At 38.5% G+C, this 131,265-nt stretch overlaps 1 protein-coding gene across 4 annotated transcripts; it reads right to left on the bottom strand.

Annotated features, from left to right (window-relative positions):
• Positions 1–15,807: 15,807 nt before the first annotated feature.
• On the bottom strand, positions 15,808–126,217 carry R3HDM1 (R3H domain containing 1). 4 transcript variants are annotated; one of them, XM_065880658.1, is made up of 25 exons: positions 124,437–124,607; positions 107,349–107,390; positions 106,793–106,882; positions 102,886–103,000; positions 101,743–101,821; positions 94,967–95,026; positions 94,743–94,883; positions 90,519–90,627; positions 90,334–90,429; positions 87,841–87,878; positions 87,682–87,732; positions 87,343–87,569; positions 83,336–83,590; positions 80,453–80,604; positions 76,514–76,615; positions 74,001–74,285; positions 67,615–67,738; positions 54,786–54,940; positions 50,433–50,584; positions 28,040–28,143; positions 25,798–25,970; positions 19,916–20,060; positions 18,449–18,531; positions 17,889–17,973; positions 15,808–17,152 (listed from the first exon to the last, which is right to left on the bottom strand). In XM_065880658.1, exons 1-25 carry the CDS (start codon positions 124,605–124,607, stop codon positions 16,791–16,793), a joined length of 3,396 nt encoding a protein of 1,131 aa, XP_065736730.1. In that variant the 3' UTR covers positions 15,808–16,790. The 4 variants fall into 4 exon arrangements, with proteins under 4 accessions (XP_065736730.1, XP_065736731.1, XP_065736733.1 ...); XM_065880659.1 differs by lacking the exon at positions 76,514–76,615; XM_065880661.1 differs by lacking the exon at positions 76,514–76,615 and having other exon boundaries at positions 74,001–74,282.
• Positions 126,218–131,265: the final 5,048 nt, after the last annotated feature.

Below are 131,265 nucleotides of genomic sequence, written 5' to 3'. Positions count from 1 at the left end.
AACCATTGAAGAATTTTAAACTGAGGAGTTACACATAAGATGCGTGTTTTTAATATGCAGCTATGCTGCAGTTTTAGTGGATTGTATTGGAAGTGGAAAGGGTGAAAGTGAAGAGACTGGTTAAGAACCCAGAAGTGGGTGCTTTCGAGAATTTTGGAAGCAGACCCAATAGGTTTTGTTGATCAATTAGCTATGGAATTTGAGGAAGGAGGAGTCAAGAAGAGATCTTGGGTTTCTGTTTTGAGAAACTGTATAGAAGATGGTAGTGTGATAGGGACCACTGAAGGAAGAGCAGGTAGGTGGGGACGTGGGCATGAAGATGTGAGTTCAATATTATTAGCCATGTGTTTGAAGTGCTGGAGAGACAGCAGGAGGAGATGTTAAGTAGGCAGATAGATGTCAGGTTGGGAGCTCAGAAAACTGTTCTTACCTCGAGATAGGAATGTGAGATTTCTCTACGTACAGGGGATAACTGAAGCTCTGGAGGATGTTCTCACTTACGGTGTGTGCAAAATGAGGTAAGACAAGAGTTATGACGGAGGTCTTAAGACTTCCGACATCTATAGCGTTGTGTAGGAAAGTACAAACCAGTAACAGAGACTTAGGAAAGGTATGGGGGTATGTTGAGGGGGGAGGGGGAGAATGGGAGCTTGTGATACCAAAGAAGCCAAGGGTAGAGAGATTTTTGAGAAGGGAGTGGGAAGCTGCTGTGTTGAATGCTGCTCTCAGGTCAAGTTAAATAAGATTTTTGAATGTCCATTGTTTTTAGCAATATGAAGGTGATTATCAACTTAGCAAGAGGGGTTTTGATGGGTTCTTCTGTGTGGAAGCCAGATGGCAATGGGTTGAAGAGTAAAGGGAGATAGGGAGGGGGTGTCAGTAATTGTGAAGAGAAGGAGGAAGAAAGGACATTAGCTGGACAGGGATTTGGACTGAGAAAAACAGCTTTTTTAAAGATTGGAGAAACTTGTACCCTATCAAGTATTGATGGAAAGGAGCTAGTCTTGGAGAGATTGAATACACAGGAAACAGGGAGGCCCCTAGGAAGATGAGAGGGAATATGTGATATATGGCGAATTCTGCTAATAGCCCACCCAACAATCATGCTTCTACCACGCCCCCCATTTTTCTTTGCTGGCAGAGTTTCCCCACTGAGAGGGAAACTGCTAGATACCTGGGTTTTTTTTGTTTTTTGTTTTTTTTGTGGTACGCAGTCCTGTCACTGTTGTGGCCTCTCCCGTTGCAGAGCACAGGCCCTGGACGCGCAGGCTCAGCGGCCATGGCTCACGGGCCCAGACGCTCCGCGGCATGTGGGATCCTCCCGGACCAGGGCACGAACCCGTGTCCCCTGCATCGGCAGGCGAACTCTCAAGCAGTGCGCCACCAGGGAAGCCCCTAGATACCTGTTTTTTTCAACCTCCTCTTAGAGCCAGTAGGACTTCGTGGGAAGTGGGGATTGGGGTGGAGGCAGTTCTAGGAGAAGTTTTCCTTAAAAAAGAGACACATGGAAGAAAGCACAACCCTTCTCCGTGTGCCTATGCTGCCTGGTACTGCTATGGCCAGAGGAACGACATTGCCAACTCTCTGAGAATGGTAGAATGGAATATGGAAAGCACCTGTGTCTGTGATGACTCAAGTCCTGTCTTGTGGGAGAACAACTGTCCTCATAGGTTAGGCTATTCTGTAAGTCGGATGTTGCTTCTTGTAATCACCACCATTCTAAACAAACTGGGATGGGATCCAGAGCACAGGCAGACAGAAGAGATACCCTTTCCATATTAACAGGAAGAAGAGTGGAAAAATAACTTTGGACATAAAGAAGCTTATAAGTTTCAGGACAGTTAAGTTGAGGAAGTTTTCATCCGAATGCTGGATCCTATGAAGGAGAGGTCATTTGCTGAGAGTGATGGGGAAGGTAAGGAAATTGGCGCCTTGAAGTTCGGAGCAACGTCTGAAATAATACTGAGGAGTGCTGAAAGGCAAGGGCCGAGGGAAACAGTGTGCCAGGCAGGGCTGAGGGCCCAGTGAGATTGGTGGCCCCGATTTTTCCCAGTTGTGTGATTTTCTTCAGTGATCACTCATTTCCTGGGGTACAAGCGCTGAGGATGTGGAGACTTGGATTTACATAGGGCCTAGACAGCACGAGAAAGGACAAAGGAACAAGGGAATTGAGGAGATTAGCAAGAGTGAGTGATGTGATGGACCAGGGAATCTAAGCTGAGTGGGAAGGCAAGTGAGTGCAGAAAGGAGACCATGGATACCAAAAATAAGTCAGGTTGGGGGCAGGCAATGGCCTGAAGGGCAAGGAGTAGGCAAGAGACTCGTCAGCAATATGGGATTTTATTTTAATTTTATTTATTTATTTTTTGGCCACACTGCGCAGCTTGCGGGATCTTAGATCCCTGACCAGTGCTCCCAGCAGTGGAAGCGTGGAGTCCTAACCACTGGACCGCCAGGGAAGTCCCCAGCAATATGGAATTTTAAAATGGTCAATCTTCTGGGTGCGGGGGAAAAACAAACCTAGTCAGGAATTATAGAAATTCCTGATTTCTTTGCCATTCTTGAGCTTAGAAGTCCAATATTGTCGAATTCAATGAGAAGTATCCCTTACTGAATCAACATGCCCTTCTTTCTTCCATCACAGAGAGTGAAACTAGAGTCTCCTCCCTTTACTCTCTGTGTGCAACCAGCCACAGCAATCTGTCAGTTCCTTTATGTTATCTGAAATCCTTTCCATTTCAATGTAGTGAAAAAACAAAACAAAACAAAACAAAACAAAAAAAATGGGCTTCCCTGGTGGCTGAGAGTCCACCTGCCGATGCAGGGGACACGGGTTCGTGCCCTAGTCCGGGAGGATCCCACATGCCGCGGAGCGGCTGGGCCCGTGAGCCATGGCCGCTGAGCCTGCGCGTCTGGAGCCTGTGCTCCGCAACGGGAGAGACCACAAGACTGAGAGGCCCGCGTACCACAAAAAACAAACAAACAAAAAAATCAATGTAGTGGATGCTATGCTGTCCCGCCCAAAGCCCCACTTCACAGCCATGGTGCTCGCTCTGCCAGCTCCTGGGACGTCGGCTGCTGAAGGCTCTAAACCGCGTCCTTCTCTGAGAGTTGCGCTCAGCTGAGGGCACAAAGGCCTGGGACGCTTGCCCCATTAGGCTTCTGGAGAGCCTCCAGTCCCCAGCCGTCCCCCTGGGATTACCCTAAGCCTCTGTTACCTCTGCATTTTACCAGGGTTGTTACGGATGTAATTTACTCACTGATAAACTCGCCGCAAGCAGATCTTCTCTCAGTCACGGAACCCAAATGAGGCAGAACCCCAGTCGCCTGAAAGACTCATTCAGCTTTCCTCACTGCTCTTTCTGCTTTCTTTCCAGGGCATCCCACAAAATGATGTCACAGCCAACTTCCCTGCCCTCCCCGCCCCCATATTATTTTCAGCATTTTTGTTCAGCTTAACAATCCTTACTAGCTCTGCAGTACCTCTAAAAATAAAGTACAAATTCTGTAGCTCAACGTTCAAAATCCTCTACAACTTGGCTCCAACACTGCTTTTCTAACATTCGTTCTTCTACTTCCCCACCTGACCTCTCTGGGCCAACCAGACTATTCTATCCGCTGTCTATCCAGGCCATGCTCCTTGCCATCTCTGCTTTTGTTCATTGGTTCCTCTTACATGGAATTCTCTCCTTTCTCTCAGTCAACACATATTTGAGTGCCCACATGGGACAGGCTGTAGGCCAGGAGCTTGGAAGAGAAATATTGGTTGACTGAAAGATATTATCTTTGCCCTCAAAAAGCTTACAGTCTAGCCACTGGGAGAAACTGATATGTAAATAGGTGACTATAATACGTCGGTTTGGGTAAAATGAAAGAACAATGTATAGGGTATTAGAGAGAGGAAGGGAGGGACAGGGATGGCCTTTTGGAGAAAGTGGCATCAGCCCTGTTTTTCAAGTGGACCTGAATCACTGATGGAAATTATAGCTCAATTTTACAGTCAGACCCGTTGAGCAGAAGCTTGTTTATTGGTGTGCAGCTGGCAACCTATGAAATGAGTTATGTCCCGTTCTTTTCTGTCCTTTTCCAAGCCCACCACTCCACCTCGCTCTAGAGATAAAAGGCTTCCCATGAGCTGGGTTCCAAGGATTTATGGGCTTCTTCGGTGCAGAAAGATGGGCCTCACTGCCATGAGCTCTTCTCTGAGGGACGGTAGACACCGGGCCTGTTCCCAGGTCCGGAGGCAGTGAAGATGAAGACCAGGTTTCGGTTGGTGTGTCTCTGACCGTTGGGAGAACCCCAGCCCAACAGCCTGACCCACCAGCTTGGCTCCAGTGTGAGTTCTCAAAGTCCAGCTTCTTGTCACCACAGACAGACAGGTGGTTCACAGTCGTTCTGGGCTGAGATGGGGAACCCTCCCAGTTGGCTGACCATGAATTCTCTGGCTTTCTACCTCTCCAATCTGTCAGTTCTCCTCTGTGACCCATTCCTATGTGCTGCTTCAGGTTTGCCGACGGAGTTCCTGCGGCCCTTTACCCAGCACAGGGGCAAACCACGGTGGCTGCTGTGTCACCAAGCTGCTCAGTGCCAGCTTCCGTCTAAGAGACTGGAAGACAGCTGGTCAGGGAAAGTGGCACATCGGGAGTACAGTTTCTCATGGCCATTCTATCCTGTGAATATTTTATTTTATATATATATTTAAATTCCTGGGTTTATGCTTTCTTTCCTCCAAAAGATGAAAAGCAGCAGCTCTACTTGGTTTTCTTTTCCCCACAATGCCTTGTGTCCTTTGCAGACTGAATGAGTTTTTAGGGTCATGAGGTTAAAGGTTCCCAACTACAAAGGTTTTATTTCAATTTGCACAGATAAAAACCCATCACAAACTGAATTCTTAACTCTGGTCACTCAAATATATTCCAATATTCATAGGAAGGTGGAAGGTTCAGTGCCAGACTTTACCATTGCTTGAAAAGGAAAGCAAACTGTATTTCTTATTGAAGCTTGACATGTAAATCCCACACCACGCTTTAAAAAAAAAAAAAAGACATTTTTTTTGTTCTGTAGAAACTTGCACCTGTTTACCACCAGAGGAGGCTGTATGACTTACATATTGCAAAGCTACTTATATAAAAACATGTAAAGGAAAAAAAAAAGTCTCTGTTCTTGCTTTTTCATGAGTGAAAAAGGGGAAGTGTAAAAAAAGTAAGTTGCTTATGGAAAGCATACTCACTCACCTATAGACCAAGAAGAAGATAATTTAGTTACTGTACAAGGCTTATGGATGCACATGAAATTTAAAAAGGAAAGAAGAGGGACTTCCTTAGTGGTCCAGTGGTTAAGAATCTGCCTTCCAATGCAGGGGACGTGGGTTTGATCCCTGGTCGGGGGCACTAAGATCCCACATGCCGTGGAGCAACTAAGCCCTCAACTAGAGAGCCCGTGTTCTGCACACTACAGAAGCCCATAACTAGAGAGAAGCCTGTGTGCCACAACGAAGAGCCCGTGTGCCACAGAGAAAGATCCTGTGATCCCGCATGCTGCGACTAAGACCCGACGCAGCCAAAAATTTTTTAAAAAATTAATAAATAAATATTAAAAAAATGGAAGAAGAAATATTTGAATATGTTGTAAGTTTCACCCACAACAATCAAATTTTCATAAGTAAAGACAGGGTGACTCCTCTCTGGCTTCTGCTATAGATCCAGGTGAATAAGATAAATAAAAAATGGCAGGGCTTCCCTGGTGGCGCAGTGGTTGAGAGTTCGCCTGCCGATGCAGAGGACGCGGGTTCGTGCCCCGCTCTGGGAAGGTCCCACATGCCGCGGAGCGGCTGGGCCCGTGAGCCATGGCTGCTGGGCCTGTGTGTCCGGAGCCTGTGCTCTGTAACGGGAGAGGCCACAACAGTGAGAGGCCCGCGTACCGCCAAAAAAAAAAAAAAAAAAAGGCAATCAACACAGACATAGAGAGTAGACTTGTGGTTTCTAAGGGGGAGGGGGTGGGGCAGGGATGGACTGGGAGTTTGGGATCAGCAGATGCAAACTATTATATAGAGAATGGATAAGATGCAACAACATCTGGATAAGATGCAACAAGGTCCTACTGCATAGCACAGGGAGCCATCCTGTGATAAACCATAATGGAAAAGAATATGAAAAAGAATGTGTATATATATATATATATATATATATATATAACTAAATCACTTTGCTGTACAGCAGAAATTAACACAACATTGTAAATCAACTATACTTCAATAAAATAATTTTTTTTTAAATGGCAGTCATTACTTTGGCAAGGCTTAAAGCAGTAACGTAAGCAGTTAAGCCCATGAACCCTGGAGTCAGCTGCCTGTTTCAGGTATACAGCCAACACTCACTAGCTGTGTGACCCTGGGCAAATTTCCTCACCTCTCTGATACTTCAGTTGCCTGCTGTAAACTGAGATAATGATAGAATTTACCTTTCAGGGCTACTGTGATGATTAAACAGGAACCCTTGTAAGTGTTTAGCAAGTGCTTGGCACATGATAATTAACTGCTTTACAAATGTTAGCTATTATTTCTCCCTGCCTGCCAGAACTGTGCTTGAGAAAAATATACATGTGCCTTTCAGGATTCAAAGCTTTTGACTCAGCCAGATCATTTCTTCATTTAATCACGAGACAAATATTTACTGAGAAAGGCACTGGTGGGAGCTGGGGATGTATTAGTAAACAAAAGCCATAGATGTTTTTCCTGCCCTGAAGATTACATACTGATGGGTAGAAAAGTATTAAGTAACTAATTGGCCAATTACTCATATAATTACCATTGTGATTAATGCTTTGAAGAGAAAGTACAGGATATTATTAGAGTTATTACTGGCAGAAATGACTTAGTCTGGAGGACTGAATTAAGGAGCTCTGGAGGAAGAGCAGGCTATCTGAAGGAAGAAATACTTGAGGTGGGATGTGAAGTGTGAGTACAAATGAACAGAAATTGGAGGGTAGCGGGGGAAGAATAAATGTTCCAGGCAGAGGGTAAATTACACGTGGGAAAAAAACAATCCTCATATTTCAGTGGCTAAACCCAAGAAAGGTTTATTTCTCATTCACTTCACGTACGAATGTCAGTCAGAGGTGTAAGGGGGTGGTTGTGCGAGGGGTTTTGCCCTATCCAGTCGTTAAGAACTCTTGAATCCTCCCATTGGTGGCTCTTCCTTTTCCTGGCATCCCGGAGATCTCCCTGACATCCTATACGTGCAGCCAACAAGCAAATTTCAATGTCTACATATCACCTGGAGATCAGGTTAAAAACACAGATTCTGGGCTTCCCTGGTGGCGCAGTGGTTAAGGATCCTCCTGCCAATGCAGGAGACACAGGTTTGAGCCCTGGTCCGGGAAGATCCCACGTGCCGTGGAGCAACTAAGCCCGTGCACCACAACTACTGAGCCTGCACCCTAGAGCCCACAAGCCACAACTACTGAGCCTGCATTCTAGAGCCCGTGCACCACAACTACTGAGCCTGTGCCCTAGAGCCCATGAGCCACAACTACTGAGCCTGCACTCTAGAGCCCGTGCGCCACAACTACTGAGCCTGCGCCCTAGGGCCCACGAGCCACAACTACTGAGCCTGCACTCTAGAGCCCGTGCGCCACAACTACTAAGCCTGTGCCCTAGAGCCTTCAAGCCACAGCTACTGAAGCCCGTGTGCCTAGAGCCCGTGCTCCACAACAACAGAAGCCACTGCAATGAGAACCCGCACACAGCAACCAAGACCCAACGCAGCCATAAATAAATTTAAAAAACAAAACAAACAAAACAAAACAAAAAAAACACCACCACCAAAAAAACCACACAGATTCTGATTCAAGTTGGTCTGGGGGTGGATATGAGATTCTGTATGTGTATCAAGCTGTCTGGTGATACTGACCACTGCCTGGTTTCTAGCCCCCCAACTCTGATCAGCAAGAGCAGGGAGAATCTCTTAGAAGGTGTTAGGGGCCAAGCACAGCGGGGCATGCATCATTTCTACTTAAATTTCACTGGCCAAAACTCAGACACATGGCGCATCTAGGTGCAGGGGCTGGAAAACCTACTCTGACAACGTGCCAAGGAAGAGAGACATCCACCTCCTACCACAGTTTGCTGAAACACTAACCAACCTCTGCCACAGATGGGGAGAATCCCAGTGTCTGGCAGAAGATCACCACTTTACAGAACCCAGAGACAAGACAGCACGGCGTGTTCGAGGAACCTTAGGGAAGTCCAGTGTGACTAGAACCTAGGCAGGGAGAAGGCAAGTGCCAAGTAAGCCTGGAGACGTAGGTAGGCAAGGGTCAGAGCATGCAAGACCCGGGAAGTGATAAAGATTTTGGACAGTGAAAAGTCATGTGGCTATTGAACATTTGAAATGTGCCTAGTGCAACCGAGGAACTGAATTGCTATTTTATTTAATTTTAATTAGTAAATTTACTAGCTACATGTGGCTTGTAGCTACCATTTTGGATAGCACAGCTTCAGGAATTGGAATAAAATGTTTACATGGGAAGATAACCAACAACACTTCACTTGACAGTATAGGATCAAAACCAAATAAATCACATAGCACAGTATACACTATGCAGGATAGAAGAGATTGCAGATGAAGACAGTTTATCCTGATATTGAGAGTCCCTGCATCCAGCCATACCCGGAGCATCTAGCCCTCATCTTTCCAATTACAGTGAGCCAATAAATTCCCTTGGTTACTTGAACCCCTTTGAGTTGGGTTTTTATAACTTTAAGCACTATAAACAGTACAGTGTCTACATGTAAGTGTTCAAGAAGCATCAGATGTTATTTTTTTTTTTTTTTTGTGGTACGCGGGCCTCTCACTGCCGTGGCCTCTCCCGTTGCGGAGCACAGGCTCTGGACGCGCAGGCTCAGCGGCCATGGCTCACGGGCCCAGCCGCTCCGCGGCATGTGGGACCTTCCCGGACTGGGGCACGAACCCGTGTCCCCTGCATTGGCAGGCGGACTCTTAACCACTGTGCCACCAGGGAAGCCCCCAGATGTTATTTTTATCTCAGTAGACTTGAGTAACCAGGTAAAATCCCAAATGGAGTCCTGACAGGTAGAAGATAATAGCGCAAACAGCAGAATCCACTCCAGCCAGTTTAAACAGAAAAGTAATTAATTCAAGGTTACCTGCTCACAGACCCTCAGGAAGATGAGACTGAGCAGTTTTGAAATCTCCTGGGATTGCACACAGAAACAATCCAACTATGGATACAACGAGGAATTCTGTGTAGAGCCTGCTTCCTCCCCTGTTCTCTTCCTAATCAGATTCTTCCGGATGTGAGGGTGGCTGGTGGAGACCCAGATTGCACGTCTGGATCACAGCTTTTCTGAGCAAAAGTGAACTTGAGAATTGAGTCATCCCAGCTGCTCTTTTGGGGTAGAAAGACTTGTAATGTGGGATTTGCCCAAATATAGGAAGGGTATTTAGAAGGTCTAAATTTGACAGATGACCACAAAGGATGATGATGTCTTGGTGAAAGTGGAATGTAGGATAATGTAGACAACAATTGAAGAGGAATAGCTCAAGGATATACTGTATTGATGTGACATTGCAGGGGCCCAAATATGAGTGTTTTGTTGGCTTTTGTCGAGTTATTTGAATAAGCTTTTTCCTTCTTTTCATGTGGGGTTAATAAAGCTAGTGATATGCCCCAGATGTATGTATGATTCCCAACTACTTGTGAGTTTTCTCATAACCAAGATTAATAATAACCTCCTTCTCCCAGGAGATCAATGCAAGTCCCAGCTCTAGCCATGTGGTTTGAGTTATTTATCTGAAAATAGGAATGCCTTAGTGCTTTGCTACTTCAAGTGTGGTCAAAGTACCAGCAGCATCATCGACTTTTGCAATCTCAAGCCCCACCCCAGACCTACTGAATCAAGATCTGCACTTTAACCAGATTTCCCAGGGGACTCATATGCACATTTTATTCCACTTCCTCTTGTGACCAACCAGCCCGTCTCTGAAGACCGGCCCCTACTTCGCCCCAGCCCCAGCCATTAAGGAACTAAGCTAAGTGCCAAGATAGCCAGAGCAGGGCATGTGAATCATGCTTCTATTCTAGTTCCCTCCCATCTCCTGACAGCACTTAGGGGAAGAGGTCCAGACCAGATTAATAACCAGGATTCTCCTGATTCTCTCTCTCAAACAGTCAACAAATATTTGTTGAACAACTAATGGGTACTTGGGAATACAACCACAAGCAAGGTAAGATCTTTGATCTCATGGAATTCGTATTCTAGTGGTAGAGACAAAATAAACAAACAAAAGATCTGATAGTGGTGATAAGCAGAAAATTGAGATAAAGTGATTGTGTTTGGGTGGCTACATTAGACTGGGTGGCTCATAAAGGCTTTTCTGCTGAAGTGACATTTGTATGAAAGATAAAGGTGCTGGTCAAGAACAGAGCATTCCAAAAAAGAGGGAAAGAACAAGCACAAATGTCCTGGGGTGACATAAGACCAGAGATGTAGGCAGGGCTAGATTGAGTTTTGTAAACCAAGATATTTTAATAATAGGAGGTCACTGAGGGATTTGGGGCATGGGAAATGACATAAGTTGTTTATCTTTTAGATCATTCTGGCTCTGTGAAGATATGGGAACAAGAGTGGAAGCTGCGAGACCGGTTAGGAAGGCCATTTCAGTTCAACACAGGATGATGACAGCTTGGACCAGGGTGGTGGTAATGAAGATGAAGAGAATCCTCAGTATCCTGAGGGAAACTTCAGGGTTTGGTTTGGAGGCAAAGTCAGTGGGGACTTTTTTTAACTTTTTTTTTTTTGTCTGCGCCGTGTGGCTCGCGGGATCTTAGTTCCCCGACCACGGATGGAACCCATGCCCCATGCAGTGGAAGCATGAAGCCTTAACCTCTGGATGGCCAGGGAAGTCCCTCAATGGGGATTTTTATTGGGTATTTGTGTTTGTGGTAAATTGTTTCCAAAGATGACTGCAACCATTATCTTCCATCCTACATGCCTTTTTGTCGCTTCTCTCATCAAGAGGTAGGGTTTATTTCCTCTGCTGTGAGTTGACCCTATGACTTTATTTGGTTGTGCCAGGTCTTAGTTGTGGCTCGCTGGCTCCTTAGTTGTGGCATGCGAACTGTTAGTTGCAGCATGCACGTGGGATCTAGTTCTCTGACCAGGGATCGAACCCAGGCCCCCTGCGTTGGGAGCACAGTCTTAACCACTGCACCACCAGGGAAGTCCCAACCCTATGACTTTTTAAAATGACATCTGGGACTCCCAGACTGTTACCCCAAAACTGGGTTTGCCTCTTGGTGCATGTCCAGCCAAAAGACACAACCAAGACAAAGACTGGGAGAAGGAAGGATTTATTATTGCAGCAAATAAAGAGAACACCAGGGATCTTTCCCAAAGCAGTGTCTTCCCAAACAGCAAAATTGGGTACGTTTTAAGCTAAGGGTACATACATATTCGTGAAAAGGCTTGTGCAGAGAAGAATTCAGCACAGACAGAACTGGGGCAAAGGTTGACTGAAGTCATGAAGGTCAGGAAAGGTCAACATCATCATTCCATCCTCCACCTGGGTGGGAGCCTTACTTCCTGCAGAACTCAAAAGATATGTTTCAGATTGCTAGGTACATCCCTTGAAGAGGAAATAGGACTCTGTTTTATCACTGAACTATTCTTTCTTTTTCTCTTTTTTTTTTTAAAGATTTAATTTTATTTTTGGTTACGTTGGGTCTTTCTTGCTGCGAGCAGACGCGAGCGGGCTTTCTCTAGCTGTGGCGAGGCGGGGGTTACTCTTCGTTGCGGTGCGCGGGCTTCTCCTTGCTGTGGCTTCTCTTGTTGTGGAGCACGGGCTCTAGGCGTGCGGGCTTCAGGAGTTGTGGCTCGCGGGCTCAGTAGCTGTGGCTCGTGGGCTGTAGAGTGCAGGCTCGGTAGTTGTGGTGCACGGGCTTAGTTGCTCCGTGGGATGTGGGATCTTCCTGGATCAGGGATCGAACCTGTGTCCCCTGCACTGGCAGGTGGATTCTCATCCACTGCGCCACCAGGGAAGCCCCTGAACTATTGTTTCTTGACTGCTTTTCCTTTGTTTATGCATCATCTCTTAGGTTCCAGTTGATCTAGTGGTTGAGTGCTGGACAGGGGGGTTGAAATTCTGCAAGACAGCTCAATAAAGTGCTCAGGCTATCTTTACCATTGAAATAGAACTGGGAGTTTTTACTGATTTATTATCTTTGCTATTGTCACTTCTCTTGCCTGTTAACAGTTTGTTCTTTTGTTTCCTTAAGATCGTTATTACTGAGACCTGTTCAAGGGCAAGCATTGTGGCCAGGTTTACATCAAAAATGGCTTAGGCCAAAATGGCTTCTCTTATGTCAAGAAAGCCATGCTGGTTGTCTTTCTCCAGGGACCACCTACCCTGTCTGCTTACAAGACCAGGTTTTAAGAGGCCTTTAATTATCCCGTCACAGAAAAAGAAAGAAATCCTGCTGTCTGCAACAACATGAATGAACCTTAAGGGTGTTATGCTAAGTGAAGTAGGTCAGAGAAAGACAAATACTGTCTGATCTCACTTACATGTAGAATCTAAAAAAACCCTGAATTTATAGAAACGGAGAATAGATTGGTGGTTGCCAGGAACGGGGTTGGGAGGGATGGGGGAAAGAGGTCACAGGGTACAAACTTCCAGTTGTAAGATGAGTAAGTTCTGGGGAGTCAATGTACAGCATGGTGACTTATTTATAAAGTCCAGGCCATGATGCTGGAGAAAGCTATGTGGACAGAGATGCCTTAGAGGATGAGATACCTCGAGAAGAGAGCGTCCACATGGAGAACTGAGGCATGGAGCCCAGACATGTGAGTCCACTTTGGAACTTCCAGCCTAGCTCAGCTGATAGCAGGTGGAGAAGGGCCAAGCTGTCCTCGTTGAGCCTGACCCATAGGATTGGTGCTTTAAACCACTAAATTTGGGTGATTTGTTAAGAAGCAAGAGAGAACTGAAACAATGCTGGTTTTTTTTGTTTGTTTGTTTGTTTGTTTTGGGGGGGGGGCTAATGTAGTTGATAATTTATCTATTTCAATGCTTCCCCCTGCAAAGAACGAACGTCTTCAGTTTTCTGATTAGGTCCTACAGTCTTTTCCTTACACTCCTCCAATACGTTTATGCTGGTGAAATCAAACCAAAATGAATCCAAGTGTAGACACTAAAGGGGAAAATGACTTAACACATATGCAAAATGCAGCCGGAGCACATGTTGCCAAGGGGGTAGATTTGAAAGGGCTGCTGTATCTGCCTGTTTCTCAGGCTGGTAAGGACTATAGGCTGAATGAGTACACCTAAGTCTCTGGTTCTCTTTTAGTATCAGCTCATAAAGGCTGTGAGAATTCCAAGCAACACAGGGCCAGCTTTGAACCCTGCCACCTTCACGCTAGCGCAACACTGGTCACAAGTAGAAGATAGAATCTGTGCTCATTGCCTTTAAAGACAATACATACCACATGTCATTATCTGCTGGGCAGGCAGGAGACTGGGAATGTGGGGATCTAGCCGCCTTCACACAGGCCCTGTGGCTGGCCTCTGCTGGTCTTACGCTCGCATTTTTTCTGCTGCTGATGACGTGGAGAACCCAACTCTCTCTGCTTCCCGAGGTAGCTGTGGATGTGCTGGCTTGACTCTTCCCAAGCCACTCTGGCACTGTGGGCTCTATTGAGACCTGTAGGTTTCCACACTATTCACAGGTCACAGGTCCCTCCCTGGTGGAATAAAAAAAAAACAAACCAATTTCTTAGCTTGGGGGAGGGTTCAGATCCCTACTTTGTTGTCAGCTCAGATGACAAGCTAATTCTTTTAAATTACGGTTGGCAAACACACTTTGTACTCCAGATTCACAAAAACATACCCAGTATATCCATGTTCTTTGTGGACCAAAGGCTTAAAAACCTGTAAGCCAGGATTCTCCTGGTTCAAGCCCTGGGCTGGGAAGGTCCCACATGCTGCAGAGCAACTAAGCCCGTGCACCACAACTACGCAGCCTGCACTCTAGAGCCCACGAGCCACAACTACTGAGACCACGTGCTGCACCTACTGAAGCCTGTGCACCCAGAGCCTGTGCTCCACGAGAGAAGCCACTGCAATGAGAAGCCCGAGCACCGCAACAAAGAGTAGACCCTGTTCGCCGCAACTAGAGAAAGCCTGTACACAGCAACGAAGACCCAGCACAGCCAAAAAAAAAAAACAACAAAAAAAACACGTAAGCCATATTCTCAGTTTTCTAATACATAAGGTAGCAGAAATGCCCACAAAGTTATTAAATACCCTCTATCATCCCCCAAGGGGCTGCTGGAGCTGCTAATATTGGCACAGGTAAGAATAACTCATCTTACTGATAGAAGTACTACCTTCCCCTAAATATGGTCAGTGCTCTGGGAAAACCCACAGCCAGGACTGTGGGACATCTGAAGCTGCCTTTAGGAAGGTTTAGGGTATGGGCCAAATCACACCTTTAAATGCCTCCTGTGTATGCTTCTTCCTCCCATCGTTTTTCTATAGGTGAAATCAGATTTTAGATCAAAACAGGAGAATATAGTGTAGGGAATGCGTGCATAGTTTTGTAACGTGTGTGCTGGTGGGGTGATGTCAGCAGTATTCCCATGTGACTGTCGGGGGACAGGGGTGGAGTAGCCTTGCTCCGCTTTCCTCTGGACAGTCTTCAGCTCCTCCAGGGTAAACCAAGGGTCTAGAGCAAAACTTTAGGTGTAACGTACAGCACGATGACTAGTCATTAATACTGTGTTGTACATTTGAAAGTTGCTAATAGATCTTTAAAAAGTCCAAAAAAAGAAACCTTACATAGGTTTACCAGGCTTACTGCTGCAAAAGTTAAAGAGAATATTCAGAGAATTGAAATAGACCATAGGATTGTAGTTTTGTTTCCACCCCCATGATTAAATAATAATTCTTGCTGCAATGTTGGCCCTAATTACGTGTCCTCTCCATCTCTGACTCTCTACAGTCAAAAATTAAATTCACCAGTCCTCGAAAGTGAGCGATTTTCACAGTCCTCACTCTTCTTTCTCTGTGTATGGCTCCTTAATCTGACATGGTTTAAAGGCAGCTCCCACTTCTCCCAGGAGCACAACATTCATAATTGGGATGCACCAGCTTGTGGGGAAGTCCGGGATTCCCCGGGACGAAGTAGGGCTTTGCGAATGCTCTAGAAGGAGTGAACATCTGCACCAGAGCCTGGTTAACACCTACTGCTCTTGAGTTGCAAAGTAAACCCCTAGCCTGGGCTGGAAGCCAGTCAGGCTGATGGCTGACTGCCCTGCCTCCGACCCCTACTCTGGGTTTCTCAGCGGTTTGACTTTGCTGGGCTAACAAATGGTGAAAGCTTTCTATAAAGTATTTGAGCTAAACGGGACAACTGGGTGCTCAAAATACCAGCTAAAAACACAAATTCTTTACCGAACTGAACATAATGTTCTATTTTCATTGTAGATGAAATGTTCTATTTGTTCCTATTTTCATGTTCTATTTTCTGACTATAAGTTTGTTCATACTCAAAATTGTCTACAATTGACTGGAATTAACTTATGAGAGAACGAAATGACATGAGTCATACCCACAAGAAACACTCCCACAGAGAAAGTGATGCTTTGTGGAATATTTGTAAAACGAGGCAGTTTACTGTCTTTCATCTTCCTTAAGTCTGAAATTGAAATCTTCAAGACAGGTTAAGTCTTCAACACTGACTCTCATTGAAAAACATGACTTTAATTTACAAAAGACAAAGTGGGTATACATTTGTAAACATTTATTCTCTTGAACTGAAAAAGGCTTGCATCAGCACACATTGTACAGCCTTGCGAATTGAAAAAAAGGTTCCTTGTTCATAAGTGCAATGAATCTTTGATGTCCAGTGATCCGCTGCAAACAATGAAAACACATTCTAAACCACTTGAAGAAGTTTCCAGCATTCATCAAATGCATGTCCTCAGGTGACAAAAAAAATCCACAAGGAAGGGAATGAAAATAAGTGGCATTTAATTATTGGAGGGAGATGTAAAAAAAAAAAAAAAAAGTGGAAGTATTTTCCTGCCTAGGATGATTCCTATTCCCCTTTGAACCTAAGTGGTTTGATTAAGAGGCGTTAAGAACATAATTTAATTTACCCTTAATATTCATACGACCTAAGTGTATAAGGAAAAGACCCTACGAGGGAGTTCTCTATTTTCTGGAAATTGTTTCTGTGTTTAGAGATACAGGGGAAGAGTAATTTTCTATTTGTGGGCTCTCCTTAGTCACCCTCCAGCCCCCCAAAGATAGTGCATGGTTGTGACTTGGTTATTACACTCCTGCATTCTTTTTCCCCCAAATTCTATGTTGGGTCACACTGTGCTGGCTGCAAAAAAGGAAATACAGGTTTGCAACTGGTCGTAATCATTCTGAAGAATGATTTGCTGTACAACAGAGCTTTGGATCTGATACAAGAATTCAGAAATATAAAACAAAATAACTATAAAAGTTAGGAGGCAGTTGAACAGCATTTCCTCAGAAAAAGCTGCTAACTCTGTATCATTCCGATGTGGATTCCTACAGTCATTTGGGGTGAATTTTCCCCCCTTTGCTGGATCACTGGCCTGTCTTCAGAAGTTGTTAACTCCACGACCACACATCCTAGGAGTCTCTATCATGTTAACATAACAGAAGCTCCAAATACCAAGCCAGTTAAAGATGGGAGAGGACGGGGGAATCACAAAGGCCATGGGTCCAAGGTGGCTGTTACTGAGAACTTGCCCTTTCCAAAATGTGAAAGTCATAGTGCTTCTGGCTCGTTCTCAGCTTAAACTTGTTAACCGAGTTAATCTGTTTCTTCAGAGCATTCTGCGCGGCGGAGATGGAGGGGAATGTGGCTAAGACAGTGTACGTGGAGGCCAAGTCACTGGGTTTAGAGCGTTCGGGGTTGACAGTGCTGTCCCCGCTGCCACAGCAGAGGGGGTGACGACGCAGCTGGGGCTGGGACTGGGGGTCCCGGAGCCACCGGATCTTGGCGCCAATTTTAAAGAGTTCCCCAAAAAGCTTCTCGGCTTCCACGCGAGTTATTCCATCTGGTAGTTCAGTAATTTCCAAGACCTTCCCAACAACTAGAATGGAAAAGGTGTACAATTAATAACCCCTGTTACCCACAGGTGGGCAAAAAGTACTGCAGACACAAATATGACACAGGAAACGAACATAACTTTCTGAAACCATTCAAATCCACAGAGTTATACGTGTTACGGCCGTCTTCTAAACATTTCCTACCTACTCCTCAGGCGGCCACACTGGCAGCCTCACGTACAAAACGCAGCCTGTGCAGTGGCGTCTCCAAACTAGGTGTGTGATCCTGGGCACACAGGTTCCTGCACTTTTAATTCCCATTGTAAAACTGCACAGGATCTTTAAAAGAGCACCTGCCCTAACGCCCCCAAGGCTGTTGAAAAGCAAGTTAAGGCACCGACTTGAAAACACCCTGCCATAGAAAGGCAAAGTATTTTGTTTGTTCAGCCTGTCGCCTAAAGGGTGTAAGGACTATTTCCTTTCTCAAAGAATACAGAGGCAACGCGTTTCATTCTACCTGTTCCTCTCTCACATCTCTTTTGAATCCCTTTGGTCCCTTCACCCCTCCTAAACCCACCTGTACCTCAGTACTCTCAAATTCTGAAACGAGACGGAATCAAAAGAACACGTTCAAGAACCCTACACTATAGATGGCATAATTTTCTAAGACTCTGTGCAGGACTCTAGAAGAGGAAAACCCGTTTCTGTGGTGTGGCAGTTTTACAGACTGTCAGGCCAACAGTTTGTAGAACCACATCCGGATGCCTCTTGGGGACACACCTGCTTCTCCTGCACCAAGGTCGGTGGATGCGGCTTTTTTAGCTTGTTTCCTTCCTCGGTTTCCATGCCTGCTGCCAGACTGACCCTGAAAATCCACAAACATGAATAATAAGGTTAACGATGCCGCAAAACGTGACTGCAATTGTTCGACCGCTTAACGCATAACCATACTCGGTCTGGGTTTTCTACTTCAGCAGAAAAAAAAACCCAGTTCCAGGCCTTCTGAATTCTGCCTCGGCGGCAGGGGTACTTTGGCCTGTCACTATCACCAGGCACTTGCCGAACAGTCTTTTGTAAGTGAGAGCGCCCAGTGGCCTCCACCGCCCCCCAATATCTGGACTGCGCTCAGGGACCCCTGCTCTGCCAAGCGGCCCACCACCTTCTCCCTCTCTCTGCTCTCGGACAGGCCAGGACAACACCGATACATCCACTGGCCCAGGCACACAGTTCTCCTTAGTGTGCGGTGCCAACTCGGGGGCCAGGGCACTCCACACGCTCAGCAACAGAAGCATGATGCTCTGCCAACAAAGCCCAGGAGGTCAGACAGCAGGCTCTCACACCTGTTGGGCTGGTATGTGTCCGTGCAGAACAGCAGGAGGGTTGTACTGCAGGGGCTGGCCAAGTAACGGGTATCTGGCATCTCCTGAAAGTTGATAAAAAACGATTTTTACGTTTTCCTCGGGTATGAAATACTTCTCAGTTTTCTCAACTGTCTCAGGATGAGACGGGGAAACATGTTTAGTATAATAAAATAGTGTAGGTATTGACATATTTTTTTAAAAGAATTAAAAGCCTCCATCTAGCCTTTAAAGAGCTGGGGTAAACTTCTGAAAGGACTAAGAACTAATAACAATGGTTATGAGGGAGGTTAAGTGGTACGAGCTGGGGAGACAGGTTAGCACGGAGAGAACAGCTCTGTAAACCTTAACATTCTATGAGAAATCCACCAAAGTAACTGTAATAGCTCATTACGCCCACTTGAGATGCTAAAATCCGCATTTTTCTCTGATGCTTAAAAATTAACAGAAGTTACATTCCAGGGGATGGAAAAAAACCTTGGAAAAACATGAAGCTCTCTATCTCTCCAAATTCATTATTAATTACTATAAACATATGCCTTTATACATATACATATCCTCATGCAAACATTTTTCTAGGCTTAATCAATGGGTATATTTACATTCTAGGTCTTGGGTCTGCTCTTAAGCTCGCTTTAAATGAAAGTCTGTAACAATATTTATAATGTAAACTTGCTTAGAAAGACTGGCATAGTTCCTCAGTGTTGCTCATCAGCAAGCAACCCCTTCCTAAATCAACAAGTGAGGGGTAGTCAGGATGGAGATACTCCAATTATTTTCTTTCACTCATGAGTGCCTATGTCATCCCATGGAAAGGGCTTCATAAATGCTGACTGCAAAAGCCTTGTCCTGGAGAATAATGTTCTCACTTGTTATATTCTCATTTTATTTTAACTGTAAATCCCCCAAGGTAGCACACTCAGCGTCTGGAGAAGGGTTATGCGTAGCTGCTAGGACAGCATCTTCAGGAAACCATACAGTGTTTCTCCTGACACTTTCCTAACAGAGAGAACCAAGGCATGAACCTCCTGTCACTCTTTTCTTTTTCTTTTTTTTTTTTTTTTGCGGTACGCAGGCCTCTCACTGTTGTGGCCTCTCCCATCGCGGAGCACAGGCTCCGGACGCGCAGGCTCAGCGGCCATGGCTCACGGACCCAGCCGCTCCGCGGCATGTGGGATCTTCCCGGACCGGGGCACGAACCCGTGTCCCATGCATCGGCAGGCGGACTCTCAACCACTGCGCCACCAGGGAAGCCCAGTAATTAATTATTAATTGTGATGAAACCTTAAGGTTAGGAGAGTGAATGGTAATAAATAAAGATGCCTGAGTGAGGTGAAAATGCAGTCCTGTGGAATAATGAAAGGTAGTGGTACCAAGTAAATCACAAAGTGACTGGGAGTGGATGTCCTAAAATTCTCTGAGGCTGTGACTAGCTTTGTGCACACTTACCTTGCCCAGGGACAAAGGGTCTAGAAAACTGGGGTATGATGGAAAGTGGCGGTCCAGAGGGACGGACAGTTTTCAGGGTAGACAGCTGAGCTGGTGCTGGCGACTGAGCTGGTGAAATAATGGGACTACTGAGTTGAGGACTGTGCTGCAATTATATCAAGAAAAAAGGTCAGCATTTTAGGCTTTTTGCAAATTTCCTTTTGGACAGAAATTTTTACTCTTTCTGATTACAGATATGTACTTGTTACACCACTGCAATAGGTACTTTGTTATTAAAAAAGTTAAAACAGTATAGAAATTTATAATTTCCAATCCCCAAGGATAAACACTGGTAAACTGTTTCCATGCACATGCATCCATACATCTGTTTTACAAAAATGGAAACAGACTATACATCCTATTTCTGAATCTTGCTTTTGTACCTTTACAATAATATTGTAGATACTTTTCCATGAGAGAATATACACATCTACTTCATTCTTTTTTTCATATTAACTGTTTATTTTAAACTTCATCCTTAAAACAGTTGCAAAAATAGTCCAAAAAATTTCAGATTTCCCAAATGTTAATATTTTATTATATTTGCTTTCTCTCTATATATATAGTTACTTCTTTTCTGAACTATTAGAGAATGAGTTGCTCACGATACCACTCTATTTCCAATATAGTTAGTGTCTATTTCCTAAAAACAAGGACATTTTCTTAAATAAATAACCACAGTGAATTATCAAAATCAGGTGACTAATGACATAATATCACATAATTGATATAATTTATTCAAATTTTGCCAACTGTCCCACTAAGGTACTTTATAGCAGAAGAAAAAAAGAAAGAAAAACTTCTTCCTTCTAGTACAGAATCCACTGTAGAATCAACTGCTGCATTTAATTGTCTTGTCTCTTTAACCTTCTTCACCTAGAAGAGTCTGTCTTTCTTCTCTCTCATGATTTTGACATTTTGAAGATCAGTTTCTGAAGGTCACTCTGAAGACCAGTTATTTTGTAGAATGGCTCTCAACTTGGGTTTGCCTACTGTTTCCTCATCAAAAAGCTTATGATATACATTTGGGGAAGGGAATTCCAGAGAAGTGATGTTGTGTCCTTCTCAATGCATCCTGTGAGAAGGTACATGCCATCCATTTGTCACCACAGTACTGGTGATGTTTCTTTTGGCTGCTTGGTTAAGGTGGTGTCTGCCAGGTTTCTCCATTGTCAAGTTACTATTTTTTCCTTTCTAGTTATAAATGTCTCGTGGGGAGATCATAGTATCTCTGAACAGAGACAATTTTACTTCTTCATTTCCAACTGGGACACATTTTATTTCTTTTTCTTACCTAATTGCATTGCCTAGAACCTCCAGTACAATCTTAGTTGGTGAAGATACTTCGTATGATATTTACCTTTTAAGATCTGTTAAGGCTTGGGGACTTCCCTGGTGGCGCAGTGGTTAATCTGCCTGCCAATGCGGGGGACACGGGTTCCAGCCTTGGTCCAGGAAGATCCCACATGCCGCGAAGCAACTAAACCTGTGCGCCACAACTACGGAGCCTGTGCTCTAGAGCCTGTGAACCATAACTACTGATTCCGTGTGCCACAACTACTGAAGCCCGCATGCCAAGAGCCCACGCTCCACAACAAGAGAAGCCATAGCAGTGAGAAGCCTGTGTACTGCAATGAAGCGGAGCCACCACTCGCTGCAACTAGAGAAAGCCTGCACACAGCCACAAAGACCCAATGCAGCCGTAAATAAATAAATAAATAAATTAAAATAAATAAATAAAATCTGTTAAGGCTTTACATGTGGCCTAACAATAAAATCTATCCAAGAAGATGTGCAGTGTGCACCTAAGAGGAATGTATATGCTGTTGTTGTCAGGTAGTCTGTGTATGTTTGTTAGATCTAGTTGGTCACTGTGTTTAAGCTAATTTTTTACTTATCTTCTGTCTGGTTGTTCCATCCATTATTGAGAGTAGGGTATTATGTCTCCAACTATTAATGTAGAACTGTCTATTTCTCCCTTCAATTGTGTCAGTTTTTGCTTCATATATTTCGATGGTCTGTAATTAGGTGTGTAAGAGTTTAGAATTGTTATATCTTCTTGCTGTATTGAACCTTTTATTAATATATAATATTCTTTGTATCTTGTAAAGTTCTTGGATCTGATATTAGCATAACCACCTCTGCTCTCTTTTGGTTATGATTTGCATGAAGTATCTTTTTTCATCCTTTCACTTTCAATCTATTTGTGTCTTTAGATCTAAAGTGAGTCTCTTGTAGACAGCATATAGTTAGATCATGTGTTTTTATCCATTCAGTCAATCTGTCTTTTGAATGAAGATTTTAATCCATTTCCATTTAAAGCGATTACCAATCAAGGGGGATTTAATTTTATCATTTTGCTATTTGTTTTCTGTATGTCTTATTGCTTTTTGTCCCTCATTTCCTGCACTACTGTCTTCTTTTGTGTTTGCTTGATTTTTTTGGTACTGAAATGTTAAAATTCCTTTCTCATTTCCTTTGGTATACATTCCATAGCTTTTTTCCTTCGTGGTTACCTTGGGGATTACACCTAACATCCAAAAGTTAAAATATAATGCTCAAATTTGAATTTATACTAGCTTAACTTCAATAACATACAAAAACTGTGCTCCTCTGTCTCTACCCCCTTTGGTTGCTGATGTCACAAAATTACATCTTTATACTCTATATGCCCCCAAACAAACTTATAATTCATTTTTTTTTTTTGGCCGCACTGCATGGCATGCAGGATCTTGGTTCTCTGACCAGGGATCAAACCTGTGCCCCTTGCAGTGGAGGCGCAGAGTCTTAACCACTGGACTGCCAGCGAAGTCCCAAACTTATAATTCGTTTAAGTGCATTAGTCTCTTAAGTTATGTAGAAAACAAAATGGGGAGTTAGAAATCAAAGTTATAACAATACTGTCTTTGAGATAATTGTTTAAAAAATATTAATCTCTTAATTCATGTAGAAAGCAAAAAGTGGAATTATAAACCATTGGAACAATATTACTAGCTTTTATAATTGCCCATGTACTTAACTGAGAGCTTTTCCCCCCATATGGCTTCATGTTACTGTTAGCATATTTTCATTTCACTCTGCGGGACTCCTTTGAGAACTTCTGGCAGGGCAGGTCTCAAATTTTCTTATCTAGGAATTCTTAATTTCTCCCTCACTTTTGAAGGGCAGTTTTTTTTTTTTTTTTTAATAAATTTATTTATTTATTTTTGGCTGCATTGGGTCTTCATTGCTGCACATGGGCTTTCTCTAATGCCAGTGAGTGGGGGCTACTCTTTGTTGGGGTGCGCAGGGTGCGCGGGCTTCAGTAGTTGTGGCTTGCAGGCTCAGTAGTTGTGGCTCGCGGGCTCTAGAGCACAGGCTCAGCAGTTGTGGTGCATGGGCTTAGTTGCTCTGCGGCAGGTGGGATCTTCCCGGACCAGGGATTGAACACGTGTCTTCTGCATTGGCAGGCGGATTCTTAACCACTGTGCCACCAGGGAAGGCCCTGAAGGACAGTTTTGCTAGATATAGGATTCTTGGTTGACGGTTTTTCTTCTTGTAGCACTTTGAATATATCGGCCTGTTGCCTCCAGTCTCCAAAGTTTCTGATGAGAGATCTGCTGATAATCTTTTTGACGATTCCTTATATGTGGTGAGTTGTTTCTTTCTTGCTGCTTTTAATATTCTGTCTTTGTCTTTCTAAAAATTGATTACAGTATGTCTCAGTGTGCATCTATGAGTTCACCTTACTTGGAGTTTGTTGAGCTGCTTGATGCTTACATTCATGTCTTTTATCAAATTTGAGAAGTTTTCAGCCATTATTTCTTCAAATATTCTCTCTGTCCCCTTCTCTCTTCTCCTTCTGAGATAGCCACAGTGTTGGTCCACTTGGTGGTGTTCCATAGGTTCCTTAGGCTCTGTTCACTTTTCTTCATTCTTTTTTGTCTGTTCCTCAGACTCAGATCATTTACATTGTCCTACCTTCAAGTTCTCTGATTCCTTCTTTTGCCTGCTCAAATTTACCAATGAATTCCTTTAGTGTATTTTTTCATTTTAGTCATTGTATTTTCAGCTCTAGAATTTTTCCTAAATGTCACAGAAATTTATTTAATAATTTACCCACTACTGAATATCAGCTATTTTCAGATTTTCAGTGTTACGACAGAGAAGAAAGAAATATCCTTGCAAACGTATTCTTGCATGTTTGTTCCACAATTTTTACTAGACAAAGTTCTAGAAGTGAATTTCTAGAATCAGAGGCCTTCCACACTTTGAAAAATGTTACTAAACTGCACCCCAAAAAGAGTTGCATCAATCAATTTACCAAGAGTCACAAGAGAGTTTACAACTGGATATATTTGCCAACACTGCAAATTAATAGTCTTCCTAAATATCCCAATTATACAGATAAAAAAACTATTTTTATATTTTTATCTCTTTAATGGCCACTGGCCATTTATAGTTTGTGAGCTAGCTTATAAGTGACCGTTGCCTTTTTATTTTGATATGATTTTGTCACGTGCATTGACAATTTTTTTTAGTTTGTCTTTAAAAAAAAATTAAAAACCTTTCAATGTTGTAAACAAACTTTCAAGTATATAAAAAATTTCAAGTATATAAAAGTATATACTCATCATAGACAGATAAGTATAACAAATTTCCATATACTCATCATCCAGCTTTGATTGTGATATCCCCTGCTTTTTTTCTTACTAGACAATTTAAAGGAAATCTCAGATTATCACAGTATTTCACTTGTAAATATTTCAGTATATAAATATTTCTATCTAACAGATAAGAACTATTACAAAAAAACCCACCTTTATCACACTAACAAAATTAACATACTTAACTGTCCACTTTTTGCCCCAAAATGTCTTTTGGCTGTTCAGTATCCAAGGAAGATCGCCATATATTGCATCTGATTGTTATAACTCTTAAGTCTCTTTTAATCTACAACAGACTCATCCTTCATTTAAAAATGCCATTTATTTGTTAAAGAAATAGGCCAATTTATCCAATAAAATATTCCACTGTACATATAAATTGCTTTATATTTTCTTCCTTTATTTTCTGTAAATTAACAGCTAGACTTAGAGAGGCTTGATTAGACTCAGGTTCAATATATATATATTTTTTGGCTGCACTGCACGGCTTATGGGATCTTAGTTCCCCGACCAGGGATCAAACCCGTGCCCCCAGCAATGGAAGCTCAGAGTCCTAACCACTAGACGGCCAGAAAATTCCCAGGTTCAATAGTTTTGACAAGAGTATATCATAGGTGATGCTTCTAAACCACATTAGGAAGCAAATAATGTTTGGTTGGCCCAATTTAATTGATGCTACAATTGAACAGTTGCTTCAAGTGCTGTCTGCCTAATCTACCCATTTTAAAGTTCCCCATAAATCGTTTCCTAATGTTTCTGGCATTTGCTGATGATGTTTCCCTGTTCATTACTTTAACAGGATTCCAAAATAGTGATTTTTAAATTCTATCATTGCTTTTAAATTTATTAGTTGTATTTCTTCTATGATGAAGAGCATTCCCTCATCAACTTTCTGGCTACAGTAAAATACAGTTCAGATGGGAAAGGTAGGATAACAGCTTAATTCATTCATTTTCTTTACCAAATTTCAGATCTAGTTTATCTTCTGAATTTTTAAATTAAAAAAATTTAAATTATGCAAACGTTGGGAAACATATTTAAATATTGAAATAAACTGTCTGGATATAGAGAATGTTCAAACTTCTTTACTAATTTGTTTGAGAAGATTTCAAATTCGGCATCAAGTCTTATAGGTTGGTCAATCTTATGTACCTAAATATTGAAAGTTTTAAAATTATAATAAAAGAAGCATCTTACCTGAACAATATTGTCTATACTGCTAAATTCCACACACTTCTGTCCTCTCTGGTGATCACAGTAATATTTGTTTTGCTTCCACAGTGGGGGTGAATGGGCACGAGACTGTGGATTGTTTGGTACACTGAGCTGCATCATCACCATTCCGCCACCAGCTGGTGGAGGTGGCACAGCTGAAAATCAGAATCAGGACACTGCAATTAGCAAACTTTAGCAAATAGCTGGTATCTTTAAACACCAAGATAATGGCAATAATTTTACATCTCTGAAAAAAATTTTACTGCTATTTATGCAAGCCAGATTTAAACTCTAATGCTTATACCACATACAAGTGCTGTGTTTAAAAAGACATTGAAATTGACTCTGTAGACCTAAACATCTCACTTAACCTCAACATAGTAAGTCAGGAAAGTCCAATTATCTACAACAAGACCTAGTATAGAGTAGGACAACTGCGACATGATCTACAAAAGTGCTTAATTTTTAAAATAAATTCATTTTCAAACGAGCATTATTCTAAATACATAAAGGAACACTGGGAAAAATTAGTATCCTATAGAAATTTTGACATACAGAGAAAAGTCGTCTTTTGAGTGAATCGGTCTCATGCGGTGGGAAAAAGTTTGGGATACAGGAATCAGAAAGCACAATTTCAGTGCCCTGAAATGTCCTATAACTCTGGGGAAATTATTTTTCCTCTTTTATCGTATTTTCTCGCCTGAAAAAGGCTAGGAAGACCTCCTTGGCTGACTTTAAAGAGTTATAATAATCGTATGCATGTACAAACACTGCTAGCTGTACAGTACCTGTGGACTACAATATCTACCTTCTTATCTGATTTATTCCTGCCATGGCACTGGTACTGCAGCACTACTAGTATTCGGAATGTAACTCTGCCACTCACCACTTCAGTGTAAGGTAAGGTGCCCTGTGCCCCACCTCCAGGGCCACTGTTTGCATTGCAGAAATCGTAATGGTAGTTTCCAATTCCCCAGAAATAGCACCACCCTGACCTGGCTAGGCACACCATAGAAGGGCTGACTGCTTAGGAACATCTCAAGGTTCTCGTTGGCCACAGCAGCCCATGCTGATGCAGCCACTATTAATCATGTATTTGATAATCATTTATTGTTTCTCTGCTTCTTTGAGATTACATATGTCAACAGATCATTACAATAAAATATGATAAAGGATTGTTTAAGACACTATGGAAGCAGAGAAAATGAAGCAACAAACTCTGTTTTAAGGACTGAGGAAGGCTTTGCAGAAGAGGTGATTTCTGAGTCAAACTTCAAGGATAAACAGGATTCTGGCAAACTGGATGGCGGACAGGCATGCCAGGTGGAGGGAAGAACAGGTACACAAGTATCTTTGGCATGAAAGAGCATAGTATATTCTACAAATAGAGTTCTGTATGACTTGAGCATATACGTATAAATAGAAGGCTTAATTGCTAGGGAGTGTAGATGGAGAATCTATGCAAATTTTTAATTCAGAGGAATGACATGAAGAGACATCTGTTTCAGGACAGTGATTCTTGAACTGTGTATATATGTGTGCATGTGTTGTGGAGGAGGAAAGCTGGACATGGGGCAACATGAAATAAGCAAAACACATAAGAAATTACTGTGAAGACATGAAAAGAACTGACCAAAAGTAGAGGCAGTGAGGAAGGAAAGACGGTACCAGCTTTGAGGAAATGGTGAAGCCTGAGTGTGAAAGGGGAGAACGGAAGAGAGTTATAATTTTGTCATTTGTATTGGACCCTAGATAGAAGGTGAGGAAAGGGAGGCAGGAAGAGGGAGAAATATTAAATCTAGTGCCCCGACACATCCCTGAGTAGGAATGTCCAGCAGGCAGTTGGCTATGTGGTCTTGTCTTGGCAGAAATAAAATTTGGGAGACACTGGCAAAAAGCCGTTGTTGAAACCGAGGAAGTGGTTGGACCTCCGAGGAAGAAGCTGAAGAGTAATGAGAAAAGGTATCCCAGAGAACATCAATACTTATGAGGCAGGCAGGAAGGAGAGCCTGAGGAGGAGAATCGGAGAGCAGCGGCAGTGGTAGCAGGGGAAAAGGAAGAAGTGGGCGGAACCTGTTAGCTCTGATTTCTCATGGCACCCTGCATACTCTGGGTACATCTCAGCACCTAACAAGTTGAAAACCTTTATCTAGAAATGTCCAAAGAATTTATTTCTCAAATGGACAAACCATTGCCTTCTTTTTTTCCAATTGTCTATTCATACCTGCACACTGGTGGCCTTGAAGCTGCTGGGAATTGCATGGTGAAGTAGTTCGAGGCAACTGTACTTGTTCTGATCCTGGAGGTTGCAAGTAACCTACTGAGGAGCTATGGGGAAAAAATTCAAACATACACAAAAACACAGCACAATGAGATGGAGATGACTGTAAAGATTCTTTGAATGAACAGTCCTATAAATTTATTTAAATAAAATTATTTTTCAAGTAGGTCAGCTTAGTAAAAGTCAAAACTAACTCTTTTCTAAACTGAGAGTTATAAATAATTACTTTTTGGATAAAAGTCACCTTGTTTTTGACAATAACACAGATTTTAAAAAATAACTCCTGATTTCATTGCTCTTATTCTTTTACGACTTATTCTAAATATGATTTTTGTACTGTTCAAATAATTATTTTAAAAAGAAGAAAAATAACTCACTAATTTTACAGAATAAAAAGGTACTTTATTTGGATCTCACTAAGCTATACTTTAGAAGAGAGAATATGCAGTTAGACAATGATGAGACTCAGAAAAAAATACATTATTCCCTAAAAAATGTGCTAAGGACATAAGGTACTATCTAAGGAATAAAATAAACAATAGAACATGATTCTGACATATTCTAATAGAAATACTGACAAAAATAGAAGGCTGTTATTGTAAAACCATTAAGCTATTACTGTATTTTTCAATGGTTAGTCTTTGAGAATCAAACTAATATGGGATTTGTCATAATATGTCTTTAAAGTTTTCTCCATTTAGCAATTTCAAGAAAATAGTGAAAATCATAGAGCAATACTGTGAATTCTTTCTGAGAATTCTCAAGGAATCAGAAATCTTAATTTATTATAAAACCCTGTTACCACCCTTTTTTAATCATTTAAATCAACTTACTTTACATGGTATATTATTTCTTAATCTAGCTTTAACAACTTTTTGCATTTACATCTCACATAACTGCATCAAAAATACTACGTTAGATCCAAGTACTGAATTACAGAAAATACAGGGAGACATGTTAAACAACACCATGATTACACAATCAGTCAAATCCAGACTCTGGGACACTCTACAAGACAAATGTGTGAAAACATAAGCAGTACTTGTGAGGTAGCTGGTAATACAAAGACCAACTGGATATTGGATATAATTAAGAAATTAACTGTTAAATTTTTTAGAATGTGAAACAGTACTATTAAGTTAGGTAGGTTTAAAAAAACCTTTTAGGGATACCTATACTGAAATACTCGTGAATGAAAATAATATGATACCTGGGTTTATTTCAAAATAATATGGGAGGAGGATGACATAGAAGTTTAAACGAAAACAGATTAGTCATTAGTTGATAAATGTACAAGCTAAGTGATGGGTACATGGGGGTTCAGTACACTTCTGTTTACAATTATGTATATTTAAAAATGTCTGTAGGGACTTCCCTGGTGGTCCAGTGGTAAAGAATCCGCCTTCCAATGTAGGGTGCGTGGGTTTGATCGCTGGTCCGGGAACTAAGATCCCACATGCTGTGGGGCAACTAAGCCCGCGTGCCTCAACGAGAGAGCCCAAGTGCTGCAAACTACAGAACCCACGTGCTCTGGAGCCCTTGCGCCACAACTACAGAGCCCACGTGCCCTGGAGTCTGCATGCCACAACTAGAGAGAGAAAACCGCACACCACAACTGGAGAGAAGCCCAGGTGCCACAGCTAGAGAGAAGTCCACATGCTGCAAAAATGAGCCTGTGCACCACAACCAAAAAAAAAGAAAGAAAAAAAGATCCTGCACACCACAACGAAGACCCGAGGCAGCCAAAGGAAAAAAAAAAAAAAGGGACTTCCCTGGTAGCGCAGTGGTGAAGAATCTGCCTGCCAATGCAGGGGACACGGGTTCAATCCCTGGTACGGGAGGATCCCACATGCCTCAGAGCAACTAAGCCCAAGCGCCACAACTACTGAGCCCGCACGCCTAGACCCCATGCTCCACAACAAGAGAAACCACTGCAATGAGAAGCCTGCACACCGAAACGAAGAGTAGCCTTCGCTTGCTGCAACTAGAGAAAACCCGCACACAGCAACGAAGACCCAACGCAGCCAGAAATAAATAAATTTATTAAAAACAAACAAACAGGGCTTCCCTGGTGGCACAGTGGTTGAGGGTCCACCTGCCAATGCAGGGGACGCGGGTTCGTGCCCTGGTCCGGGAGGATCCCACATGCCGTGGAGCGGCTGGGCCCGTGAGCCATGGCCGCTGGGCCTGCGTATCCGGAGCCTGTGCTCCGTAATGGGAGAGGCCACAGCGGTGAGGGGCCCGCGTACCGAAGAAAAACAAAAACAAAAAAATCCAAACAAACAAAAACATTAAAAAAATGTACCAAGGACCTAAAAAACAGTCATATCTTATGATTTATTAATCCCACTCTAAAGACCCTATAAAAATGAAGAAATTCAAGTTGCTCACCAGGGTTAATAAATTATTGTATATTCATAAAATCAAACATTAAAAATTATATTTACAAAGAAATTTTTAATAACGTGAAAAACCCTACGCCACACGAACAAAAAATATCCAATAGTATCACAACTATGTTAAAACTACATACAAAGACTTCCTTGGTGGTGCAGTGGTTAAGAATCCGCCTGCCAATGCAGAGGGACATAGGTTTGAGCCCTGATCCGGGAAGATCCCACATGCCGCGCAGCAACTAAGCCCGTGTGCCACAACTACTGAGCCCACGTGCCACAGCTACTGAAACCCGTGTGCCTAGAGCCCGTGCTCTGCAACAACAGAAGCTACCACAACGAGAAGCCCGTGCACTGCAACAAAGAGTAGACCCGCTTGCCGCAACTAGAGAAAGCCTGCGCGCAGCAACAAAGACCCAACACAGCCAAAAATAAATACATAAATAAATTTATTTAAAAAAACCAAAAAAGCTACATATGAAAAGAAAAAAGATTGAGAGAATAATATGAACGTGACAGTAGCAGTTAACTTTTCCAAAAATGCACACATGCATTTAATAATTCTAATTACTAAAAATACCCTATGAAAACTGCCTGAAAAGTTCAACTTTTAAATGCTGTATCAGGGATTTAATATCAACTAATAATCTGAATCTCCTTCAGAAGTCTTCAGAAGTCACAGTATGCCGTGTGAAGACAATTACACTGTTCTTCTGAAATATAAGTCACCTTCAATTCATTTGAAGGGTAGACTTCAGTCAGGTTTGCTGTCTCTGGAAGAAAATATTAGCTTTCTGCCTTATAAGCTCTTTGCAATTCAAGGTGACTTCTACCTTATGTATTTTTGTGATGAGGATATCTAGCTAGGACAATATAAACAAACCCTCCACCAATTAGAATTTGACCAAACTATATGCTCAATTAATGAAAATAAATGCCAAATAAAACTTTTATTGTACAATATTTGGAGTTTTCCTTACATGCAAATGGCCAATTTTTCTAGGCTTTCTGGTTAAATGTTTATATTCCTAGAAGTATTCATTTATAGCTCACCTATTTCCAATGTGAAAGATTAAAAAAAAACAGTATACTAAAAAACAGAGAAGAGAAAACACTTAAAAGCAAAACAGAAATGGTGTAGGGACATCTGGGATAAGATTGTTGTGTTCACTGAGAACCGAATCTACTTTGTGTTTCCCGGCAGCTAAGACAAGTTGGCGAACCCAGAGGATACTAAGACTCTGCCAGGAAGATAAAGGAAGCAAACATTTAAGCCTCTGGCAGACGCTGGGTTACAGGCATATCATAATTGTATTCTATGTTGAATTTAAAGCAAGTAGTTAATTATAGAGGAATTTAGTCCTTTGATAGAAGACATGAAACGCAGTTCATAACTTTACCAGGAAACTGAGAAGCTGAGGGGGAAATCTTGCCTGAAGAGAGGATTACTTCCTGTTAAAAAATAGGTAGGATGTAGAATTACTTGCAGTAAGGGCTAACACTTTCCTTAAAATGAACTTTGTAGTTTTCAAGTACTTGAATGAGACCCAAGGGTCTGCACTGCACATTTCACATAAAAGATGCCTTTGGCTTGAGAAATATAAGGGTAGCTATTATCACACACAATCAACCACAAAGATATCTGTGGTGCTCCTGGGAGAATGACTGAATTTGAGAAGGGCCATACTCTAACCACCCCACTAGTATAAACTGGTTATTATCAAGCAGCTCTGTCAGTGCAGAGCTAACGGATATATCACTTTAGTAGCTCACTGAAGTGGTAGCAAACATTCACCAAACAGCAATTTTAGCTTTAGTATAGCTGATCCTAAGGTGCTCTTTTTAACAATTACTTAGCTGCTTATTAAGTCTGTGAGACCGTAAAATTGTCACTGGCACTGAGGACGATGCTTGTATGCCTGTGTGATACAGCTGAAGAACACGTATCCCATTCCTCAAACAGCTTCATAAAATCTTTTAAATATAATTTCAAAAGACAGGATGCCAGAACAGTATAATTTCTTCTTTTTTGAATCAAATTTCACCAATTAGAGACTGACTTCTGGCATGACAGCATGAGTTTACCGATCTGCTTTCCCCACTGAAAGTGGTGAAAGCTATAAAAAAGCCACCATTGAAACCCTATGGAAATGATCCTAAGGATGAAGAGCAAACTAGAAACATCCATTCAAGAACATGTATGAAAACTCAGTAAGAAAAGTGAGTTTGGGGCTTTCCTGGTGGCGCAGCGGTTGGGAGTCCACCTGCCAATGCAGGGGACACGGGTTCGTGCCCTGGTCCAGGAAGATCCCACATGCCGCGGAGCGGCTGGGCCCATGAGCCATGGCCGCTGAGCCTGCACGTCCGGAGCCTGTGCTCCGCAACAGGAGAGGCCACAACAGTGAGAGGCCCGCGTACCGAAAAAAAAAACCAGAAACAAACACGAAAAGTGAGTTTGATATTTGAACCAATACTACTCCTTCCTGCCCCTCCCAGTTTAGTGAAGTACAGACTCTACTCCAGACAGCTGTAGCCAAGAACACAGAGCTCCCTCTCCCCACAGCACCAGAGGGAGGATTTCTTCCTAGGAGGAGTGGTATGTCAGCTTTCTCATCCTGCCCTCAGGTACCTGTTGCTGAAGCTAAATCTGGGGTGAATGAACATGAGAGGCGGGAACTCCTTTCCACCCAACCTCCGCTTGTACAACAGAGGGTCTACTGTGGGTGTGATATGCAGAGAATACTGGGGCCCTGGCCTGATCACCCTTGCCCCAGCTCCTGAAGTGGTGATTTTTCACACTAGGAGAGGTAAGCCAGTGATCCTAGGCTGTGGTCTCCCCACCCTCTACCAAGTGCTCAGCTCATAGGATAGGGTGTCACTTTTAGAGAAGCTAATCACTGTCCAAATCCCCAGCTTCTGAGCCCTGGCTCAGAGATTTTTCTGGGGAGAAAAGAGGCTATAAAAATACACCTAATGTATTCTCCAAAGAACTGTCTTTTTAAAAATTTATTTATTCATTTATTAGTTTTGGCTGCGTTGGGTCTTCATTGCTGTGCATGGGCTTTCTCTAGTTGCGGCGAGCGGGGGCTACTCTTCGTTGTGGTGCATGAGCTTCTCATTGAGGTGGCTTTTCTTGTTGCGGAGCACAGGCTCTAGGCGCACAGGCTTCAGTAGTTGTGGTATGCGGGCTCAGTAGTTGTGGCTTGTGGGCTCTAGAGTGCAGCCTCAGTAGTTGTGCGCACGGGCTTAGTTGCTCTGCAGCATGTGGGATCTTCCTGGACCAGGGCTGGAACCCGTGTCCCCTGCATTGGCAGGCGGATTCTTAACCATTGCGCCACCACGGAAGCCCTCCAGCTTTTTTTTGTTTGTTTGTTTGTTTTTGCGGTAGGCGGGCCTCTCACTGCCGTGGCCTCCCCCGCTGCGGAGCACAGGCTCCGGACGCGCAGGCTCAGCGGCCATGGCTCATGGGTCCAGCTGCTCCGCGGCATGTGGGATCCTCCCGGACCGGGGCACGAACCCACGTCCGCTGCATCGGCAGGCGGACTCCCAACCACTGCGCCACCCGGGAAGCCCTCCAGCTTTTATTAATTACAAATAATACTGCAGTAAACACCTTTAGCATTATCTTTGCACCTTTGTGCTGGTATTGCAACCAGATAAATTTCTAGAAATAGAACTACTGGATTAAAGGCAGATTCTTAACCACTGCACCACCACGAAAGCCCCAAAAGAACTGTCTTTAATTGCAACAGAGTGGGACGACGTTCAAGCCTACAGGTGCTTTCAGGAACAGTGATGATTGTGGTAAAGACAACTGGGAAGAGATTCAAGATTCAGGCTAAACTGTAGGCTTGCTAGTTTGCAAGAGGGAAACAGGTAAAAAGACAGCAGGAATGAGCCTTCCTTATGTCAGAATAAAAATCAAATATTGACTACAGAAACTTTTTCTTCAAAGGAGACAGATTTTGATTGAATTACTTTGTAGAGCAATTTATGAGTCAGTGCATTATTGAAAACAACAGAGTAATCAGCTAGCAGTTAGTGGATGTTGTCAAGGAAAAAGAGAAATAGAGTCCAACCGAAACCACTGTGATTCCAGGATGACTGTGAGAATACCCAAAATAGTTTTCCCTGCTTGAGGAAAAAAATCAGAGGCTGAACATTTGCTGGTGGTGGGAGGTTTAAATAGACTTCATTAAAATAATCCAGTCAGTCACTAAACAAATTAACAAGTGAACAACAATAACCAGACCTGCTACAATACATTATCTAAGATGTCTGATTAAAAAAAAAAATTTACAAGGCATGAAAATAAACAGTAAGGTGTAACCCATACTTTGGATGCAAGCAGGGAACAGAAACTGCCTGTGAGAAAGAACAGATTTTTCACATTTATCAGAAAGGCTGTAAAGTAGCCATTACAGACATGTTCACAAAACCAAAGGAAACCATGCATAAGGAAGTAAAGAAGGAACGGTGACAAGGTTGCATTAACAAATAGAGAATATTGGGACTTCCCTGGCGGCACAGTGGTTAAGAATCCACCTGCCAATGCAGGGGACACGGGTTCGAGCCCTGGTGGAGGAAGACAGATTAAAAGAGATTATATAAGTTAAAGAACAAAGAGAAAAAGGAACACAGAAAAAAGAGCTTCAGAGAAATGTGGGGTGTTGTTAAACAAACCTACACATGTATAATGGGATTATCAGAGAGGAGAGAAAGCAGCAGAAATGACATTCCAAGAAATAATGGCTGAAAACATCCCAAATTTATTGAAAAACAATAACCTACTCATCCAGAAACCTCAACAAACTCTAAGCAGAATAAATGCAGAGATCCAAAGAGATACCATAGTAAAAATGCTGAAAGTCAAAGACACGCAGCAAGAGAAAAATGACTAGTTACTTATAATGTAACCCCAGTAAGATTAACAGCTAACTTCCCAGCAGACAAGATGGTCAGAAGGCAGTGGGAAAACATATTCAAAATGGTCAAAGGAAAAACCTGTTAACAGAGATTCCTATATCCAGCAAAGCTACTTTTCAAAATGATGGCAAAACTAAGACTTTCCTTAGTAAATACAAACTGTGAATTTGTTGACGGCAATAGGCACTTTACAATAGGCACTAATTAGAACAAACACAAAAAGATAAAGAGTACAGTATTATGGACTGAATGCTTGCATCCCTCCCAAATTCATATGTTGAAACCCTAACCTCAATGTAATGGTATTTGAAGATGGGGCCATGAAGAGGTAACTAGGTTAGATGACGTCATGTGGGTGGAGCCCTGGTCCAATGAGATTAGTGCTCTTATAAGAAAAGACATCAGAGAACTTGCTCTTCCTCTGCTTGCACAGGCTGAAGAAAGGCCAAATGAGCCCACAATGAGAAGGTGACCATCTGCAAACCAAGGGGAGAAGCCTCACCAGATATCAACCCTGCTGGTACCTTGATCTTGGATTTCCAGTCTCCAGAACAGTGAGAAAATAAATTTCTGTTGTTTATGCCACCCAGTCGTTATGGCAGCCTGAGCAAACTAATACAACCAAGAACAGGTAATTATGTAATTGGAAAGACTGTAGAAATACATATTTTCCCTCCTTTCTTCTGATTTTAGAGGCAAGTGTATAAAATAATATGTATATAATATAATGTTGGGCCTATAACATATACAAATGTAACATATTTGCCAATAATAGCATGAAGGATGTGGGTGGGAACAAAGCTGTATGGGCTAAGGAAATGCCTACTGATGGTAAGGTAATAGTTATAACAATGTATTGTGTTTGTAATATTAATATAATATGTATAACAAGAATACCAGAAAAAAGGGGGGAAGAGAATAGAGCAGTGTAGCAGTAACTTTTCTTTATATCACTAGAATTAAACTAGTGTAAATCAGAAGCTGACTTGGATAAGTTAAGACATATATGGTAAATCCTAGAAAAACCACTAACAAAAACCCTCTAGAAAAGTAAAATAGAAAGAAATTAAAATGCTGCATTAGGAAATATTCATTTAATGCAAGAGAAAGCAGGAAAAGGAAGAATAAAAAAACAAACACAGGAGATAGAAAACAAAAAGCAAAATGGAAGACATAAGCCAAGTACATTAATAATAACATGAAATGTGAATGGATTAAATGATTCCATCAAAAGACAGAGATTGTCAGGATAAAAAATGATCCAACTATATGCTGTCTACAGGAGACACAAAGGCTGAAAATAACAGGATGGTAAAAGATATATCACACAAACAGTAACCACAAGAAAGCTGGTATGTCTATATTAATATCCGACAAAACAAACTTTAAAACAAAAACTGTATGAGATAAAGAAAGCATTTCAGAATGAAAAAGGGTCAGGGAAATATAATAGTTGTAAACGTATCAGCTCCTAGTAAAGGAGCACCAAAATACATGAAACACACACTGAAAAGAATGTAGAGAAATATACAATTCAATGATAGTAGCTGGAGATTTCAACACTCCACTTGCCTTTTTTTTGGCTGCACCGTGTGGCTCGTGGGATCTTAGTTCCCAGACCAGGGATTGAACCCAGGCCCACGGCAGTGAAAGCAGGGAGTCCTAACCACTGGACTACCAGGGAATTCCCAACACTCTGCTTTCGATAATGAATAGAACAACAATACAGCAGATCAACAAGGAACAGAAAACCTGGATAACACTATAAACTAATTAGACCTAAGAGACATCTACAGAACACTCCATCCAACAATAACAGCAACAATACAATCTTTTCAAGTGTACGTGGAATATTCTCCTGATAGACCATATGCTGGGCCATAAAATGAACCTCAGTAAATTTAAAAGGATAGAAATAATACAAAGTATGTTCTCCAACCACAATGGAATGAAATTAGAAATAAACAGCAGGAAAAAACTTGGGACACACACAAGTAAGTAGAAATTAAACACCACAATACTATGTTACCAATAGGTCAAAGAAGAAATCAAAATAGAAACCAGAAAATACTTTGGGATGAACGAAGATGAAGATACAACATGCCAAATCTTATGGAATGCCACTAAAGCAGTGCTTTGAGGGAAACTTATAGCTGTAAATGCCAATATTAAAAAAGAAGAAAGATCTCAGATCAATAACCTACACTTCCATCTTAAGACATTGGGTAGAGGGCTGGGGGACAGATCACCAAACCAAAAGCAAGCCAAAGGAAGTAAGTAAGAAAGATTACAGTGGGAATAAACAAAATAGAGAACAGAAAAACAAGATGAAAATCAGTAAAACCCAAAAGCTGAAAAGATGAACAAAATTGACAACTTTTTGTTAAATTGACCAAGAAAAAAAGAGAGAAAACTCAAATTACCAGAATCAGAAATGAAGAGGGGAGATTACTAGACTAACTACAGAAATAAAAAGGATAATAAAATAGTATGCAAAACTGTATACCAAGAAAATAGATCAAATTCCCAGAAATATACCAATTGCCAAAACGAACTCAAGTAGAAACAGATAATCAGAATGGATCTATAACAAATGAAGAGATTGAAGTAGTAATCATAAAACAACTTACACACACACACACACACACACACACACACACACACACGCCCCTGCATAGAAGGTTTCACCACTGAATTCTATCAAACATTTAAAGAAAAATTAACAATAATTCTTCATAAACTCTTCCAAAAAACATAGAAAAGAACACTTCCCAACTCATTCTATATTACCCTAATACTAAAACCAGACAAAGGTACCACAAGACCACAGACCAATATCTCTTATGAATATAAATGCTAAAATCTGCCCAAGTGTGATTTATCCCAGGAATGCCAGGGTCATTTAATATCTGAAAACCAATTAATGTAATACATTATATTTTCTCAACATGATACAGAGTACCTATGAAAAATCCACAACTAACATCTTTATTAAGGTGGAAGACTGAATGCTGTCCAGTCATGAAGGAGACAAGGACGTCAGCTCTCACTACTTGTATGGAACAGTGTACTAAGCATTCCAGCCAGAGCAATAAGGCAAGAAAATGAAATAAAAGGTACTCAAATTGAAAAGGAAGAAATAAAACAATTTCTTCACAGATGACAAGATCATGTATATGGAAAATCCCAAGAAATCTATTTAAGAAGTATTATAACTAGTAAATGAGTTCAACAAAGTTGTAGGATACAGGATCAATACACAAAAAATAGTCTGCATTTCTAGACACTTCCAATGAACAATCAAAATGAAATTAAAACAATTCCATTCATAGTATCATCATGAAGAATAAAACACTTAGGAATAAGTTTAATAAAACAAGTGAAAAATCAACTCTAAAAACTACAGAAGCATTGTTGAAAGAAATTAAAGATCTAAATAACTGAAAAACATCCCATGTTCATGGAATGGAAGAATTAACATAGTTAAGATGCCAATTTTCCAAATTAATCTACAGATTTGACACAATCTCCATCAAAATCCCAGTTGACTTCTTTGTAGAAATGGATAAACTGATTACAAAATCATATGGAACTGCAAGGGACCCAGAATAGCCGAAACAATCTTGATAAGAGAACCAAACTGGAGGACTCACACATCCTGATTTCAAAACTTCATCAATACAGTGTGGCACTGGCACAGGATAAACAGATTAGTAGAAGAGCACTGACAGTCCAGAAATAAACCCAGACATCTATGATCATCTGATTTTCAATAAGGGTACCAAGACCATTCAATGGGGAAAGAACAGTCTTTTCAACAAATAGCACTGGGAAAACTAAATAGTTATGTGCAAAACAATGAAGTTGAATGCTTGTCTCATACCATATAAAAAATTAACTAAAAATGGATCAAAGATTTAAATGTCAGACCTAGGGGCTTCCCTGGTGGCGCAGTGGTTGGGAGTCCGCCTGCTGATGCAGTGGACATGGGTTCGTGCCCCGGTCCGGGAGGATCCCACGTGCCGCGGAGCGGCTGGGCCCGTAAGCCATGGCCGCTGAGCCTGCGTGTCCGGAGCCTGTACTCTGCAACGGGAGAGGCCACAGCAGTGAGAGGCCCGTGTACCGCAAACCACCCCCCCAACAAAAAAAAAGATTTAAATGTCAGACCTAAAACTATAAAGTTCTTAGAAGATATAGACATAAATCTTGGTGATCACAGACCTGGAAATAAATTCTTTGATATGATACCAAAAGCATGAGCAACAAAAGGAAAAAAAGATAAAATGGACTTCATCAAAGTGAAAAACTTTTGTACTTGAAAGGACTGCGTCAATAAAGTGAAAAGACAACCCACAGAAAGAGAGAAAATATTTACAAATTATATATGTTAAGGAACCTGTACCAGAATATATGAAGAACTCTTACAATTCAACAATAAAAAGACACACAACCCAATTAAATTGAGCAAAGGATCTGAATATACATTTCTCCAAGGAAAATATACAAATGGCTTAAAAAGCACAGAAAGACATTCAGTATTATTAGTCACCAGGAAAATCAAAATCAAAATCACGAGATATTACTTCACACTTACTAGAACGGTTATAATAAAAAAGTCAGATAATTAACAAGTATTAAAGGATGTGCAGAGGACTTCCCTGGTGGCACAGTGGTTAAGAATCCACCTGCCAATGCAGGGGACATGGGTTTGATCCCTGGCTCGGGGAAGATCCCACATGCCGTGGAGTAACTAAGCCCACGCACCACAACTACTGAGCCTGCACTTTAGAACCCGAGCGCCACAACTACTGAGACCACACACCACAACTACTGAAGCCTGCACACCTAGAGCCCGTGCTCTGCAACAAAAGAAGCCACTGCAATGAGAAGCACGTGCACTGCAATGAGAAGCACGTGCACCGCAATGAAGAGTAGCCCTCGCTTGCTGCAACTAGAGAAAGCCCACGTGCAGCAACAAAGACCCAACGCAGCCAAAAATAAACAAAATAAATAATTTATATTAAAAAAGAAGCATGTGGAGAAATTAGATCACTCATGCACTGCTTATGGAAATGTAAAACGTTGCAGCTGCTTTGGAAAACATCATCCTCAAATGATTAAACATACAGTTACCACATGACCCAGTGATTCCACTCGTAGGTATATACCTAAGAGAAATGAAAACAGATGTCTACACAAAAATGTACAAACTAACGTTTACAGCAGTAGTCAAAGGTGGAAACAACCCAAATGTCCATCAACCGACAAATGGATAAACACAATGTGATATATCCCTACCATGGAGTATTATTCAGCTATAAAAAGGAGTAACCTACTGGTAATATGCTACAACATGGATGAACCTTAAAAACATTATGCTGAGTGAAAGCAGCCAGTCACAAATGACTACACATAATTCCATTGATATGAAATGTCCGTATCAGGGAACTCTACAGAGACCGAAAGTAGATTAGTGGCTAGGAGATGATAGTGGTGGTGGAGGGGTTGGAGGGCGATAGCTAAAGAGTACGGAGTTTCCTTTTTTTCCTCCTTCATCAGTATATTCACATTGAAATTTTAAAAACTGTGAGGAAATACACATAGCATACAATTTATCAACTTAATCGTTTTAAGCATATAGCTCACTGCCATTAAACACATTCACATCATTTCACAATCATTACCACCATCCATCTCCAGAACTCTCCATCTTGCATAACTGAAAGTGAACCCATTAAATGGCAACTCCCCATTCCTCCTTTCCTCAGCCCCTGGCAACCACCATTCTACTTTCTGATTCTATTCATTTGATGACTCTAGGTAACTCAAATAAGTAGAATTATACAGTATTGGTCCTTTTCTGACTGGCTTACTTCACACAGCATAATGTCTTCAAGATTCATCCATGCGGTAGCATGTGACAGAATTTCCTTCCTTTTAAAAACTGAATAATATTCCACTGTATGTGTACACCACATTTAATTTATCCATTTATCTGCTGATGGACACTTGGTTTGCTTCTACTTCAGGGTTTTGTTTTTTCTTTATAAATTTATTTATTTTATCTTTGGCTGCGTTGGGTGTTCGTTGCTGCGCGCGGGCTTTCTCTAGCTACGGCAAGTGGGGGCTACTCTTCGTTGTGGTGCGCAGGCTTCTCGTTGTGGTGGCTTCTCTTGTTGCGGAGCATGGGCTCTAGAGCGCAGGCTCAGTAGTTGTGGCGTGTGGGCTTAGTTGCTCCAAGGCATGTGGGATCTTCCCGGACCAGGGCTCAAACCCATGTCCCCTACATTGGCAGGTGGATTCTTAACCACTGCGCCACCAGGGAAGCCCTACTTCAGGGTTTTTGTTTGTTTTTCTGGAGAGAAAAATGTTCTAAAATTGACTGTGGTGATGGTTGCTGCACATCTGTGAATATACGAAAAACTATTAAGCAGTACACTTAAGTGGGTGAATTGTATGGTATATGAATTTTACCTCAATAATGCTGTTTACAAAGAAGGTAAATAAGGAAATAGTAGAACGGACAAAAATGGTGCATATGTAAAAGGTACACACAAGGAAGTCATATTATATGAAGTCATCCACAAAATGGTTGATGATTTAGGAAAAGTAATAGTATTCAAAACCCTACATAAAAATGTCATTGCTATCATTCACCTCTTCTCTTTATGGTTTTGCAAATATAATGACTGTTATTTCAAATTATTATTATTATTATTATTATTTTTTTTATTATTATTTTTGATGGGAGAATAGGACCCAGTGTATTCTTCTTAAGCAATAATTAGTTCACTTGAAAAGCAAGTCTCACATGTGCTACAGTTTTTAGTGACTACTAAAGATGATGTCATTGAAAATTTATGAATATTTGGCAAGGTGTGCTTTGGTTTTCTGCCTTTTTAAACCATCTGACGTCTTACTGCCAGTGACAGTCAAACAAACTTCCTGAACTTTATAACATTGCTTAGTAGACATGTGCTGTGTTCCCTGAAGATGCTGTAAGTAATCGATATAATCCATTTGGGGACTATAGTAGTCTGGGTATCACACGTTTAATTCTTTAATAATGAATTAAAGAGACTGAAGCAGGTAACAAAAAACAAGCACTCCGAATCTCATTAGTCCCAATGACTGATTCACCATCTGTGACAACCTGAGCAAATTTCACCAGAATTTAAACCAAATTTAATCAGCCTAGCAGAAAAAATAAAAATTAAAAATGAAAGTAAACTATTCAAAGGTTACTCCATATTTCTCTTGGATCAGTTTTGTTGGATTTTCCTATGAATAACAACATTTTTTACAACTTGTTTTTGGAGCAATTTTAATTTTGGGGGTGGATTATATTTGTGGTAAACCTTTTAGAGGTAGAATTACAGAATTAAAAAGTACAGCAGTTTCATGTTTTGTTAAATATCATCAGACTGATTTATAGAATCAGTTTTCATATACCTAGCACCCAGCAATGTTTGTCTCTCTGCTTAGTGTTAACTGTTTTGTCCTCCTTTTTTGGTTAAGGTTGCCTTAATTCTCAAGATTGTTGGGGAGAGTGAACATTTTCTCATGTGATAATTTATTATTAGTTCTTGTCAAATGGGTAAACTACTTATTTCCATGAATTATTTGTGGAGTTCATTCTAGAACTCTACAAATAATTATCATTAATATTATTATTCTAGAACATACAGAAGTGATACAAATGTTTATACGCTTTTATCAGACATCTGTCACATTTCCCCACATCTCGACGCTTTCTTTTTGAAATCTGTCTTAATGTAACTGTGCTGAATCTTTGTATCAAAACAACCTTTAAAACATTCATCTACTCTTTGATAATGCACTTCACATCTTGAATCCTAAATCAGTGAGAAAAATAAAGCAGTCAGAAAAGTATTTTCATAAACTCTTCACCACACCTATCTACATACTAACATCTGAGCCCATGCACTCTGCTTTTCCTCCATTTACCATACGCAAATCCTCTGCATTTTATTTATGGCTAACTGACTTCCATTTGAGTGTTTACTCTCATCCGCCTTGAGGACCTTACAACTCTACCCCCTCTCTCCTATAGCAACACACCTCTTTCTGGTGTCTTTCATTTCAGCATGCAAACACTTTTTTTCAATAAAGAACAGGACACTCTCTCTTAACCTCATTTTCCCCTCCCATATACTACTGAAATTCAATGCTCCCTTTAGGGATGCAATTCTCAAAAGTTGTCTCTATTTAGTGTCTCCAGTTCCTCTCCTCCCATTCTCTTGCCCCTTATCTCTTAAAGTCTTCCCCCATAGTTAATGATTTTATTACCTATTTAGGGGTTTGAAATATATATACAACAAGAGTACCCAGAAATAGATTATACATTTTAAAGAATTATAAGATGAAGAACTATGTAACCTCCATTTGGATTAAGAAAAGAACATCACTAAGTTTCCACAACTTTCCTCACCATGTACCTCTAACTATTGTATAGCAGTGCTCCACACGTAGGTTTAACTTTTTAAACAAATTGTTTCTGAAGGTGTTTTTTTTTTTTTAATTACTGAGGTTTGAGAATTCTTCATATCCTCTCTACATAAGTACTTTTTCAGATATTTGATTTCTCAGTCAGTATATTGTTTGACTTTTCATTTTTATTGTTGTGTAGCCAGTTTCCATCTGGTATAATTTTCTTACCGTCTGCAAGACTTCCTTTAACATTTCTTGCAGTGCAGGTAAGCTGGTGATTGTTTCAGTTTTTGCATGTCTGAAATAGTCTTTATTTCATATTTGTTTTTGAAAAATATTTCTACTGGTATAGAATTCTGTTTTTTCTCTCATAACCCCAAATACAGATGTTGTACCACTGTCTTCTGGCTTGTATTGTTTCTAACAAGAAGTCTATCGAATTCTTATCTTGTTCCTCTATATGTAACGTGTCTTTTCTTCTCTGGCTACTTTTACAATTTTCCCTTTATAACGTTTTGAAAAGTTTCCTCCATATTTCTTTTGCCTGAGTTTGTTGAACTTTTTGGATATGCAGGTTTATGACTTTCATAAATTTTGAAACATTTCAGCCATTACTATTCAAATATTTTTTTGTCCGCCCTTTTTCTCTCTTTGGAGGATGCCAAATGCACATGCATTAGGCCCCCTGAAAAGCACGGATGCTCTGTTCATTATTTCCTAGTCCTTCTTCCTCTGTCTGAATTTTATACTGGCATTGTTTCAGTCAGTTTCAATTGACTGATTTTTCCTCATTATTGGCCTTATTAGTTTCTCACTTCCTTGCATACTTCCTAATTTTTGATTGGATGCCAGGCATTATGAATTTAACCTTGTTGACTGTTGGATATCCTTGTTTTTTTTTTTGTTTGTTTTGGCTGTGTTGGGTTTTCATTGCTGTGCGCAGGCTTTCCCTAGTTGCGGCGAGCGGGGGCTACTCCTTGTTGCAGTGCATGGGCTTCTCACTGCGGTGGCTTCTCTTATTGCAGAGCACAGGCTCTAGGTGAGCAGGCTTCAGTAGTCGTGGTGTGCGGGCTCAGTAGTTGTGGCTCGTGGACTCTAGAGCACAGGCTCAGTAGCTGTGCGGCATGGGCTTAGTTGCTCTGTGGCATGGTATCTTCCAGGACCAGGGATTGGACCTGTGTTCCCTGCATTGGTAGGCGGATTCTTTTTTTTTTTTTTTTTGCGGTACGCGGGCCTCTGCCTGCTGTGGCCTCTCCCGTTGCGGAGCACAGGCTCTGGAAGCGCAGGCTCAGCGGCCATGGCTCACGGGCCCAGCCGCTCCGCGGCATGTGGGATCCTCCCAGAACGGGGCACGAACCCGTGTCCCGTGCATCGGCAGGCGGACTCTCAACCACTGCGCCACCAGGGAAGCCCGCAAGCGGATTCCTAACCACTGCGCCATCAGGGAAGTCCCCCTTGTATTTTTAAATATTATTTCTGAGCTTTGTTCTGAGCCACAGTTATCTGGAGACAATTTAATCCTTTTGGGTCCTGCTTGTTTAAGGCAGGACCAGAGCAGCTTTTAATCTAAGGCTAATTGTCCTCCACTACTGAAACAGTATTCTTTTAAGTCCTCTACTCAATGCCTCATGTGTTATGAGGTTTTGACATACTGGCTGGTAGGAATTTAAACTCTTCCTGTCCTTGTGTGAGCTCCAGGGATTGTTCTGCCTGTTCCTTTTGAATGGTTCTTTTCCCTGCCTTGAGGAGTTTTTGCACATAAATGCACCAGTCAGCAATCAACTAAGACTCAAAAGGGTCCCACTTAGATCTCCAGAGCAACCTCTTTGTAACCCTCTTCTCTTCAGTATTCTGCCCTGCAAACTCTAAGCCACCTTGGCTTCCTGGGACTCCTAATTCCATCTCCTTAACTTAGACAGAGGGTCTTGCTTGGGTTCCTCCTCCCTGAGATGTGGCTAGGAAACTCTCCCCAGGCAGCAAGCTGGGGCAATCGTAAGACTCACTTGTTTGTTTTCCCTCTCTCAGGGTTTACTGTCCCTCACTGCCTAACAAAAACTTTTGTTTCATGTATTTGTCTCTAGTTTTAAAGTTATGGTAGGAGGATAAATTTGGTTTCTATTATTCTATCATGGCTGGAAATGGAAATCAAGAGGATGTAGGTTTTTAAGATCCTTTCATCAACATGTCTGATATTGTCCCCAACACTGATAAGTAAAACACAGGAGTTGTTTTACACAGGAGTGTGAAACACAAGAGTTGTTTTACACAGCAGTGTAAAACACACTCTCAATAGAAATTATTCACAAAATAAAATAAATAGAATATGCCAAACGGGCACTTCCAACACAAACCTTTTCTGCTTCCTAAACTTGGAGTATCTCAGGGGATCGCTTGTTATCTAGGTTACCTATGGCCTGAAGAAATAACAAATAAAATGGCAAGCCATTCAAATTCTTGGGCTGTGAAGAAAGTCAGGATGGATTTTGAGAAACAATTTGGAAAAGCTTAAAATTTACTTGAGGAAGAAAGCTGTAAAAATCTAACGAATAATTCAAAAGTGGGTGGGACGATTAAGAGATGTACTCCTTTTTCCTTATGTTTAAACAAAAAACTAACTGAATTTCTCCTTACATAAGTTCTTTCCCTTCCGTCTTTCAAAAAGGTACTACCTATTTTTGAATAACTACTCTTCTTGACCTTTTATCTGTAAGACTTCATGAACTGCAAAACTTGTAATTTCCTTCTTAGAGTTCTTTATTTGTTATTTTGGCCACATTGTGGGGCTGGCTTATTTATTTATTCATTACAAATTATTTATTTATTTATTTTTGTCTGCATTGGGTCTTCGTTGCTGCATATGGGCTTTCTCTAGTTGTGGTGAGCGGGGCTACTCTTTGTTGCGGTGCACGGGCTTCTCATTGCGGTGGCTTCTCTTGCTGCGGAGCACGGGCTCTAGGCACGCAGGCTTCAGTAGTTGTGGCATGCGGTCTCAGTAGTTGTGGCTCATGGGCTCCAGAGCACAGGCTCAGTAGTTGTGGCGCATGGGCTCAGATGCTCCGCGGCATGTGGGATCTTCCCGGACCGGAGATTGAACCTGTGTTCCCTGCCTTGGCAGGTAGATTCTTAACCACTGCGCCACCAGGGAAGTCCCTGGTTTAATTTTTAAACCAGAGCTTATGAACAATGTAATTAAAAATATAGAAAATATAATGTCTAGAATATATGATTCTTAACAAAGTTCACATATTATGTGTACACTGAAAAATAACTTGAATGAAGACACCAAAATTTAACAGTGATTATCTCTGAGTGGTGAGATTGTGGCTGATTTGCTTTTTCACCATTTTTTACATTTTGAAAATTTTATATTTTCAAATTTTCTACAGTGACTCTGTATTGTATGTATAATCAGGAAGACCCAAACAAGTTAAATAGAGAAAACACTCTTTTAACGGACAAAATGTAGATGCAGGAGAATTATTTTGCCCAATAGAAATTCACTGAGAAAGACTGAAAAATGAAAAGATTTTTGCATGAAATAACACCTCTCGTCCTTATTCTTTAAAGATATCTACTTAAAAATTATTAATCTAAAATAGAGACTTCCAAAAAAATAAAAGAAAATAGAGACTTCCCTGGTGGTGCAGTGGTTAAGAATCTGCCTGCCAATGCAGGGGACAAGGGTTTGAGCCCTCGTCCGGGAAGATCCCACATGCCATGGAGCAACTAAGCCCGTGTGCCACAACTACTGAGCCTGCGTTCTGGAGCCCGTGAGCCACAACTACTGAGCCCGCATTCCACAACTACTGAAGCCCGTGCACCTAGAGCCCATGCTCCGCGACAAGAGAAGCCACCGCAATAAGAAGCTTGTGCACCTCAACAAAGAGTAGCCCCTGCTCACTGCAACTGGAGAAAGCCCATGCGCAGCAAGCAAGACCCAATGCAGCCAAAAATAAATAAATAAATTTATATTAAAAAATTACTATTATCACTCATTTTTGGTGAGTTTACAAGAAATGGAATAGCTATAAGCATCCTCTTCCCTTCCTATTTAACATTATTTTTGTCCATATAACTTAATTTACTAATTAATTTTGCTGATAAATAAAAGCTGTTATATCCAATGAAGAGAAAATAAACATTCTGAAAAGGCAATGTTTTAGCACCAGAAGTAACTTTCTCAACATTTTATTTCTCTAGGCTAAGTGTTAACAAGTTCCCTTTTAATAACAACAGAAGGAAAAGTTCACTAAAACATATGGTTCAGATTGAGACTCTGTTATTGACAAGTATTTCAAAGGATGGCTGAGGCAAACAAAAAACCAAAATGCAAAACTAGAAGTTTAGGAGAAATTAAATGAATCCAAAACAGTTCCAGAAGTAGGACAAAGGGGACACTAGAGGGATACTAGTTTACAAAATGAGGAAAAACAGACTATGCAGATGGAAAAAGGAAAAAGACTTAAAAGTAGGTTTTCTTTTTCATTATTTCATAAAGATTCTGTGAAACCTTTTTTTTAGAGTTCTGAAAAATAAAGTTTACAGTGTCTTCAAGTTCCCCTCTCTGTACGCTAGCCCTTTGAGATTGCAGATCAAAGACAAAAGTATATTCTCCTTCTGAGTGTCAAGATAAAAATGGGAAAATAAATGGTAATACAAAAAATTCCCAAATGGGAGCATTCTGAAAATATTATCCAACTAGCCTGCCCATTTTTGCAGACTGTAGGAATGAAATTAGATTTTTCTCTACATCATAGACAGAAATACCATGATTTGTTGTAAAACTAGTTTCTCTGACCGGTACATGGCTTGCTGAAAGGGACAAGACACATGATTTGTATCAGGCTATGCTAAATCCTCATAGTACACATAACAACACAATCCAATCCAAACACAAAATTGCCTCAGTGATAACTGATTGGTTGAGCTGAAAGTAAAGATAATTCAAATTCCACTTTTCTGCATAAGGAGCCGCCACAAGAAAATGGATTGCTAAGCAACTCAAGCTAAGGAAGACATTTTTCAGAACAAAGGCTCACTTAGTGTTCTTACAGAAATCTTATAATCTGGTAATGTTTTAGTATAAACATGAGTGTTTGGATCAGGACCCTATAGCTTAGAGTTTAAGATATACTTTCCCCCTGTGAACAAACTGAGATTTATTATACTTGCTGGTATGGAGTAATCAACACAGTTTTACCTTAGGACACTGGGTCTTGGATGAAATTTTACAGTGACAGATATTATGACTTTCTTGCAAATGTGTAAAATGTTACTGGGTTATGGCGACTTGTGCATAGCTGAAGTGTACAGATGAAAAAAAGGGCTGGTTAGCATAGGTCAGTGAGTCTCAACTCTTATTGCCAGAAGAATCACCTGGAAGGTTTTAAAAAATAATGGGAAATTTTAACACAGTATAAATTTCTATTTTCAGGACTTCCCTAGCAGTCCAGTGGTTAAGACTCCGTGCTTCCATTGCAGGGGACGCAGGTTCAATCCCTGGTCTGGGAACTAAGATCCTGCGTGCTGCACAGTGAGGCCCAAAAAATTTTTTTTTAATTTTCACTGTGCAGCAGCTCTACCACAAAAGAGCTGGGGCTCATCATTGTATAAAACTCCAAAGTTGCCTGTGAGATTTCAACCAACTTGTTTAAAAAGCCTGGGCTTGTTCAGTTTGTGGCATCCACAGAGAGGAGGAAATATGTGAGTTCCTCAGGTGTGTATGTATGTGTGTTTATGACAATAAATAAAATGAGAGTCAAGTCCCCATTTTCCCAAACAGATTTAATGGAGCAAGTACTGCAACCCCTTCTTCACCTCTAAATACCATCTGTAACCATAACTGGGTGACAACCTCTTATCAGCAATTCTACCTTCAGACTCCTTATTAAAAAGAGCACCAAGGCTACTCTGGCAACCTTACAGAAATGTCATGAGAATAAATGAAAGACTGTAATCCACTCTGAACAGCAGACTAAAAGTACCCAACTCAAAGGAAGACTATTTTTTTTTTTAACACATTAGGCTTATCAGAGAAGTTTCTGTTCTTTTAAGTTAAGTGGCTAATGGAATACTTCACGACTTGCTTTAATATAGACCTACTATCATTTGCTTCTCATATGCCTCCCTCCTCTTAACTGATGAAAAAGGAGCTCCCCAGAGCCTGAAAGATTCCAGCAAGATATTTTGCTCTTGAAGTTATATACAGGAAATACATTCTCCCCAGACTCTTACAAAAACCTTAAATATTAACACATAAACGCTCTTAACTCTAAGATCTATGGCCAACTATTGATTCCACTTAGGTGAGTAAAAGGAGACTGGCCTACTACTTTCAGGCACATGAGAGAAAATTTGATTCTCCATTGGTTTACATATGGAATGCCTTGCTTATACTGATTTTGTTTAAAAAAGTGCTAGATAAATAGATTGTATTGTAGTTTTTCTGTTCTAGATTAGAGAATGATCTCAGGTAATGCCCCTTAGGCAACTTTAAAATTAGCAACAGACCGCAATCCTGATAAACAATGAGGAGCTATAAGATTAGGCTTTTTATTCATACTCACCTTAAATTATTTTGTTGGCCAGGTGGAATGATGCTATAGTAAACTGGCATTCCTGCTGTAGGCATAGATCCTTGATTAGACTGATTAGGGAACATAACAGGCTGTTGATAAGTCTGATGGGCAATTCCTTGAGAACCTTGAGGCAGTGAAACCTAAAATTTGAAAGGCAATTTAAAGGCAAAAAACGTTCTTTAAAACCTTGCAAATGTTAATGTCTCTAGCCTCCATAAACTTTCAAGTGTGAGCAGTTAGGAATAAGGTAAAACTGCCAATAGGCTGTCCTGATAAGTTAGTTACAGCATTACCACTTTATTTCAATGTTCCTTTTAGCTGGTTATTGTTTTTGGCTAGCATTTATCAATAGTACAGTAGGCTAGGAGTTATGACTCACATCCCAAAGTAGAAGTTATCTTATTATTTTTATTTTAAAAATTTATTTATTTATTTAATTTTTGGCGGCGTTGGGTCTTTGTTGCTGCATGCGGGCTTTCTTTAGTTGCAGGGAGCCAGGGCTACTCTTCGTTGTGGTGTGCAGGCTTCAGTAGTTGTGGCAGGCGGGTTCAGCAGTTGTGGCTCGCGGGCTCTACAGCACAGGCTCAGCAGTTGTGGTGCACGGGCTTAGTTGCTCCGCGGCATGTGGGATCTTCCTGGACCAGCGATCGAAGCCATGTCCCCTGCATTGGCAGGTGGATTCTGAACCAATGTGCCACCAGGGAAGTCCCAGAAGTTATTTTTAAAAAGAAACAGTTTCCAAATAAGGATGACCCTTTCACATGGGAAGAGTAATGCAATTTACCTCAGGTAGAGAGAAGTAAAACTCAGATAGGGTACTAGTGAGATACACTGGATCAGAAAGTGTGAGCTCTGAAGCTTAAGATATCTAGATGTGATACTGACTCCATCAACTTTACTATATATGTGACACTGGGCAAACGACTTAACTCAGATTCTGAGGCCCCAGAGTTCATTATCTGCAAAAACAGGATGCCACCTCCACCTCAGGAGGGGTATTATCTCCATTATAATCTCCATTTACAGGATCTAGCACAGCAGGCATCTGATGAACAGTGGATCTTTCAATTCTGTTTTCCACATTCATCTACATAGAAACCACATGAACATAATCAGGACTTCCCTGGTGGTGCAGTGGTTAAGAATCCGCCTGCCAATGCAGGGGACACAGGTTTGATCCCTGGTCTGGGAAGATCCCACATGCTGTGGAGCAACTAAGCCCGCGAGCCACAACTACTGAGCCCTCACGCCACAGCTACTGAAGTCCACAGGCCTCGAGCCCGTGCTCTGCAACAATATAAGACATTGCCATGAGAAGCCTGCGCAACACAACCAAGAGTAGCTCCTGCTCGCCGCAACTACAGAAAGCCCGCGCACAGCAATGAAGACCCAACGTGGCCAAAAATAAATAAATTAAAAAAAAAACAAAAACACATGAACATAATGGATTCATTTCTCTAGTTTCCAGTTTCTAAAATAGAAACCACAACGGCATAATGGTTTTGTAATTTACAAGTGCACCACATTAGTTGCATTACAATGATTTTGGTAAATAAAGCCTGTGTAAAAGCTTCTGATGATGATGTCAGCAACAGTAGTAACAGTGATAACAATCAAAGTTAACATTACCGAGTACTTACTACCATGTTCAGGTTCTGTTCCAAGAACTTTATGTATATTATTACATCAAGTCTTCCTAACAACCCTAAGAAGTTACTTTTATCATCCTTGTTTTATAGAAGGGGTTAAAAATTGAGGTTAATAACTTGCCCAACGTTGTATAGCTAGTAAGGAGAAAAGTCGGGGTTTGAACCCATGCCCACTGGCTCCAGAGCCTTAGTTCTTTAACCACTTCATCATTCTCTATACCTGGGCTCTGTGATTTATAAGTTGATGATTAACTTCTAAGTCTTGCCTATATAACATGTTTCTAAACTAGTAACTAGTCCTTTCAAAATACACAGTAATCTCTTAAACTACTTTCAGTTTGGCTCAGCAGCAAAGATAAAGTTGTTGGTTTGATTTATCCAATTTTTTATGACAAAATATATTTCAGTCTTTTTGTCTACTGAGGCAGTGTAACATCCTAAGATTATTTCTGATTGTATCTAAGTTAGTGTATATGCAACATCTAGGAAAAATGGCAACTCAATCTAGATGATTTAAGCTACAGAATAGATTTGTAACTAGTGGTAAAGAAAAAAACTGAAGTACCAAAAGAGAGGAAACCGTACTTGAGAATGTACAGCCGCAGAATATACTCTACTGAGTAGATGACTTTTCAGGCTTATTATTTATTTGTTAATTTAAAATTTTATTTTTTTCAGCCGTGATGCACGACTTGCAGGATCTTAGTTCTCCGACCAGGGGTTGAACCCAGGCCCTTGGCAGTGAAAGCGACGAGTCCTAACCACTGGACTGCTAGGGAATTCCTTCGGGCTTATTTTTTAGATGACAGTTTATTACCACCTAGCTTATCTAACCAAATGTAGTAGGAAGCATGAAGCAGCCTGTCATTCACTGCTTATCAGAGCAATACATCTCACAGTCATTCACCCAGTGGAAGGATTACATGAAATACCATGAGAAAATAATTTATAACTTGTAAAAAAGTATGCTATAGAAATGATAATAACTGTCTTAGCTCTGAAACACTTTCAGTATCTAGCTCCATTTTTAAAAACTACACTAACAAGGATGTAATTTATTTTAAACTTATATTTCTTTTTTTTATAGTTAATCCACCAGTCAATTTTCCAGTGTTAAACTAATCTTTCTTTTATTTATTTGTTTGTTTATTTATTTAGTCTAGTCTGCACCGGGTCTTAGTTTTGGCACGCAGGATCTTTAGTTGCGGCATGCGGACTCTTAGTTGCAGCATGCATGCGGGATCTAGTTCCCCGACCACGGATTGAACCCGGGCCCCCAGCACTGGGTGCACAGAGTCTTACTCACTGGACCACCAGGGAAGTCCCTAAACTTATATTTCAAGGGAGATCTTATTTACACAGTGCCTGGGCATCTAACAGATGCTCAGCAGACTAGATTAGGTAGCATGACCAGTGTCCTTGAGAAGGGAGAGCTCCTGGCTTGGTAGTGATCCTGTCTAATATCTAGCTACAGAGGAAGTAGGGGATGGGCAGTCTCATGGGCCTCGGCTTAAGCAGGGTGGACTGGAGTAAAAAGCATGGAGGATTTGAGAGAAAAGAAAGATATAAAATCTAGTTTCAGGATGTATCTTCTTTTTTCCTTAGTTGCTTTCTATTATCAAGGGGCTTCAAAAGTAGACATATTCTTAGTGCTCAAAAGTCCTCAACAATTCCACATTTTACATTTTAATTACAATTTTCATTTTCTGGAATTACAAGAATATGCTACTGCCTTTGCTCATATCCTTCCCCATCCTCAGAATGCCTTAACTAATTTATGCCCATAATTTTCTTTTAAGAGCTGATTAAAGGTTTATACCTTTCTAGAAGACTTCTGTATTAAGTCCCTAACCTATTCATGGCCATATTTCACAATTCCTTCAGTTAGTGGTCTGTATATTATCATCAATTTGTTGACCTGTGTTTAGATGTACATTTACCTTCCCAGCTAGATTATTTTTACCTTGTTGAGATGAATGACAACGGCCTTTGGATTTCTTAACATTCGAGTCAGTTATGGGAAACCATGAGGCTAATAAAACAAACTCACTCGCAGGTTATTCCAGAAAGGTAAAGGAAGGTAAAATAAATTTCTGGAAATGTGCCATAGATGGGCTAAAGAAATCTGACTTATTCATGAAACAGTAGGTGTTTCTACTTTAGAACTATAAATTAAAATCCATGACATTTTCAATACATGACATACTCTTCCTTTTTTTGATTTAGTGAGGGGGAAAAAGCTCAGTTCCAGCATGGGAAATTGCACATCCTTCTCTATTCTATAAATACTGACTTATAATCTGTACTGTATTTCATATACCTACCTCTACCTTTATTTTTCCCTCCCATTCCATTCTCCTCAAGAGATTTTCTAAAGAGCTGAAGAATAGAATAAGACACTTGCTCATATATTGATACTTATGTATTGAATAGCTGGAAACACAGACAATGCCAGAAAAATCTACTTCTCAAAATTAATATGGTTCAGATATTTTTTTCTAAGTTAATGAAGTGAATGAATGATGCAATAAGTGAGGACAGAACAAAGCTGCAATGACTAATAAAACTCTTAAGACTACAAAGTTATGTATTACAGAAGCATTTTCCCCATATTAAAAGGAGAAGAATGTAGCTACACATTTTAGTTATTCAAAATCCCCTCTACCCAATGCAGGTAAGAGCGACCACGTACCTGATATGATGGCACTGAAGGATAGGGGATGACCACTCCTTGAATCTGATTTCCAATGCTGTTGGGCTGGCCACCAACTAGGCTCTGACTCTGGGGTTGCTGAACTCCAACTATCCCCTGGTAGTTTTGCTGCTGGTTGGGCATAACTTGATAACCTGTAATGGCACAGTGAGTTAAATCCTGCTTTGAATTTAATTTATTTCACTAGCAGTATGTTTTTGTATTTTAAGCAAGTACTTTGTGTTCTAAGATGACAGTTTTGTTTAAACAGCAAGTCTCAAAAATCTTCTGTTATGCGAGCTAACATTTAAAAGGTTTACTATGTAGGTAACCCAAGTCAGCTACCCTCTCCGCCCTCCCAAAGTAACACTCAAATAAAGTTTGGGTACAAAGATTTCCTTTGCAGTTGAGGAAATTTATAGGGCCACAGACTTGGTTTATATACACAATTACTAGTTAGTGTATAGTACAGTCTGTTATTAAAAATAGTTTCTGTGGGCCAGGACTGGCTACATAATTTGTGGGACCCAGTGCAAAAGCAAAATGCAGGGCCTCTTGTTAAAAAATGGAGAGTTTTGAGTTGGTAGTAGTAGAACTAGTCCTTCTGGAGACTGAAAATAATGGCAGGGGGGAACCACTTTTATAGAATAGTTCTATGTTTGAAAAACCACACTAAGATACGAATCCTTATATTAGGAATGTGTCAAGGGCACAAGGAAAAATTGAGTTACCTAGCAATTTTTAAGGTTATTTCCCTATATTATTAAGGTCACTTAACAGAGGAACCGATCATTAGAGGGGTTAAGCAATCTGCCCAAAGTTCACAAATCAAAAAACCTAAGGGACAGTTCTTCCTAAACTGAAGGCACTGTTGGTAATTTAACTAGTAAGTTAAGAGTATAAACATACTTTTATTAAATGAATTTATCAGTTATTTAAACAAGAATCCACAATGATAAGCTTTGAGTAGTGAATATGAATTGTACAATATGTGTCTCCTGACCCTAAGAGGATTCCTTTAAATAAACCAGTTAGCTCAAGACTTATGTAAATTACTAAAAACTACCACAAATCCTTTTTTTGTTTTTTTTTAAGAGAAACCAGATAAAAATAAATAACTGACCTTCTAATCAGGGTATCTAAAAAGCTTCCACAAAGATAAACCAAACTATGGCATTGCCTATACAAACTTCCACAACTAAAGGTCAGCGAAATGATTTCTCTGATAGCACCATAAATCTATTCTGCTACCTTATAAATATCAAGATTTCATCTCCATCCTTATTAATTCCTAAAGCAACAGGAATGGCAAAGATCCCATCTCAGGTATTGATTGTAGACAAGGGTATCACTCACTGCAGTTGCCTGGAAGCCTCAATGATTCCACTCAATGGCTAAATAATTGAATAAATTCTAACATCAACCTTCTCTAAAGATATGAATACAAAACATATCCGGTAACTAAGCAACATATTAACAACAAAGTAAGAATCAAGTACAAATCCAGTTATAGTGAATACTTTAATAGTGAAGGGTTTTGCTGTTTCTGAAACATTTCTCCCTGTGAAATTCCTATAGTCCTCAAATCTGGTGGTAAAGAAGCTTCTTTCTTTCTTTTTTTTTTTTTCCTGGTACGCGGGCCTCTCACTGTTGTGGCCTCTCCCGTTGCGGAGCACAGGCTCCGGACACGCAGGCTCAGCGGCCATGGCTCACGGGCCCAGCCGCTCCGCGGCATGTGGGATCTTCCCGGAGCGGGGCACGAACCCGTGTTCCCTGCATCGGCAGGCGGACTCTCAACCACTGCGCCACCAGGGAAGCCCAAGAAGCTTCTTTCTTGCTCCTTAGCCTAATAATTAACAATCAACCCTATTTTCAGTTTACCAAATAACAAGTATTTCAAATTCATACTCTAAAGTCCAAATGTCATCGAAACGTACACTGACACATTTCCACCCCTAGGAAAAGAAAGGGCAGGAATGGAAATGGGATGTGAAGACCCTTTTTTGTGTTGGAAACACCACCTCTCATCCACACATACATCTATTGCAGGGTCAGAATTTGGGCTCAGCTCTTTATAGACTGGGAAAGTAACTTCTTACAATGGTCTTGTCCGAATTACAGTCCACTAAAATTAAAAAGAAAAATGTGACCACCTAGCAGAATTCACTGTAACATAATGTGACTTAAATACCTTGACTTAAATAGTCACATCTCCCTAAGAAACTCAAGTGTTTTTCAAACTATTTTTGTATTTTATTCATTGTCAGTATTTGGAGGTTCACCTTGTTTGCCTCCTGCCTGCAACTCCCTCTTATAAAAAGAAATCTGACACAGAAAACTTCAATACATAGCTATAGATTTCATGACACAGTGGTCTAATGCAGCATCACCTGGACACTACACCATGGAATTTACACCGATAAATTTCCAATGGTATTTTAGATTCTTTAATGCAACCTTAACTCCACTAATATCCATTCCTACGAATGTATATATATATATATCTCCACACAAACATCACAGTTTGCAAATGTGCAACATAACATAAAATCTAAAACATCTGACTCTAGAACCTCATTTGTCATAGACAGTTATGTAAAGATGCTGTGAGCTCAAGATGTGCCTGGAGGGTGATAAAAGGTGAGTGAAACACGGTCCCTATCTTTGAAATTAGGCATTCTTAGCCATGACACCATAACAGAAGAGCAGAATAAACAGGGCATTATGAAATTAAGAGGGAGACGTTAATCCTGGCTGGTATTCACAGAGGAAGTAACATATGAGCCTGGACTTAAAGAAAAGGTCTGGACAAAGTAAAAAACATGTTTGAGGAACAGGGAAGAAAAGTGGAAGATGAAGGCAGAATATTGGTGGAGAACCAGAGATTTTACAAGTAGAAAAGCAGTGAGAACTACTAAGAGGTTCCAGATTTTAAAGATTGTGAAAGTAGAAAAAAGAACTAATATTAGTACTTCATTCAGAAGTAGCACAAATAAACTGGGAACATGTTTTTAAATAACAGTGGAGCTAATAAAAATAAGAATGTCAAACACTTTAAAGAAAATACCTTCCTAAGAAGCTCTCTTATTAATCTTCTCATAATTTTGTTCATTGCCTTATTCCGTATTTCTTTCTTTTTTTTTTTTTTTTTTTTTTTTTGCGGTACGCGGGCCTCTCACTGTTGTGGCCTCTACCGTTGCGGAACACAGGCTCCGGACGCGCAGGCTCAGCGGCCATGGCTCACGGGCCCAGCCGCTCCGCGGCATGTGGGATCTTCGCCGACCGGGTCACGAACCCGTGTCCCCTGCATTGGCAGGCGGACTCTCAACCACTGTGCCACCAGGGAAGCCCTATTCCATATTTCTTAAAACACGACAGGTAATATAAAATTGTTCTTGTTAACTGTTCTCTCATGGCTTGTGTACACGTTTAAAAAACCCCCAAAATAGAAATGGTGTGCTTTTTAAGGGCAGGGTTAGAAGCTTTTAACACCCTACCCACCCCATTAAAGGAAAAAAACCCCAAAATATCCATGTTGGTTATCAAGCAAATAAGCCAAAAAAGTGGGCACTTAATATTTATAATTACTAAATAAACAGCGAGGAAGAACATATTCTTAACAGAATGGAATCAAAATAACACATGCTTCTACACAAAACCAGGCTGACTGAGAATGAATGGCCAGTTTCTCTCCACGTTTAGTGAATGGCTTTTGATAGCAAAAGCAGTACTTAAGTTTTAAGATAACATGTTTATATAATAAGGTTAAACATATTTGCCTTTTCATTAAAATGAAACTTAATCCCATGAATACAAATCACCTCAGTCTAGAATCATGGATCACTCATTATGCCTCTCCTTAAAAAATGCATAGCATGGGGCTTCCCTGGTGGCGCAGTGGTTGGGAGTCCGCCTGCCAATGCAGGGGACACGGGTTCGTGCCCGGTCCGGGAAGATCCCACGTGCCGCGGAGCGGCTGGGCCCGCGAGCCATGGCCGCTGAACCTGCGCGTCCGGAGCCTATGCTCCGCAACGGGAGAGGCCACAACAGTGAGCGGCCCACGTACCGCAAAAAAAAAAGCATAGCAGCCGAATCACAGTAATTTTCATGTAATTAACCTCAAAGTGTTTACTTGATAAGGAAGAAGAGAACTGTTTTAGTTTATATCTAATATGTAAAGCTTGAAATGAAGGTTTAATTTGAACACTGCTGGGGAAAAAGGGACATTAAAAACACCTTTGAAAAAGCTTTATTTGATTATAAAATAGGTTTTCATGGAAGAAAATTTGGAAAATACAAAAAAGGGGAAAAGTCAGGGTGGAAAAAACCATTTTTGCATAACACACTCGTAGATAATCACTATTTACATCTTGTATATATGGTTAACCTTATTTTCCCTGCATAGATAGCAACATACATACCCACTTACATTGTTTATAGAAATGGACCATATGACACATTCTGTTTCAAAACCTTTCTCCATACAATGTTTCCATAGCTAATCAATAGGGCTTGTACAAAGCTATGGGAAGGAAGCATTTAAGTAAATTTTCTTAGAACATATTTAGGCCTCAAGTTAACAATAAAAGGATGAGAAAAAAACTCAGCTGATCTGAACTCTCTACTGCCTTTTAGGAAGAAGGCATGTGTCAAGAAGATTACAAGACAAAAAGACCAAGTATTTTAGGACAAATTAGGTCAGCTTCTGGTTTCCATTCTGCAACCCAGCCCAAACACAAATTTAGCCCAAATCCCTAAGCATTTTCATTCAGAATACTACATAATTATCATTTCTTCGATAGCACGACAAGGCAATAATAGTAGCTAAAATTTACATGACATCCACTAGGTTTTAGGTACTGTTCTAAGCACTTTCATATGCTAACTCTTTTACTGCTCCCAATCTCATGAAGTCTTACTATCTCCATTTTTCAGATGAAAAAAAAAACAAAAGCACAGAGAGGTTCACATTTTGTCCAAGGTTACCAGCTGTTAAGTGCTGTAGCTGGGATTTGCACATAGTAGTCTGATTGTAAACTTTACTCTTCTCGGGGAAAAATGCTGAAGTAGAAAGAGTACTACAGTAACACTGCTCAAATAAGCAGAACACTTAAACACATGACCTCCTTCCATTTTCTGAGAATTTTGGTTAATGAAGACTTTTACTGTAGTTTAACAGAAGTTAAACAGAGTCTAAGTCTTAACAGAAATTTAATTATAGGAAAACAATTATTGTAAATAGTCAATCAACCAGGAAAGTTTTTTTTTTTCATTTGAAGATGATTTGTGAGTATTAAGTGTTGTTACCTAAAACAGAATCAGAGTGAAAGGTGGTTGAGCAGTTAGTCCAGACTGGAGCTATACAAACTTCCGGGCTGGAAACAAGACCAGGTGTCACAGGGTTTCCACCACTCCCCAGATGCATGGTTTGTGACCTCTTTATTTCAAGGTTACATTTCTTTGTCTCATTATAATAAGATTTCACATGTATATAAAACAACTGGGAAGGGGAAGACGACACTCAAATGGTGACACAGTTCAGGTTCCATGTTCCCTGGTCTGGGTCTCTCACTCAGCCTGAGCATTTCCACGTCAATCTCCAATGTTCCTCTTTGGGTTTTAGCTTTGCTATTTTACCTCAAAGCCTGCCTTTACTCAAAACGTATACTCTCCTGCCATATTCCGGATGAGTATACAGAAGATTTCTCCAGCAGAATTTTCATAAATGTGGCTCTCCTCTCCATCAAGTTGAACTGCTTTGCCAAGAAGGGAGCTTTTACCAATGGGGCAATGCCAGCTTTAACCTGGACACTGTGTATATAAAGGGGCATGTCCTGTAACAGGGGTGAGCCCTTCAAGTTCTTGTGAAGCAATGGCTCTTTTCTACATACTGAATAAGCTTTACATTCATTTTTACATTCCAGGCAGGAAAACCCACGAGGTTTGAGGTTTGAACCACACTGAACAGGAAGCTGTCAGGGGCTGAGGAATCTTTCTAACTTAAAAAAAAAAAAAAAAAAAAAAAAGCAAAAAGCATCATTTAACATTTGATACATTGTATGGCTGGTATCCCAGGAAGGAAATTCTACTGGCATTAGGACAAGTACCTGAACTGTTTTTCAAGAAGTCATGATGTTTGATCACTCATTCCAATACTTAACGACAAACAACAGTCCAGTAACTAGTTACAAAGTATATAATTTTAGAGTATACTCTCTAAAGAACATGATATTAAATGCTGCAAAAAGATTACTGGACTTTTTTTGAATGACATAAGACCATGGGATCTATGTTGGTTATTAAAGTTACTATAATCACAAGCAAAACTAGAAATATTCACTTGGAAAGCACTAAAAAAGACAAGAAATGCACAACATCATTCTACTAATCCAATTAAAGATAAGCCCCTTACTATTGTTTATGCAAGACAAAATCATTAATAGTTTATTAGCAACATAAAGGACCATGTAATTACAGACATGCCTCACTTATGCACACTTGCTTAATAAAATTTACATCTTAAAGAACTGTTCAAGTTGCTTTAAACCTGTGTTTAAACATTCACGCTGCAGAGCATCAACTGTTACAGTGGCACTTATTAGAGAAGTGGCACTGTGCTTCAGGTTCATTATCTAAGTATTCAGACCAAAGGAAGGGAGGGACATAGCTCTGATAGTTTCAAAAGTATAGTTTGAAGACTGCCAAGTATGAGAAAAAAAATCCAATGATCTGGAAAAGAGGGAGAAGGTTGAAGATTAGGAAGGGTAAAGTAGATTCCTAGAGAATGAAAAGTACCACTATGTTTGAAAAATGCTACAAGAAGAGTATTTCCAGTATTCTGACGCTCAATACATCCCCAACTTGGCTACTACCTAAATTATTCTTTCCTCAATAAAGTGTGTTTCAGTACATCATAATTAAAAAAAAAAATCCCTCCTGTGATATATCTGGATTTAACCTGGGTGTAAGAGGAAAATAGAATATCTTTTATAGAAATTTGTGAGTATTGTGGGATAGCATCTATTTTGTAAAGCAAGCAATGCCTATATTAAGTGATACCAAACAACAGAATATAAACACCCAGAACTCAATATAAGGTATTATTTAACACTGACATTCTCCTTTGTTAAAGGACTGCATTGTGGCAATATTATCCCGTTTCTTCCAGCACTTTCAGAGGAAACCACAATCAATTTTGCAAGCTGAGAGAACTAGGACAATATAAATTGATGGCTCAGGCTCTTCCCCCGAGGGCTCCAAAGAATATTCTATTTTTAACTCTCTTTCACTTCAACAGAGAAGAGAGCAAGAAGGAAACACAGTGCTCAGCAGAAAAGTATTGCACCTGCTTTAACAGGCTAGTTTTATTTTATACAGGTGATCTCAAATAGCATTTGTGTTAAAGGAAAGCATTCTTAATAATACGGATTAGACATAATTAGAAAGATAATAAAAGAAATTGAAGAAGTGCTTAGTCAGAACAGCCATTTAATAAATCTAAGGTTATTTCATTTAACAGTATTATTAAATTTTTTCAAGACTGAATTTGTACAGCAGAAGCACTGTCAGGGTAGATTCTTCCTTTTTTGGATAAGCCATTTTGCCAACTTTAAATTTAATTGTAACTAGGTATCTACAAGACAGTTTGTGAGAACTGTTTCCAAATCACCAAAATCTCAAGTTTGCAATCTGGTTTGTCTTATGTTTGCGGCACTATTCTAGTGAGCAGGCAAGTTCAACTAAGGATAGTCTGTTAGGTGAATATGGAAGAACACACAGCTGCCAGCACATCTTTGCTATTCTTCTCCTCTATCACCCTCTGCTCTCCTACTTCTGTGCCTGAAATAAACATAAATACAAACATAAAAAACAAATCTAATAAAAACAGCCACACAGAGGTTATAGCTCAAAGCTATTTAAATGACAGTCCTGTGGAAGAGGGCATACGACTCAAGGAAATCTGTGGGTACTTACCAGATACATTTGGCTCCAGTGGCGGCAGGTTAATGGAGAAGGGAAAAGGGAAATAGGTGGATTTGTAGGTAATATACAATGTTTAAGTCTGAGCTGGTCAGGCAATGCTAAGAAATGTTTACAGAAACAATGAAAAAACAAGGATAGTCAGCGCTACCACCCAGCAATATAAATACAAAATTCCTATTACTCAAGTCAAAAGTTGTCAGTAAAGAAATTGACTGTGTAGATAGAGTCCCTATTTGACATAAGTAAATCTCTTATCAATATCACCCCTCCTCCACTTATCCAATAGGGCCCTTTCTTCCTTGCTTGCCTTTTACACCCTGGTTACTTTTAAATTTGTGCCCTGCAATGCTGCCAGTATTCTGTGCACCTTACAGACTATTTAACCTGAAATGTTCCTCCTGTGGTTGTGGTTCATCAGGACCCTACTGTAGTCTGCTGGTTGGAAAGCTAAGATTAAAGGTATAAATGCATTGATAATCTTTGAATTTAACAGAGGTTGCAAAACTAAAATGATATTTAGTTCTATGAAGTCATTTTGCTTCCCACATGCATACAATATCACAGTTTGGAAAAAAATTAAATTATATCCCTTCAAGTAGCTTCAAATGCATTTACATGTCTTAGGTCCATTTAATGGCATGCATAATAATATTCCTAAAAAGTTATTTAGCAACAGGGAAAGAGATGTATTTGACTTTCGCTAATGAGTCTGGCATGCTTAAGACATTAAACTTTTAAGAAAAGCTCCAATCAAAATTAATCTACCATTCAAATCTGCTTTGGAAAAGAAATTAAAGCAATAGCTTTCATGAATTTTTAAAAGATAAATATATTAAGCCAAGGTTGTCACTTAAATTCAAATCCCTATTTCTGAGTATGATGCATGATTAAAAAGCATTACAATTAATGGAAAATATAAGCAAATGTTAATATACTTTAATACAGCATTAAAAAGAAAAAAAAAAAAATGGCAGTGGAAACCTGAGTAAAAAGAAGCCAGGAAGCAGCTGAAAAAGAGACCGGTTCACTGTGAGAAATGTAAACCTCTCAGACAGTGCTACGGCCCCGAATCCAACAGCTCAGGAACAAGGCCAATTATTGCAAAATAGTCAACATATATGGTGAAGCTGCAAACTTTTCAAAAGAGTCATAAGAATGAAAGCAGCTGCATAGAAAACAGCCAGGCCTCATAAACCTAAAATCTCTGCTACAATTACTACCTGCAGGAAAAGTTTCTTTATAATATACCAAGCTTCTTATATGTAGTATACTTCATAGTATTCGAGCTGTAAATTTTATGATAAAGGGTTAAGATAACAAATCCATATTACTGCAGCTGGCAAGTAACCAGATCTTTTGAGATCTTTGCTTGTATGGCTCCAGTTTTGACAGTATGTCACTAAGCTACTGCACACCAGTTCTCCAATGTTCCACCTTTCTGAACTAGAAATGACTCACGTAAGACAGACACACAGAATCATGGAATCTTAGAGTACACAGAGGCTTCAATAGACGATACAGTAAAACTCCTTTACTTTGCAAGTGAGTAAATGGAAACCCAGAGGCTTTAAGTGATACACCTAATACCACTTAAATACAAATAAGGGTTGTCAGGATTTGACTCCTATTTTGTTTTCTTTCATGTTATATAATACATTGTCCAAAAGGCCTTATGTAGCCAGAATTTCTTCTGCTTCTGTTGACAGGGGCTGACTCAACCTTGTTTTAATGACCATAGTAGTTTTACATTCATAACAAAGAATTTGTACATTTATTCCCCAGCAGTAATGTTAGTACTGATTTCAATTCAGTCCCCATAATAGATGGGTTTATTGTCAAGGAGATCAACAACTAGTGCAGTTCTCTGGTACACACTTGCATGGAAGACCAAAGGCATTTTATCCTTGAGATATTTCCCCAACCTCCTTCCTGCCCCCAAAAGGGAAAATAACAAAAAATCCTATATTTCTATTGCCCATACCCTACCTGATCTAAGAATATTTGATTCAATTGGGTTCGTTAATTTAGGGCAAAATTTCTTTAGAGTCATATACAAACATTTAAGAATTATTTTTTTGTATGTACCTCAGTGAAAAAAAATTGTTCCAAGTTTATCAATGCTTTCATCATTTGGCTGAATTATTAGTTTCACCCTTTTATGTAATAAAACAATATGCTTCTTGACTAAATGTTATTTGACAAGAAAAAGAAAAGCAAGGGATGTAACAAATTATTTCTAATTTTAATCAGATGGGGATGATGGAATGTAGAGAAATATTACAAGGAAAAAAAAAAGAAATCCAAAAAGTATGATGTTTGCATATAAAAATGTAAATTACTGAGAAAGAAATTGCTATAAATCTGTACAGAAAATCAGAACAAAAAGTTCCTGTGTCCATTTCCCAGTGCACTTCACTTTTCTGTTAGGAGACACACAAACATAAACGCACATTTTTTCTGTCAAGTTTGACATAAAAAATAACCGTTGGCTAACAATAAAAAAATCTTTAGATTATATAATCATCCAACTCCTACTAATTCTACAAAAAGGTTCAGTATAATTACCAACACAATACGTGGCACTGGCACAACTGAACTTTTTCTTTAACGGGAAATTTTCTCTTCTACTTATTAGCATAACAGCATTTCTTTCGCTTTCATGTAAGGGTGCTCTGAGGATTTATTTCTCTTCTATTCTTCAAACTGAATGACATGAAACCAACTCTAGTTATAAAGTGTTATATTATGACTGACTCTCTTCCCGGACCAGGGCACGAACCCATGTCCCCTGCATCGGCAGGCGGACTCTCAACCACTGCGCCACCAGGGAAGCCCATGACTGACTCTTAAGAGTCAAACACAATGTCAAAAGTCATTCAGACACACGCACTTTTCTGTGCCTGTACTGTCTAGATGCAATCTGACTTACTGTTTCCTTCCTTCTCACCATAACCAGCATTAGGAAAAACCCCACAATTGAAACATCACCGATGACAAACATATGCCATCTGTCATGTAGATATTTTGGCCCTGAATTAGGAGGCGTAGCATTTACAGTTGCTGTCCATTAAGTGGGAATATTTTTGAAAGAGAGGCATTTGCATGAGCACACTGGTCCTACCTGTGATTAAAAGTTTTAATTTTGTAGGCAGTTTGACAATGGAGAGGAATAAAAATTTTGCCGTGAAAACGAACAGAACTAAGAAGCCCACACAAATACAGAACAAAGTTTCTTTGCCTGCCTCATTAATAGGGTGTACTAATGATCTAATAAGTTAACTAGTCACATGCAAGATATTTGAATGGGGAAAGTTAAGACAAATTTTTTTTTTATTATCATAACATTAGCTGTAATCTGTATTGTAATTTTGGAAGAAAAAAATCATGACAATTATGATAATGAAAAGTCAGTCATGGAGGCTCAGGAAAACTTAGGAAATAATTTCTATTAGAATAAAACAACAATGTATTTAAAGTTAGTGAGCAGTGTCATCACCAATGTGCCCAGGTATAAAGGACAGCTTCTGATGCCTTTCAAAATTAGAGAATATACTAGTTTAGGTTATTTGAAGTGGAATGTATTATTAAAGTTTAGGAACAGAGGACAAATTCTAAGTTGGCCAAAATGACCATTGTATACACTCAACATCCTTTGGAAGAACATTTGTCACACATACAATACAAGGCCAGTAACATGAAAAAGGGAAAAACCTACACATTAAGTACAAGACAACTCCTGAGAGCAAGACTGAGGACCTGTAGGTTCCCCTGCTGGGGAGATATAAATAAGAGTAATATCTGGTAAAGGAAGTTGATGAGTCACAATGATGAGTGAAGACTGCACAAGTGAGGAGAGGTAAGAACACTTCTCATCAGACCGCCCAGTGCAGATGTCTTTCTCCTGAAACTGTGGAACCCCTCAAGAGTTCCACACATTATCAAGAGCAAGAAACTGCATAAGTAGAGGTGGAGGGTTATGTGGCCTCAGCTAATCATGTTGACATAGTCTGAGCACCCTCAAATGGTGACAAGCAGCTAAAAAGGATTCAAAGAAACCAATAAAAATTCTCCTTCAACACCTAGAGTTATAAAAGGCTGAAAAGAATACCTTATTAAACATCTGGGGCAGAAGTACACATGTAGGTGGGAAGCATAGAGAGGAATGAGTTCAGTCAAATTAGTAAGGTAGCTTTTATACTGAGATCACAGTTGTTTCCACGGAATGCTTAAAGAAAATTTGAAAGGGGCAAAAGAAAAACTATCTTTTCAGTTCTAATATGTTTGATATGCTTAGGATTAGACTGCATTTGGTTTCAAAATACCTTTCACTATACAACCACAAAAACAAAACACAAAAAAGATGTGTAAGAACTTCATTCCTTTTAAGGCACTCCTGCGGAGACTAAGACATCAAAATATCTTCACTAGGCTAGAATTCTCAACCAAAGTTAGGTCATTCTGGTCCTTGTTTTTGGTTAGCTGTTCAGCAGACATCTTAACTCGCCTTGTCTGCCTTTTGCTGTTTACCACAGGTGGATTACCAGGCTGTAGAGGAGGCTTCAGCTACAATGGCAGTGAGTACCTGGAAGCTGCTCACCTGGTACAATCTTCTCATTATGGCTTCCAACTCTTTAGTATAGAAACCTGACACTCTGGTATTCCCTGGAGGGTGCTAAGATCGGCCCACTCTTTTCATCTCACTGGTTTGCATATTCATAGGTATGCACCTGTCTGAAACCTTTGACAGACTGAGTGTGGCAGTATCTTAACAGTAAGACTGAAATAAAAGCAGGATGAAAAAAACAGCAATACCGAAAGCTAAGAATTCCTAACCTCACATACTCACCTGCCTGCTGTGCAGGCTGTGGCAGTGGTTGGTTTAGATGTGAACTGTAATGGACAGAAGGGACTGGGCGATACTGAGGTTGACTGGAGTGGTAGTGGCCTGGAGCACAATAACAGGCTGGCATCTAGGATAAGCATTAAGGAAAAAAGAAAAAATCAATTTTACTTTTGCAGCAGAATTTTTTTTTTTTCCTGCCAGGAACATTGGAGTGTAATGAGTAATAATTCTCCCAAATAGTAATCATCTGAAAACTGATTTTCTTAGCTTTAAATTTACCTGAAAAAAATTTTTTTAAATTTCAAACATAGTATACATAACAAAACACACCTACCAATTTGCCCACCGATCAGATTTGGTAGATTTAAATTTTGGGGCCATATTTGTTTCAGATTTTTCTCTCTTTTACCAAGTACTACTGAAATAGCTAAGTCTCACTCCAACATTCCTTTTGCTCTATATCCCATAGAAAAAGCATTATTCTGAAGTTGGTATATATCATTCCCATAAATGTTTTTAAGCTTCTAGTGTGTGTGTAAGATTATCCATACACACAATTGTTGAGAATTTTAAAAGTGTACATTTATGGTACTCTATATAACTTCATGCAACTTATTTTGCAATTAACATTGTTTTTGAGACTCATTTTGGTTGAGGCACAAATCGCTAGCCCATTCAATGTAACTGCTGAACAGCAATCACCACATGAATAAGCCAGTTTATCCATTCCTACACTAATGCACACTTGCACTGGTTCCATTCTTTAATTTTTCTCATATTTCTAATACAAATTAAAATGCCAATACAAATTTTGTTTGTCAATTATACTTAATAAAGCTGGAAAAATGCCAATAAGACTGTCTTGATTTAGTTTTCCCTCCAGAGCTATCTGTATCAGCTGTGAATTTCTCTAAAAGTTATCTGATCTGGTTCGGGGTGAAGGATAAACAATTAATCCAACGATATGGAAGTATGTGTTAACTTTATTAGGTTCATGGGTTCTCTTAGGTTCTGCTTATCTGATTGGGTTACTTCTAAAAGACCAGAGATCTGTGGAAATCTTAAAGAGTGCCCATTTCATCTAGAAACCAGCCAAGCACAGAATTTCTGGATCAGTTGTAAGCCAAGAGTCGCCTAAATTTTCTGTAATATTCTTCTGTTTTTGAAACATTAGACACAATATACATGTGATCCCTTAATTTTTCCTGGAGGTATCAGCAAGCAACAGATATATCCTGATTTCGGATCTAATCCATTATTATACTTTTCAGTATGTGTGATGTGTATAAATAATACATTCTTTTCTCCCAATTAAAAAAAGAAAAAAAGATACTACTAAGGCAAAAATTATAACATCAAATTTTTCTTTATAATGTATATACATGCAATATATATGACAACAATAGCACAAACAATGGAGAGAGGGTAAATGGAATTATACTTTAACATGACTAGTACATTTTTCTTGGAGTTTTATATGAACTCAAAGTAGATTTTGATAAGCTGAAGATAGCTATCATAGTCCCTAAGGAAACCACATAAGCACAAGATTCAAAGGGCTGTAGACAAAAAGGCAACAGAAGAGATAAAACAGAACCCTGAAAGAATTCAAATAATATAAAGGAACGAAAGCAAGAAGACAGGAGTAAAATACAGATATGACAAATGGAAAACAAATAGCAATGTGGCATACCTACATCTAACCATGTCAGTTGATATATTAAAGATAAAAGGACTAAACACTCCCAGTCAGACTGAATAAATCAGCAAATACCAACTATATACTGTATGTGAACAACATACTTTAAAGACTGCAAATAAGAGGATGGAAAAAGACATATCATTTAAGTGCTAATCAAAAGAAGCCACTAATATTAAAGTCAGATAAAACAGGTTTCAAGGACTTCAAGATCAAAGTTGGAGGACTCACACTTTCTTTCTTTTTTTTTTAACATCTTTATTGGGGTATAATTGCTTTGGAGGACTCACACTTTCTGATTTTAGACCTTACTAGAAAGGTACAGTAATAAAACAGTGTAGTACTGGCTAAAGATATAAATAGTGTAAAAACGAGAGTTGACAAATAAACTCTTACACTTATGGTCAACTGATATTTGACAAGGGTACCAAGATTATTCAGCGGGAAAAGAAAAGTATCTTCAACAAAGGATGCTGAAATAAGTAGACATACACATGCAAAAGAATGAAGTTGGACCCTTACCTCATACCACACATAAAAATTAACTCAAAAGAGATAAATGCCCTAAATATAGGAGCTAAAACCATAAAACTCTTAGCAGAAATCAGGGATACATTTTTATGACCTTCGGTCTGGAAATGGATTCTTACATATGACACCAAAAGCATGAGCAACAAAATGAAAAGATGGATAAAGTGAACTTCACCAAATAAAAAAAAAACTTTTATACATTAAAGACATTATCAAAAATGTGAGAAGACAACCTACAGAATGGGTGAACATATTTGTAAAACACACATCTGTTAAGGGTCTAGAATCCAGAATATACAAGGAATTCTTACAGCTCAACAACTAAATGACAATCTGATTTAAAGACAGGCAAAGGACTCACACATTTCTCCCAAGATTGACAATGGCCAACAAGCACATGAAAAGATGATCAACATCACTAATCATTATAGACATGCAAGTCAAAACCATGAGATAACCACTTCACGCCCACACGATGGCAATAATAATAATAATGGTAAATAACAAATGTTGGCAAGGATGTGGAGAAATTAGAACCTTTATACACTGCAGGTGGGAATATAAAATGGTTCAGACACCATGGAAAACAACCTGGCAGTTCCTCAAAAAGTTAAACATAGAATTATCATATCATCCAGTAATTTTTTCCTAGGTATATACCCAAAGAAATGAAAACAGATACTCGAACAAATCCAAGAACCTACATGCTCATAGAGCACTATTTACAATAGGCAAAAGGTGGAAACATCCCAAATTCAATAATGGTTGAAGATGAACAAATTGTGGTATATATATAAAATGGCTTATTATTCAGCCATAAAAAGGCATGAAGTACTCATACATGCTACAACATGGATTAACCCTGAAACATTACATTAAGCTAAAGAAGCCAGACACAGAATATAACATATTGCATGACTCCATTAATATGAAGTATCCAGAATGGTAAATCCATTCTTTATAGAGAATAAAGACTGATGGTTGCCAGGGGCTGGGGGGTGAGGGGAATGGGTATGAACTTTTCTTTTGGGGTGATAAAAATGTTTTGGAACTAGACATAGGTGATGGTTGCAAAACATTGTGAATGTACTAAATGCCACTGAATTGTTCACTTCAAACTGGTTAATTTTACATTATGTGAACTTGATCTAAAAAAACAACCACAGGGCTTCCCTGTTGGCGCAGTGGTTGAGAGTCCACCTGCTGATGCAGAGGACACGGGTTCGTGCCCCAGTCCAGGAAGATCCCACATGCCGTGGAGCGGCTGGGCCCATGGGCCATGGCCGCTGAGCCTGCGCTCCGCAACGGGAGAGGCCTCTCCACACAGTGAGAGGCCCGCGTACCGCAAAAAAACCCCAAAACCAAAATAACAAACAAAACCCCCCCCCACATAACACTGAAATGATAGAGTACAAATTCTTTTCAAGTACAGACAAATCATTCCCCAAGAGACTACATGCTGGGACATGAAATAAGACTCAACAGGTTCCAAAACACTGAAAGCTTAGAGTAGATTCCCTGACCATATGTGACTAAAATAGAAATCGGTAACCATAAGCCCCAAACGTTTGGAAATTAACATGCTTCTAACGTAAATCATGGGTCTAAAAAGTCATAGAGGGACTTCCTTGGTGGCACAGTGGTTAAGAATCCACCTGCCAGTGCAGGGGACACAGGTTTGAGCCCTGGTCCAAGAAGATCCCACATGCTACAGAGCAACTAAGCCTGTGCGCCACAACTACTGAGCCTGCACTCTACAGCCCACGAGCCACAACTGAAGCCCGTGCACCTAGAGCCCATGCTCCGCAACAAGAGAAGCCACCGCAATGAGAAGCCCGCACTCCGCAACAAAGAGTAGCCCCTGCTCGCTGCAACTAAAGAAAGCCCGTGTGCAGCAACAAAGACCCAATGCAGCCAAAAATAAATAAATAAATTTATAAAAAACAAAACAAAAAAACCTTATATTAGTAATACTTCAAATAGAAAATGAATAAACAAAACTAATGAAGCCCTAAGTTGTTTTTCTTTTTTCTTTTTCTTTTTTTTTGTGGTATGCGGGCCTCTCCCGTTGCGAAGCACAGGCTCCGGACGTGCAGGCACAGCAGCCATGGCTCACGGGCCCAGCCGCTCCGCGGCATGTGGAATCTTCCCGGACCGGGGCACAAAGCCATGTCCCCTGCATTGGCAGGCGGACTCTCAACCACTGCACCACCAGCGAAGCCCTTCTAAGTTCTTTTTCTTTTAACATCGTCAAGAGAATTGATAAACCTCTAGTTAAACTAATAAAGGAAAAAGAAGACTGAAATTACTAATATCTTTAGATCCTGAAGATACTAAAAGTATAAAAAGGGGGTATTACATATGAGCAACTCTATGCCAAAAAGTTTCACAACATAAATGAAATTGATACAAACTACCATCCAAAATGAAAAAGAAATTGTAACGGCCCTATATCTATTTAATACTAAAAAATAAGAATTCATAATTTAAAAACCTTCCCTGCAAAAGAAATCCAGGTCCAGATGGATTCATTAGTGCAATTCTAGCAAATATTCAAGAAGAAATAACACCAAATCTACATAAACTTCTTTAGAAAATAAAGGAGGGAACACTATCCAACTCATTTTGAGGTCAGTACCACCCTGGGTACTACAACCTGAAAAAGACATTACAAGCAAACTACAGACTGATATCCTTCATGAACATACATGCAAAAATCCATAAGAAAATACTAGCAAATTGAACGCAGTGATATATAAAAAAGATAACTATATCATGATATATATATCACTATATATTGTGAGGTATGTTCCAGAAACAAAAGGTTAGTTTAACATTCAAAAGTCAAAGTAATTTACTGTATAAGTAGACTAAAGGGGAAAAAACCCCACATGATCACCTCAATAGATGCCAAAAAATTTTTTTTACAAGATTAATATCCATTCACGGTAAAGACTCTTAGCAAACTAGGAATATTAGAAAATTGTACAAAAACCCCCACATATAGTATCACAGTTAATTATGAAATACTGAACGCTTACCCTTATGGGTGGAGACAAGGAAAGCATATGTACTTTCAAAACTTATATTTAAGTTAATACATGGATTCTAGAGATTTTTACTTCCCTCTGTTGTGTTGAAAGTATTCAACATAAGGACTCCTAGCTGATGTAATAAGGCAAGAAAAAGAAACAAAAGGTATAAAGATTGGAAAGGATAATATATGTAGAATAATCAAATTTAGAAAGTCCACAGTTTAAAAGATCAGTATATAAAAAACAATTATATTTCTACATACTAGCAATGAACAAATAGAAAATAAAATTTAAAAATAATCCCCTTTAGAATATCACCTTAAAACATTCAATATTTAGGGATATATTAAAAAAATACGTGTAACACTTGTGTGATGAAAACTACAAAATACTGCTGACAAAAAATTAAGGAAGATCTAAATAAATGGAGAGAGATACCATGTTTGTGCATTGGACAATTCAATGGTGTTAAGATGTTAATTCTCCCCAAAATGATCTACCTCTTCTTAAAATGTATCATTTTATTTTTATAGTGCATTTACTTTACTGTGTTTCTCTTAAGCTAATTAGAACAAAAGAAACCTCTCAGAGTCAGAAGGAAACTCAAAGATCACATACTGTAACCCTCCAACTGAAGTGTCTACATGTCATGTGGTTGTCTAGCATGCACTTGAAAATCTCCAAAAGGGAAGATGACTACAAGCTTTGCTTACAGGTTCTCACAAATCCTATCCATGCGAAATTAAAAATAAGCTCTCTAGGGGTTTCCCTGATGGCGCTGGGGTTGTGAATCTGCCTGCCAATGCAGGGGACATGGGTTCGAGCCCTGATCTGGGAAGATCCCACATGCCGCGGAGCAACTGGGCCCGTGAGCCACAACTACTGAGCCTGCGCGTCTGGAGCCTGTGCTCCGCAACAAGAGAGGCCGCGACAGTGAGAGGCCCACGCACCGCGATGAAGAGTGGCCCCTGCTCACCGCAACTAGAGAAAGTCCTTGTGCAGAAACGAAGACCCAACACAGACAAAAATAAATAAATTAAAAAACCCCAAAAAACTCTCTAAAGTTAAAAGTGATCTTAAATGAGAGGCTTCCACAGGAGAGAAAAGATGAAAAACCAATGTACCTGTGGAGAGGGCTGTTGAATATATCCTTGCTGCTGGAGCACAGGCTGGCTGACAGGATGACCAGAGGCAGAATAGCCAGCAGTAGGGACTGGCTGCCCAGGTGGTAGCGGAGGAGGAGGCGGTGGCGGCGGTGGTGGAGGGGCTGCTGTCATGATATAACCAGACTGCTGTGGGGACTGAAGAACAACAGTGGACTGGAACATGGTGGCGTGAGGATCAGAACCATCTGCAGATGGCTGGCGGGCAAGACTCATGTGGCTAAACTGAGACCCAAGGTTGTCCTGCTAACAAAGGGAGAAGTCAGAAATCAGTAAGCTTTCCATACACAGACCAAACTTATCAAAGAAAAATACTTCATATATTTTAAGAAGAGTTGCAGTAGTATATATTACGGAAATCATGATCTACAACAGACATGACTTAATAGAAGAACAGCTTCAAGAAAATTAGAACTCTAAGGCAGCAAGGTAGGACTATTACAATGCTATCATTGCAAATTACTCATAAAATATATCTAACGGAAATGTATAGCATGCAGAAAAGAGTAGGGTGTAACATTACACAATAAAAAAATGAAAAGACACTATCTAAATAAAGACTAAAGGCACACTTTTATATTATACAATTAACATTTTCTGAAAGGACTTCGAAGACCAGGAGTCTAGCAGCGCACGGTACTAATTACTCTTTACTTTAAATCGGTGCCCTTCTTCCCAGAAGGCAAGATTCAGGTTCTATGCATTTCTGTATCTCCTCCCATACCTAACAATCAAATATACTAGCAGAAATGAAATAAAATATATAAAATCTACCCTCCCTGATGTACACTCTAATCTCTCAACAATAATTTGGTCATAAACTCTTCCATAGTGTTTATCCGTAAGTCAGATGTCAGACAAATATAATCCAAATGACAGTTTCCTACTGCTTTTGCTACTTAAGAGAGCCGGCAATGGTGCCCAGCCAAGAAAGGGTTACGATTTATATGCCATCTGACAAATGTTTCTCTGACTCAACAGCGTAAGGATCAATTCTGACTAGTCTACATAATATCACTGATATGACAATAATGGGGTGAAAAAGGCATTCCCTTGCTCCCAAGGAGCCACAGATTGGCGACAATATGTACCGTATTTTGTTAAGAGGGAAAATTTGAAAAAAAGTTACTTAAAATATTGTGGTAATTGAGTTGTTAGATCAAAGCTGTTGACATGTCTGCAATTTCTATAATTTGCTGGTTTCTGCAAAGTAAATTAAGGCTATGGAGATGATAAAGGGACTGAAAAAAAAGGGAACCTGACTTAGTGACTGAAAGTATATGGCTTTACTCTTCCCAAATGGCTGTTCTGACAGAGTCTAGCACTAGTCATAGAATTCAATGAATAGTTTCAGAAGAGGAAAATATACTTACAAATACCTACTAGCTGTAATTACAATGTAATGTGGCCAAATATTTTAAAAAGAGATACCATAACTATATACCACCATCAGAGTCATCTTGGTAAAAAAAGTCATTTTCTTAATCCAATGATCTGCCATTTTTCCAAAACATTTTTGAGGCTTTTATGGTATTTCTAAAAATGTTGTCAACCTTCTCAATGCTGGCAAAATTTCATTTTTTTAGACTCAAAGTGATTTTCGAAAATCATTCAGAGCCAAGGCTGGTAAATAAGGTTGCCTCAAGCTCAAAACAAAAACACCCCCAACAAAACAAAACATTTCTAAAAAGTGGCAAGTGATTTTAAGATATAGCTTATAATTTAACCTGGATGTGATTTCAAAATGTGATGGCCAGATAGTCTGAAAAATAAGAGCATCACTGGGAAAAGTATGCTGGTGGTTAGGCAGATTCATTTAAAGGGAAGGACATTAACACTTATTGAATATCTATTTCATGTTAGGCACTATGCAGGAGGTACTTTATACGGTGGCCTCATATGCTCAGTAACTAGAGAAGGTCACACAGAGAACACATGGCAACGGTGTATCTGAGTTCTTACTGAGACGTATAACTTGGGGCATACTTTGGATTCAATGAAGTACCATCACTTTTAGTCATAGATTGAATATCTAGAGATCTTCTTTGGAAATATACTAAGGAGGATGTCTTATGTAATTGGAAGCTCCAATTCACCCTAATGACTGATACTAAGTCTACTGGACCTGGGGCACTGGGGAAAGAACAGAAAGCCTAAACCCAGATGAAAGCTGCCACCCCAGGACCACACAGACCTGCACTGGCCTCATTGAGAAAATTAGCTAAAACATCTTAGGACTTGAAAAGGGAGGAAAAGATTAGGCTTTATACAATCACTGTGATAAGCCAATATAACAAATATTTTATGGAAGAGAATAAATTATTTCTAATACAGGTTAGAAATGTTTTTTCAAAATGTATGTAACCCTGACTTTAGAAAATCACAAAAGAACATATCACATCAATCACATTCACAAGGATTCATCACACATCTACCCACAGAAACAACGCAGGAGGTGAATAGAGATATAGTACCACGGAGTATTGCTGGGTGGGTGAGACTGGCAGGAACGGGGATGGGTAAGGGGCTGTAGAGTACTGAACAGGCTGTGAAGAGGGCTGCAGAGGACGAATAGGCTAAGGAATAACAGGTTGGCAAACAATGTTAATGTCGGAATAAAATGTTAGAAGAATTGCATAAAATGGAAAGTTATACTTTTTTTGGCAATAACTTAAAACTACAAAGTCACTTAAAATACAACATTATAGGAAACAACAAAAACAATACCAAGCGAAGAAACTCTACATAGAAAAATTTTGAGAACATACATTTAAATTTAAAACATAATTAGAAAGATAATTTTTTTCATAAAAGTATTTATTAGATTCACTGCAACAGGTAATTTAGACATTTCAAATCCTATTATCTAACAAGACACCTGGGTTAAGTCAGTAAAAGCAAAACCATTTACCCTTACTTCCTGGTTTGATGACAGGGCTGTTCTACTTAGCTATGTAACACTAAGTAATAAAAGAAAAACTTCACTCACTCTTATTATCAGACAGTATATCTTACATAATACCTATGGCCAAGTATCCTCTCTATTTGATAAGGCATGATTAGATAACTCTTTTGGGACCAAACTGCCTAAATTTTAGCAATTTTTAAACAAAACTGTACTGTGAGTACCATTAATAGCCTAAAGAAAACACACACATACATATAAGCGCGTGTACACACACACAAACAGACCTTTTTACATAAGGAAGATAAACACAGTTTTCTTCTAACTAAACATTTTTATTGAGAGACTATTAGGAGCTGAGAAACTACACTTGGTCTTTGAACAACTCAGGGATTAGGGGCACTGACCCTCTGCATGGTCAAAAATCTGTGTATAACTTATGGTTGGTCCTGTGCCTGCAGATTCTACTTCACGGATTCAACCAATCACAGATCATGTATACTGTAGTTATGTATTTAGTGAAAAAAATCTATGTATAGGTGGACCCTCGCAGTTCAAACCCATGTGGTTTGACGATCCACTGTAATTATTTGAAATTCTTTTTACTAACGAAATACTCCTGCATTTCAGAGAAAAAAAATTTTAAGTTTTATGTTTCCCAAGGGCACTCAAAAAACAGGTGTTCTGAAACATGAAAGAGGTTTCAATCCTTTCTAAATTTTAGGGAATACAGCTGGCCATCTATAGGCTAATAATGGCATTTAGTTTCCCAGTCTTACATTTATATAGTTTATTACAAAGGACAATATATATATTGGTTTAATGACTATCATAATCTACCATTCAGGTGGCAATCAGGTTAAGGGAAATTAAGTGACCTGTATACAATCATTTAAACAAGCACTGGAGGAACCCAAGTCATTTTATCTAATGAAAACTCTTAGTTTTGGTTACATATACATACATGAATCTCCCTGGACAATATCTCCAAACAGTACACTTTAGAAACGCAAAATTAACTAAATAAGATTTAGTTAATTTTGGGAACTAAAATTAACTAAATTAACAGGGAATAATCTAGATAAGGAGAAATTCTTAGGACTAAGACGTATAATGATGAGTTTGCCCTTTCACCACAAAATCAACACAACAGTTTCTGGAAAAAATGAAAGGCTTAGATTAGTTTAGAATTCCACAAAAAATTCTAGAGCTAACATACTAAAAAAAAGTATAAGCTGAAAATCTACAGAGTAGCCACTGGTTCCTCACTAACCTCTTGACTAGAAATTAGCAAGCTTCCTAATGGATGACAGCACATATCACACTAAATGAGGCGTTGTGGCTTTAAAACTACCAAGTACAAGCTATATAATGTGTTATTAAGTCAGACAACCATTAAGACACAACTTTCTTCCAGAAAACGTGACCTACTAGGTCAGTGTCAGATGAAACAAAAGCCTTAGTCTGCTGGGGCGTAAAAGAAAGAAGAATACTGTGAGCACTAAGGGTAGGACTTAATGTCTGCTAGAGTGTCAAGTGGTAATGAGAAAAATGTGGGCTAGAAGACTGGCTGATCAAAGTGAAATTCTGATACTACGTAGAAAAGAAAAAGCGTTAGCACTTCCTTTTTCCTACTTAAATTGCAACTGGCTGTAAAATAACATCCACTTAAAGTGACTGGTTTCAAGAACGCAGCCCATTTGAAGGCTTTGGAAATCACAGCATTACTGTGTTTGGTTATTTGAAATTTCATGGATGAATTATCTCAGTGTGCAAGAGATCGCTACTGAGTATCATTTGTTCATCAATTCTCTATTCTTGTATTTGACGAAGAATTACCAGAAACACCTGAAGCAATGCCAGGAAAAACAGCCATGGAGTTTGAGGCACACCCCAAAATTTCAAGTTATAGTCTATTAAGACAGCATTTCTTTTTATTTTTTGCAGTATGCGGACCTCTCACTGTTGTGGCCTCTCTCGTTGCGGAGCACAGGCTCCGGACGCGCAGGCTCAGCGGCCATGGCTCACGGGCCCAGCCTCTCCGCGGCGTGTGGGATCTTCCCGGACCAGGGCACGAACCCATGTCCCCTGCATCGGCAAGCGGACTCTCAACCACTGTGCCACCAGGAAAGCCCTAAGACAGCATTTCTAAACTAAGATGCCTACATCTTCACTTAGGGCTGTCTTTTAAAGCTAAATCAGGCAAAGCTATTTCTAAGAGATAATAATCTGAAACATATAACCACAGATAAACCCTTAGGATTTTTTGAAGGTGCCTGACTAACATTATTTCCATTGAATTAAATCAAATGAAAATCAGCCCTATAAAGCTCCTGGTGAAATTCACAGCACTGCAAAGATGACCACACGATAGCAAATGAAAGGGAAACACTTCAAGACCAAGTTGAATGAAACCAAGGCAGAGAAGGCCAGGGAGGGAGTTTTATGTAGTTTAATATGTACCTGAGTGTATGTAAACAAACGGGGTTGGGAAGTAGGTATGGGAGTCTTTGGAAGTAGTTTTAGACAGTTTCCTCTACATATATGAATTCATTTGTATGGTCTTGGAAGTGCATCAAACACCTTGAAGTCCTACTGCAGAGAAACTGCCTTGCCCAGTATTACAAGTCTTAATTGCCAGAGCAATAATTATTTGCATTAGTTTAAAAATATTTGATAACTTTATCAAACTGCTCATACATTTTTCACCCCTGCAGTACAAATATAACTTGTGAATAAAACTAATGAAATTTCTCCAGTTCAAGTTTATCACTATACTTCTTTCACAAAACATTACTCTGCGTGTTCTCACCAGTGGAATATTTAGATCGTCTTCCAGGGAAAAAGGGGTGCAAATAACTGTACAAACTGCCTTTGATATGCTACACAACCTTTAAAAGATAGAATGAAAGTAAGAATTTACACTAGTATAGTCAAGTTCAGCAAGAATGAGTAACACATCTACAGGGGAAAAGCTTGAATGTGAAAATGCATGTGTAAACTCTAAACATTTATACAAATTCAAGATATTATTAAGAGTACTACTGAGAATTCTAAGTCAATGTTTCTGTCTTTATCTTTCATAGAGCAGGTGGGGTGGAGAGTACCTTGTAGCGAGGCGAGTCAACTCAGTTTCTTCTAAGTGCTCGATCTGTTGAATCTTAGAACAACTCACTTTGCTCACTGGGGTAATGAACTATCTTAGTTTTGCTTTTTATTCCTCTGGTCCCTTGCCTGCTGTTGTGAAATGCAAGGTATAAAATACTCACCATACAGGGTCATGAGATAAAAATTTCCCTTCCTTCCAATATATATTCTGTTTTCATTAGCAGAAAAGCCCTTGAAGTTAACCTCTCTTCCTACGAGCGATGAGTAGGACATCACTGGTGGAGAATACTAAAGTTCTAAGAGACACTTACTTGGGCTCTCTCGATTATAATTAGTGACTTTAGTCCCAAATATGCAAAGGCAGGTGAACTTAGCATTGTGTAATCGTGGACGTGTGCACCTGTGAGAAGATGTGATGGGCTGCTTGCTGCTGAGGTGGCAGTGCTGGCAGAGGCGGCTGTGGAGGTCCAGGCACTTGGGCTCTAACTGGCTGTTGAGTCACAGGAGGGCTACACACAACTGGACTCCCATCTGGGTTTAGGAAGGGCTGACCTGAAAATTTTAAAAAGGAAGAACAAAAGATCATTTACGATGGAGACCAAATATAGGTCGCTCTACAGACAACTTACAGCACATGTCTGCAGTCCTGATTCATAATTCCAAAAGCGTCAAGGTTCTGGAAACCAAAAGCTTTTCTTACCTTGGAAAGCAAGGCCTGACCTTACACGAGCCTATTAATAGTCTTTATATTTCCCACTTAGAGTAAATATTCAAAATTTTTGCTGCGGTGTTTTACTATGGGGGTGCCGCGCCAGAAACCACTTGAGTTGTTTTATACTACACAGTATTTTCCAAGAAACTCAATTCTGAAACACATCTTGCTCAAGGGATTGAGTTACAGGATTGTGTAACATTTCAGTTTCAAGGGGAAAAAAAAAATACCTGACTTTGGGATACTGGAAATTTATTAATTAGCCTGTTAGATGGTAAGAAATATCTAATTTACAGGTCACACTGCATATATTTAACTAGTAAGATTAAAAGCTGATGAAAATTAAAATGGTTGATAACTTCAAATTTCAAATTGTGGAGTTGATGGCAGTGTCCTTATTTTATAACTTCTAACTTGTTAAAGTAGAAAATAATTTAAAAATTCTAAATAATTTTCTAAAAAAATTTCCTTTCACTTCCAATGAGCTTTACTCATAGGTAAGAAATAAAACGAGAGAGTACTTTAGTACTGATTTTGAGGCTTATTCTTATTGGTTACCAATTATGGGAGGAATACTTTTAAGTAACTCTCTACACATACATTCTAAACAAGTTTTTCTTATTATACAAAGTAATATTCTTAGAAATAACTAACAAATACAGAAAAAACCTAACAAATACAGATCAGAAAGTAAATAAACTCCCCATAATCTTATCATCAACAATTTGGATACCTTCTTCCAGACTTTTTCAATGTACACATAAACAGATTCAAAGAGTAGTATTTTTCCTTACTATACACTGAATGATTTTAAAAAACACACTAGATTATTAAAAAAAGAAAGAAAGAAAAATGAAAGGACTATGTGAAATAAAGAGATCATTGACTACATACCCTTTTAGGATGGGAAGAATATCTATGTGTCTTAAACTGCCTTCAAAACATCCTCTCTTTTTTAAAAATAAACTTGTGACATATAATAAAATAATATTTGGGAAAGCAGAATACACTGTTCCATTGCTGTCAAGTGGGAAAAGTTCTCCAAAGTCAAATTATTTTCATCAGTTAATTTCCTGATAATTTATGTGATGGTTATAGATAACTAAGAGCAAGCCATGCTGGATATTTGTTGATTGTTATAAATAATTTTGAAAAAAAAAAATGGTAGAGAAGACTTGAGTGAAAGCATGTTTAAAAGTAACTTAAGGATTGTGTGAAAAAAGCTGGATGTGTGGTGATGCTGTTCTCAAAAACAAAGAGATCACTTTTGGGCTAATTTAAAATTAAGTATACAATTTAATTTCAGGTTGCTTAGTTTCTCATTTCTACTCAACTTCCACGTTACCAAAACCATGTTAACTAATATTCTGAATTAAAAATAACAGAAAATAGTAAAATATTAAATCATCTTATATTCTGCCCCAGGAAAACAGGAAGTTTAGTAATATAATAGACTTGAAGGATCAGAAGATAACGGTTATAAAGCAAAAACTGAGTTTTTGAAGAGTCAGTTATTTACGCTAATTCCATTTTTACAACAGAAACAAAAGTTTGAATACTTTATCTTAAAAAAGAGATGCAAATGAAATCTGAAGGTAACAAGTTCCCAGCCATGGTTTTTTTCTACAACAAACAAAAGGCAAGTTTCAGAACACTCAGAGACTCTGACACTCTCACCTGTATCTACCTTGCCCAACTGTTACCATGCTGGTATGACCACATTAGCTAAATCTGAATCTTTAAGGAAGGTTATTGAATGACTTAAGGTTATTTTCATTATCTTACCATATGATTGGGCTATGTTATTTTCATTAGAAACCAAAACTTCTTGCCATTTAAAAAAAATTTTATTTTCTCAATATAAGTCATTTTTGCCAATATACATAATGAAAGGTATTATGACTGCAGTTTCTTAATCTCTCTGAAGTTCAGTTTCCTTATCTGTAAATGTAGATCTCACCTACCTAACAGGGTTGCTATAAGTAATGTATTTAAAGCACATAACACAGTACATGATAAACACTCAATAAATACAAAGTACTATCTAATTGCAAAGAATGTGTTGTCAATATTAATTCATAACGACTATCTATTTTCTTTCACTACTAATAAGATGTTCTTTAGCTTTTCCTAAGTAGAAAGCAGTTACCGTATTCAGAAGAGCAATTACTTATGGGTTCTTTCCACCGCATTACGTAAGAAGTAAGAGCTGCTAACGTTCTCCTTCTTCATGAAATGCATACTATTTTTCCCACGGTAAAACTGTTCTATCAAATAAAGTTCTTTCAAAGGTGGTTGTCCCATTTCTAGGAAATGAATTGTTTCTTAATTATTTGGCCTAAAAGATGATGTCATGGATGTCACAAGGAGAAAAATACTTTCTGATATAAATGTCTTTTAACATTCTCTAGCATAAAGTGTTTTTATTAAAGTTCTAGGGAAAATGCTAATCACACATGAAATATAAAAAGCTGACAATGCATATACAGATAATACATTTAATACATATTCTTTAGTTTTCAGATAACTCCTGATATCTCAACTGAAATAAACCTTTTTCTGGATACCAACCTGTTTGTGGGTTGATCAGAATACTGCCAGGTGGTATGCCTGTCGCTTCCAAGGGAAGCAAAAAGAAGCTAGTGCTAGGAGATGCGACTTGCCCATTTAGGCCACCATCAAAGGAAAGAGAACTATGAGTGCTGACAGTTGGATAGACGACAGGTGCGCCATGAGAAGACTGGCTGAGAGCTGTACCTGGAAGAGGCTGCTGGATGTGAGAGAGAGAGCCCGTAGATGACCCTACACTACCAGAAGACTCAGAACCTAGGGGAGGAGTAATGAAAAAGAGGGAATTTTTTAAACCTCATATAAAAACGCAGGTTTTAAATATGTAACAATAAAATTCACATTGCATAACATGCAGTTACCACATAAAAGCATGAACTATTTTTGACTTACTGTACAATTTTGCTTCCCCTCCCCACCAAGAACATGTTTAACACAGCAAAACTGATCACATAAGTTGCAAGAGAAGTCATAGCCAAAGCATGCAACTAAAGCAAGTCTATAATACTGGGGTGGCCAAAAGATTCGTTCGGTTTTTTTCCGTAAGATGGCTCTAGTAGCACTTAGTTCTCTTTAACTTCATTTGAAACAAGTTTGTTAGACTGTATGTGACAGCTGCAGTTAAAAAAAAACTTACCAAAAATTGGTGAATTTTTGTAAAGCCATTTTAATATTGAAGATGGAAGAAAATAGCAACATTTTCGGCATATTATGCTTTATTATTTCAAGAAAGGTAAAAACGCAACTGAAACGCAAAGAGAGATTTGTGCCGTGTATGGAGAAGGTGCTGTGACTGATCGAATACGTCAAAAGTGGTTTGCGAAGTTTCGTGATGGATATTTCCTGCTGGACGATACTCCAGAGATGAGTAGACTAGTTGAAGTTGACAGCGATCAAACTGAGACGTTAATTGAGAACAATCAACGTTATACTACATAGGAGATAGGTGACATACTCAAAATATCCAAATCAAGCATTGAAAATCATTTGCACTAGCCTGGTTATGTGAATCGCTTTGATGTTTGGGTTCCACGTAAGTTAAGTGAAAAAAACCTCGACTGTATTTCTACATGAAATTCTCTACTGAAATGTAATGAAATCGTTTTTTTTTTTTTTTTTTTTTTTTTTTGCGGTATGGGGGCCTCTCACTGCTGTGGCCTCTCCCGTTGCGGAGCACAGGCTCCGGACGCGCAGGCTCAGCGGCCATGGCTCACGGGCCCAGCCGCTCTGCGGCATGTGGGATCTTCCCGGACCGGGGCATGAACCCGCGTCCACTGCATCGGCAGGCAGACTCTCAACCACTGCGCCACCAAGGAAGCCCCGAAATCGTTCCATTTTTAAAACACATTGTGACGGGCGATGAAAAGTGGATACTATAAGATAATGTGGAATGGAAGAGATCATGGGACAAGTGAAATGAACCACCAACCACACCAAAGGCCGCTCTTCATCCAAAGAAAGTGATTGTGTAAATGGTGGGATTGGAAGGGGGTCCTCTATTATGAGCTCCTTCCGGAAAACCAAATGATTCACTCCAAGAAGTACTGCTCCCAGTTAGACCAAATGAAAGCAGCACTTGAAGAAAAGTGTCTAGAATTAGTCAACAGAACACACATAATCTTCCATCAAGGTAACGCAAGATGGCATGTTTCTTTGATGACCAGGCAAAAACTGTTACAGCTTGGCTGGGAAGTTCTGATTCATCTGCCGTATTCACCAGACATTGCACCTTTGGATTTCCATTTATTTCAGTCTTTACAAAATTCTCTTAATGGAAAAAAATTTCAATTCTCTTGAAGACTGTAAAAGGCACCTAGAACAGTTCTTTGCTCAAAAAGATAAAAAGTTTTGGGAAGATGGAATTATGAAGTTGCCTGAAAAATGGCAGAAGGCAATGGAACGGTCACTATGTTGTTCAGTAAAGTTCTTGGTGAAAATGAAAAATGTGTCTTTTATTTTTATTTAAAAACCGAAGGCACTATTTGGCCAACCCAATAACAGCAGCCACAGACAGCCACAAAAAACACATTACCCACATTCCCAAAAGGACAAAGTTATGTATATTTTTACCTTTTAGATTAACACCTAGGAATATACAGATAATATTTTTTCCCCCAGGACAAAGCACTTAGCACAGCCAAATGCCCAAAACCTCTTATATCAGAAACCCCTTATCTATAAGAACACAGAAAGATTAAGAGTAGTGTAGGAAATAACAAAAATGATAATTCTCTATCAAGAGAAACAACTGTCAGGTTTCACTGCAGACTTTCATTTTCAGCTCATAATCATAGCATCTTCCTGTAACGTAAAGTCAATTTTCAATTTTTTATCATAGCAAGGGACAAAGGTAGAATAAAAATATTCCAAGTACTTACATTAGCATCAGCTTAAAATTTATTTCTCACTGTACTTAATAAGCTAATTTGATAATTTGTTTTTAACTGCTTTCCTGCCTCCAATCTACTTAATTTTCTATTATATAGAGACTGAAGAAGTCACTGACTTTCAGTATAATGGCTTAAGGTAGACAATGAGACAATGAAAGAAAGGAAAAGAGTTTGATGATGTAAATAGTTAATTAGGCTTTGAATAACAAAATTGACTCTGGGATGGAGAATTAATTTTTAATGAATGACATAAACAAACATGATACACTACAGCGATTGCCTCAGAAGGATAACTTCTATTTTAAGTTGTGCCAAAAATGACTATCTCCAAGAACTATATGAAAAAAAAATTTTTCCCAATAAAAGAATTAAATATTTATTTTCATCTCTGAAGATAATATAGATTATAAATAGTACATGTTCTAAAAATGTTTTAGGGACTTCCCTGGTGATCTAGTGGTTGAGAATATGTCTTGCAATGCAGGGTCACTGGTTTGATCCCTGGTCAGGGAACTAAGATCCCACATGCTGCTGGGCAACTGGGCCCGTGCGCTGCAACTACTGAGCCTGTGCACCGCAACGAAAGATCCCACGTGCCATAACTAAGACTCGATGCAGCAAAAAAATATAAATAAATAAATTTTTAAAAATGTTTTAATTTGGCTGTGTGTCTAAATGACTTTCTCACAACACATGAGTAGTTTTTTTCCTGTTATGATGACATGATGACTGACCGTTTATCAAATAAATGCATATTTGGTACATATGCATATTTCTTATATTCCTAAAATTTACCTATCTTTAGCAAGAGTCTATCATATACACTAAGACATTTTAAATATCCACATTATAAGTTAAAAAGATGACAAGTGCAATTCACAAACCTTAAGAATTTAAAGTACTGAATTACAGTCAGAGATGAGAAAAATTTACTCTGTCACCTTCAAATTTACACCTCTCCCTTTAATTGTTATCTGTGTAAAACCATATATCTAGGCTTTACCCGAAAGGATAAAGAGCCATTTCTGCTGATTTTCATGCTTATTTTGGGATACAAATAAAGATCCGTGAGGATCCTAAAAGAGACATGAACTTTAGTATCGAAGCCAGTGAAAGTGAAAAGAGAAAAATGCTAGGAGCCTAAAAGTTATGTAATCTAAAAGCAAAGAAGCTAGTAGAATGAGAATGTTATTGAAATTTCTACTTATCCATAATAATTACATTGTATTATATTTCTTTAGTTTTTAAATTCCTCAAAAACTTCTCAGCAATTTTATATGTTTTTTTGGAATGGCAAATGAACTTTATCATGAAATGCACTCAATAAGTATGATAGTATTAGCTGAATTTCAGCTAATGATAGTATTAGCTGAAAATGCAATCAATGTTAACTAATCCTAGGTAAGGTAAGATGCCTTCTGTAAATCTCTCTCACACAGAGAATAAATCCTAATGTCAGTAAACGCGTTACCTATTAAGTACTTTGGAGGTGCTCAATGTACTGCTGGTAGGAATCCTATATTTTAGGATAACTACAGAAGCCACATGATGAATAAAGAGCTAAGACAACATTAGGGAAACTAATGTTTTGACTGCACAGTTCTAGACAGATATTTATACCTGTTTTTGAAAGCCTGCCTATGCTTTTGCTGCTTCCAGAACTATCACCTCTTGTCAGAACTGAAATTCCACTGAAGCTGCTGGCTTTGGTTACAGCGGGCTTGAAGTTTCGGAGAGAGCTGTCTGAATCTGTGCTGCTCCAGGGTCGTGGTTCAGAGTACTTCAACTCGTTCTCAGTGCTGCTTTGATGGCTATTTGTTGATCTCCCTGAAGAATCTTTATTAACTCTGTAATTTAGAAGTAAAACTTTGAAAAGCTAACAGAGACAAAAAGGAAAATTATAAAAAAATGCTTTAAATATTCAATACTGTGTAGTGCATGAAAACATGCTTCCAATACCTAAATATCTGGCGCCTCTGCTGGGTGCTACTAGCATCCTCGTCTTGGATTCTGTTGGCATTTTCATAAAACATTTTTATTTTTATTTTTTTAAAACATTTAAATTTTTATTAGCATCAGTGAGACACTTAGCAAAACAAATATTAAAAAGCCTCTCACCTTTTGTCAATAATATAATTCTCTTGGGAACACAGGGACTAGAAAGAAAGAACAGATATAAAAAGTTGAGCATTTGTCAGATAATGCCATCTGGAAACTAATGATGACAACAAAAATCGCGTAATAATTTTAAAAAAGTAGTTACCCTCACCCCTCAAATCAAACATGGTGATAATTTGCAAAAATAAGTGACAATGAAAAATTATTTTGGCTTGGAGATAACTATGCTTATTTTTAACAGATATACATTTTTGAAGCCACTCATTTTTGTTGTACAAAGTAACTTGAAATTCAAATATCTCTCTAAAAAGTGAACCCATTTTCACTATTACATATTCGAAGTAAACACCTGTCTGTAGATTCCACCTCCTTCACTCAACAAATATTTTGATCACCTGTGCTTTGGCAGTAGCTGTAGCAGTGAACAAGCAGCTACGCCTCAATGTAGCTTACAGCCAAAATCCTCCAGTGCTATTAACCTAACTCAGGCAACCATCTGTTTTGCATCTTGTATTATTACAACAGTCTTCTAGTTTTCCAGCTACCAGTTTTGCTCTTTTCATCCAATTTAAACAGCAGAAGCCATAGCTATCTCTCTAAAATATCAATCTGATCACATCTGTTCCCTCCTTAATAGCCCCCTTCATTCTAGCACAGGGGTCCGCAAACTACAGTCAGCTACCTGTTTTTGTAAATACAGATTCATCGGAAGACAGCCATGCCCATTCATTCGTGTATTGTCTATGGACGCTTTCATATTAAAATGGCAGATCTGAGTTGTTGCAATAAAGACTATATAGCTTGAAAAGCCTAAAATACTCATTATCTGTCCCATTATAGAAAAAGTTTGCTGACCCCTGCTCTAGCTAAAAGCCCCAAACTCTTTAACTAGCTTTCAGGAGCAAGTCACCTGCTTCCTGCTTATTTCTCCAATTGAAACGTCCCTCAATTCTTGTCACCTAGGCTACAATCCAGGTACTCTGAATCTCTCAATTCCTCATGTGTCAAGTTCTCCTTTATCTCTGGCTCTCTGCAGATGTTGACCCTGGACACAGAATACTTCACTCCTTCAGTTCTTCTCTTGGAAGCTAACTCTCCCTCTCACTCCTCAATTCTGTTTTGTGGTGCTTCTCTGCTGTGTTCCTTATTTTACCTTCACGTTTCTATACAAATCACACACCATATTGTCATTATCTGAATACTCATCATGGGTAAAGACCTCATCCATCTTACAAACTAGAGAGAGGAAATAGATCTAGGTTAGGCTCTGAGTTCAGAAGACATGCGCTGAAATCCCAACTCTGTCATTTTTCTAGCTGGATGATCCTTGTCTATTTTCCTTAGCTTCCTGGAGCCTCAGTTTACTTATCTATAAAATAAAAACAGTGATAGTATCTACCATATATAGGGCTGTTTGGGAGATAAATTAATGTAAATGTCCATGGATATGTTCTCCAGTGCCCAGCACAGCACCTACTATACATGATCAATAAGATTTGTTGAATATTATAAAGTTTTAACTGACAGTCTAGATTTTAATGTCATTTAGTTTTTTGTGTGTGTGGTACACGGGCCTCTCACTGTTGTGGCCTCTCCCATTGCCGAGTACAGGCTCCGGACGCGCAGGCTCAGCGGCCATGGCTCACGGGCCTAGCCGCTCTGCGGTATGTGGGATCTTCCCGGACCGGGACACGAACCCGTGCCCCCCTCATCGGCAGGCGGACTCTCAACCACTGCGCCACCAGGGAAGCCCTACATATATTCTTATATCCTTGACTAGTACCCTGTACTGCACAGAGCAGGTGCTTAACAGATATTGGTAAAATCAAACTGATTCTCCCTTAAATATATGTGTAAAATAATCAGCCACTTAAAAGATCTCTTCCAGGACTTCCCTGGTGGTCCAATGGTTAAGACTCTAAGCTCCCAAAGCGGGGGGTGTGGGTTGGATCCCGGGTCAGGAAACTAAGATCCCACAGGCCACACAGAGCAGCCAAAAAACAACAACAACAACAACAAAGATCTCTTCCATATAATCACTTATAAAGTAGAAAACAAATATTAAACTGAAAAATCAATTAGCTGTATTTTAAAAGAAGAAACAAGTTATTTATCAAGAAAAGTCCACTAACAAGTAGGATTTAGAGTACATGATTTTGTAGACAGTGAACAATGTTCTAAAAATCTCAACTCTGAGAAGTCTGGAAGAAAAAAATATTACATAAACTATATACTCAGTCTAATATACTACTCCTTAGTCGATCTGCTTTCAACTTTTGAAAAGTTTATACAACTGGTGCAAAGTAGTATTTTATAAACTACTAAATCATTAACATGAACAAGACAGACTGCAGTATTTCTAAAGGGGTGACTTTATATGTAACAAATGTAGTTAGAAGTATATGTGATCAATAGATTGAGGGAGGAGTGAACCCCTATAATGCAATTAGCATATATTTACACATGAAGAGCTAAATATAAGTTAGAACATACATCTTGGGAAAATATTCGGTCTCTAGCTCTCTGGTACTCTTCTTCTCTTTCTTCTATAGATTTGCTTCTCCTGTCATCTTTCAAACGTATTCTCATCTGAAGAAAAGAGAACAATTAATCTTGGGAAAATGGTCTGCTGGTATAAGTCCAGCACCTATAAAAATGCTCTAATCATGCTAGGTTACCTGGTTATCATCTTTGTCAAAGCTAGAGTTATCTCTCTTGAGGATATATCGTTTCTGAAAGTCTTCACCTTTATCATCCTTAATATGTTCATTAAATTTCTGATCAGGTCTAAAAAAAAAAAAAGCAAAAACCAAGGGAACAAAAGAGATAATACAAAATATTTACAGAAAAGTTAAATATAAAGTTTTATAGAAGGTGATAAATATAAGTTACCACTCACTAGTGCCATTAATAGATACTTATGTTATCTCAATTACTCCTCAAAACAATCTTATGAGAAAATATTAACTACCCCATGTCATGACTGAAAGGCTGTATGAAATACATTGTGGGCTCTGGAATTTGACTGCTAAGGTTCAAATACTCAGCTTTAACACTTAGTTGCTTTAGGACTTACACAAGTTACTTATTAACCTTTATTTCCCCTAGTTTCCTCATTTGTAAATAGGAATTACAGTGTACCTACTTCATAAGGCTGTTGTGAAGATGAAATGAATTAATAGATGACCAGCACTTAAAGCAGTAAACACTCAGTAGAAGTTTGTCATTATTATATTACTGAGAAAACTGAGGTTCAAATGGCTAAAGCAAGGGTCCAAGGTCAAAGGGCAAGTACATGACTGAGCCATACTTGGAGCCCTGGTATGTAAGACTCAAAGCCTGTATATCATCTTTGCATTGCCTTCTCTAAATCTAAGAAACAATTCTGGGACAAAGAAAAAAGGATAGCACAGTATTTTATGTTACATTCCTATAGTACCTGGCTTGGTGTTAATCAAATATTTTGTGGCTGAATTTAATAAAGCTTAAGAGACTACTTCAAAATGCAACCAAGTTACCAAGAATTCATAATTACAGCAGGGTACATCTTTGTTTTATATTAATTGAAATAGGTTAAAAAGAGAAGTTCTTTTTTGAAGGTTAATGTTACAACCTAAAGAAATGATTATGAACTCTTAACAACATATTTTATGGCTGACTGGCCAGTCTTTCCTCTATGGAAATGTTGCAAATTCTGCTGAGTTCCAGAAGACAGACATAAGGTTGTTGCCCTTGGAAAATTACAATTATATAAAACTTCACTTTCTGAAACGTATTCTCAGCTTCAACAAATTAATCCATTCAACACTCTTGAGACGTAATACCATCCTATTATAAAACTGAAATATGTGATATATAAAAAATATATTTAGAGGAAATAAAGGCTAATTGAACCCCTAAGCAATTTTTTACATATACTTTAAATATATATTATGTAGTCACATAATATATTATGAATACCCTAAATAAATTTCTAAACCAAATAAACCTGAGTAATGACATTTTCAGCAAACTTGACCAGATATTTCAATATGTAGTAATCAAGTAACACTTCTGAATATTTGTTTTAACCTAGTGAATTTTTAGTAAAATACTGTATCTACCTCCTGTCAAATGATGCAAAAGATTAAAAAAAAATAAATTTATTTATTTTTGGCTGCATGGGGTCTTTGTTGCTGCGTGTGGGCTTTCTCCAGTTGTGGCGAACGGGGCCTACTCTTAGCTGTGGTGTGGTGGCTTCTCTTGTTGCGGAGCACGGGCTCTAGGCGAACGGGCTTCAGTAGTTGCAGCTTGCGGGCTCTAGAGCGCAGGCTCACTAGTTGTGGCGCACGGACTTAGTTGCTCTGCGGCATGTGGGATCTTCCCGGACCAGGGCTCGAACCCATGTCCCCTGCACTGGCAGATGGATTCTTAACCACCGCATCACCAGGGAAGCCTGATGCAAAAGATTTTAAAATGAGAATTATGGGGCTTCCCAGGTGGCGCAGTGGTTGAGAGTCCGCCTGCTGATGTAGGGGACACAGGTTCGTGCCCCGGTCCGGGAAGATCCCACATGCTGCGGAGCGGCTGGGCCCGTGAGCCACGGCCGTTGAGCCTGCGCGTCCGGAGCCTGTGCTCCGCAACGGGAGAGGCCACAACAGTGAGAGGCCCGCGTACCGAAAAAAATAAAAAATAAAATAAATAAAATGAGAATTATGTAAGTAAGCTGAAGAAATCTCTATTTTAAAATATACTTAGATAAGTGAAACAGAGCACATCACATAAAGCGATACAGAGAACTAAAGAGAAAAATAAAAAGTAAAAAGATTTCATGAGCAAACTGATAAGAAAAAGATTGCTTTCTTTAGGAATTTGAAGGATTATCTATTTAGTTCTGACAATGGCAGTATGTTGTTATTTATTTGTCGATGATTGCCCCATTTACTTATATCAATTATTTCTGTAGCTGTTCAAAATCACATTTTCTTATTGAAGGAATTTGTACTTGGGTGAAAAAAGAGATGGTTATACCAATATGAACTATAAGATTTAACCAAGAGCCTGGCAACTTTTCTAAGAGCAGCTGGATCCCCACACCAAACAGCATTAGCAGGCATTTCAGCTAACCTTAAGACTGTCTTACCTCTGTCTTTTATAGATGCCTGAATTTACTGCCCTGCAATCGCCAACTTCCCGCTCCAATGAGACACCCCAGTGGACACCGGGTTGTTGACATCCACAACACCACTGGTTCAAGGCTGGAGCGGGTAATCTGCCTATGAGGAAAAGGCAAGTTTGTTTTTATTCATTGTGGAGCAGATCTCTAAGGTTTTCTGATTTACATCCTTCTTCATATTCCAGAAGAAATAAAATAAGAATACAGTGTAACTTCAATGATCTGAAATGTCTAGTAATAATTGCGCTGTTGATCCATTCTTCTTTAAGTACATCATAAACATCTGCGTTTAGCTAAACTTTTCATTATCAGGATAAAGAGAACCTTGACATCACTTGCAGCATTCAAATAACTGAGGTTACACTGTATTGAAAACCTTAGAGAGTCACCAGTCGAAATGTTAGTCAAAATGCCTGCTAATGTACACATGCTTGGGCATCCAGCAGCTCTGAGTAATGTTGAAAGGTACTGGTTAAATGAAGTAGAGTCCTGTTCACCTTAAGTCCAGCTCATATGTTATGGTTACTATCCCACTTTAGCCATGATATAACTAACTAGGAAAAAGCTGAAAGATGAGGATATTTTCAAAAGACTGAAAGACAGGCATAGGAAAATTAAATCAGATTCCCACTTGCAGGTAAAATTTAATGCCCCTGAAAATATGGGATCCTTTTCAAAGACATCTGTCTTCATTAATTTAACTTTAGTTGTAGTAACAATCATTTAAAAATACTAGCTCCCACCAATATATCTATTTAGTTGACAAAATACTATTTGAAATGGAAGAAAACCAACTTAGTCAAGCAAACAATATGACAGCTACAAGGGTAAAGGCCATTGTAACAAAAAGGAAATTAACGAATTTATTTATTCATTTATTTATAAACAGTGCAAACTGAAGGGTTCATAATAGACAGAACCCTGAGAAGTCTAGCTTCAAGGAAGGAAGAAAAACAATGAACTGAAAAGCATTATTTATGGCATCTGAAGCTGTCTGCTGCTCATTATCACAGATCCACTGCTGCCACATATGAAATTAATATAGAAAATTCTTTTGATAGGAAACCACCGCAAAGTATAATGTTAGCTGAACTCAACTGCGTTAGCTTCACACATAGGCCTCTGCATTGGGCCTTTTGCTCCCAAATATCAGCACTGATTTATCTATTTCACCATACTGTACAGGTATCACTTTTTAAAGCAAACGATTCCTCTTAACTCCTTAAAATTTCTTCCTCAGTCAATTACACATAGCCCAGAAGGGTACAAAACATTATGGATGATACTGGATTAACCAGTAAGTCTCACCGTCCTGAGATTTGTGGAAGAAAAGGAGCAAAAACGAAGGTGGAAAAGACAGTAAACTGATAGAAAATTAATTAAATGTAAGGGTGTCAAAGTTTGCTCTCTTTTTCTTTTTCTTTTAAATTTGCCTGAGGTTGGCCACAGGTAACTAAATTATATTAATTTAAAAATCCACAAGAGAACGATTATTAAACATTACTGATATTATGACCTTTGAGGGTTTTTTAAAACCCATCCTCATTCATCTGTCTTATTTCAGTCCAGACTGGTGCATTTTACACCTTGTGAGTTAAATCTACTTTTTGGTCCCGTCACATACGGTTGTCACGAAGCTGAATTAGGCTGCTAAAACATGCGGAAAACCTGAGATAAAAGGTGCTACAGAAAGATAAAATAGTATCACACACATAGATAATATATAACTACATTTCTTGATACTTACATTCTTGTATTGCTAGTTTTGTTTACTATGACAGACTTCCCACTCTGATCAACATTGTGGTCTAATCCAAAGTAAGCAGCGACTCTGTGTAATAGCATCCTATGGTAAGATGTCATTGGGGGGAATTTTTTACGTGGAGACCTAAAAGTAGAAGAAAAACTAATTTAGTAAATCTTGAAGAACTGTGATGACAATTTATTTTCTTGTTAAAGGTTAGGACTTACTCATTATTACCAATGAAATCTAAAATTTCTTGTTCCAATTTCAACAGCATCATTCTGTCCCTGAAACAAAATATGAAAACTCTTATATGTAAAATTTAACACTGACCTAATCATATTATAAATGTTGAATTTACAGGGCTATTTTTTTTGGGGGGGGGGGTAAAACCTGTATATTGAAGAACATCACAAGCTTGATGCTAGAATGTTTACATGCTTTCTAAAAAAAAGTAATATTTTAAAAGATGACTTTTTAAAATTTTTTGGAAAATTTCACACATACACAATTGTAGAGAGACTATCATCCAATTTCAACAATTACCATCATGTGGCCATTCTTAAAACAGATATATCTTGGTCTGCTAAATATTACTATATTAGATTCTGTTCTGCAAATGTATGGATTATAACAGCATATTAGTCCTTACTTCCCTACTCAATAAAGCTAAGAGGTAGCAGGAAAACAGACATCTTTAGTCAGGCTCATGACTTTGTTATCATCCTGAACTCCATAGAAACAGTACTCTAAAGAACACGCAATGCCAGTAACAACAGGAATACTCCTACGGGAATCCAATGCTAGTCTATATAAGTGGAACTATAGCAGAGAAGTATGAACTATATTACTAACTCTAATTCAGAAGGAGAGGACTTTTCAAATCATTCTGAAAATCACTATTATATATTTCTAAGACTTTGGGAATTTTTCCCACAAAGAATCAAAATGAACCAAAGACCTCCAACATGTAAAATAAATAGGGACGCTAGGGAACACCTGCATGTGATCCTTTAGACCACTAGGGTCCTATTTAGCACACTTACAAAATAAGTTACTGGTACCACTCCCTTTCAAAGGACCTCCTTGCCCACACACCAAGAACATGGCTCAAGAGAGTATTCCTGTGCTCACTGTAAATGTCATGCGCATGTGGGAAAAACAAAACAAAACAAAACAGAAACAAAAAAAACCCTCAAAGAACCTTAAAGCTAGAAGTAGCTTTACAGATCATTCAGTTCTGTTCCTAAAATTTTATAGATCAAGAAAACTAGGCCAAGAGGTTAATGTTTCCCTCCCAAATAAACACTATATAGTAGATCCCTCTCAAATTTTAAAAGGAAGCAGTGCCCCTGCTTAAGTTGCCTGAAAGTCTATACATCAGCTCTGAGTTTGATCTTCTATATTGTGGAAGAAGTCTTATAAAAAACTGAGTAATATTAACCATACATCTTTTTATATCAGTTGAAAAAAATCAAGAGAATAACATGCCTATGTGGTGATTTCAAACCCAAAGCTGAAAACAGGATTACATTTTAACTCAAATTCTAGCAACATTCAATTTTGCCCCTAAACCTGTTTCTCCTTTAGTATTCTGCATTATCAGCATGTGGCACTACCTTTCACTTGGCATATTGTACTAGAAGCATTTTTGGCCCATTACTGTGCTTTTAAAAATCCTCCTATGCAGTTAATTACTATTGCAAAATTTATCTATCTTCAATCTATTTTTCTTCTATTTCTACTGCCACTACCCTGGATCCAAGCAATCAGGATCTCTGACTTGACTACTGTAATAGTAGTGTATTATCTCTCTGTATCCTCCCTTGTTCCCTCCTAATCTGTTCTACCTGGAGCATCCATAACAATCTTTTACAAACACACATGTGAGCACAACTCATGGCCTTGGTTAAATATTTATCACAGGTTTCTCACTGCTCATAGGTTATAATTGAACACCTGTAATGTGGCCTATAAGGTAGGCATGATCTGGTCTTCATCTACCTCTTTAGCTTCTTTTCCTGCCCCTTACTCACAAAACTCTTATCATTTTAGCTTATCCCTGTAATTGTCAAGCTGGTTCCTCGAACAAGCTGTTTCTTTTGCCTAGGACAGCTTCTTATATTCTTTCTTAGAACCTGTTTCTTTCATGCCTTTAATAGCATTTATCACAATTACCATTATATAGTTATTTGGACTACAGAGAGGAGCTCAACAAATGTAATTGTGTGGAATAAATTAATCAGATTATTTCATCCATGTCTTTTAATATTTTTTTCCTTAAAATTTTGGGGGAGGATGGGAAATTTTTACTTCATAAGGTTTTCCCCAAAAAAGGACTTATTTACTTAACTATAAGACCCTCTTTTCTTCTAATTTTTTGGGGGTCAATTTGTCTTGAGATGATATAATTTTCAGTAACTTTCCTAATATATTTTATATACTTGTTGCAGGGGAAAAAAAAGGAATCTGAGGCAGGCAACTTATTCAGCATTCATGAAACAGTGCATTTAAATTCGTTTCCTCTGTTTGAGCTCAACAGCAGGCCTAAGATATGTGAAATGTTCTTCAGTGAATGAACTGGCATTGAAAACAAATTTCTGTTGTCTCCATGAAAGTAAACAAAATCTAACGATTTTACTAGCTATTGATACAAATTCAGGTTTTTATTTTTTTTTCCTTTCGCATGTAGATCTATGGATTGCAGAGGATTTTCTATTATTACCTGGGCCATTTATTTAAATAAGTTCCCGTACTTAGTTTACGAAATTTTCAGTTAGTAAAAAGTAGAACTTGTTAGGAAAATAGCTTTCCTAAGTTCTCAAGATTTACACTTCCTGCCTGTATCATATAGCTATGTATGTATATGATACATGTATGTATGTATATGATACTATGTATGTATATGTATATGATATATCTATAGCTTGGTCTAAGTTTCCAAATTTTCAAATCTGTAATCAAGGTTAGATATTTTGGTAATGGCCATAAGTTAAAAATTAATAATCCTTTATAGAAGCATTACATACATCAAACTAACAGACCCACAAATTCATTTTCTTAAGGCATAAGGTTTATTAGCGCATGAACCTAAAAGTAGGCACGCATTGAATTTATCATATAACCTTTAAAAATAGACCAATAAATGCTGTCTATTTATTAAAGAAATAATAAAAACAAAGATCTCAATCAAATTAACCAATAAACTACTACCTAAAGTGAAAATGAAGGGGCAAGAATCTTTTAGTTACCAGTGTTCTAGTCATTATACCAGAACTGACTTTAGAGAAAGCGTGTGCAGCTGGTATACAAGTGGCAAATAAAAAAGAAGAAAACAACAATGCTTCCATCTGACCACCCCCTTCCCAATGTTCCACATGACCTGGGTCAAATATCTGCAACAGGCAAGAAATAAGATGATTTAGACATTACCTCCAGTAAAAGTAATTTTAGGAAATATTTCAAACACAGAACAATTGTACGATATTCCCCAGAACAATACAGTTTACTTTTACAATATCCATTCTCAGGATTTATCCATGGGGCTGCTCCCCTCCATTAGCGATGTAATATAGTTGCCTATATTGTCCATGTTTCTTTAGTACACTGTGGAATTTACACAAAACGGGTATAAAATCAATACAAAAACAGGTATAAAAACCATGTGAGTGAGTGTAATCTCTATTTGGACAACTTCAGGTTCCCGGGTTCTAATCTAGTAATGAGAAGTTATTATAGTTTCCGATAATATTTCTTGAAACAGGAATTCCAGATAAACTGTTATTTAACACCTGAGGTTAAGTTTATTCATCGGGATGAGAACAAGATAAAAGATTAATGATCTGAAGAAAAAATTTGAAATAAAACGTTAGCTAAATTTTAGTATCACTAAAAGTAAGCCTGCTTAACATTTAGAAATCTCTGAGCAACATTCAATCTTGAAAAAGCTCTAATGGAAATTTGCCAGACTTATTACTAACTTTGTGCCACGTATATCTGGCAATTAATTGTGTGTTTCATTGAGAGAACACTGAGCCATCACTTAGGCAAATTTTGTTTCTCACAAAATTTAACATTAGCTACAACTTTCTAATCCACACTGACATTAGTAATAACTTATTCATTAGCCATTAAATGAATGATTCACCTATATATTTATTCAAATAAAAATGCATACACAGAAGGATTAAAGTTGTAATACATGCTACACAACATGGATGAACCTTGAAAATATTATGCTAAGTGAATGAAGCCAATCACAAAAGACCACATACATATGATTTCATTCACATGAGATATCCAAAACAAGGAAGTCTGTAGAGACAAACTAGATTAGGGTTCAGGGCATAGAGAGGTGATAGCAAAAGGGTTCAGGGTTTCTTTCTGGGGTGATGAAAAAGTCCTAAAATTGATTGTAGTAATGGTTGCACGTATCTGTGAATATACTAAAAACCATTAAATTGTACACTTTAAAAACACATATGCAGATAACTTTAAAACTTTTTCATTTATAGAGGAAAACAAGAGAATTGCACAAAAGAAAAATATTTTGGAATGTATAAATATAGATTTCTATATTTGTCCTTATTGATGTTTCTCCTACAGGCTCAGAAGAAAGAAGAATTCTGCCTGTTTAAGATCCCATCTTGTTTTACACAAACTAGCTATGTATTTTCTACCATGCTCCTATTCCTTAATCTGTTGAGTTCTAGTTTCCACCATCCTACCGCAAATGAAATGGTTTGTTAAAATAGCCAACAACTTCCTAGTTCCTCAATCTAATGGAATGTTTCATTTTACCTTTCATGATACTGTTGTCGATTGGCTGACTTCTAAGACAAGCGTTCTCATGATTCTTTTGCAATCTTTAACACCCACGGTCTCTTCCTTCACACATCTACCCTTAACACGTTGCCTTTCCACAGAACAAAGCAAGAGTCACTTCTACTGAAGACTGATGGCTGCCGATAACAGCAGCCAGGCTCATTTACCTGAAAACCAGAGCCTTTTAACTGCTGACACACTTCATCTCACTGTGGCTTTCCATCAGGCACCTCAAACTATACTTATTTATAACAGAACATGCCTTACTCCATTCAGGCTTGCCCTTATTTACTTCCCCTGTTAATGGGACTAGCTGTCAGTCCAGCCAGAAATCTAGCAGCTGTTCTGTTCTGCTCCAACGTGCCACTACTCTTCCATATCCAAATAATTACCAAGGCCTGCCACGGTACTTCTTAGATGTCTTTCGAATGTGTCCTTTCCTCTCTATTCTTCTCTATGTTCGTCAACCCACAGTCCTTGCTTCTGATCTTGGCCCCTCACTGACAAAGTAATCTTTCTAAAACATAAATCTCATTATAGCATCACCCTTTTGAAAATTCTGTCATGACTCCTCAACGTAGCATGCCATACTCAGTATTTCTCAAACGATGAACTACTGGCATCTCAAGTAAGACTATTTTTCGTCGATCATTGCATCCCTAGCTTACCAGTAGCACTCCTTACTCAGTCACCACCCCAGTGTGTTGGTACTATCCTAGGTTGAGGACAACTGCATAATCTGCCTTCATTCCTCAACAACGCCCTCCACCTCATTTTCTACAATCACTTGCCACATGCCTCCCTGCTAGAGCCAGAGTGTACAATCTCGTCTTTGCTTGGATATGCCACCTCTCTCTCGTACGACCGTGCCCTGGTGATGCTCTTGTCTCCCTCGTGCTGCTCATGTCCCAGTTTAAAGCACTCTGAATTCAAGACTCAGCTCAGGCATTATCTTTTCAGTGAAGCCTTCCCATATCCTTTCAGAGGTTGGGATCCCCTCTCTGTGCTTTTAAAGCACCCTGAAAAACTTCTTTTACAACATCTATTCTATTTTAATTACATATCGTGAGTTTTTTTTTCTAGCACACAGACATTGAATATTTTAGGGTCAGAGATTATATTTTCTTCATCTTTATATCTACAATGTTTAGCACAATGCTTAGCACATGATATATACCCAAGAAATGCCTGTTCAATGGACTAATGAATTCATCTTTCAGCTGGGACCGCTGAGGAATAAGTTTGTGGAGTTGACTGACTTCTTCCTCACCTCACACTTATACATCTTCAGCCCATACTACACGGAGACCACTTTTCATTTTGGTGGGTCCCCTTTAGGGGTTTATGTTAAATGTAAAATAGGAAATCAAGATGGTACTGAAACAATAAATCCTGAATGAAATTAAAGGTGTATCTTGAAGCAAGACATGAGATAAGGCTCAATGATACTAAAGAGAGTTGTCTGTTTTCTTTCATGTGCACCTACCCAATGAACTGAAGATTTCACAAATTTTTACTACCACTCTGGGAAGCTAACATCTGGAGGAGGGGTTCTTAACCTTCAAGTCTTCTACCCCATGAACATGTTGGTCAGATATTTTGTGGATAAACCTCTCTGTGGGGAGACTGCCTCACTGGGGTCGATGACCTGACAAAAAGCTAAATCTATTTACCTAGTACCTTGGCAAAACAAAGGACTTCACAATTAGTTAAAGTTGTGACTCAGATAAGCACCTTAAAAATCTTTGGGCTGGAGGTTTATAAACTAAGCAAGAAGAAACAAAAATACTGCATTCAATTAAGTCCAAAAACTTGTTATAAGTGAATACACTAAGTTATCTGGTTGAGTGCTTTATCATGAGGTATATTTCTCTCTCTCCTATTTCATGATTAATGATAACTCTTCATCTCAATTAAGAGTCAAAATAGCTTGGTGATTCTGTATTTCCCCAAATTCCTAAAGAGTATGAATTATCTTTATATCATGGTGATATACATAATGCCAAAAGATATTTATACATGTGCATATAGAGGCCAACAACATCTTAGCCCTAAGAAACTAAAATGTTTCTGGTGTACTTTAAATATTTTAATCTTATTCTAACTCAGTAATGAAAACATATATAACAAAATTATGGTACTCTAGAAGCAATGTAAACCTTATAAATTTAATTTTTACCTGGGATTGTTTTTTAATGTATTTACTAAAAATTCATGTAGATCTATGCCAGTTGAATCAGTGTATTCTTGACTGGAATCTAAAAAACAACAACACAAAAACCCAGTATAAAGTTGTTTGAAACAAATCCCTTTCCCTTTACACATGATGTATATTAAAATAAAATGAGATGCCCCACATTGAAAAAAAACTGACAAAGTAGGAAAATGGAATTTATGATGAATTCAGATGACCACAATTTTGCTACTCCCATATAATGAGCATGACATGGATTTACGTAACTGTATGTCTATGTACATTCTTAAAAAAATTTATCTCTCAAATGTGCCAGTTTAATTTGTTCTAAATTCTTAAAGATCCTTTTATATACTCACCACAATCCTCATATTCAAAAATGTCTCAAGCAAAAAATCAGAATGATTTAGACAATTAACTACGTTTGAAGCAAATTGAGTCTGCTTAGTTCAGTTACAAATATAAGTGCAGGCAATAATTTGGAGATAGGCAGGAACTGTAGCTCTGAAAGAATATTTAATTAGATTTGATCCGGTCTATCACAAAAAGCTCGCTTTCAAAATGTTTCTTTACAAACATTCATGTTTATTTCTTCCCCTTAAATGTAATAGCCTTATGCTGTTTATAAAACTGGCCAACATAACTGGGTCTATAAATTAAAAAAGTATTTTTATAGACTTGTAATGATATATGATGAAGTCCCTTAAAATTTATTATAAAAGATAAACATTCTAGGTTTCCAAGAATATTCTTACTGGATACTGAACATTTTGGCATCAGCTCTCTGTATCATAAGGAATTAAAAAATATATATATTTTTAGTGGAATCAGTATTCAAATTATAGTGATTCCATTATTTCAATACAAGAGACAGACCAATAAGTGATCATGACAGTTATCTTCCTTGGTGACTTTTGCATGTGTTGCAGTTTTTTGGCTAAAGCATCTTACTGATGTTCAGCAGAACCGCCTTATGCCATTTTGCCCAGAACAGTATCATCCCTTTGGTCTGTTCGAGATCATTTTTAGTAGAAATACACTATGTAAAATTATTCAAGGGGTAAAGGATGGAATTATCGACAGTAAAACTAAAATTTTGTTTAAAAAACACAGAAATAAATTGCAAACCTCTTGATAACATTTTTCTGGGCAACTTATCACTGGCTTTTTCTTTTTCTGCTTCATCTTTTGAGGGCTTCTCCTCTTTTTCAAATGATTGTGTTAACTGGATCTGAATTTTCTCCTGTTGGAAGGTAAAATCAGTTATTAAGTGAAAATATAAAGTGATTCAGTTAATACCTCACATTTGTATTTTTTTGAGTAATACAAAATTGTATGGAGAAAAAGATTTTTATTTTATCCAATTAGATTCTTCAAACTAGAATACAACTTAAAATATTTTTACCGTTTTAATCAACTCTTGATAAAAAATGTTAAAATTAAGGCTTTGAGTTGAATTTATCAATTGAAACATATCCTGAAAATTATCTTAGAGAAAATAAATGTTTTTTTAAGAATAGTTTAAATGAATCTACTTGTAAAACCCTTGGAGGACAGAACAAAGGTCTTTTTAACCTTTTTTTTTTCCAGTGGAGATGCCACGGTCAAGCAAAAGTATGACAATTATCATCAATCATGACAATAGGAACATATGAGTCAGGTCAACACTTATCAAAAAATACTTTGAGTGTCCATTATAAATTCATATTTCTTCATTTTCTTGCCACATAAAACTGTAAATAAAAACTTTCCAAAACCAAATCCCCCACTTTGCTTATTTCCTATTTGAGCCTACTATCACTGTTCCTCCTTCAATCACCACAAAGTTGTTTTAGAAAGATTTCAAACAAAATTGTTTTCCCTAGTGATATGTAATATTTACTTGTAAAGTAACCATATTCTCTAAGACTGAAAAGGAGAACTATGTCTACATTTTATTTTTGAAACAATGTCATTACATGCAATTTCAGAACCCAAAGGAATTACTGGAAATTAATTCATATAGCTCAAATAGATAAAAATCACATAGCTCTGTTTGTTTATTCAGGCAAACTTATAAAGAAAGGCAGACTAACTTCCAGACCATTTCTACTAAAGATAAAGGTACAGCCTATATGCAGGCTAAATTACTGTATACAGTTGTTCTTTAGAGATGAAAAATATTAATCAATTACTTTGCTTTTCTAGGTGAGGGTTGGTGGTGATGGTAGGTGCGATAAGTCAATATTGAAGAAGATATAAATTTCAGGATTCTTAAACTTGCAGCCACCAGGATTTCTATTACCCATTTTCTCCCCACATAATTTTTTTCAAAATAGTATTTGGCAGAAGAATTTCAGATCAAATACATACATATTTTTTCCTATGGGGTTGCTGACTGCTATTTTCATCTTTTTTCAACTCTGCTTCCCATTCCATCCCAGTTCAAAGTTGTGCTCAGGATATAGGACAAAAGCTATGCACTGGCAATTTCCACTAAAATGATGAACACCTGCTTTAAGCCCTCCTTTGTCTTGTTTACCAAACCTCATACGTTAATCAATGTCATACGTTCATCAACCAGTCATTTTTCTCATTATGACTCATTTTCTAATCCACTTTCCTCATTCTTTTTTAACTGTAAAATAGATATTTAAAAATGAATCCCAGAACTATGCTTCAGAAGTAGAATATTTAGAAGTTCTCCTGACTTACAGCTTCTCTATTGCTGTTACTCAAGGATAATCTATAAAATCCAGGCTGGAAGAAAAGATTTCACATTTACAACTTCACTAAAAGGCACTTATAATGACTATCAGATTTCATTTCCAAATTCTCTTTCTAAAGTCACATATTTTAATTACAGATATTAAACTATTTATCAAGATGAACTGTATTTAAAAATCCAGTATGCATAATGTACTGAGGCTTGTCTTCAGTTGGTACTGAGCCCTTGTTTTCAGTAGCAAATAAACAAGACATATTTTAAATGCCTAAGTCCTTATACACAAACTCTCCTGACTATAAATAACTCAAATGAGAGCAATATCTCCATAGGTAGCTGTAATTCCTTTACTCTTCACTTTGTAATTGACATCATTTATTGAGGTCACTTCCCTCTCATTAGCTCTCATCAGACACAAATGACATCTGTCTTTTAATTGCCTCTCAACCTTTCGAACAATGAGTTTTATTCCAGATTAATTCCTCAAAAATCACATTCTGAAGCAAGCATTATTAGTTGGAAAGTATCTCTGCCGTCAAGGATTTGATACTAGTACATTTTATAAGAAATAACTTATTTTCCAATTCCCAGTCAGATGCAATTTAGTTAACTCAAGACTGGGAAAAAGACTTTCTATCAAAAAGAATATCTTTTGTTCAGAGAGGGTAATAATAGGTTATTATCCCAAAAGAAAAAGTTAACTGTATCCAAGAGAAACTGAGAAAGACTGTATTACGTGGAATAACTGAACTCTGGCATAACCACCTTATTCATTATCCAAATGCTGTAACTCAGCTGTTTTGAACAATATATACATTAATATACAACATATACTTCTTATATTAATTTTTTCTCATAAATTTTCACTAGACAAATTTATGCAGTACTATAAGAACCCTCTCCCCCCCTTCTGCCTCCCACAATAATTTTTCAGATAGGTGAAATGTACCAAATAAAACCAAAGATCATGTCTGTTACAGTTTTTCTCAAAAAAGGCACCTTTTCTGGACTAACAGTCTTATGAATGCCTGACCCTTCTCATTTCCTCTATCTCCTTGGACTAATTATTCCAAGAGGCTAAGATGGTATAACATTTTGGTCAACAAAACGAAGAAACTAATTTTCAAAAAACATTACATTGCCAACTGCTCCACCCTGAACAGGTGCATTCTTTACTCTGAATGTACAAAACAACTTTTAAAAATCAAAAGTAAATTTTGAACCCTATGTTGCTTGACACTTGAACAAATTTCAAAGGAAACTGATATTAAGTGCATTGACAATAAATAATCTATCAAAAAAATCCTTTTGTTATAATTCAGAGACAGTTGTAGTGCTTTTAAAAACAGAACACATTCTAAATATGTGACAACTATCTTCAGTATCTATAGGCTTCTGACGTCATCATCTTCTAAATCAAGGCAAAGCATAACAGTCTTTGCTTGAATTAACAAACGTACAATTAGCATTAAAAAAAAAAAAAGACATACAACCTGTCATGGCTTTTTTTCTCTTTTCCTTTATTCAGTCATGTGTCTTAACCACAAAATTGCCTCAATTCTTTGGAAACTAATTGTTGGAATACAGAGGGATTTTAGGTTATTCAAACTCTTAAAAAGTAGAACAAGCCACAGCCAAAGTTATCACATTGATAAACACTGGTAGAGGGTCCAAAAATAATTATATGTAAATGTCCAAACGTAGAATAAGACAAAGATCAATCCATAACTGAGATTAACAGAAAAGTAAAGTCATAGCATTAAAAAGAATATAAAAAGCAAAAACCAAACTATTTGCTTGAGCCTTGGTAGTTCTATACTTTGCAAACATAGACAGAAGAGGAATTAGAAATATTAGACAACTATTAGAGCCACGCTAATATGAAAACTGACTTCACCACGCATTCAGGTTAAGTAAAATGATATGTAAGCAGAAGTCTTAGGTAGTCTCCTCTTCACACTCAAGAGGTGTTTGACAAATTTCTAAAAGCCAAAATCAAATTTGGGCAAATTCAAGGGCAAATTTCATCACAATCACATTAACTGGAAGTAGTACTTTAATATAACTTTTCCATAACAACTTATAATTCCCTTAAAGCCATATTCTCAGTTAATTATACGATCTCTAAGTTTTTCCAGTGAGAAATCATTGCACTAAGCCTTAGACTTAGTAGTTTCACTTAGTAAAAACATATATAACACACGTACATGCACATCCAAATTTTATTTAACATTATGAAAAGATGTTCTCCAGGAAGCAGGTTTTTCCCATAACTTTAAATAATTAATTTTTTTCTTTTTTAATTTTGCTTATTGCTTTTGGTTTTTTTACCTGGTTCTCCTGTGATATCTCTGCTGTAGGGGGTGGTGGAGATTCTTCACACACTGCAAGGCTCCGAACTAGCTTTAACTTTGAGCTTGACTAAAGAAAAGTATTTAAAATTAACGCTACATTCCATAAATCTAGGGCATAACCAAAAGCCCCCTAGAGTTTCTTAAGTTTCTTTATAATAGTTTCTGCCATGTACAGACGTAGGTGAAATGTGCAAGTTAAATATATCATTAAATACCATTAAAACCTTTTGTTATGAGGGAAAACAATAACTGCAGTTTTGAAAATAACAGCAATAGCAAGAATGGGAATAACTCCAATCTCAAAACCCAAAGAATGATGAGAAAGCCATTTTCTCTACAGATGAAGAACCATTAAAGATATAAAAGCAGTGCACAAAAGCGACTAGGCAAGACAAAAACCCCAAATAAAACAAAATAAGCTTTCTGCCCCAAAGAAAATATGACAAAACTAAACTGAATGCAGTGCTCTATGAAAACAAAGATTCATCAAGCATGAAGGCCCTTGGCATGCCAGCACAAAATATTTACTATACCTTAGACCTTTTTCCTGTCTGTCCAAATGACTGCAGTGGCCGCTGAATACACAAGAAACATTTGTATTAAATTTCATACTGAAACAGAAAGATTGCTTCTTAGTTCATAATCCTAAACCACAGAGAAACTAACTGCACAAAGAATGGAAAACGAGGAAATCAAAGTTGGTTTCAGGTAAAGAAGTACTGATTCCTCCCAAAAGCACACTTGCAGAAGATTCTCTAAAATCCTTCTGTGGGTTGGCATGTCCTTTAAGTGAGCAAATAGCCACAATTTCTGTGTTAATTGAGCTAAATTGAATTTATAAGGTAAATTCTTAGACAGTAGCAAAATAAAATATACTTCTTTGGTATTCTATAACATATTACACTTTAGCCAAGGTTAGGGGGAAAAAAACCCCACAAAAGTCCTGAGGAATTTTAAGTGGCTGTGCTCAGCAAAGTTCCAAACTTACTAAGGAGAATGTTTCAAATGCCCATTGAGTCAGGGTACAACCACCTCTCTACTGAGCCTTTTCAGCACTGTACTTCATAGTACACCCCCAGTTTACTAGCACGGAATCCTACTTGCCTACTCTAGGGTAAGGCAATGAAGCAGAAATGAAGAAAAGTGGGCAAGCTTCTCAATCACGCGAATGGGGAACCCACTGGGGTGAGTAGCTCTAGTCTGTGATACCAGGCTTTGGCTTGGGAAAGCAGCTGAAGTCCCTGTGAACCGAAGCCAGACAGGTTTTCTTTCCTTCCACCTCCTTCTAATCTACTTGTTGAACACCAACCCCAAACAGTACAAGGTCCAGGTATCTATCATTTATACTCAATGCCAGGGAGCCAGTTTGGTATCAAACATAAAACAAAGTCCTTAATACCTAGATCAGTATGCTTCACATATGAAAAAAAGCCACCATTTCATTCTAACATCCAAAAAAACCTTCCTTGTAGACCAACAGAAATGAGAATCTACAGTACCAGGGTGTTGTCTCCCATTTTGAGGCTAAAGTTCTTGAGATAAGAAGCACTATATTCTTGGGAATTTTGACCCTGGATTATCCAACGTTAAAAATCAGCAGTAACAACAACAAAATGAAAATAGAAAAAAAAAGAAAAATGATCTTCTGTTTCTTACAGAGAAGAAAATGGTACAGATGTATGAACAAATGCACATGGCATTACTGCCTAAGAGAGCTTTTGCATGTTGCTTCTGTCTTCTCTATTTACTCACTTCTTTAATTTAATCAAGAGGATTTCTGTTACTCGCAACTAAAAATAGAATTAAAAGAAGTTATGTTACATAGAGTAAGGGTTAACAGGAAAAAAAAAAATCCGAGAAAAGTCAATAGATGAATACGAGCAAAATGCACATGACTAAATGAGTTCTAAGGCAGCAGAAAAGAATTTACGATTTACTCCAGTCCTCTGCTTTAATCCCTTATAATTCTACGTATCAAGGGCACAGCACTTTCTCTTAAAAGTTTTTTTTAAAATAAGAGAGATGATTAACTGACAAGTAAAAGCTGCATTCACATGTAGGACTGGATTTAAATTTCTGGCTTTGCTTCTTATGAATAGGTGACCCTGGTCAAGTTATTTCAGTTTACTTTTACCGGTATAAAAGTTAATATTGTTTGTATTAATTCTCAAGGTTCCTGAAAAAGTTCAGTGAAAGGGTAGATTAAAAAAAAAGGGGGGGGGGGGTTGGGAGAGGCTGTATATTGTCCCTACAGTAATGTTTTAGAATTTTCAATGACTTACACATGCATTAACCATCTCAGTTTTAATTCATAAGAAAACTTTGATGAAGGAAGATTAAAAAAAGAAAAATCGGGCTTCCCTGGTGGCACAGTGGTTGGGAGTCCGCCTGCTGATGCGGGGGACGCGGGTTCGTACCCCGGTCCATGAGGATCCCATGTGCTGCGGAGCGGCTGGGCCTGTGAGCCATGGCTGCTGAGCCTGCGTGTCCGGAGCCTGTGCTCCGCAACGGGAGAGGCCACAGCGGTGAGAGGCCCGCGTACCGAAGGAAAAAAAAAAAAAGAAAAAAGAAAAGAAAAATCAAAGAGGGGTAAAATTATCTCACTGTGACTTAATATGTTCTAAGCTCCTGCTGTAAGCCACTCTGTGCCAGGCACTAGGCCTATAAAGATGAATAAGACACAATTGTTGGTCTCAAGAGCCTTATAGTCCAGTATCAGAGTTACTGAATAGTCAAACAGAACCCAAGATCTTTAGAATCTTAGTCCTGTGTACTTTATATCACACACCTATAAAAAATCTTGCTGTGAGTCAAATACTACTTGCGAGAGAGAGAATTCTAAAGATGGCCTCCTAACAGGCCCCTCCTCTGGTAATTTAATCGAACTCCAATCTAAAGAATGTTGTGAAGGGATTCTGCAGATGTAATTAAAGTCCCAAATCAGTTGATCTTAACATACAGATAATTCAGCTGGGTCTGACCCAATCAAGTGAGCCCTTTAAAAGCTGAGAGCATTCTTCTGTTGGGAGTGGGGCGACAGATCAGATTCAAAGGGTGAGAAGGACCTGACACTGCACAGCTGGCTTTGAAGATGGAGGGGACAGATGAAGAGGCCTACAGGCAGCCTCCAGGGGCACAGAGTGGCCCTTGGCCGACTGTCAGCCAGGAAACATGGACCTCAGACCTCCAGCTGCAAAACACTGAGGTGCCATTGTTGTCGGAATGAGTGTAAAGACAAATTCTTCCCCAGAGTCTTCAGATAAGGGCCCAGCCTGGCCAACCCCTTGGATTTCAGCCTTGAGAAACCCTAAATAGAACTCAGCTGAGCTCAACTAACTTCTAGTCTACGTAACTGTGAGCTGATAACTGGGCATTGTTTTAAGCCTCTAAGTTTGTGGTAATATGCGACGCAGCAACAGAAAACGAATACACTGCTACATAAGTAAACTATATACTGCCAAAGTGGCATTATTCAACAAAAATCACTTATTATTTCATTTCAAATAGCAAAGAACCAAAATTACATAATAAATACCAGAAAATCTACCATATACACACGCACACACAACAACAAAGCAGAGAAAACAAGTTTGGCATTAAATAAGAATAAATTACTTTTTAAATGAATTTAGTTATTTAAAGCATGCCTTTCACTTTTCTAGCCCCATTTTTTTTTCTTTAATTTTTGACCCTGGATTAAGCAGGTTACATATATATTTAGATTAAGTAGGTTACATATATTTAGATTTTAGCCTAGCCCAAGCCAAGTCTCCTTCTCAATTTTTTTTTTATTGTGGAAAAATACACAGGAAATTTACCATCTTAACCATTTTTAAGTGTGCAGTTCAGCAGTATTAAATACATTCATAATGTTGTGTCACCATCAGCACAATCCATAGTCGTAACTCTTTTCATCTCATAAAACTGAAACTCTGTACCCATTAAACATTAACTCCCCATCTCCTCTCATTCCAAGCTAGGGCAACTACCATGCTACTGTCTGTCTCTTATGATTTTTTAAAAAATTAATTAATTAATTTATGGCCGTGTTGGGTCTTCATTTCTGTGCGAGGGCTTTCTCTAGTTGTGGCAAGCGGGGGCCACTCTTCATCGCGGTGCGCGGGCCTCTCACTATTGCGGCCCCTCTTGCTGCGGAGCACAGGCTCCAGACGCGCAGGTTCAGTAGTTGTGGCTCATGGGACTAGTTGCTCCGCGGCATGTGGGATCCTCCCAGACCAGGGCTCAAACCCGTGTCCCCTGTATTGGCAGGCAGATTCTCAACCACTGGGCCACCAGGGAAGCCCTCAGCATTGACTCTTCTTGGAAATACCACGTTATCTCTCTGGAAAAAGTGAACTGTTCCAGTAACTTTCTTCCTGCTGTCTGCAAGGACAAGATCAGCATGTCACTGCTCTGGGATGCATGTTTCTGTTGTATACATCACAGCGGGCCTGTGATCCTGGAAGATGCCAAGGGGCAATAATCATTTGATTAGAGTAGCTTCCACAGCTTAACAGCTGTTTTCAGTGTTGTTCAAAGTTCTGCCCACAGACTGTCAACGGGCAACACCTGGGAGCTTGCTGAGGTGCAGAATCTTGGCAGTCTCACCCCACACCTTCTTCAATCTCTTTTGTGGTTTTACAGTCTTCATCCTTTGCCTCCTTAAAGGTGTTGATTTTAAATGGATCTGGCATCTCTGGCTCTGTGGCCCCTTCCCTCTTGGGTGTGCAGTTTATAGCAGGCATCCCTGGGCAATGGGGTGTCTTGGAGGTGGGGCTGGGACTGAGAAAGCTCCCTTGGCTGGCCCCTTTGGTGCCCTAAGAAATCATCGCCAAAACCAAAGTCATAAAGCTTTCCCTCAATGTTTTCTTCTAAGAGTTTTAGGGTTTTATAGCTCTTAGGTTTTTGATCCATTTTGCGTTAATTTTTGTTTATGGTCTTAGGTAAGAGTCCAACTTCATTCTTCTGCATGTGGATATCTAGTTTTCCCAGCACCATTTTTTAAAAGACTGTCCTTTCTCCATGGACTTGGCACCCTTGTCAAAAATTGTTTGATCATATACACAAGGACTTATTCCTGGGCTCTCTATTCTATTCCACTGGCCTATGTGTCTGTCTTTATGCCAGCACCACATTGTTTTGATTACTGTAGCTTTGCAGTAAGTTTTGAAGTCATGAAGTGTGACTCTTCCAGTTTTGTTCTTTTTCAAGACTGTTTTGACTATTCCGAGTTCTCTGAGGTTCCATATGAATTTCAGGATGGGGTTTTCTAGTTCTGCAAAAATGACATTTGGGTTTTGATAGGATAATTACATTGAATTTCTAGATCACTTTGGGTAGCATTGACATTTTAACAATATTAAGTTTTCCAATCCATGAACATAAATGTGTTTTAATTTAGTTATGTCATCTGTAATTTCTTTCAGCAATGCTTTGTAGTTTTCATAGTACAAGACTTTCAACTCCTTGATTAATTTCTAAGTATTTTATTTTTTAATGCCATTGTAGATGAAATTGCTTTTGTAATTTCCTTTTCAGATTGTTCATTGTTAGTGTATAGAAATGCAACTGATTTTTGTGCACTAACTTTGTGTCCTGCTACTTTACCTGAATTCATTTATTAGTTCTAACAGGTTTTTTTTTGAACATGTGTGGAATCTTTAGGGTTTTTGTTTTTTTTTTTTAACTTTTTTACATTGGAGTGTAGTTGATTGACAATGTTGTGTTAGTTTCAGGTGTTAGGGTTTTATACATATAATATCATGTCATTTTCACAGATAATTTTACTTCTTCCTTTCCAATTTGGATGGCTTTTATTTCTTTCTTGTATAATTGCTCTTAGAATTTCCAGTACCATGTTAAATAGAAATGGTAAAAGTGGGCATCCTTACCTTGTTCTTAATCTTAGAGGAAAAGCTTTCAGTGTTTCACCATTGAGCATGAAGCTCAATGTGGGTTTTTCATATATGGATTTTATTGTGTTGACGTAGTTTCCTTCTATTCCTAGTTTTATGAGTGTAAGAACAAAAAATCTTAATAGGTTGTTGTGTTCAATTATGATGATCAGGTTACCTCCCCCCCCACGCCCCCCACCTTCATTCAGTTAATATGGTATACTGCATTGGTTGATTTTCATATGCTGAACCATCCTTGGAACCCACTTGGTCATGGTGTGTAATTCTCTTAATATGCTGCTGAATTCAGTTGGCTAGTATTTTGTTGAAGATTTTTGCATCAATGTTTGTAAGTGATAGTGGTCTGTAGTTTTTTCTTGCAGTGTCTTTGTCTGGCTTTGGTATCAGGGTAATGCTGGACACATAGAAAAATAAGTTACAAAGTATTCCCTGCTCTATAATTTTTTGGTAAAAGTTTGGGAACTATTGGTGTTAGTTCTTCTTCAAATACTTGGTAGAATTCCTCAGATCTAGGGCTCTTCTCTGTCAGGAGATTTTGATTCAATCTCCTTATTAGTTATATGTCAATTCAGATTTTCTGTTCTTTGTGATTTAGTCTTGGTAGGTTTCGTGTTTCTAGGAATTTGTCTATTTCATTAGATTATCCAATATGTTGGTCTGCAATTGTTCATAGTACCCTCTTTTAATCCTTTTTATTTTATAGAATAGATAGTAATGTCCATACTTTCTTTTTTTTTTTTTGCGATATGCAGGCCTTTCACTGCTGTGGCCTCTCCCATTGCGGAGCACAGGCTCCGGATGTGCAGGCTCAGTGGCCATGGCTCACGGGCCCAGCCGCTCCGTGGCATGTAGGATCTTCCCGGACCGGGGCACAAACCCCTGTCCCCTGCATTGGCAGGCGGACTCTCAACCACTGCGCCACCAGGGAAGCCCCATACTTTCATTTTTTATTTTAGTAATTTGAGGTTTTATCCCTGGGTTCTTTTTCTTTTTTTCTCTGGTTCTCTCTTTTTTTCTGGGATCATCTAGCTAAAGGCTTGTCAATTTTGTTGACCTTTTTGAAAAACCAAATTTTGGTTTCATTAATTTATCTCTATAGTTTTCTTTTCACTTTTAACAGAATTTCATTCATCGTCACAGTAAAAATTTAGCAGCTCCTTTAGCAGACTTTTACTACTTCGGAAAGATCCTAATTAAATTAGAATTTATAAGGCTTAGGGCTAAAGATGCCAATTTATAATTTACATTGTTTGATACTACAGTGTAGGACAGGAATTAGGCCAATAAATGGGTTCAGAATATGAAACATCCCTAATATAATTTCAGTTTGAAACTGATATTAATACACTGTCAGAGCTACTAGCTCCTTGCTTAGAGAAAAACTGAGGTTCAATAATAAATGGTTAAGGTGTAATATTACAATAAACACAGACTGCTTTTTAACATACTGCCCTGTAGATCAACTTCGAGGGCAAAGAAAAACAAACATAACTGATGATTTCAGTACTTTGGTCTTTTGTTTACAATAAAAGAACTTTAAACAAATTTAAAATTTATTTCAGAATATGGATCTGGAAGGATCCTCAAAACATTACCCATGTCTTAATTGCTATCCCAAACCAGAGACCTTTACAATCAGTAACAAAAGAAGCAAAAATCTAAATCCATGTAGTCAACTTAATATTAAGGAATAATCTATAGGTTTTGTTTTCTAATGTTTCTTTGCTTATCATAATGGCTCTGTCTCTCCTTTTTTTTTTTTTGGCTGCACCATGCAGCATGCAGGATCTTAGTTCCCCAACCAGTGATCAAACTCATGCCACCTCAGTGGAAGCATGGAGTCCTAGCCATTGGACTGCTAGGGAATTCCCCATAATGTCTCTTTTGGTCTAATATTTTCAGTAATCTTCTTTGCTATCTTTGTACTGCTAGGACGAGTTTAGATCTGTTTAAAGTTTATTATGAAAGAAAATAAAGGAAAAAAAACAAAAGCACTGAAATCATGAACTATGAGATTTATGTATTGCTAAGAAAGAACAAAATAATCTTTATGAGTTGTACTGTGTTTTCATAAAACTAACTACCAATTAATATCACTCAATTAAGAGTAAATCTAACTTATTTCAAAAAGAGGATCATTTTTTATTTGTAATTATTATGAACAAAATTAATGATAACAGTTGACACCTTTCAACTAAGGCTCTTAATATACTTTGGAGACCTTACTAATTCTCACTACTTTTCAAGACAATGTTAATTATATTTTTTTAATAATTTTTTTGATGTGGATCATTTTTAAAGTCTTTATAGAATTTGTTATTATATTGCTTCTGTTTTATGTTTTGGTTTTTTGGCCGCGAGGCATGTGGGATCTTAGCTCCTCAACCAGGGATCGAACCCCCACCCCTTGCATTTGAAGGCGACTGTTAACTGCTGGACGGACAGGGAAGTCCCCAATGGTAATTATTGAGAGAAGATAATGAATTGAAGTGTAAATGTCAGCTAAAGGTCAAGAATAGTAAGAACAAAAGATGCCCAGGCTGATATTTTCTACCGGAATAACAGAAAACAACAAAGTTTTCTGAGTTGACAGAGTGGACTTTTAAAAAACATCAATAAACTGACAAACCACCCCCAATCACTAATTTGTTTATACCATTTAATGCTCTGGGCAAAAAGGCACAGGATTAAAAACCCAAAGGCTGTGGAATCTAAAATTGATACAAATGAACTTATTTACAAAACAGAAACAGACTCACAGACTTAGAAAAACAAACTTATGGTTACCAAAGGGGAAGGGGGGGGAGGGATAAATTAGGAGGTTGGGATTAACATATACACACTACTATATATAAAAGAGATAAACAACAAGGACCTACTGCACAGCACACGGAACTCTACTCCATACTCTGCAATAGCCTATATGGGAAAAGAATATGAAACAGAATAGATATCCGTATATGTATAACTAAATCACTTTGCTGTACACCTGTACACCTGTATACAACATTATAAATCAACTATACTCCAACAACAACAACAACAAAAATCCAAAGGCACAGGATTAAATATCTAAGGTAAAGTCCCTGGAGAAAGTCAAGGACTCTGGTTTATAGTTACCCCGTATATTAAATGAAGATAAAGGATCTTACCATCCACCATCCTAATGATGATATATGTGAAAGTTATTGGAGGAAGTAAAAGTATATGTAAAGGCATTCTACATCTGCAAGATGTGGGGAACATCTTCTTTATACATGTCATAATAAAGCACTGTGAAAAGCAAATGTGCTAGCTATCATGTGTATATATCACCCAGGTTCAATAGAAAGAGCACCAAATCGTACAAATAATTAGAAAAGTAAAATGTACTATGGGAAGTCAATTTTAAGTTTTAAAAGTTGAACTCATTAAATACTTTTAAAGACAAAAGTACAGTGTACAGATAGGGAACTTAATACATAGAAAAAGTACTGTATTGAAAATTTTGGGAGCTTATGTCAAGAAATAAATTTTACTTTTTTTTAATTACTAAAGAAAAAAATCTGATGTTGCATGACAATAAAGGGATCAATCTGAGGAACAATATAGTTGTGCTATTGCTAATGAATAATTAGTAATGATTATGATGATGATTATAAATATCATATTACTAACAGCATCTACCATCTGTTGGGCTTTTACTATGTAGCAGGTATATTACAATACAGCCTTTTATCTTTGAGGAAAAAATAGTTAAGATTTGTATGATTTTACATGGACATAATCTTACTGAGCCCTTTAAACAGAAACTTCTTTACATGTTTCCTCAATTAAGGAATTTGATGCCCATTAACCTCACGGTTGGAGAAGTGTGGTCTCCCCCCTGAGCTTTTCTGATAACCTTATTAGACTGTCATTGCTTTCCTGTCCCTTACTTGCCCTATCCTCCCCCTTTTAAATAAATACATTGGAACTAACTTGGGGAATACAAGATGTAAAAGTCGCATATTAATTATCACAGGGCTTGCTATAGAAGCTGAGGATATACTAAACACCTGCTTCAACTGATTCTGTGTATAGAAAATTCACTCATATATATCAGAAGCTGTTCATGCACTCTGGCACGTGAGGCCTACTTGTTAACAAAAATCAGTTCTATTATTTCCTCCATAACAAGGGTTACCAACACAATTTGGACTCGCCATCCTACTGTTCAGTAGTTTGTGGGAAGAGGGATCAATGTTTGAACTGCTCCGAAATACGTTTTGGATTGTATTTATAGGTACATGTATACAGATGATCATCCCTAGACAAAGCATTTGTCAAGTACAAAGGTACAATTGTAAAACCATGGGAAAGCTGAGTTTGAACCTTAGAGCATAAGATTCCTAATTTTACATTTCAAATAAATGGCGGAAATAAACACAAGTAATTTACCCTAAATTTAATGTGAAAAATCTATCTTTGAGAAAAATCAAACCACAACGACCACATGATTAAGTTATACAAAGGAAACCAAAGCAAACACTCCCCCCACCCATTTATCCCATGTTAAAGGTTAGTGGTAGTCTAACAAATTAAGATTTTTCTGGATTTAGAAACCTGACACCTCACTACCCCAAACCTTCCAAATATTTAATAATCATACAAAGTCCAACCTATCACTCAAGATTTGCAAGAGGAATGGTGTGTGTGTGGCAACAGAAAAATTACTAAGCAAAAACCCTTTGTACAATTATTTGGGACCATATCAACAATTCAGAACAACTCCAAAGCAATTATGTGGGAAAGTGAACTTCTTGACATTAATGCACACATACTGCTTGAATTACTTCTAAAGCATTCTTAAGAAATTCTTAAGAAAGTAACCCTAAAAATTCTCTAAAAGATTATATAGTTTCAAATAAAACTGAATAAAAAACACAATTAACATTTCTGAAGAATAGAGTCACAGAAGCGAAATTATTTATAGAAGAAATGGTCAAGGAGCTCTATGAGATAATATCTGCTGGGAACCATTCAAGGTGATGCCTAATGTCTGCTGGCCTCTCTCCAGCTTGATGAAATTATTATTATTTTGGTTTATGCAACTTTATTGAAGAAAAATCAATTAGTAGCAGAGCTACCAGTTTATCACTTATCCATTGACAACTTGCATCATTTACTCAGTGTTATATTAAACAGTGTATTGGAAGATAGATTAACTAATAGCTCCAAGCCTCCTAACAATGTAAATGAAAATTACAAAATGTGTGAGACCCTATTTTGGAATACAAAGAGTGTTTGACTTCCAATTTCCATTCTCTGTAGAACAAGAGCAGGTCATTCCTTTATTGACATGCATAAAACACATCACATTTTCCATTCTGCTGATGCTATCAATTCAATACCAATTCTCCAGCCACATCAGTTATGAGCATAAAGTATATCATGTAACCTCAAATCTCTAACAGTGGAGGGTTTAAACAAGAATGGATGCTGCTAGAATAATGCTGCTTGCTTTGATGTGACAACTCTCAGCTTCCACCTTCCTCCCCCTCAGATGATTCTTCAGCACATTAGAGCAGTCAGGAATGGTTTTAGTCTCATAACAAAGTTAGAGTGAAAACACTGGCCACATAATATACATGCTCCATTTTTTAAAAAAAAACTTCTGAATCTTGGGTAACTGTTCTCTTGTAACTACTCTACAGCTTCTAAAAGCAGTTACTGTCCAAAGCTGGAAGAACGTAAGTATTCTCAGATGAGCATGTGAATGAATGGAGGGAGGTAAACAAAATGTAAAATGAAAAAAGATGAGGTCTGACAGGGGAGCAGCCAGATAAGAAAATCAAAAAAGGAACCATAATTTAAAGTTTATTCCAGTTGTAATGAAGGTTATTCTGACTTTAAGGTAGCATCACATAGCATACTTCTGAGTCCATTCCCGAGACAGCCTGCTGTACTTATCTCTGTCTGTTTTATAGATCCATGCAACCTCTGGCACTAGGGGATCATCTGGGTTTGGATCACATAGCAGTGAACAAATGAAGAACATTTTATGTAAATGTTATCCTTAACAAACAGTAGAAAATCATAAGATTTCTTTACAGTTTTATACTATGACATCCCTTCATTTAAAAATGAGTTTTTCTAAATAAAATATTAAGCGGATGGTCAGGAAATTAAGACTTGGAAATGGATGAAATGTATGCTTCCTTAGGAAAACATTTCCATTTCCCTAAGTCACTTTATTTTTTCGGTATGCGGGCCTCTCACTGTTGTGGCCTCTCCCGTTGTGGAGCACAGGCTCTGGACGTGCAGGCTCAGTGGCCATGGCTCACAAGCCCAGCTGTTCCGTGGCATGTGGGATCTTCCCGGACTGGGGCACGAACCCATGTCCCCTGCATCGGCAGGCGGACTCTCAACCACTGCGCCACCAGGGAAGCCCCCTAAGTCACTTTAAATATTACGATGCTGAAGGAAGACAACACACATAAATTATATTCACGGTAGCTAACTTTCAGAATGATAGAGAGGAAAGCAGAGAATATATTGACTAATTCAAAATTCTTAATAGGGAACCTACATTAATTGGTACATACTTCTAAAATTTGAGTAAAAATAATAGTTGCTATTTAAAATTAAACCTTCAGGCAGTATCTTAGAGGTAACAAAAGAAGACGAAATGCCTAGTAGTATTTTTTAAAAAAGGCATTTCATAATAGGTAACTCCCTATTAAGTTAAGAGGTAACTGTATATTAACCGGATTATTTTTTCAACAAGACGCTCTATTCCCTGTTGATTCTTAAAACAGCTGACTTTATTTTACATTATGCGAAAACAGAATGACAATTTTTTTCTAGTTTTATATACTTCATTCCTAATTTCCATTACTTAAATCTCTTCTCTGTATATTATTCCAACTGTAAGCCCCTTGCCAGACACCTTGCACAGAGGCATCTTGGACTTCAAAATCTCCAAGCAGAGTAAATATACCCACATACAGTAAATTCTTAATAAACATTTGAGTAAACAACAAATATAGCATTCAGTGGATTAACATAAAACAAATTCTCATATTCTCCTTGTTCCTCCCCCAGTCGTTACAGTCACCATACTATACGGAATGTGATGTCAGAGACCAGGCCCATTTTTCCTTGCTACACTATGTCCTTGCCATGGAATAGGTTTTCAGTAAGTGTTTGGGGAATGCATGAAATTCTCCTGTAGTATGAACAACTGGGCCATGATTCAAGAATGGTCGTCAAAACGTTTTTGTGCTTATTGCCAAGGGCAACACAACAGACCTGGTAGGAAATGCAATACAGGCATACCTCATTTTACTGCACTTGTCAGATACTGTGTTTTTACAAACTGAAGGTCTGTGGCAACCCTGCAAGTCTATCGGCACCATTTTCCCGACAGCATCTGCTCACTTTTGGTAATTCTCAGAATATTTCAAACTCTGTCATTATTATTTTATTTGTCATGGCGACCTGTGATCAGTGATCTTTGATGTTACTACTGTAATTGTTTTGGGGTGCATCAAACCACATCCACGTAAGATGGCAAGCTTAACCAATGTGTGTGTGTGTTCTCACTGCTCCACCAACCGGCCAGCCGTTCCCGTCTCTCTCCGTCTCCTCTGGCCTCCCAGTTCCCTGAGATACAATAACACTGAAATCAGGCCAGTTAATAATCCTATACTGGCATTTAAGTGTTCAAGTGAAAGGCAGAGTCACACGTCTCTCAGTTTTATTCAAGAGCTAGAAATGATTAAGTTTAGTAAGGAAGGCATATCGAAAGCTGAGAGAGACTGAAGGCTAGGGCTGCTGTGCCAAGCAATCAGCCAAGTTGTGAGCACAAGAGAAAAGTTCTTGGAGGAAAGTGCTACTCCAGTGAACACACCGACAGAAAAGTGAAACTGCCTTACTGCTGATACGGAGAGAGTTGTAGTGGTCTGGATAGAAAATCCAAGCAGCCACAACATTCCCTTAAGCCAAAGCCTAATTCAGAGCAAAGCTCTGACTCTCAGCAATTCTGTGAAAGTTGAGAGAGGTGAGGAAGCTGTGGAAGATTGAAGCCAACAGAGGTTGGTTCATGAGGTTGAAGAAAAGAAGCCATCTCCGTAACATAAAAGTGCAAGGTGAAACAGCAAGTGTGATGTAGAAGCTGCAGCAAGTTATCCAGAAGATCTAATAGCCTTCTACTGGAAAAAGATGCCATCTAGGACTTCCATAGCTAGAGAGGAGAAATCAATGCCTGGCTTCAAAGTTTCAAAGGACAGGCTGATTCTCTTGTTAGGGGCTAATGCAGCTGGTGACTTTAAGTTGAAGCCAGTGCTCATTTACCATCCTGAAAATCCTAGGGCCCTTCAGAATTATACTAAACCTACGCTGCCTGTGCTCTATTAGTGGAACAACAAAGCCTAGATGACAGCACATCTATTTACAGCATGGTTAACTGAATATTTTAAGCCCACTGTTGAGACCTACTGCACGGAAAAAAAGATTCCTTTCAAAATATTGATACTACCACTCACTGACAATGCACCTGGTCACCCAAGAGCTCTGATGGAGATGTACAACAAGATCCGTGCTGTTTTCATGCCTGCTAACACAACATCCATTCTGCAGCCCATGGATCAATGAGTAATTTCAACTTTCAAGTCTTATTACTTAATAAATACATTTTGTAAGGCTATAGCTGCCACAAACAGTGATTCTTCTGACGGATCTGGGCAAAGTAAATTGAAAGCCTCTGGAAAGATTCACCATTCTAGGTGCCATTCAGAACACGTGTGATTCATGAGAAGCTGTCAAAATATGAACAGTAATAGCAGTTTGGAAGAATTTGATTCCAACCCTCCTGGATGACTTTGAGGGGTTCAAGACTTCAGTGGAGGAAGTAACAGCAGATGCAGTGGAAACAGCAAAGGAACTAGAATTAGAAGTGGAGCCTGAAGACATGAATGAACTGCTGCAATCTTATGATAAAACTTTTAACAGACGAGGAGTTGCTTCCTGTGGGTGAGCAAGGAGAGTGGTTTCTTGAGATGGCATCTACTCCTGGTGAAGATGCTGTGAAAATTATTGAAATGACAACAAAGGATTTAGAATATTTGATAAACTTGGACGATGAAGCAGCAGCCAGGTCTGAGAGGATTTAATTCCAATTTTTTTTTTTTTGGGGGGTACGCGGGCCTCTCACTGTTGTGGCCTCTCCCGTTGCAGAGCACAGGCTCTGGACGTGCAGGCTCAGACGCCATGGCTCATGGGCCCAGCCGCTCCGCGGCCTGTGGGATCCTCCCAGACCAGGGCACGAACCCGCGTCCCCTGCATTGGCAGGCGGACTCTCAACCACTGCACCACCAGGGAAGCCCTAATTCCAATTTTGAAAGAAGTTCTACTGTCAGTAAAATGTTACCAAACATCATTGCATGCTACAGAGAAATGGTTTGTGAAAGGAAGTGTAAATTGATGCAGCAAACTTCATTGTCTTATTTTAAGAAATGGCCACAGTGACCCCAACCTTTAGCAACCACCACCCTGATCAGTCAGCAGCCATCAGCATCTAGGCAAGATGCTCCACCAGCAAAAAGATTATGCTTTGCTGAAGGCTCACATGATGGTTAGCAGTTTTTTTAGCAATAAAGTATTTTTAATTAAGGTCTGAACCTTAATTAAAAGTTCACTACGAATTAATACATAATGCTATTGCACCCTTAACAGACTACAGTAGAGCATAAACATAACTTTTATATATGCTGGGAAACTTCGTGTGACTTGCTTTATCGTGATATTTGCTTTACTGCAGTGGTCTGGAAACGAACCTGCAGTAAGTTCAAGGTATGCTATAATCCAAATTAATTGCTTGTTGATAAACGTGACCTGAAAGAGTGAACATTAGGTGTAGAAAAGAAACTAGAAGGAAATCTTTTACTATTTCAATCACAAATGCAATAGAATTTAAGCATTTTCTCTGATCCAATCAGGATACTGGCATTCTGTCATCACTGAGTGTACTGACTGCAGGCATGACAATTTTTTGCAAGTGCTATTACTAAAAATGACTAGAAAAATTATGTTATTCCTCCAAATTTCTTAGATAATTACCAACTTACTATACTGAATCAGTGGGGCCTAAATGCTTTTTTACTGCTGTATGAGTTGCTATCAATTTCTAACACATTTCTGGCATATAATGAAGAATAAAGTTTTTGACTGAATGAAGGAATGAAATAACCTTTAAAAGAACCTTCTTAAATTATTCTACAAAAATAAGATACAAGTTTTGGCATGTAGCCCTCAAGGTCTTTAGGATGTAGAAAGAATGACAGAATATTTTCTCCAAAAATGAATTCTTTATTCATAGGGTTAAACTGAAACAGAAATGTTTGGCTTCCCTGGTAGCGCAGTGGTTGAGAGTCTGCCTGCCAATGAGGGGCACACAGGTTCGAGCCCTGGGCTGGGAGGATCCCACATGCCGCGGAGCAACTAAGCCCATGTGCCACAACTACTGAACCTGCACTCTAGAACTTACAAGCCACAACTACTGAAGCCCGCAGGCCTGGAGCCCACGCTCCACAGCAGGAGAAGCCACCACAATGAGAAGCCTGCGCACCAGAGAGAGGAGTGGTCCCCGTTCACCGCAACTAGAGAAAAGCCAGCGCGCAGGGTCTTATGCCTCCTCCCTTGAATCCAGGCAGGCTTTATTGACATGTGTCATCAAAAGACAGCAGTGGAAGTGACATTCTGAGACTTCTGAGCCTAGGTCAAAAGAAAGCTTGCAGCTTTGCTTGGCTATTGGAACATTCTTTCTGGAACTCTGAGTTGCCCATAATGAGTCTGATTACCTGAGCCTACTGTGCTGGAGGGACCACAGGTAGGTGCTCCCAGTTCCAGCTGAACCTACATTCCAGCCATTCCCACCAAGGGGCCAGGTATGTGAGTGAAAGAGTTGTGGACCTTCCAGGCCAGCCCACCTGCCATTTAAATATCAGCGAGGGATCTCTTTTGACGCCTTGTATGAGAGAAGATTCACTCAGCCAAGCCCTTGTGCCAAAACCTGACTCACAAATCATGATCTATTAAAAAACAAAATGTTGTTTTAAAATTGTGAGCTTTGTTTTGTGATCAGCTGTTGTACAGCAATAGATAACAGGAACACTGAGAAGTGAACACTGTGAGTCCTACTTGAAACAATTTTTATCTATCTTGAATCTGTGGACCAACTCATCAATTTCTATCCATGCCTAGAATTAAAAGCCTTCTGAGTGGTTAGTTCTAAGTCATCATACATGTGTAGCATCAAAAGCCTCAAGTGACCTTTTCTTCCCCACCAACCTCTTTTCTCAGTCATAGTTGATCAATTGCTTCCCCTAGGGTTGTTTTTGCCAACACAACTCCTGCAGTTTCAATCTCTCTAATTCTAATCTCCTCTAATCTTAGGTTATTTTCGACTCTCACAACACGGATAGGCGCAGAATAGAACAAAAAAGTATAAAGCCACTAAAAAAACATATTGGCCACATACAAATAAAAAGAAATATATTACATGATACAAGCAAATCAAAGAGCTAGACTCAACAAGCTAATCCAGATGATTCCAAAAAACAGCTGGTAGGCATGTCTCAAAAGGTCAACTTACCCTTTTACAATTCTGAAAGTGAGTTTTGTATGAAAAGTATAATTATATATAGAATATTTAATATTTGTAGCCAGGGGAAAAATCCTGTTTACCTGCAAATCAATATTGTTGTCAATGCAACGTTCATTCTTCTCTGCCAAAATCTTCCCATAGTTTTCAGATTTGATAAGATTTTCAACTCCGGTTGTATCTTTCACTTCTGCCTCCAAATCCTTCATTGTTTCAGTTTCATTTTTTACAGTAACAGTATCAGACATCCTCATTAGCAAAGGTTATTTTAGAATTCTACAGGGAACCTGAAGCCTTAGCAAGCAAGAAAAAAAAAATTAATTCAGTTCGAAATATTTCTTACATTGAGTTAGTGCACAACATTGACTAAGTGCCTTCTATGTTCCAGGAATAATGTAAAATATACACGGATAGAAGCAAAATTCCTGCTTCTAAGGAGCTGCAAAATACAGTTTAGTGGCAGACATATTCAAAAATAAAAAATCATAAAACAATGAGATAAGGGCTATAATAAGGGTATGAGGTGATTTTGATGCGCACACCACTTGTGAAAATTCCCAAGAAACATTAAGGAATAAGCCCTATTGAGATGTAATGGCTGGAGAATTATAAATGCATATTTAGATGACATCAGAAATCTTTTTCTCTGAAGGGATATTATAAGTATTACCCTGTGAAAAAAAATTTTCCTGTCATAGCTTTCATCTAGATTTCTGAAATTTCTAATTTGTTACATTAACCTGCAATTCCAAAAGGAAATAACTTAAAAAATAGACAGTAACAGTCTATACAAAACACAGTTGTGAATCTTCACTAATAACTGTTCAGCGTTATGAATCAAGCATTGGAAACTCTCCTGACTCATGTGATTCAGGGCCAAACAACACGTATGGGCTCTATAGATCAAATATATAAGATGCCAATATATTTCATATCTTTAGTGAGTTTAAGACAACCATGGGGACTTTACACTGAATATCAAATAGGAATGTATCAGATAAAGCTGTCATTTTAGGACCTGTGAGAAATGTGAACCTGAACAGCAGAACTTGATGTAAACCACTCGGTTTTTTCTAGCCTTATTGAGATATAATTCATATATAACAATGTGTAAGCCTAAGGAGTACAACGTGATGATTTGATACACTTATATACTGTGAAGTGATCAACACAATCCATCACACCACATAAATAAATTTTTGTGTGTGTGGTGAGGACAAAGACAACTTATTTCAAAATGCATCCAAAAAATGTAGATGAATTGATGGAGAGGTAGAGGGATGGATATAGATGGACAGATGCAGGTTAAAGCAAGTAAGATAAAATGTTAATAATAGAATGCAGGGGTGGTTAAATGGCTGTTCACTGTAAAATTCTTTCAACTTCTCCGTATTCCTGAAAATTTCTTAATAAAATCTAGAGGGGGGGTGAAAAAACCAGTAGAACTTCTCTTTCCTATATAGAAAATTCAAGAGTTCCTTTCCTGAAAGAATGTTTTGCAACTAAGTATCTAAACAGATTTCAGAAATCCATAAATACATCTGAAAAGCTTAAAAAAAAAAAAGTCTTCCTTAATTATATCCACACCAAAGTTAAGTGGTTCATTCTCAAAACACTAAGGTTACTAAGGCAGGAGGGGGTACTTAAAGTACTCTGGCTCCTTGCTTTTTGTATATAAGATTTTGAAAGAAAAAGTGAGATGTTTTTCTCAAGTGACAAGACAGGTTACCTGATGTGTTCTATGGATTTGGGATTGTGGTGTCCCACAAAAATAAAATAAAATAATCCAAGGTTCTTTCTCACAGTTGTCAGCCAGGATGTCAATTGTCTTGACCAATTTGGAATCTGGCAGGAGGAGTCCCATGTCCTTGTCACCACTGTAGATTCCTGGACTGAAATGGACTGTCTTGCATCAAATATATCATTCCTTTCAGTGGCCTAAAATTCAAACAAAAGAAAACATTATAACAAAACAGCCGAGGGAAATGAAACACTACACAGTAAATTGGAAATAAAAAATATTACTGCTGGTGACTTTATTATTTTCTTGTCCTAAACAAGAGCCAGAACACTTAATTACAACCAATTCTGACATGCATTGGTTTTGTGAGCCTGGGTAAACCATGAGGCCACCTAGAGAGTTTTGCAGTAAAAGCAGAAGGAAGAAGAAAGCAAGGGAATGTATTAAGAACCAAGTACGTGGTCTGTGCTGTAAGGGAGATATAATTTTCGTTTTAAAAGGTTTTCCCAAGATCAGAACCAGGAACACTTGCCTCCAAGAACTATGATTTTTAGAGTTTCTTCCAGAGCTACAACTCTATGGACTTAAGACAGTAATTCTGAAAAATAATCACATTCCAGGTTTTTAAAAGTCCAAAAGAACAAAAGCTATGATAAGCCATTTAACATTTTCAAAGAAACGCACATTGCCTATAAAGGGTGGTGTGACTATTTATAAAGACATCTGAAAGACTAAAGCCAAAATTCTCTCAGTGTCATCTGTTTTGAAAGTTAGTTTCATTTAAAACTTTTCTGGTGCAAGTGACTACATCACAGCAAAAAAACACTCTAAAAATCCTATATAGCTCTTCCATCTTCCTTTGACAATTTTGTTGTCAATAAACACAAAAGCACAATTTTAAGGTGAAACAACTGAGCATAATGAGGTCCAAGTATCAAGAGATAAAATACTAATACTGCCAAGTATGCATCACAGAAGAATTCACATCTTATACTAACTCTTCAAAAAACAATTTTGAAATGGAATTATTTAGAACCCTGATACAGATACACATTAGTTTTCACATCTCAATGTCACTCTGTTTGACTACAGGATAACAGAAAAGGAGGTATCATAAACAAATGTCAAAACTGTTTTTAACTGACATTGTCATCTCAATATGACCAAGGTTCTGGGCCACTAAATCAAATGGCTAGGCTTAAAAAAAAAGAAAAATCCACCCAAAACAAACCAAAACATACTTAAATATAATTTTTGTCATTAAAAAATTTTTCTCTCATAAAATGGTAGACACAAGATGGCAGCACTCACTAAGCAGCCAAATTCTTTGTGTTCCTGCAGACTTTGGGATTTAATCATGAATCCTTTAAAATCGAAATTCTAAAGAAGCATGGTTGTAATCCATTTAAGAAATGAATAAGGCATCACTAAGGTAATAGCTGCAAGGGGTAATGAGGGAGAGGCACAATGTGAAAAGGTGAACGCATCAGAAGATCCTCTGAGGACCTGTGCAACCTTAGGGACCACCGAGTCCAATCATAATTTACCATGCAAGTTATTAGCGCCCAGGAGTATAATAAAATGACTTGTCCAAAGTCATACAACCAATCTGTAAGACCAATACTTGCTAATAAGCCACATCACTTGACCACAGATTTAATGAATGCTGCTGAACCAAATGGCCAGTTATTGCCTGGGAAGGAGACAACTGGTATAATAGAAAGATCAAATGCATTAGCCTTAGACCCGAGTTTAAGTCCCAGCGCTGCCAGTTAACGACCTCGGTAAACTGCTTAATCTCTCTGAGTCACAATTTTCTAAACTGTAAAGTGGGGAAAAGATACTTAGCTGATAAACTGTTAGAAGAACTGAATGGTTTAAATGTAAAGCACTCGCCACAGCCTGTCTTACACAGTGGGCGCTCCAAAAATGTTAGCTTCCCTCCATGGCTAGAACATGGCTAGGGCAACAACTGGCTGAGGCTTAGTCCGCTGTGTCCTGGCTACACCCTGCACGATGGGAGACTGACAGCAGGCCCACCACAGGTGCGCAGGGGCTTTGCACACCTCAGGCCTCCTCGTGCATGTACCCTACAAAGCTCAGCAGAGGAGAAGGACGAGCGTTTGTGTGGACGCGCTAAGTTACAGGAGGAAGTGCAACAGCCTCAAGGGGCTCTCACTAGCGCCTTCTCATTTAACGTCCAAAATTCACATAAGCTTTGCATTCTTCTCATGAATATTAATATCTTTGTCTTAAATACAAATGTTTTCCTCTCTAAATCTTTAAGCAAAACAGGTATTCCAGCTTTCTGGTCTTCGCCAAAACAAAATCCCTTTTATCTTGGCACAAAGCCTACACTTTTACAGTTACCTAAGGCTGTGTGGACGTGTAGGCGTCAAGTACATAAAGGCACAGACACATCATATTACATCTCTGCCACAACACTTAGGAGTGAATTAAATGCATCCTAATGTAATAAATAGTTATACAGTAAGTCAAAGTGATTAAGGAACTTAAATGAATCTGGTAGGTTTCTACAATAGAAAGACAACTTAAGAGAAAAAAAAGTTGGCATTTATTAAGTGCATACATCTGAGTACCTACAGTTAGTGATATTTAAAAACTGAGTTTCTCAGACTCTGTTTCAACCTAAAAGAGATGGATATATGTGCTCAAAATTGATACTCAACTTTGAAAAAACATTCTTCCATTCGGTAACATGTTACTTATTAGGGACATACCAAAGATTTGATTACATACAACTTCTGTGCTACCAGGTAGCCAACAAAAGAGAAATGCCACATGTATGTATGTAGACATAATAAAATCTTCAGAACCTTAGGCACAAAAACGTTGGCACCCCCTCAGCACCATAAGCAAAAGGGAATTAAAGGGAAAACTAAAGATTATAACCTATAAAAAGTAAAACTATAAAAGTACAGGAAATATAGGAAATATTTTATAATTACTGGGTGAAAGAGTCCTTCCCAAACATGATGTAAAAATCCAGAAGCTATCAACGAAAAATAGTAACAAAACTTACAATGATGTTTTAATATATTTCTGTACAACAAAAATATAACAGAGATTAAAAGGCAAATGATGTAATAAAAAATATTCCCAACACAGAAGTGCCAAAATCTGTAAAGTAAACAAGGTCTTAAAATCAAAGAGAAAAGGAGAAATAGGAACTGCAATTTACAAAAGAAACACAAATAACTACCACCCAAACTACTCATAAATAGCTCACCATGTGCAGGTACTGTTCTAATACCTTTCATAATTAATTCATTTAAAGCTCACAATAATTCTAGAAAGTAGGTTCTATTAATATCCCTGTCTTACAGATTAGGAAACTAAAGCATGGAGAAGTTGATTTGTCCAAGTTCAAATAAGTCACATAGCTGGTAAGAGTGGGATATGAAGCAGGATATGAACTGGGGCAGACCGGTGCTCCACTGTAAGCTCTTACCCACAGTGCTGTATCATCATTCAGGTGTACCAAGAAGAGGAGCAATTTGGGCTTACAGAGCATCTTTATTTCAAAAATACTCAGAACGTGTGGTAACGGTAACGTGTTCAAGACAGAAAGTACTAAACTTATCCTTTTCACATAGATAGGAGTTATGTACTACTGACTTCTTATCCATCGTCAGTCAGGCTAATCACTACTGAGTTATCAGAACTGTCAGGTAATCATCCACTTTCTCTTATTCTCTCTATCTCTTGTGATCTTAAGTATTAAACTATGTAAACTTGGCTGGCAATAAGGATTCAATTTGTGGCAAAGAACAACATGAAGCCTAGGAGCTTACAAACGATAACTATGCATAGTTAAGTGCCTTCCTCCAGGTAACAAAGCAGGGCAGAATTAAGATCAACATTTGGAAAGTATATGCAGTCTATGAATGAATAGTTTCTCCAGTGAAAATGTCAGATACAATTTTTGGCAATAAAAATGAAACACTGATACTGCTAATTCAAAGGATCACCTTATTCTGCCTATGGCCTAATATTTGGTTCTACAGCACAAAGAATTAAAGAATTAGGCAATCAAAAATAATATTCTAATATTATTAGAAAAAATTCTAATTTCACACAATGAAAACCAGTTCATTCTAGATAAAACAAAAAAAATTATTTAAGGGAATTCCCTGGCAGTCCAGTGTTTAGGACTCTGCACTTCCAGTGCCAGGGGCCTGGGTTTGATCCCTGGTAAGGGAACTAAGATCCCACAAGCTGCATGGCACACACACATACAAAAAAAGTTAAAATTTTTGGGGGGAGGAAAGAAATGTGGCCCTACAGGTAAAAAAAGAAAAGGAGTAGTCTTCACATGAATATTGGGGTGGGGGGAAGAGTCACATCATTGAAGTTACCTGAATAGAATTTGGCAAAGCACACAGCATTGTTCTTCCCTTATTCAAGGTCATTTCATTAGACAGACACAATGCTGTATTTCTTCCCTTAGAGAAAAAATGTAATCAGGCAGGCACATTTATAAAATAAACCAAATGCACAAAACCAACACACAGTTTCTCCTAAGGTTATGAATTGACACAACGAATTGGCTAATGGCCTCTAGGGAGAAAGGTGGAAACCCCCCCCCCCCCCCACTGTTTATGCTTTTCTTAGAAATGGTAGAAATTCACATTCTCAGAGTCAATCACTTGTCGGTTACTTGAATAAGAATACAAGCAGCAACATTTCAAAATGCTAAATGTCTATGTGATTTATAAACAGTTGCTGTCATCCAATAAAAGTTTACTGAGTAACCTCAGAAAATAGTACAGCTGCAATAAGTATTAGCTATACTATTTAAAATGACCAAAAGAGAAAAGAACTACCTTGACCTGAAAGAGTTTGTTAAACCCAAATGAGGAGGTTAATAATGACACTTATCAACAAATACATAAAATAATTTTAAGAGGATATTTAAAAAGAGAAGAAAAGGCTTGCTAAGTTTAAAGACCAGGAGGGAATAATTTATTAGTGGAGTCCTACCATATTACGAGACAAATTACTTTTATGTAAAAAGTTATATGGCAATGTAAGGTGTTACACAAATTCATTGCATTCTGAGTAGAAAAAGAGAGAAGGAAAAAGAAGCCCATTTAACGGAAATAGAGCGTATGAACGGAGGTTGAGGACAAAAAAATGTGATGATAGCT

This window comes from Phocoena phocoena, chromosome 7 (assembly GCF_963924675.1).
Source record: "Phocoena phocoena chromosome 7, mPhoPho1.1, whole genome shotgun sequence".
NCBI classification, from domain to species: Eukaryota; Metazoa; Chordata; class Mammalia; order Artiodactyla; family Phocoenidae; genus Phocoena; species Phocoena phocoena.
This window is presented reverse-complemented; position numbering and strand designations above follow the sequence as displayed.

Coding starts and splice junctions, on each gene's coding strand:
- R3HDM1 (XM_065880658.1), bottom strand. CDS start 124,607: ATGAGGATGTCTGATACTGTTACTGTAAAAAATGAAACTGAAACAATG. Junction 107,391..124,436: donor ACAACAATATTGATTTGCAG/GTAAACAGGATT, acceptor TTGTGTATTCAG/CGGCCACTGCAGTCATTTGG. Junction 20,061..25,797: donor GTATAGACAATATTGTTCAG/GTAAGATGCTTC, acceptor ATATAATTGCAG/CACAGTCCTCAACTCAGTAG.